The 124,626-nt window shown below is 43.4% G+C and overlaps 4 protein-coding genes across 13 annotated transcripts; 3 read left to right on the plus strand and 1 right to left on the minus strand.

Moving 5' to 3' along the window:
- Nucleotides 1-2,568: 2,568 nt before the first annotated feature.
- On the plus strand, nt 2,569-44,987 carry RHEB (Ras homolog, mTORC1 binding). Of its 3 annotated transcripts, none has more exons than XM_054818189.1 (8): nt 2,572-2,992; nt 22,692-22,763; nt 29,229-29,296; nt 32,445-32,527; nt 36,787-36,843; nt 36,944-36,991; nt 37,518-37,599; nt 44,477-44,987. In XM_054818189.1, exons 1-8 carry the CDS (start codon nt 2,941-2,943, stop codon nt 44,567-44,569), a joined length of 555 nt encoding a protein of 184 aa, XP_054674164.1. In that variant the 5' UTR covers nt 2,572-2,940; the 3' UTR covers nt 44,570-44,987. The 3 variants fall into 3 exon arrangements, with proteins under 3 accessions (XP_054674166.1, XP_054674164.1, XP_054674165.1); XM_054818190.1 differs by lacking the exon at nt 2,572-2,992 and adding an exon at nt 20,312-20,900; XM_054818191.1 differs by lacking the exon at nt 36,787-36,843 and having other exon boundaries at nt 2,569-2,992.
- Nucleotides 44,988-52,980: 7,993 nt separating this feature from the next.
- CRYGN (crystallin gamma N) lies at nt 52,981-61,717 on the plus strand. Its single transcript, XM_054816824.1, has 4 exons — nt 52,981-53,058; nt 53,527-53,775; nt 55,379-55,524; nt 61,582-61,717. Exons 1-4 carry the CDS (start codon nt 53,038-53,040, stop codon nt 61,715-61,717), a joined length of 552 nt encoding a protein of 183 aa, XP_054672799.1. The 5' UTR covers nt 52,981-53,037.
- A 17,028-nt stretch (nt 61,718-78,745) lies between these two features.
- Nucleotides 78,746-103,214, plus strand: WDR86 (WD repeat domain 86). 5 transcript variants are annotated; one of them, XM_054815316.1, is made up of 7 exons: nt 78,746-78,907; nt 79,946-80,257; nt 82,982-83,123; nt 84,654-85,086; nt 94,642-94,777; nt 99,565-99,668; nt 101,701-103,214. In XM_054815316.1, the coding sequence occupies exons 2-7, from the start codon at nt 80,095-80,097 to the stop codon at nt 101,917-101,919; spliced, it is 1,197 nt and encodes a 398-aa protein (XP_054671291.1). In that variant the 5' UTR covers nt 78,746-78,907; nt 79,946-80,094; the 3' UTR covers nt 101,920-103,214. The 5 variants fall into 5 exon arrangements, with proteins under 5 accessions (XP_054671291.1, XP_054671295.1, XP_054671294.1 ...); XM_054815319.1 differs by lacking the exon at nt 78,746-78,907 and adding an exon at nt 79,121-79,163; XM_054815318.1 differs by lacking the exon at nt 78,746-78,907 and adding an exon at nt 79,257-79,384.
- Nucleotides 103,215-105,317: 2,103 nt separating this feature from the next.
- On the minus strand, nt 105,318-122,144 carry NUB1 (negative regulator of ubiquitin like proteins 1). Of its 4 annotated transcripts, none has more exons than XM_054815312.1 (15): nt 122,074-122,144; nt 118,706-118,823; nt 118,460-118,621; nt 116,257-116,315; nt 115,590-115,660; nt 114,503-114,685; nt 112,672-112,760; nt 111,193-111,299; nt 110,143-110,329; nt 109,669-109,776; nt 109,353-109,505; nt 108,234-108,380; nt 107,867-107,956; nt 106,944-107,136; nt 105,318-106,014 (listed from the first exon to the last, which is right to left on the minus strand). In XM_054815312.1, exons 2-15 carry the CDS (start codon nt 118,820-118,822, stop codon nt 105,851-105,853), a joined length of 1,830 nt encoding a protein of 609 aa, XP_054671287.1. In that variant the 5' UTR covers nt 118,823; nt 122,074-122,144; the 3' UTR covers nt 105,318-105,850. The 4 variants fall into 4 exon arrangements, with proteins under 4 accessions (XP_054671287.1, XP_054671286.1, XP_054671288.1 ...); XM_054815311.1 differs by having other exon boundaries at nt 121,817-122,131; XM_054815313.1 differs by lacking the exon at nt 122,074-122,144 and adding an exon at nt 120,350-121,192.
- Nucleotides 122,145-124,626: the final 2,482 nt, after the last annotated feature.

The raw sequence follows: 124,626 nt of genomic DNA on the forward strand, positions 1-124,626 counted from the left end.
TGGGCACAGGAGCTGACCTGTACTTGCACATCAAACTCATTCCTTTAGGACAAACCAATAAAAGGGGCCCTGGTAGCTGCTTGCCAGGGCCTGTATGGCATTAGCCCGTGCTAATAGCCCTCGTGAACTGAATTAGTTCCTTCATTTGCTTCTACAACTGTTTTGCCAGTGTTTCTATCTGAATATTGGAAAATATGATCATTGTGAAATTGCAGGAGGGAGTAGGAACGAGTGTAAGCTGGAACTGAGTGTACTCTGTAACCTCTGTGGGCAGCAAAGCCTGCGCTGTACACGTGGAAGCGTGCCCAACGCAAATGCTGGGCACGCTGCGAGAAACTCCTAGGGAAGGCGCTGGCTTGCCAAGGGACAGAGCAGGTAATTCTGCTGGAAACTGCTTTTACAGGTGGTGAATGTACGTGTCAGAGCTGTTCTGTATTTGGAATCTGAGTGGCAGCGTGTTGTGCGTTGGTATGTACTGTATTATCATAAAAATACTTGGCTGTTATGTTTACTACATTAAATTCATCATGTTTTTTCCTTTATCCCGGTTTTTCTTCCATCACAGCAAAACAAATACAGGCAACAAGAGAAAGAGGTTCCATTTCTGCAGCCTCCCTCACCGTCTGTTCCTGCTCTCGCTGTGCACACGTACTCTACCGGTGCTCGCAGTTCTCCTTTTGCTATTTTAATATATTATATTACTACCAGTAGTAAGAAATGTAAGGATATGGAAGACGAAAGCGTAACTACCACAAACTTAACCTGTGTTTCCAAAACTTTATGTTATTGGAAGGTAACTTATCTCAGTTCCTTCAGTCCTCTGGCTCAGTAAACTGCCCAAATTTTGGACCACACCATGGTTCCAGAGGGAGCAAGTGCAAAAATGACACACAGCTGCAGAGCTACTCAAGGGATGGTCCTGCAGGATCACCGCCACTGCAATCCTCATGTCTTTTAAAACACCAGACTCTTGTCTTGTTTAAAGGCTCACGTCTTTTAAAACATGCAAGGCAAAAAGGAATGCAGTCATCTGCGTCAGGCAGGACTGTCCCTCCACACCTCACAGGGAGCTGTGAACAAGACCACACTGGTAATGAAGGCAGGATTTCAAAATGCTACTCTTTCCTCAGCCCCCCAAATCCACCCACATGGTAGGATCACACCAATCCCTACAGCGTGGTACCCAGAGCTGTGACAAAGCAGGAACCTGTACTGTAGTGACTGCAAAAGAGAGAGCCTGGACATGGAGAACAAGCATAAAGAATGATATCAAGTGCAGCCATCACTGACAAAATACATAACCCACCCCACCCTGTTTTTTCATGAAATAACTCCACAGTTACCAGTACTCAGCCTTTGAGATCCTATAATCCAGAAGGGTACAATCAGATGCCAAACAATGCAGCTACCTCCTTAAAGGTTGTCTGCTTCTTCAGAAGCAAATATATATTGTGTATAAAAAGCTTTCTTTTGCTTTAGTTCCCAGTGGTCTTACCCTATGAGGAGAATGGTAGTACATGGGAATGAATGGTTGAGATAGGGAGAAAACCCATCTCTCTTAACAGCATCAAGCTGTTGGGTTGATTTAGTTCTATCAATTGATTGTACCCTAGCGTAAGTCACATTAGATATGTAAGTGTACCCAAAAAAAAAGATGCACACAGAAAACATGATTTTTACCTCTAAACAACGTTCATTTTTCAATAAAATGTAAATAGGTATTACCGAAAGTGTTTGCAAAATAAATAGCAGTAAACATGGAAAAAGATGACTTTCTCGTTCTTCATGCCTTTCTCCCTTAAACTGCATCCATGAAGTGCTGTAGTCAGCATGAGCACATGCAGCACTCACTTTTTTCCACGTCTAAAACTCCCCACCGCACGGGTGCCGTGGTCTTTTCAGCCCTCCCGCCTCCCTTAACGTGCATTTGCAGCACTTCACCGATGTTCAGAGCCAACGTTTCCCCAGCACAACCACGTTTATCTGCGTGCAAAGGGAACGCTCTGAAGAGCCACCGACATGATTTAAAATCAACGTCACAACCCAGCGGAGTGACTCCTTTCGGGACGGGCGGCCCAGAGACGGAGCCATTGGAGGCTCCGGGGCTGCGAGCGCAGCCCGGGGCCCGCCGCCTCCTCGCCGTCCTGACAGGAAAGCCGGCCGCCACCAACTGACTGCAGCGCTCCGGGCCATGAAGCGACGCCGCCCTCCTACAGGAGCCGGATCCGATTGACCGGCTGGGTCGTGCCGCTGCCGTCGCAGTGAGGAGCCCCGGGGATGGGGGAGGGGGGGGGGGGGGTGTTAGTGGTGGTAGCGCCCGGTAGCTCCGCTCTGGGCGCGCGGCGGCCGTTAAAGCCCTCGGCGCGGAAGGCACCAACCGCCCCTGAGACGGCCGCGCGCCAGCGGCACTGCGCAGGCGCGAGCTCTCAGCCTCCCCTCACGCCCAATCCGCGTCCCCGCTCGCCCTTGCTACTCAGCCCCGCCCCTTTCTTTGAACGCCGTCTGTTACCGCAGCCGCCGCTCTCGGCCAATCGCCGCCCGCGTTGCCGCGGCGCCGCCCAATCGGAGGGCGGCGGGGTGGGGCGGCGAAGGGAAGGCATGACGCAGCGAGTTTTTCCCCTCGCGGCGCCTGGCGCCGGCTCTCGGCGGCGGCGAGGTCGCCGCTCCGGCCTGTGACGCGTGACGCACAGGTACGTGAGGGGCTGGTGAGCCCGGCGGTCACGTGGGGCGGGTGCCGCCGCTGCTGCCAGGCGCCGTTGGTCCCGTGCGGTCGGCCCGCCGCTCCGCTGCCCCTCCCCCTGCTGCCCCCGCCGCATGTCGCTGGCGGCGCGCCCCGCTCCCCGTCAGCCGCCCGCCGACCGCCGCCGCCTCCTCCTCCACCGCCGCGACCGCAGCCGCTGCCGCCGCCCTTGATGTGGTTCGGGGCCGGGCGGGGAGAAGATGCCGCCGTCCAAGTCCCGCAAGATCGCGATCCTGGGCTACCGGAGCGTGGGTGAGCGCGGGCCGCCGCCGTGAGGGGGGGGGGGTGGCGGGCCGTTGGGGCGGAGGTGCGGCGCCTTCCCCCGGCGCGGGCGGGCCGGCTCGGGCTCCGCAGCGCCCCCCTGCCCGCGGGGGAGTGCGGCCCGGCCCGGCGGCTCCCGCCGCATCGCCCTCCCCCGCGGCAGCAGGTGCAGCGGCGGGGAGGGGAGGGCCGCCCCGCTTCCCGCCGCCGGGAGCGCGCAGCCGCGGCGGGCGGGCGGGCCCCGCCATGGCGGCGCCGCAGAGCGCTGCGGGCCTGGGGCTGCGGGCGCGGGGCCGCCGTGCCCTTAATAGGAAGTTTCACCACCCCCACCCCCCCCCGCCGCTGCCGCCGCGCTCCCGGCCGGGCCTTCCCTCACGGCCCCGCGGTGCGGACCCTGGAAAACCGCAGGGAGGGGGGCGTGGGGTGGTGAGGAGGTCCCTGCCTCGGCGGGGGCTGCCCGTGTGCAGGCAGCTCACCCCGGGGTGCCAGCCTGCCAGCCTCCCCGCCTGCTGCCGCTCCCGGGGAAGGGAGGGTCACGCCAGGCGCTCCCGGGGCGGGTGGTTGCCAGCCCGCGGGACCGGTAAGGGATGCGGTGCGGACCGGGAGCGCTCCGGTCCCGCAGGCTGAGGGAAGCTCTGATCTAACTCCCTCCAAACACGTCCCTGTGTAGGATTTACCACCCGGTTTTGACATGCCGAGGGGAAACCGGGTTGATCCGTTGCCCATTTCTAGCTTTTCTTTTTTTTCTCCCCTCCGTAGAGGTGCTCCATCAGCAGTGTAGCAAAGCCGGCTGTGGAGCCGGTTGTACTCCTTCAGGTCGTGGGGTTGTATTGACTCTCTGGCGTACCCGGCACGGCATCGTGCTGCTGGTACAATCCAGCACGGGCTGATAATCGACGTGGAGGAACTTCCTGGAAGCGTCCAGCACAAGTCCATAGTAGCTGATAGGGTTTTGTTCTATAACTGCCCCCACCTGTAATCCTTTCTCCTCCTACATTCACCATCTTTGATGGAAAACAGTTTGAGACATTTCAGCGTTTGGATTCTTAAAGCAGAGGGGAATAAGTCATAGTACGGCTATCCGAATCGATGAAACTTAAAAGCGTAGATCAATGTTGAAGATAATGTGTGGTTGGAAAAAAAAAAGATGCTACAGAGAGATACTATGCTGCTATAAAAGGGGGTTTTACATTAAAGTAAAATGTGGCTAAATCAGTTAATTTATCTTTTGTTATGCACTCAGCAGGAATAACCCTTAAAAAAAAGCTGCTTTTAAAGATTAAACAAAAAAGTCTAAGTAAGCGGAGCTGTTTCTTCGATTCTGTATGTAACTGCAGCCTGACTTTGAGACAAGGTGGTGTAAAAAGGATGATGAATTTGTTTAGTCCTCAAAAGGAGCAGCGAGTAGTAGATTGATCAGTTTGCATAGTGTATTTGACATCACTTGTTGCAGTCTGTTTCATTGTCTTGTGCGTTATCTTTTCTCTTTTTTCTTTCTTTAAGCTCTGGCAAAACAAGCAATGGCAGTGTAAGTGGGAAGGAAGAATGCTTGAAATTCTATCCTTTAGAAGTCTGTGATGGGGACTGAGTGTACTGTTGAGCTTTGGTCTTTCATCTGTTGACAATGACAAGCAGCAGTCAAAAAACATCTGGTGATGGTGGGGTATATACTCAGTTGAGAAAAAATAGAAGAAATAGTACAGTATTGTTAATCTGGTTGGTCATGTTTTGAGCAATAGTAACTCATATGGAAAAGATTCTAGAAAGAGATGGGACAAGATTGGTTTTATTAGGACAACTACAAGTTGTAGGAATATAGAATTAAGGGGGGGGGAAATGTGGTCTACTGTATTTTTCCTTTCATTGTCCTTGACAATTCTGTGTTACCTCTTAAGTATAAACATTACTGGTTTTGAAAATGTTAAGACTGCAAAGTTACTCTTCTTAAATATAGAAGCATTAAATTTTTAGGCAAATACTTATGTAAAAGTTCAAGCAGTAGGAACAGGTCATTGGGGTCTTACTTCCATCTTGTAAGCTGTTAGGTAATCAAGAAAGTTAAACTGTGAGATTTAGGTTGGGTCCTCTGCTTATCCAAGTATGCCGCTTAAAGTCTGGGAGGATAGGGACTTAGTTTGGTTTCAGAGAAGCTTTTAAGTCTTGCTTTGTATCACGATGGTAAGAATGTTACTTGAACTCTGGGTAAGAAAGGGTCTAATCTCTTCTTAGGACAAGCTTTTGGGTGGTAGAAAATGAAGAGCATTGCTTCTGGGGAAAATGCAACATTTGAATAGAGCTAATGTTTGTTAAGGTGGGGAATAATTCCAAAATCTGAAGAACTGGAAGGAAATATTTTCTAAATTTCCTTTTATAATTAGGGAGCTACATTCCTTTGCCATTAACATTAATCTTGACCCTGGAATAAGGGAGGCTAACTCTGATGAGTTGTAAAATGTTTACAGTTTTATAGGTTAGCGTGAATGCTTAGGTGACTTGCTCTGTGAAGTTCCATGCTCTCCTTGTAATTTATATGGTGGTTGAGATGAGGCTAATCAGAAAATGGTGAGCTTTTTTCCTGTGTCTCTTTCAGTTACATGTTGAACTAACCGGGTTTTGATGACTATTTCGAGGAGTGAGCTGTTCCCTTCAGTTGATGATTCAACGATTTTGTGGCTCTTTCAGGTTACGAGTGTGTATAGTGATGGACCAGCACGTCCTCCACGGGGATTTGTGAAACTTGTCTGAATCTTGTAGTGGCTTTGCGCTAAGCCTTTGTTTCTTTTACTTACATTAAATTTTATTCTTATCCCAGTGCTGTTGTCAGATAGACTAGAGGTTGGGAGTGGTATTCTGATATAATAGTTCTCAGAATAGAAAATTCAGGAGTCTGCTTGTTTTAATACACTCCCTCTATCTTTCAACACCACCATCAACCCTTTCATATGTGAAACTAGTATGCTTTGCTGATGGGATAGATCGTGGCGGAAGCCTTGCGAATTCCCAGGCAGACATACTTTCTGAGATGCAGACAGAGTATTTGCCAGGAACTTCGGGACTTGTTTTTTGGTGAGGAAGGCCAATTATGTGTGGGTATAGCATACAGGTTGTGGCATGACGCTAGACAAAAATCGCACAAGAATGTCTCCTTTGGGTTTTGCTCAAGCTTAAATCAGTCTAAGAAAGTTAAATTCTTATATAAGAGTGCTTGTCTCAGTGAGGTTTTGAGTAGAAATCAGATGGATTTAATCCCAAAATCATCTTTCACAATGAGAGGAACCCGACTTTGGTTACTGTTGTTTGAGAAGTGACCAGAGTGAACTAGCTACTTGAGATTTGATTCTGGAAAAAAATCTGCCTTGTGCATGATGAAGCATAAGACTTAAAAAAGCTATTGCCTTTACTAAAAGGAATATAGTTGGAAATAATGGATTTGCATGGAAATAAATGAAGCAAGACTAAGATTTTTCTGAATCTTTTCAGATTCAGAGTAACAGCCGCTCTAAAAGGCAGCGTATCATTGTCCAAAATGCTTTGTGCTCAGTTTGCTTCTTTTTTGTTTGTAGAAGAAACACATATGTTCAGACCACAAGTGCCTGTATGAAAGAAGAGGTTTCTTAGATCATCTCGTAAAGTAGCTTAATACTGGGATTTTCGGTATTATATTGAACTGATAGATGTAAGATAAGCAGGGAGGTGTTACTTGGATCAACTGCTTCAGTTGTAGGTCACTATCTCAGCTTGATTTGGTTTTTGCTGTTCATGTAACTCATGCTGCTGGTATTACACATACACTTGCAGAAACTGGAATTCTGTGTCTGAATTTTACACATTTGGACTGGTGATCTGAAAATGCTTTCCTGGTCATTTGAGAGCTCTGAGGGGGAAATCCAGTTAAGTTAGTGATGACTTACCTATTTTCTTCCCCAGCTAAGTAAATCAACTTTTTTTTGTGTAGATGGAGAGCAGTCCGTACTGCAGGCAGATGCTGTCATAGTCTGTGACTGTGGCATGCAGGTAGCAAAGAAACTATGGTGGAACAAAATTATCTGGAAAAGCCTTCCAAGTGGTTGTATTAAGCTAAAACACCACTTCCCCCCACCCCCCTTACCTGAAAGCAAGAAAGGCAGGAAAAGCAGTACCTTTAATACCTACCTGTAAATAGCGAGAATAATCGTTAGGACAAAACGTAGTTACGATTTTGAAAATGTGAGTTATTTGAGTATTAGGAGGTTTGTGTTGTAAAATGGAGTTGAGGCTTTGCTTTTTGCTTCTGAAAGATGGCATCTGTTTGCACAGTAGTACAACACCCTGAGGAGGTATCCCTTTGATATTGGACGGAGGGAAGTGGTAATTTTAGCAGGCAACAAATTGCCCGGGTAAATGTCAAGAGAGAAGGAATGGAGAAATTACTGCTGTTGTGTGCTGTAATTTGGTTTACAGAATTGGTTGTGTCCGCAACATTGGAAAGTCTGGGATTTAACAGGAAAATTGAGCAGTTCAGGATCCAGCTGATAACCTAATGTTAAAATTTTGCCGAGTACCAAGGTTATTTTCATAGCGCTTCCCTCATTAGGACTGCATTTGCTCTGCCGGGGTGCAGCAATGCTGCTAAAAGGAAAGGTTGCAGCTACCAGGGGACTGAAATGAGGTTGAAAATGCCAGCTTTAATTGCATTTTGGTGTGACTGACTGCGCTGTTCTACAGTGAAAGTTGCTACAGCACATTTGATAGCAGTAGCTGGAAGCACTAGAGGCAGCATGTTCAGCTGTAATATCAAGCCAGGGTAGGGTTATTTGAGGACACCGTTCCAGGATTAACTCTTAAATTGCCTACTGTGATCTCTTTTAATGGTAATGCTTACAGGTTTTGCTTGTGTATTTGAGTGTTTTGGTATTTGATTACTCAACTTAGAGTTAACATCGGCGGGAGGAACCAAATGAAATGTAGATCCCGTAATTTATAAGCTATATAAAGTTGAAGCTCTTCATTTAGATATACTACACTGCCTTAAGTGTAGGTTCTGGGTAAACCGGCCACCTCTGCGGTACACACTGCTGTGGAAACTTAGCATAACCACGCGTTTGGGATTATAAGAGCAGGCTAAAACATGACGAACTACCGATTATGATTAACTTCCTGTAGCTCTCCTGAAGGTGACATTCAAGGGCACATTTTAAAAACTGCTCGACTTAATTGTGTATTCAATCCAAAATTGAAACAGCTTTCTCTGTGGGATGTTCATAATGCACTCAAGCTCTGCGAGTCCTGCATGAGTCAAAATTGCTTGATATCAACTCAAATTAGTCTAAATCGGAAGCTGCAGACATGAAGCACAATACTGAAAAACACAAAGCTGTCCTTGTCGGTCACAGATCTGTCTCCCTAAGGACTCGATAGGTCTCCTTTTGTTTTCCAAGGCCTGTATTTGAAGTGAATGGCAAATTTGTTGTGAATTCAATAATGTGAGAAACTAACATGTGCTTCCGGAGACTGGGGGGTGGGGGTGGTGTTGCTTAAAATTTCTCTCTTCCAATCCTCGTCAGGACATTTGCTTTCCTGTACGGTTCTTGCACACTGATGGCAGCTATCCTGCAAATGAGGGTATATAGGATGGGGGAAAAAGGGAAGAATGTGGAGAAAATCCATGTGTTATGTTGCCCAGCAGACCTCTTAGTGAGGTTAAAGATTATTAATTTTAACAAAAACATACAAATGTGGGGATTTCCTTCTTGAGAAATAGGAAGTACAGTGGATGCTGAATTGGTTTTGGAGGAAAAGCTGCTTGAATGGAACTTGTAACAAGGAAGTAAACTGAGGCAGGTTTTGAACGGAGTGCTGAAACAGGCTTTCAAGTGCCGCTTTTCTCGAGAGGCATCCTTGCCACTTTCGTTTTTTAATTGCCATGCAGTGAAGGCAGATGGAAATGAACTATGTGGGGTGGGGCTTCCCTTGGCACAAGTGGAGCTAATCCTGCACTGTGGCTGGAGGTGGCACCTTCCTGCCCCCAGCTGGGTGCTGGCACTGGCATACTGGAAGCCTGGACACCACCTCGGGGAATTACTTTATTTCTAAAGTAAAGCAACCAGAAGGAAAAGTTTTCATATCACTCGGTTGGTCGGTTCTGCAAGTACAACCCTGTCAGAGGGAACGGGGTGAGGAGCATGAGCTGTTTGAGGGAGGGTGGAGTAAGCTCTTTGTGGCTGTGCAGACTTTGGTTCAGTCACACCTCTTGAAACCACATCTGTAAGTATTTTCTTCCGCCACTCCAGATAAGCGTGAATGCTTTTTTCGTAAACTTTTGACAGCGGGCCTTTTGAACCCGAGTAGTTCTCTTGACGGAAAAAGATAGCCTTGTAAAGGTGGTGGACTGTGCATTAGGGAACTGTGAAGAAATCAAGTTTTTCAAGATTCTTGTTTAAATAACCTTCCATAGTCAAATCTAATCTTTTCATGCAGAATCAAGGAAAAGAAAGATGTTTGACTTTGGGTAAATCTAAATCTTGTTCTGAAGTCTTCAAATTCAGATGATGTTTCAAGTGATCTGATCTGCTGGAATTGTCTGGAAATGCTTAGTAGTAAAGATGCTGCAACAGAGCAAAGCCAAAGGTCCAGACTACAATGTGCAAGGCATTCAGAATCACTGATTGCCTCCCTACTTTAAAAACCAACGGAAACAAATTTAAAGGCTCTATTGCTTTTCAGAGTAATCTTCAGTGTTAGCTAAGATATCCTACAAAATACTTGTTGACTCCTCAGCCTGGTTGACTCCTTCTTTAGCTGTATTTATCAACACTGTTGCAGCATAGAGATGATTCACAACTACTTAATCTGTTTAGATGCACTGGTTCTTCCTCAGTTTACCATATGCACTTTGATCGCTGCACATGCAAATTTTAAGTATAGTTGTATGAAGGATGCAGGATGAGACAATGGTGAGAAAGGTAGTGGTATAAACAGATGATACCGAGCTCTCAAAGTGCAGATTTTGGATTATCAAGCGTGATGTACCAGTCAAGATGAATATAAGCAAAGAATGGCTTGTGAGCCTTGGGGACTCCTGCAAAAGGGAAGACTACTTGGAATTTCTTATGGGACTTCTTACATGAATTGGAGAACTTATGACTAGAACATGAGGAGGAAGTTTATAGCCATTTAATTTGGATGAAATCCTTAAGAGTTTGTGGATAATGGCCAAAGATTAATCTTTTGAGGCGTAAGACTCGGTGAATGATTTCTGAAGGCCTTTTAAGGAACAAAAGACCCTAATGTGTGACACTCAGAAGACTTATTCAGAAAAGTTGTGATGCTTCTATATTACATAGATACGAACTGAAGAAATTGCAATTGTGTGTTAGATTATGCTTTAAACAGTGACATTTCCTTTCAGCTCTCTTTTTTTTTTTTTAATGTAATACTGAAGTCTTAAAGAGCAAGAGGTTAGTACTTCTGGAATGGTTATCAGTATTCTTAGGTATTTTTAGATTACAGGAACCAGAACAGTAAGCATGACAAATCTTCGCTAGTTATTTGTATTCTGTGGAGTATTGAGTTAAATGAATTTTAATTTGGAAAAAGAGGGAATACATAAGTGGTCTTCAGTGTGTGGGTGTGAGCATGTGCGAGTGTAACATGAAATTGTGATATGAAAGTGTCTCTTGACAACATTGTCTCCTGAGTTAGTGGGATACATCTGTCTAGCTTCAACAACTTGTCAGATTGTATTGCCAAAACTTCATTCAATATATACGACCTCCTTTAAAGGTACTCTAGCTATATGCAAAAGAGCTGGGATGCATAATATGTAGGAAAACTCTATTAAATCTGTCCTACAAACTGTCAAAACAATCAAGCCCTTGACATTAATGCAGTAAAGTGTATTTTGCTTTAAGGTTTGTTCCTCCATTAACAACAAATTCTGATGTTCTAAAATGTTTCAGAATTACCATTTTGAATCAGAACTGGAAGTTTCTGCTTTGAAATGTGCATATAAACAAGCCCTGTGTTTCTTTGTTTGCCTCAGTACTTTCTGCATTGCTTTCTTGGAAATGTATGTTTCTAATAGATGTTTTGCTTCATCTGCATGGTTTGACAGGGGTGAATAAATCCTAAAGAAAGGTGTTAGTTGTGCTAGTTTATTTTTTTCATGTTTGGAGAAAAAGGTTGTCAAAATTCTTGAAACCTGTTGTTGATTGCTAAATTTAAATCTAAAAATGTTTAAATGCAAGATAAACCAAGTTTTTTGGAAGCAGTAAAGCTACAGAGAATAAGAAGTTGTCTGAATGTTTCAAAATCATGTTCTTTATACAAAGTCTATCTAGGAGTCTTAAGACACCTAAACTATTTGTCTGCCTATCCTTCCTCAACTGCGGAGTGTCTTTTATCCCTAAGTGTGGTGGTAGGACAGAGGAGGAGTTAAAGTGAAGCTGTCAGAACTGTTTCAATGAATAGCTTGTTGAAATTTATGCTAGATCAGTGTCTCGGATGGTGTTCCTAAGCCTGGCATTGGGTTTTGCTTTTGTCACAACCAACCACTGTGAACAATAGATTAATGGTAGTACAGAAAAATAAGATGATGCCTTCTGTCTTTGCATTTCCAGGCAAAAAGATTGTGTTCTTAAAAAGCCATTATCTCCTATATTATTTATAGCTAATGATGAGACTGTGGGATATATGGGCTTTTTTTTTTTTCTGAAGACAGTCATGTGAACATCCTATTATTTTGGCATCCACCTGCTTATGTGGGCATAGGCTGTATGTCTCAAAGGTTCAAAGGGTTTAAAGGTGGAGGTTGGAGTGTACGGACCCAAGTTTTAAGGGCAGCTTATTGTGGGAAGAATTGGGCCATGTCTCTCCAGTTCTTATAGTGGAAGTGTGGAAACCAAAAAGGAACATATGGGTTATTTCCCAAATAGCCAGGCTAAGGAAGTAAAGCAACTTCTGAAAGGCTTTGCTGTACCAATGTAAATCTTGTCCCTTGACATATTTGCACGTTGTAGTTAACATTTTGCCTGTTTCTGCCAAGTAGATGTGATGTACTTAATTTCTTAGATATTGTTTAAAATAGATTGGAATTTACGATTAGCTGGATTAACTTAGGATTTAACTGGATAATAGCAGAGTAATAATAGCTATTGTACTTTCAGAACTTTGTGTTGATACACAGAGACTTGTACAGCAGACAAATACAACGTGGTGCTCTGTCTCTTGAAGGTCAGCTTGAAGTTAGGTTGCCTTAATCTGTAGCTTGATACTCAACTCCTTGTCCAAGTTGCGTGGTTGTGGTAGCGGAGTGCTGGGAAGTGAAGAATCCCGCTTCTGTTGGCAAGTGCTTCCTCAGGTGCTGGAGCTGGACTGGCTGGAAGACACTTCACTTATGAAAGACAGTCTAAATGAAAAAATAGTTTAGTGTCAGGTTGCAAATGTCATCCTCTGTTATCTCCCTGGGCTATTTTCAAGTGGTTAGGGGAGGGTGGGAGTGGGGTGGGCTAGGGTGTTTTGTGTGTATTTTTTTTTAGTTTGTTCTGTGTTCTTGTTGTTCTTCACTGCAAAGATCAGAGTTCTGTATTGTGACCTTTTTGTACTAGATAATGTAAAAACTGAGAATAGAAAAGTATGGTTCCTACCCAAAAACTTAATTTGAAGTACTTTGAGCTAACAGATGGATACACACTGGTTAGGAAGGTAAGAAAGTCAGCTGGTTGTCCGGACAGGCGGGAACTTTATGGTATGCTATAGCAAACAAGGGTTACCTATTCTGTCTTCTCTGCCCTGTGGCAAAACTATGTCATGTCATATCTGATGGATCTTTGGCTTATTCCCTTAAAATTTCCCGAGGCTGGGGACTCTAAATGATTCTTCTGGTACTCTACATGGTGTTATTCTTAGACCAGAGACTTTTTTCCTGGTGTCTTACACACGTCTGCCACTCTGTGATTTTGGTGTATTATTACTTTGAACCTTCCTTACTGTTAACAGATTGTCCTGTGTATTCAGAGGGTACTCTGTTATGTTGATCGCGTGTGTAAATGAAGAAGGCTTGCAGTCAGAGTTGGTGGAAGGGGTTAATGACTAACCCCAGCTGTATAAAGTGCTATGGTATGAAGATGGCATTTAACAGATTGTGGCTTTCTTCAACCCTGATTAATAGAGGGGAGGAACTTCACATGTCAAGCAGAAGGAACATGGAAGATGCCTATAAAGTTAATTCAAAGAAGATGTAGAATTCAATGGGAGGTGAGACAAGAATAACTTATCAAAAGTTGATCTGAATCTGATTGGGGGAGTTTTTGTAGATGAAGGTACAGTTCAGGCATACTCTTTTTTATGTTGGCAGGGTATAGATCCACAGGAGCCATGTGCTAGCACAGGAGAACTAAAGTGGGCAAGGCTCAACTGTATGATGATTAATCAAGACGGTCTCAGTGTCTACCTATGCATCTGTTGAGAGAGGTGTGATGGAGTTGACCATGTCCTGCTCCACTGGTGGGAGAGAGAGTCAGTATCCCTTATGACCACCTTCTCTGTTTTATGCTAAGAAATGTTAGTGTTTTCAGGGTTGGTACTGCAGTTCCTGATGCTTCACGCAGCTTTGGGAACTTCCAGCAGTGCAGGTCGTGGCAGGTGAAGAGTGCTGCGTGCTGATGTTACTGTCAGCGGTAGCGCTCTTTCCACGAAAGTCAGGTTTCGGCTGCCATGTGCAATGCTGGCATTTGTTGACATTGGGTTCATTGGACTTTGGACCATCAGTGGAGACACAAAGAGCCCGTTACATTGGCTGACTACTTCATAGTCACGCATACTGCTGCAGCCTGAAGCTGCCTTTTGTTCCTAAGACCTTCTTGTGATTATTATGCAGTTAGATTTATATATATGTTTAATATGTTGTAAAAGTAGCCTGCTTTTGTTGGGATAAATCAGTAACAATCAGGTTTTGCTACAGGTTGGTGAAGAATTCTGTGGGCCTCCCCTCAGAGTAAAGCTGCAATTTCTTAGCTATAGTTGCTGGAGATACGTGTGTATATATATATGTGTGTCCCATTATTTGTTGGGGTGATGTTACCAAGAGAGGGGATGTTACCATTACTATCTTGTCAGATACTTGCCTTCTGTCATCCTACAACAAGGAAGAGAGAAATACATCTCTTACTGTTGTTCTTGCAATTCCTGGAAGATCCTTGAGGCCCTGTATCATATGCATTTCAGCGGTACTGCCAAGAGGGTCCATTCCTCACCATTTCAGCTGCAATTCTGGCAGTTTACTTGATGTTACAATACGCTCAGGATCAAGCTCCTAGACTTGCCTTTTTAAAATGACGTCAGAGACTTAGCCCTCTGCTTGGTGGTGGTTGTAAGAAACAATAAGGTATGGTGGCCACAGAGTTGGCAGCAGTGAATGCTGTAAGGATCTTTGAGGACTGGAGCCATAAAGGAAGATCCTTAGGGAAGACCTGGATTTCAGTGAAACAGTTCTGATCTGTTGAAAAACTGAAGTATTTAATCTTGGTAAGGATTCTGTGCTATTAAAGTTTTCTCTGGTTATTGGTGTAGATCAGGTGGTCTAAAAACATAAGTGAGATTTGCAGTGAAAGGTAGACGAGAGAAGAGTTTATCGTATTTTCTAATAGAAATGTTAAGTTTAAAATCCTAATTTGTACCTGTCAATGGCACACAGCTTTGCCACGTGGTCAGTAGTATCACGTAACTTAATGTGGCTGATGTTAACTTCAGCCAGTTGTACAGAAATCAGAAAAAGGAAGATGATTGCTGCAAACCCCCTGGTACACCAAACCAGCTGCTTTATCCCGTGCAGCGTACATACAGTGGAGTTCATTGGCATCTGCTGTTAAACTCCACTGTGCTGCAAGTGCAATTAGGGTGGTGTCTGTGCAAGCGGATGGAGAACTGGTGCTGGTGACTGCAGTTGGAAAGATCCACTTCTTGAAGTGCTTAAAACCTGCTAGTTCTGATATTTCTGGCTTGCAGAAAGGTAATTTAAGTTGTACACCCCAATGATCTTTAGTGTCAAGAAAGAACCAACTGAAAGTTGGGAGTTAGTTCCCTTGTGTTGAAACTAAAACCTTGAGGATGGAAAAGGGGAATGCATGGAATGCATTAAAGCAAGAGATCCGCGTTTCTATTTCTAATGACATAGCATTTAAAAACTGATTTAATGATGAAACAATGACAGTTACTAAAAGTATCTTGCAAAGACATTTCCTGTTGTACATAGCCGATGATCCAAGGAAAGGTCAAGTTTATTCAGATACCTAATTAGCCTCTTGAAGAGCGCGCACAGGGAGCGAGGACTTGGCTTTTACCCAGCAGTACAACTTGTATTTTGCCTCTTCAGGAGGAAATCAGTACAAAGTTCAGGCTTTTTCACTCTAAGTGTGTCATAAACTGAAACATTAGGGTCTGAATCTTTAAGCTTAATAAGCTTCCCTTTAGAAGTCCAGTATATCAAGTAGAACTGTCTAACTTTTAGTTTAGGAACGCATTTGCTAATTATGCTAGCAGACATGCCTGATACTTGAAGTTGGCTCTGAATTTCTGCAGCCACCTGACATACTGTAGGCATGGTGCTGTGGAGAGGGAGGTGGGAAGGTGCTGGAGGGATGCACAGTTTGTGCAGGAAGTCTGACAGGAATACAGAGGATGGTATTTCTCTGAGCAAATATTGGTTGACTGTCTCAGATGTGAAAATCTGAATTTCCTTCGTAGTTAGGAGAGCCCAGCATGCAGCTTCCCTGACCTGTTTAAAACATCTTGGATGTAGCCATTTATGCATGTATACCATGGCTGGGTTAGGTCAATGCCACAGAAGTTTTCTGGACTTCTTTAAGCCTTGTAACTGCTTTCCCATCTTTGACAACTGCTAGTAAACACATGAAATTAAAATTGGTTTACCTCATCAAAAGGGAAATATCAGGCAAACTGTGGCATACACTTTTCTGCCAGCAAGGCTATCAAGCAGAGGTAACTGGACTGTGCACTAAAATAACTAAAACATTTCTTTTGACAATCCTTTGGTGAGGTTACTGACTTAAATGGAGACAAAATGGACACCTGGAAGTGGCAACTAAGCCCCTGCAGCAAAACAATGGAATTCTTCTGTATATACTTGCCTGGACTTCCAATACATTGCAACAAAGTGCAAGTGAACATTGAGGCGTGAGCACTGCAGCAGGATGGAGCGAGTTTGCTGTTAGACATTAGGGAATAAAGCACATGGTCTCTTCTTGCTTTCCTTACAGAAAATATGATCTAGAAAGCAGCATTAGGACTTCACTGGTTTGTGTTTTTGACGGCTCATTGCTGCCAACTTTGCAAGGGCCTGTAAATATGCTTGTGAGTTTGACTGACTGCTTTGAAATCTGAGGAAAATAGAGGAAGCCATCTGACTTCCTTTCTAAATGGCTGCCTCTCAGATTTCTACTGGCTTGCAGAGGAATACCTTTGATAAACCTCAAGAAGATTGTGCAATGCAGAAGGAAGAGAAACAAGCATATGTCCTTTTCTCCCTGCAGGCTTGTGTTCTTGGAGTTACAGACTGTCAGGTGAACCTTGTCTTGTACAACAGGAGTGATTCTTGCTACAATACCTTGCCTTAGACTCTCAAATATTTTTCCTTATATCCTAATATAAAAATAGGTCAGAAGAAAGCAGGGAACAGTTATATCAATGGGGTAGAGTGCCACAGAAGTTGAAAAAGACCTTGTGTTGTCCTGAAATGCTGATCTGCTGTTTGGTTTGTCATGAAGGTCTCTTCTGTTCTTGAGGGCCCTCACTACTTTACCATTGAGGTTCTCAGACTTTTATAGGATTATAAGGGCAGATCAGAGAATCATAGAATGGTTTGGGTTGGAAGGGACCTTAAAGGTCATCTAGTTCCAACCTCTCTGCCATGGGCAGGGACACCCTCCACTAGACCAGGTTTCCCAGAGCCCCATCCAGCCTGGCTTTGAACACTTCCAGGGAGGGGGCATCCACAACTGCTGTGGGCAAGAAGTGGCCTTACCACCTTCATAGTGAAGAATTTCTTCCTAATATCTAATCTAAATGTACCCTCTTTTAGCTTAAGGCCATTACCACCTTGTTCTGTCACTCCATGCCCTTGTAAACAATCCCTCTCCAGCTTTCCTGTAGGCCCCGTTAGGTACTGGAAGGTGCTCTAAGGTCTCCCTAGAGCCTTCTCTTCTCCAGGCTGAATAACCCCAACTCTCTCAGCCTGTCTCCATAGGAGAGGTGCTCCAGCCCTCTGATCAGCTTCATGGTCTCCTCTGGACTTGCTCCAACAGGTCCATTTTTTAGTCAGTCCTTCAGAAAACTCAGCACTTTGGGAGAGGAGGAGTGCCACCATTCTTTGTGTTGCAAATCGAGCATGGGTATCATATGAGCAAGTGCACCAATTGAGCTCTGTGTGTCAGCATCAGAAAATTTTTTAATCTTGGTATCATAACGTTGATGTCACAAGGAAATCACTACAAAATGGATAAAACTACAGCTCAAAGTAGATGTTTATAAGTGATAATTCCTCATGATTAAAACTGTAATAGAATTAAGTTGCATCTGAGTAAAGCACAAACTACTCATTGTGTCATTGTCTCCAGAGGTTTAAAACCAGAATTTGTTATTGACCCAGATGTATCGGTTTTATAGTCATTAGAATGATTCACTGAACTAAGTAGCAATGGTCAGCAAAATAGCAACTATGTAGCTGTAATTAGTACCTGGGGGGGGGGGAATCTTAATGATACAAAATTGCTAATGATGAAGCCTGAAGTGAATGATGAGCTAGTGATGGGTTCTGAGATCATCTACTATCTTGTGAAAAGGTTTTTGACAGAGTGATGCTGTAATTCCCTTTGCTGCCCAGTTAAACCTCCATCTGCTCCAAGAAGTCATTCTCTCCCTTTCTGTGCTCTGAGGATGAATAGATAATCTGCACTATGCAAATACTGGTGTCTCCATTTTGTGCATCTTGGTATTCTGAATTAAAGAAGATAAAGATCCCAATGTTCAAGTTAAATTGAGTGTAACATACTTCGAGTATGACAGCTTCATCTCTGTGAAGCATAGTAAGTTGAGCATAGCTATGTGTGAGATACTGAAAGTTGAGTACCCAGTAAGTCTTACCTAGTTTATTATGACTGACATCATTTCATTATGAAATTTCTTGAACCCTTCTGTGACAAAACCTAGACTAGTTTGTTCTGTAGGTAAGACTGAGGAGATCCATGTAGAGACTAACTTAGGTAAGATGCTAGGCTTGTAGGAGTGGATTAGATGGTGGTGTCTGTTAAGTGTTTAATGATTAAGCAAAGTACATAAGCAGAAGTTTTAATGGGAAAAGATGGCTTAAAGAAACTGCATCTGAAATTCTAACAGAACAGAGAATTGCAGCTCTTCAGTAGTTGTTGTTCTTGACCCCGTCAAAGTGTTTACTGATCGCTTGTGCAGATGATGTTGAGTATTGAGAAATTCTTCCTGTTGAGATAAACTGCACTTTGCTGCCAGTGGTTGTCATCGTGGAGATGCCACGTTAGAGGGCAGCTGCGGAATCAAGCTTGCGCAATGCCTTGCTTGTGGAGCTGTTGTTTGACTTGCTTGCTGGCCAGTTGCATCATTTCTGTCTCCTGAGTTTGGGGGGAAGTTGGCTGCAGAGGAGAATTTCAGGATGCGAGGATGGGGATGGCAGGCATGTGGTGGTGCGCCAAAGAGAGGGCATGGCCTCTTTGGGGAGGCCAGTTCTTCATCAGCCCACCCATGCTCTGTTACTCATCTTCTTGGTAAACTGCCTAGTGTTGTAAAGCTTGAATTTTAAGGCTAGATTAAAGACCACAGCTCTTGTCCAAGAAGTAAAAGGATGAGTAAAAATTCAATTTGGTAATTGTTTTGCCTTGACAACTGTAATGGCGTTTGAAACTGATGTGCTATGACTGCACTAGTTAGAGTGTTTATGGGATGTTCCACTTTGAGTGGTCTATTGTATGAATAGAAATACAGCTTTATTTTTTGAAATGGCTTTCTGTCTGAAAACCTGTTCCTTTTCTGTTTTGACAGCGGAAAACATTTATTTACCACTCTTACATCATATTGTAAAGAACGAACTGTGTATGCAAACACCCTCTGGGTAGATCTGGACAACTTGAGTTGAGCTTTCAGCCACCTGGGGCTTGTATTCTAAACACTTGTAAAACCCATTCCTCCTAGCCCTTACCTTCTGTCCTATTCCTCCAGGGAGAGCTGGTAAACTTGGAGGATTTTGTTTACAACTCCTCTGCCATAGAGTATCTGGTGCTTTGAGTTACTGTAGCAAGTACAGCTGGAGGGAGTTATGCTGTTGTCCTGCCCCAGTGTTGCACTTAGTTGGTTCATTTATTTCTTCATAGTCTTTTAAGCTCTCTGATTCTGACCAGAGTCAAAAGGTTAAAGCATAGTCTTCTCCAGTAAGACTTTGCAAATACTTTTTTGTTGTAAAATCATAGGTCTCCATCAACTTAGTGAACCGCTTCCAGTAGGCTTTGTCTTGCTTCTGCTCATGATGCTTCTGCTTTTGGTCTCAACAGATGTTTATTTTTCTCAAACTTGAGGACAGTGGATATACTAGAAGTACCAGCGTGGAGGATGCTACAAGGAAAAGCTTAGGAAGCTAAACTGCATTTGGCATTTGTTCCAAATGAGGGCATATTAGAGCTGAGCCTTTTTTTGAGATATGCACCCTTGAGTAATCAGTTAATCAAGTCTTTGCTGTTGGTGTCAGGCTCTCTCGTCCTTTTAGGCTGAAGTGTGCTAGTGGTGTATGCACATCTAGACTGCATCCTCCTCCCTGCAGTGCTCGGAGACAGAGTTAGCACATCAGTAAACGTGGATGAGTGCAGTTCCTTAGCCCGTGCCTCACGGACATGATGTTTATGTTGTAATTCTCTCTGAAAATGTTGCTCGATCTTTCTGGGGAAAGAGGAGATAGGAGGTAAACTGTCAGCTTAATTTTCCTCTCTGTCCACGAGGATAGGTCAAAGGCCTGGAATAAAACCTGTGGGACAAAGTTCAAGCGAAGCTGTTGTTTACATGGTCCTGCCTGCTCTTGGACATGGGCTGAGACAGGGCAGCAGGGTGTTAATGGCTTAGGTTTTAAATTTCTTATGTCCCCTTTGGAAGCCTTGGTTTAGTGGGATACTGTTACATGCACTTATCCTGAGGGAGCACGTGGCTGAATCCAAGACTGGAGAGCTTCCCTGTGGCTCATCTAGGAAAGCAGGCATCCTCTTGTGATCACAAACACATCGTTGCTGGAAGGCTTGTTACAAAGCTTGGAGGAATTTAGGAGGAGAGTGTTAGAACACTGGTTTTGTCTGGTTTTGTTTCCTCCTCTTTCACTTTCAGGAGGAAAGCAGTAATTAATACAGCTGGATATTAAATGCAGCATTTTCTGTTGGCTCAGACTTCTAGTATTCGGTTTCCAGATTTAGCACAGACAGGCAGTAGCAGTCAAGTCTTTTGGTTAGTTTAGGATCCTTCTCAGGAGGAAAAATACTTAGTGATGATCTGTGCTTAACTTAGCTCTTCTTATCCTGAAGTTATAACAGCCTAATATAGGAATAGTTAACTTCATTTTAACGTGGACTGCTTAATGTGCTGGTATTGGCAAAGATTTGGAAGCATGAACTCTGTGTAGCAACTTCATAAGCTTATAGCTGAAGAAGAAATAGCTCAAAAGTTCATTCACTCTCTAAGTGGTGTCCGAAATGTACCATTTCGGAAAGTTGCTGGGATGCATAGTCTTGGTTCTAAGTGTGTCCTTATTAGGATGATTTCGGATGTCATGGTTGCTTCCCCCCCCGCCATCTCCTTGCTGGAGCAACAATTTAAAGTGTGATGTTCTCTAAACTCATGCACAGTGAGTATGACACCTTTAGTTGTGCTGTTAGGTGTATCAGAAAATGGTATTTAAGAACTTGATTTGGGAAAAAGCAACTCTTAAAAGCTTGTGTGCTGTTTGGTCTTTTGGGGAGTTTTCTGGGGTTCTTAGCATTGTATTTTGAATAAACTGGCATGATTGATAGGAGACAGCAGAGGGATAAGCATGGCAGAGCTGGGCAGTGATGTTAAAATAAACTAGGCACTGAGTTGATGAAGGCTATGGCTGTTGGAAAATCCGCAGTGTGTAACGTTTTTCTTCCTTCCTCCTGGAGAACTAAACTGTGGAAGTGTTGCAGTTAATGAAGGAATGGACTGCATGTGTAATTATAAATATTAAGCCAAACTTCCCTTGCATCACTTTCATCCTTGTACTTTGGCTTGCAGTTTTTTAGAATGTCTTTAACAAAATGACTTGCTAAGTATGCTGATAAGAATAAAAAGTCAAATGTGAACAAGTCAAGAGCCTTGTATGGTGAAGCAAGAATGGGGGGGGGTTGGAAGTGGAAACTTTTTTTTACTATCTCCTGAAGGAATGTTTGGGAAATAACTTTTTCTACAGCAAAATATAAACATAACATGGTCTAAGCACTGCAAGTGGGCAATCTTTATCCAAAACAATTCTTGAAGATAGTTTTACTGTAAACTAGTTTATCCATAACATTGGTTACTTATGATGTCATTGAACAGCTTCCACTGAGTAGGATGGTCTTGAGTCTAAATTGTAATTTGAGGTTATATTTTGTTTGTGCTTCTTGCTGAGGAGAAGAGCGTAAAGGCGAATGAAGAATATGCTCATGTCCAAAAGCAGCTAATGCACTTGGCAATCTTTGTAAGAGTGTATTTGTCCAGTAAACATAATGTAATAGGATCTAGTAGATTCCCAAATGCAGAAGATGTGCTGTAATGGAAATTGTGTTAAGACTTCAGTAATGCTTTGAAAAGTCTTCACTTGCAGAACTTTAAAGGTACTTTTTATGGTCAATGTATGTGATTCATTTTTACCATCTTGAAAAATCTTTCAAGACTAAATTAGTTTTCATTTTTTCAGTCTGCTACTGTGTGCAGCATCTTGCATTACTCTTTATTCGGGGGTATATGATCAGATCAGTGTAATTGAAATAGGGAACGTTATCTGCAAAAGTAGCAGTTAAATGGCTTTCAAAATAAAAAATCCAATGATGCCCCCTCAATCACTGTACTTAAAATACAGCATTCACCAGTCTGTTGTAGTGTGGCATTAAGAGGGTTAATAGAAGAAGAGAGTATATTGATCTCAAGAATTCTGAGATCATCCTTTTATCATGGGGAAGACGTCCAATCTCCTAGTCAAACCAAATTTGGCTAATTCCATGCAAGTTTCTAGTTCTCTGTGCAATGACTGAAAATAATTTCTAGTTTTCCTTGCTTCTCAACAGAAAAGCCTTCCAAGTATAACAGTTTGTTAAATTTAGTTTTATGAGGATTGGACACTGCTACTTTTAGATGTGTTTTAAACTGGAGGAGGCACTTAAATTATGCTATGTTAAAACAAAAGCAGAGCACATGCCAAGTAGCTCTTGCACTACTTTTTATATGTTCGGGAGACCCAGTTACTAGGAATAGCCAGTTCATTTAAAAATAGGTCAGTTGTCATGTATAGATGTTTAAATGAACCATACAAAGCTCGTATTGGCTCTTATAAAAATATTAGTGTATCTAAGTAACTATAAAGTGATAACAGCCTGAAGACTTGTTTCAATACAAATTATCTTTTCCTTGCTTTTTACAGGAAAATCTTCACTGACGATTCAGTTTGTGGAAGGACAGTTTGTTGATTCATATGATCCAACCATAGAGAACAGTAAGTAAATAACTGACAAGCTGTTCTTCTGTACCTAACTTCTATCAGAAGCCACTGTGGTTATACATATTACTTATGTGGGCATTTATGTATTAACATTAAATGAAGGAACACCTACTCAACCTAAAATGCATCTCCTTTCTTGTATTGTATGTACATTGTTGGACATCTGCTACCCCCGGTATAGTCAGGGCACTTCAAGTTATCTAGTTCATACCTATATGAACATGTGCCATTATATACAATTGTTCCAAAATATCAAATGTTTCATTTGATCAGTATATCCAGATGCATGCAAAGCCAGCAACACCAGTCAGGAGCAAATGACTACCTTGGAAGGCAGACATGCTGTGGCCCTGGTAACACGATAGTCTTTTAAATTACTCATTTCCAACTGCTTGATAACAAGCCTGGTGCACAGTCAGCTTGCTACAGATACTGGGTAACTGACTTCTCAAGTGTCTTTTTTCGTCTTAGCAGTTTCTTTTCAATATTAGTGCCTTTGTGAATAGCTAGCATAGCGGGTGAGTAAAGATACTAATACAAAAAATGCTGCCAAGACCAACAAGTCACTTCAGAGGCAAGTTACCTGGTGTTCATTACAATCCAACCACCTCTTTCTGAGCTAGCAGTAGTCACAAAATACTTGAGCAACTGTGGTGCTGAGTAACTTGATCACATTGGCTCGCTTTAATCATGGCAAATAAAACTTTGATATCATGATCATAGCGCTGGAGTTCTTGTATTTTAATGGCTTCTGAAATGCAGTGGTAGCATACATTTTTACTGTTTCGAACTCGTGCAGTGGGATGTTAAGCCTATGTGATACTACAGAAGTTCGAATGAAATAATCAGCAGAACAAGGTTTCTTTTGGATATATATGGTGATAATTACAAATCAGGAGCCATCGGGATATTTTACTCAGAATTATTTTATTGCTTAGAACTAAAATTCAAATGCTACTTTTTGAGAAGCTCTAAATTTGCTTTAGTGAGTCAGGGTGAATAATTTACCTCTTGACCTGAATGATCTGTTTAGTCCTTATACAGATGTCATTAGCATTAACACTTCCCATCATCCCTTTTTACTTTGTTAGAACTATAAATTAAGGTTTGCTTTGAATTAAAGCTGCTAACAAAATATTGGGGACTAAGTTTCTGTATTTTAAATCTTAATATCAGTTGGGACAAGTTATTTTTCACTGTCTGTGCTATATAAATGCAAATTATTGAAAGTAATCTTTTAGTTTTATGCAGGTGTATGGGAATGAATAAAGCTTGAGAGACATGGGGTCAAAATCTTTCCAAAATACTGAATCTATATCTTGTTTTAGGATTTTGACACCTTGGTACAAGGTTGGCTTGTTTCATCCTTTACAAGCTCTTGTCCACAGATACCTGTTGTCTGTAACTGCTGTTAGTAACTCTGTAGTCATATGTCTCACACTGGTAGCATTTCCTAACTTACAGGAAAATACACTCTGGATGAATTCTGCTCTTACTTGACTCCTGTAGTCTGTACTGCTTGCTTGATCTGAATTCTAAACATTGAGTATGTCATGGCTGCAAAAGCTTTGTTGGGCGGCAGCATCTAAAAAGGCTTACCTTTTCACTCGATTTCTTACTTGTTTGGAAAACAAACAGTATTATTCATTTGGTGAAAGTCTTGTGATTTGTGACAGGGCTGGAGGAATTTGCTTTCTGAAAGGTAGAGAATTGAAGGGCTGTTCTGCTGGGAAGTAGGGATTGAAAACATAAAAGATGTGCCCTGAGGTTCAAAACAGTGGATGTCTGTCCCATCCTTAAGCCCTGTAAGGCCTGATAGAGAGAATGTTTTAAAAATGCTTCTGTGAAGAATGGAAGAGATATAACACTTTCAAACTTAATCACTAAAATTTAAAATATATTGAAGATATCTTGTGTTGAAAAAGACATGTGAAACTAATTTTGATGGGATTAGTACAAAATCATTATTTTGACTTAAGTTCTTAAATTTTTAAAATGCTTTTTCTAAATATAAATCTCTGATCAATCTTCTGACACTACCAGCTGTGTTTATGATTCTGTGTGGGGTCATAAGACACAAAGTATGTAATCAACAACTTTATTGTTTTCCATTACAGCTTGTAATGTCAAATCTGGTTGACCATGCTGGCAAAGGGGTTGAGAAGTCCAGATTCCTATACAAGGGGTGGTATTGAGGAATGTTGCATTTTCCTAGTGCTTTATAGCAGGTTATAAAGCCTTTTCAGTTTCATCTAGTGACTGGGTCTACTTTAGTGTCACAAAACTTGGAAATGAAAAAAATACATGCTAAAAAATAGTCTGGCCTATGTGATTTCCATTTTGCCTCCAGAAAATTGTTACTGATCATTTATTATGGTATTCTACCAGCACTGATGAAAGGGTAGAAAACTGCAGGACTGCTGGTAGCTTAATCTTTATAATCTTCATCTTCAAATAATAAAACTTGTACAAAAAAATTGAGTGTAAAGCTAAATTGTATAGAAGGCAAGCTATAGTTAAGCTCTTTCAGGAACGAGTTGTATAGCATATAAGCCTTGAGCAATAGGAATAAGATCTAATATTCTAGTAGTTTCATTTTTTCTGGTGTAAAAATCTCTACCTTCTTTGGAAGTGGTAAAGGGGAAATAAGCTGCATCAGGCTTCACTTAGTGTTTGTTAACAAAGTCATCACCACTTCACTGCTGCTTTTCACCCTTTCCTTTTCTTATATTACATTTGAACCAGAAAAGTTGGTTCATTTAAGTTAATGAGCATGTTGAATTTAGTTGCTTCTATTAAACTTGTGTTTCTGGAAGAGTAACTTGTAGCATTTTGTTGCAGCAGTGGAGGTGAGAGTTAATTGCTTAGCAAAGTAGAATTTCCCTTTCTGAATGTCCCGATGGGAGTGACACCACAAAGGGTGGCTATTCTTGAGACAGACTTGTTGGGGGGCGATTACTTGCAGGAGTGTTGGAAAGAGAAGGAAGATCCTTGCAGAGCAGGAGTGTGTAGAGAGAGTTGATGTGGACACTGAGCTGGATGGGGTTCTGAAAGCAGATTAGCTCAGATGAGCTAAGACCAGAACAATTTAAAACTCAAAAATTTGACTGGAATAAAAAGTAGAATCTTAATTTGGAACTCAAAGCAAATAGGTCAGAAGGAATAGATAATGAAGATGTGCACATAACTCCTCCCACCCCCATCTTTGCAGGGATGTCTTTAGCTGTCATTAACTCAGTGATTTTGTGTTGCAGAAAAGTTGACTTGACTGCCCAAGTCTCAAAAATGTTTCCTCCAGCTCCTCTGAAGCCTGCCTGGCTGCTTTCTACTTTTTCTTGCAGTTTCGGAGAGGCTTCTAGCACTGTGCCATGGTCTGTCTTCCTTTCTCCCCTAAGCAGGCTCAGTAGCTCCCTAAGGGAAGGAGCACTCTTTCCCCCAAGGACTCCTACCTCCATCCCTTATTTTTTAATACAATTGTGAGTAGAAACATATTAGAAAGGGGGAGGGGGCTGGAGGCACCCTAGTAGTTGTGAAGGGGATACCTGTAGGTGGTCTGGTAGAAGCATCTTTAAGGCTGAACTTCTTCCATGCACGTCATGGCAGCTGCACTGGAAGGGTGCAGAATGCATCTGCCCAGGAGTGGCTAATGAGCAGCCTTCTCAAGGGCTGGGAATGAGTCTTCTGAGAAAAATTAAAAATAGTTCCGTTGCATTACACATCTTAGTGTTGTAAAAGATGTCCTGGCAGATTAGGGATAGGCATTGACTTTGGAATGAAGACAAGTAGAAAGGGCTGCAGAAAGTAGTAACTGAGGAGCCCTTACGAGGTGGCTGTACTTAGCTACCAGCAAGTAGCTCTGTGGGAATAACGTCACACTACTCTCGTATCTTCACTCAGTGGCACTATTGATGTGAAAGTCTGCATTCATATACCTGGTCCTGATTTCTTATCATAATGTCTTGTTTTCACAGCAGCTGTCTCTTGAGTTGCATATGGAAATAATTTCATTCATGTTGGTCTAATCAATTTACTCGATCTTAGGGTACGATGATCAGCAGCTGATGCAGTAGCCGCATAAGTTACACTTCTGCTGAACTGTAGCAGCATTCAGGACTGCGCTCTGCATGTAATGTTACCAGGACTTTCTTGGACAGCAGAATGGCTTTAGTTCTTTTTGCAGATGCTTACGTTACGATGAGGGCTGCAGAGGTTGTTCAGGTCTGCTGAGATCTCTCCTTGGCATACTAGGAAGAGCCATACTGTGCCGTATTATCGGTTGTTTGTCTTGCTCATGGGCGCAGCAGAAGGCAATGTGTCCCAGGATGGTAGGTGATGGAATTAGAAGTGAAGACTTCCTCTGGCTCAAGGGGATCTGTGGATCGCTAAACACATTTAATACAGCTGCAGTCTTTTCCCTTAAATGAAATTCTTACCAGGACTATTTTTAAAAAGCTTCAGCAAAGAAATGGGAGTCATTAATTATGACTGCATCAAAGCAGATTTGTGTTCATGCAGTGGGCTGTTCCTAGTGCTACAAGCCTCTGCACTGAACTAACAGTTCTCCTCACCCAGTTTGTGGTGACTCCTCCACTGCTTCCCTTCCCCTGGCTCTATCACACTCTGCTTCCAGTACTGATGATGATGATGTCTTTGCTGGGTCTATTCTAGGCTTCTAGAATAGTCTGAAAAAGCTGCCATCTGTCTCTGTCCCTTTTTTAAATATTAACTTCATGAGGCTTTTGAAGCTACTTTGATTGCAGAGTGCTTTGATGTGTATGCGAAGTGTCAAGAGACTAGAGAGAGACTGTTACTTTTAATATATCTGTTAATGCAGCATGTCTCCAAATGAATCTGTTTTCCCTCTGTCTTGAAGCAGTGATACTGTATATAGCAACACTACGTGTTAACATCCGTTCAAAGAAACGGTTGCTTCGGTCCCCCACCACAGTATTCATCCAAGGCAAAGACCTGTTGTGGATTCTTGCTTCATAACCCTAAAATTTTTGTGCAGCAATGACAACAGCGGCCAGGTGGTGACTTGAGAGCAGGTCACATTTGTGTGTGCTGCAGCAGCTTTCTTAGGGGACAGGCAGGGTAAGGTAGGAGCTCTCTCTTTGAGGCTCCATTTCACATTGCACTTGTCAGTATGGCAATGGAAACTGTAGGTACGCATTATGCTGTTTGTTTAGATGCTCTGTGTTAGTTTGGCTTTGCTGTTTGAATTGTTCCTTTTTTTTGAAAAAGGGTGCTTTGATTTACTAGGTGGGTTGAAACCTCCAGTTTCAGATATTTCAGCCCACTTACTTGGAATAATACGCACATTGTGGAGACTTGACAGGGCAAGGAACGTTGGCAGGGAGGAGGAAAGTTCGCAAACTTCAGCTTCTACAAGACCCTGTACAAAACCCAGAAGGCGTAGGCAGGAGACTGCCCAGCAGGATCGAGAACATTCAGCTTTGCAGCTTCAGGAAGCTGTTGGACAGCTTGGAGTATGATGAGCAGGTCACTGCAGTGTTACCTATTTCCTTGCTCATCACTGCAGTGAAGGATGAAGCTTCTTAGGAATATTAGTATTTGGGAAAACCACCTCAACAAGAAGACAACACAAACTTTACTCAGTGTGTTAGTACTGTCCAGTAAGTGAAGCTCTGCAGCCAGGTTTGTGTGCTCTGGTTGGTACACGTAGTGCTCGGTAGTACATTATTCCTGCAAGAGCCATGACACTGTTTGCTTTTGCAGTTGCATAATACAAACACTGAGTAAGATTCCTCAGCTCACAGCGCGTTGGCATTTCATGAATCCAAGGAAGAGAAGCAATTCTCACTGCTTTTAGGGACTGAATGTACTTCGTGACTGAGGACTAGATAGGCTGAGGATAGATATGGCAAATGTGAAAGCAGCACGGTGAACTTCTAGCTAATTTCTCATTATTTAGGTTTAATGTATTCATAAGTTAAGTTCTGTGTGTTTTAGCCCTCAAATATTTTTTTTTCTTTAATCCAGATCACTTACCTCATGGTATTTAGATTTAAGAAATTGATTGTGCTAAACTGCATGGAAACCAGGGAAAATACCTTAGAATAAATTCACACTTAGCTTTGATCCTAATTGTAAGTGTCTTGTGTTATCACAAATTACAGTTGCCTGGAAGTCTCTTAGAAATGCATGTAAAAAACCTTTTTTGCTGTTTGCCTTTGAGTAAGTAAAGGAGAAACTGCTGCTTCCAGCATAAGAATCTTCTGAAATTTGAAATGTTAAAAGTAAATTTCTGAGTTTCGTTGTCTGCAATGTGCTAGTTAAAAGTACAGTCGCCTGATCTAGTTTTTTACTGCTACTTTAAAGCCTGTAACTAAAGTTCTTTTTCTTAGTGCCTCAGCTGATGACGGCATAGATGAGTGACTTCTGATCGCTTCCTTGTGTATAATTCTGACATGTTTATGTATTTCTTGTTTATTCTAGCTTTTACAAAACTGATCACAGTAAATGGCCAAGAATATCATCTTCAGCTGGTTGACACTGCTGGCCAAGTAAGTCATCTTTCTTTCTTTGACTTTTTCTTCAGAGTTAAGACAACAGGTATTTATACTCCTGTAGAGCGAAGTTGGTAGCGACCATACGTTCAGAAGTGAAGGTTATCTTAAATCAGTGACTAAACAACAAGGCAGTATGAAGTGACTGAAGTCACAGTGTTTCTACAGTGTTTATTTAAAGGCTTTGCTTTGGGTTTTGTTTGTTTTAGTTTTTTCTTGTCTATTGAACTTATGTCTAAAAAAAAAAGTGTAGAAGGAACTGCCTTAAGTCTGATGTACCAAAAGTTCCGAAGTAGTTTGCTTGATATGTATGGACTAAACTAGCAGTCTTGCTTTAGATGAAAAAGTGTCACTTCAGTAAACCATGGAGAAGTTTTTCATAACTTTCCTATTTGTGTGCTCCAGCTACGCCACCGTGACTCGTATCCATGAAATAGTCATGGGGAGTAGGCAGAAATGCGTACAGGTAGTACTTACCGGGCTCCGAGTAAACTACTGCAGTTTGTTTACATTTTTAAGTAAGTGTTGATTCATGTGTGCTGCTGAGCCTTCACGTAATGACAGGGAGTGCAGGAGGAGACAGTGAACGTGTGTCCTGTAGCGTGGTCAGTAGCTTCGTGAAGTAGAGGTGTTCATTATATAGTGCTGCTTGGCTGAACCTGAACTGCACGCTCCATGCACAGGAGTCTCCTGTCTTTTGAGAGACTATATTAGGAAAAAAAACAGAACAGGGACTGTTAAACACCTGTATTTTTATCCTAAATTTTTTATTGCTTATATGTTCTTACCTTCCATGATTTCTGATACTATGCCTTTGGGTTTTTCCAAACTATGAGTAAGTAGTGTTAAACAATGTTAGTGTTGTAAAATATGCTGCTAGCACTTAAGACTTTAAAGCTGCAGGGCACTTGCTCATAGCTGGGACACGATTCAGAAGGGTTGTAACCTTCTAGGTATGTTTGATCACTTTCTTTGAAGAGAACCATGTGACTTAAGAATAACCGTGCTGCGTTTATATGGTGTCAGCTTGTGGTGCTAATCAGCAACACTATATCCACTTACAATCTGTTGAAGGTGTCTGAAGTGATTAGAAACACAATACTGGCCACACGTTCTGGGGCAAGATTGTTTGATGGGGAATGTTCTGCAGAGGAGAGTGAGGTTGAGAGATGGGCAGGCTGAGAGGTGTGAGCAGCAGAGCAGCCTCCATAGACTTCACTTTGTGCCAATGTGAGTGTGCTTGTCTTGCATCTCCAATTGTAGCATAGTGATAAAAGTAAAATTTCTCTTTGAGGAAGAAAGGGCCTTCTGGGAAGGCAGTGTAACTTCACTGGAAACATGCCTCTATTGCTGTCTGTGTCTACTGTAATGTCATACAGTATTGTAAAACCAAAATAACTTCTTTCTCAGCCTGTGGTTGTTTTCAAATTTGATTCTTCCTAACAGTGACTTGAACTTTGAGTTCTGGCTCACACAGAGAGGAGAATTGATAGAAAGTGTGGCTTGGACAGATTTCTTTCTCAAGTCTGTCTTGCTTAATAATCTATAGGGTGTCCTTGTGTGTATACAGCATAGCAAGGATTATATTGTAGATTTGACATAGTTGAAAACTTGGCTGTGACTTGAAAAGTTATAGGTATGTTGTTTTATCTCTTGGCAAAGTTCTTAATTTGACCCACAAGTTCCAGGAAGCATAGCAGCTTTCCTTCCTTCTTCAAACAAGCTAAAAATTAAGTAATGAATTAGAAACAGTTCAGGTTATGGCACTTACTTTTCTTGGTGCTCATCTTCTGTCCCGTGCCTTTTTACCTTTCATGGTTATCTGTTCAGGTTTGCATAGTTCAGTTAAACAGGAGTCTTGGTACAGGATCACAGAAGAGGGGCGCAAAAGGAAATCTTACCTAACACCAAATTGTATGTGGGGCAATCCTGAGAAATTCCGGGTAAAGTCAAACAACTACAGAGTTGCACTTTCACCTGTTTTACATGCAGAGTAGTTCAGATCCCTTCTGTATTGACTTTGGGATTACACTGCCAACTGAAGTGGCAGTTTGGCATTTCAGTGAAGCTGGGGGAGGGCTGCCCTCAGTGTGTAGCAATAAAGGCAAATAAGGGCATCTTTTGTCATGTTATTCTTTCAGACTTTTTTGGCTGAATCTGTGAAGTTGATTTAGAAAGGGTTTTTCCTCATTTGCCAGTTAAGGAAGTTTGATTCCTTTTGGCTGTCTAGATTTAAGCTGCGTGATTGCATTGCTCTATCTGTTCAGTCACGACAATATACAGAGAGGTTATGTGATCTTAAGCTAAAATTAACATCTTGAGAAGCATAGGTTTAAAAATTTGAGAACTCGTACATTAAGAAGTATGGCTCTTGTCAAAATGGAAGTGTTTCCTGGGAACATCTATTAGAACAATTTGATTTTTAACATGGGACTCATAGTATTTGTGTTGCATTTTCTGCCATATGTCAGTCTGGTTCATTTACCTATTTGGTCAGTTCCTTTTGTACAGGGGTAATAAATTCAGTGATTAAGTTTTCTGGGGGTTTGTTTTTAATTAAATACTTGCCATATAATGTAAGTTTCTAGTTGTTGTAAAGCAACTAATAACCTTATTTCTGTTGATAAGCATTAGTTAGTTGGTGAGCCACAGTTATTTGCTTCTTAACAGACCCCTTGGGTAATTTAGATGTGATCAGTGCCACTTGAAATGATGAACTGCTAGATCCTGTTGTCAGCTGTTGAAATTAGGAATTTGAAATGTATCACTAGCAAGATAAGAGATGTAATTGCTAATTAGTGGTAGGATAGAGTGGATGTTCTGTACTAATATATAAACTGATAATTAAGCAGGGTAAGAGGATTTGGGATAGCTTTGGCTGATCCATAGTCTTAGAGGGAATAAACCAAAAAAGCTGTAGATTAAATTTTGGAGTATACAGACTGACTTAGCTTTCTGTTAATTTGGTAAAGATTCCACATCTGGTGTTATGATGAAAAAAACTTAATTCTGAAAGTGCTACCTATACAAAATGGTCCTGCACCTCACGTCTTACAAATAGACAAACTTAACTGCTGGTGATCTGCTAGCATCAAGTTACAAGCTGTGGCAATAAGTAATTTTAAATGCATTACTCCTTCTACAGGATGAATACTCCATATTTCCTCAGACGTACTCCATAGACATCAATGGCTACATTCTTGTTTATTCAGTCACGTCAATAAAAAGGTAATAAAATCTGTTGTGTTTGTCTGGATCAGTTACTAACCAGATATATTCTGAGTTCAGCTCCTGCCTCTGCTCTGTTTTCTTTACATGTGTCTAATTCATTGAATCTCTCTCTCCCTTAGAAGTATAATGGAAATAAAAATTAATGGGTTTTCAGAAATTTCCCCTCAGACCCAAGTGTCACAGGCACTTTACAGACTAATATGCAAGGTACTGCGTAAGAAACAAGACAGTGCTGAACTACATTGTTTTGAGGTGTAAGTAAAAGTACATAGAATGATTTTGGGAACAAGTATAGAGTTCATTGCTCTAGCATCAGATAAAAAGGTGGACTTGAGTGTGAACTGAAAGGGCACTGTTCATTTATGTGAAGTACCCAATGAGTCTCTAGATCGATCCCGCAGCTTTGTAGCTTGTTAGAGTACTGAGATTTCTTTGACTTCTTAGCTTGGATTGTTCTGGTTAACCATCAGAAACTTTCATATAAGTAGCAATATATCAATATATGACTCTTGGCCTATAGACTTACTCTTGCCATGCTGCGGTAAATATAATACTTGAAAAATTTCCCAGAGATCTGTTTTGTCCTCGCTGTTGGCTGCAGTCCATTCTGATGTGAGGACAGTCCATCGTAGCTGGAGTCATTTACTTGCAAGAAGCATCTCAGCCTTCGCAAGGTTTTATCATCTTCCATTATTTTTTCCCTTTCATATGGTTGTATTGCTTTGTGTAAATGCTGGTCATTCTTGAATAGATCTTAATTTTTTTAGTATTTTCTAGTATGGTATCTTTGTTATGACAGCCAAAATAATCCTATTTTTTAAATTTTTGTTTGAGTAAAATGATTAAGACCGTAGGCCTTTCACTCTCTTCAACTAGAAGTTCATGCTTCCCTTCCACATGCACGAAAGCTGATCAGCTTTTTGCGAGTGCTGAAGCGTTCTATGTCTTTTCTCTGAAGCAGACAAAACTGGTCATCTCAAATGCTCTTTAGCAGACAGTCATAAAATGCAAGTAAAACAACTTGCCTGTTGGTTCTTCTGTGCTTCTCAAAGAAAGGGTACGGTCTGGTTATAAACTTCGGTTGCTTGCAAGGTCTTTAATGTCGAACAGGTTTTGGCAGTCCTTCATTCCTGGTTTTCATCTTCAGTTCCAAAGTAGCGAAGGGCAGGCAGATGTGATCTGGAGGAGATACAACAGATGTTAGGCTTTTGTGTATGGTTAGGGATATTAAACTACCTAACTCCTTTTTTTAAATCAGAGCTTCATTGTTGGCGATGAATAACTTCTGTGAAATAGGAGTTTGTATTCGCAGCCTTAAGTAGACAATCCTCCGCTCCTGAAGTGAAGAGAAAAATGTTCATTGATAAGTGGTACTGTGAGGACAAAAATGTCTTTGACTAAAATCAGCATAGATCCTTGGAGGCTTCTGCAGCTTGTGCTTTCCCTAGCTGGCAGCTGAAGGACATGCTTTTTTTCAGCTACTCCAGTTGTTGCCTCATGATGTCTTGAGCTTAGCAGCCCAGATAAAGAAATGAAAGTCTGTTTTCTGTGGTAGCATTCAGTCAAAGAAACTAAATTATGGTGAAAATACTAACAGAACAAGGTATCTTAAGACTGTAGGTAGATAGTATTTTCATCTTGATCTGTTTATTTCTTTTTTTTTTTTTTTTCTTCCTTCAGATTTCAAGTTTCAGTGATCCTATCTTGTTCAATTCCTTATGTTCTGTATCAAGACTGTGTTGGGCAATAGGAAAGAACTGCCACAGTACTCTGGTAGCTTACATGACCTGCCCAGGCAATCAAATTACAGTCACTGTCTGTCTTGACTTCAAAGTGTGTATATTGATCTGGGTATTGATCCATCAGGGGTGAGAGCTTTGACAGCAAGCTCAATAGAAATGCCCTTTTAAAATGATCATCTTCCCTGCTAACCTCCAGTGGGAAGTTTAAATGGGACTTGAGTAGAAGCTAACGCCCTACATTTTTCATATTCCCAGGCTCTCCCCAGCAAGGTTGCTGGAAGGCTTTTGCTCTACTTCAGCTTAATTAAATTCCAATTTTGTATCTTGCTAGGTTCTATGATTTTGTGTAACACGTTTATCTGACAGCTAGTAATATTTTTTGTTATATTTCACACATTGAGCTGTTTGCTGTAACCTTATTTGCTTGACAGAACTGGAAGGGACGTCTTATGTTCTCCAAATCTCTTGTCGTTTCACAACTTGATGTGATAATGCTCTTTGGATTGGTCAATATCTGTCTTAAAGTGTGTCCCTGCTCCTTCTAGCCTTATTAATCTGAAAAGCTTTCGAGAAGGTTGAGTTGATTTGTTCAAGCCAATTTAATTCCTGGCAATTCTTAGCAACTTGTTTCTGTGTCAGAATTGTATTTGAGTTTACATAGCAGTTCTCTTTTGGTTTCTGCCTTGATCTGTCAACAAAGATCAGTTGTTTATTCGTAGTATTTTTACTAAAACCGGAGCTCGTGAACTATCCTACGCAAGCAGAGAGGTACACAGAATTGGGAAATAGAGAGCCCAAGTTGAACAAGAACACTTGGCAGCATTGTGGACTGGAACCTCAGGTGAGGACTCGCCAGGGTGCTGTGCTGTGGCATGGCGTTTTTCTGGCTATGCTGGAAACACACCTAATAGTGGAAGGGAAACAGTGATCGTACTGTGGTAGTGATTCAGTTACCCTGTGGCTAGCACGCTAGATCTTTCCTGTTGCTTCAGACTGAGAAACAGTTTTGTGGTCTGTAGCAGAATTTTTTTTTGGTAGTATTTTTATTCTTCTTTCAGTTTGCAGGATCACCTAGTTCTGTGTGTAGCAATGCCTCCCAACTTTGTCACAACCAAGCACCATTTAACTCTTATTTTTGAAATAATTGTAAGAATGAAAGTCCAAGACAAGTTCTCAAGACCAGAATTTTGTTAATACTTTTTCAGCATAAGCTCTTTGTAACCCTAAAGTCCTTTCATTGATTCCACATTTTTATGTAATCTGTAGTATTGTACTTGAGTTACTAATAGTAAGCTGTGCCAGACTAAATCAGGCTTCTGTTTACAAGGTAGTTTCCTTGATAGGATATACTAAAACTATTGGCTTAATACGGAGAAGTATTGTGTTCTACTCAGTCTTGAAAATTATTGCTGAAGTCAGAGAAATTGACCTACTTGACAGAAAATCCTTCTTAAATATGGTAGCATTAATTGTTCCAAAAGTGAGAAGTTTTAATGATACAAATAGTTTGAATAGTGTTTTTAGGCACCAGTTCTTTGAGAGTTCCAAGTTGGAAGTGCATTTGAGTGCTGCTCTATTTTTAAGAGTTTCAATTCTAATTGAAATGCAGTGCAAGTCAAGACACTGCCTGTAGCTAACAACCTTGGAAGTTGGAAAAGTTTCGATCACTTTTTTTTGTTGTCTAATTGTGCGTCTCGTGTGTGAGCCTGTGCCCCTCTCTCAAATCTGAATTGTGCGCTTGATGTACCAGCATTTTTCCATAATGTAATTAGAGGAGCATATCTGCTCTTCAACCCCATTTAAAGCTTGTTCTCAAAAGTGCTAAATGTCAAATGCAGAGGATTTCATTAGTGAGATTTTTGGCTTCGTGGTATTTCACAGTACTGCTTCTTACCTCCCTTCATCCAAACCTCACAGACATGGTAGGTGAACAGACAACAAGTATTTGAATAACCACTGTTTTGATACCATCTTGCAGTTCAGTTTACTCACTTTCCATAGAAAACCAGAATTTTGGGTCTTTTTGCCTTTCACATAAATAAAACTAAAGAATTCTGTATGAACTAAGCGTTCTTAAAAAATAGTGTGTTCTTTCAAGATGGAGTGTGCTTAAATACTTTCTCTTTGAACCTGCTTTAATTTGACATGCTCATCCAGGATTGTTGGACTCTAGCAGTTAAATTTCTTACAGCAGATACAAACCAGATGAGAGGTGGGAGGGGCTTTCAGTGATTCCGTGTTAGATGCATCGATCCTGGGTAATGTTATTTATTTCTGCAAGTATCATAACCGGGGAGGCTATAATGGTAGGCATAGGCTGGTCTTTGCTGCTTCTGGGACCATTTTGTCTGTTGTACACAAAGCGGTAAGACTTTCAGCATGTTTGTAGTTCTGCCACTATACATAGAGTAAGTTTTAAACACAGCAACCTACATATGCATTTAATTGCTTGTGTATTGGGTATTAAGGATAAACATTGGAGTGCATGTGTGACTTCATCCCTTTATTTTGCAGTTTTGAAGTGATAAAAGTTATCCATGGCAAGTTATTGGATATGGTGGGAAAAGTCCAGTAAGTAGTGACACTTTCATCTCATTTCATTGCAGGCATGTTACTAGTACTTTGTTCAGTATACTATAACTGTTCTGAAGTTCTGAACTTTCTTTCACAGAATACCCATTATGCTGGTTGGAAATAAAAAAGACCTGCATATGGAACGGTATGTGAACTCCAGTATGTGTGAAATGCAAGACAGCAGCCGGCATTCCTGTGGCTGCAATGCGCTAGTTTTGTTCTTGGCTTTCCATAACTAAAATCAAATTGTAGGTTAAAATAAGGCACTGGCAAAGGAATTGTGTCCAGAATGTGAACTAGGAGCCATGAACTTTTGTTGTAATGTTGACTTTTGCTATAAGGTTCCAGGGAAGGTCATTTAATGCTTCTGTCTTTTTCAAAACAAGTAACAGAAGTGTATTTTTTCCCTAACTGTAAAATACCAGATGACATTACACGTTATGAAAGCAAAGCAGTACTTTGGGACAACTGCTCTTCTGGGTCACATAGCAGTTTTACCTGGCCCGGTAGTGTATTTGACAGCAGCCAAAAGCAAATGCTTCGGATCAGACTTCACAAAACATTCCTATTATATGCTTTTATGTACTTCAGTACTCTGAGGACTTTCCTGAAGTATCAAATTCCAATTCTTTTGGAAGTTATAAAGAAACATACTTTTTCTCTTTGGTCAGGGTGATCAGCTATGAAGAAGGGAAAGCTTTAGCAGAATCCTGGAATGCAGCTTTCTTGGAATCTTCTGCTAAAGAAAATCAGGTAACGGATTTAAGATTCACTTTATTCTAATAGCGAAGTAATGGAATGACTCATAGTTTCACTTAATAAAGGAAGATAAAATATTTGCATGTACTCCGCAGATAGTTTGTGTAGATGGTTGGAAACAAAATGGCTGTCTGCATTCAGGTTTATGTATACAAGTTTGTCCATGCAGCTGTAAATGGAAGGTGGAAGTGAAGAACCGAAAGTTAAGCTTCACTGAACATAGCAGAACTCTTAGTGAGAACCCAAAACTCGAATCCACACGGTGAGTGGACCAGGGTCTGTGATCTGTTGCAGTTACCTTAAATAAGAGGTCACTGCGGTGCAGAGGAGTGAGTTGGTATAAGGCGACAGACCTTGCGTTTGAAGGTGCTAGGCAACGCTCGGTCTCTCTCTGTGGGGAGTAATCATTTTGTGGGTTTGGGGGTAAGGGGGGCAAACAGAAAAATGTTAGAATACAGCAGAGGCTGTCAGACAGTACTGTGATACAGCTGTTGTGAAGTTGCACAATCTGATGCAATATGACCCGCTCACATTTACACTTCTTGGTTTCCTGTCACAGAAAGAAAGTGTTTAATTAAGTGTTAAATACCACCTTATTCCTGGTTGCTCTAACTTTCTTTAAGATGCCTCCTAAATATGTTCTGGTATTTGAATTTGTTCCTGTGGCCTACTTTGTCATTGATTCGACACCGTACGCATCTAAGCTACAAGAGCCTCCTAGTTTGGGCTTGAAGTAATGGATAACTGCTGCAAATTGGGGGGAAGTGATTTTTTTTTTTCCCTGTCCTCCCCACCCCCATAGGTCTCAACAGCATCAAAGCTTTTGCATTTTGAAAATATAGACATATGATAAGATTAAAAGGACATTGTCAGGCTACTTTTATACAAATGAGTCCTTATGCAGAAGAAATGCTTATATTGTCTGATATTTAACCTAGCATATCGCATCCTCGGCCTTCCTGGTAACATCAGCACAACCAAAAGGGCAATCCTATAGCTAGGACAGAGCCTGTTTAAGCAGCCTTTCTTTCCCTCTCCCCTGTCCCCAAAAGCAAAACAAATAGCCTTTGCCTGATGTCTGTTGTCAACAGTTCTACAAGTTGCTTGAGTAAAGTTGGATTTTCCCTGGAAGAAAAACTTGGATATTTTTTTTTTTTTCCCCTCCTGATATGGAACACTTGGAGTTAGTTTATCAGTACTTCTGTTTCTGGCTGGAACTTGAATTAAACTTGTCAGAATTGGGCATGATGAATGCATGAAATTTCTCAATATCTTCTCTGTACTGCTGGAGAGTTTCAAATGCATACCCAAGGAAACTAAATTGACAGTATAAAGAATAAACCAGTTAAAAGCATCTGATTTCTGCCCCCTCCTCCCCCCCCAATTTAAATGACTTAATATTTCTGGATTAGGCAAAGCTATTGCCTGTACTCTTTTTCTTTTGGCATATGTTCACAATGTGTAACAGCGTAGCAATTCATATCTAGCAGAATATCCTACTGATAACTTTTCTGAAGTTTGTATTGTTCTTGGTTCAAGAAAACAAAAAGTTGGGTATGGTTATGCAAAGAAGCTACAAGCTTTATATGATGCCTGGCATGTCTTGCATATTAAATTGCTGCACTAACAAAGTCCTGTTGACTGCCATGTATTTGTGTCTGTTCCTTAGCCTCAGACTGTCTGTATTAAGTTATGTTGCCAGCTGAAATTTATATAGCAAACTTTGTAGCCTTCAGGGAAATCGGAATGGCGATTGTACGTCAGATATTCAAAATTTTGTAGAGTCGTGTACAAATCCCACAAAAAAAATCAGAAGTTGTGTTCATTCTTGCTGTCAAAAGTGTTCTTACCAGGTCTTCATTTTAGCAGGATCCTTCAGAACAGCAGTCGCAGGTCACTGTAAATTCTATCCCTCTGGATTTAGGTGCAAGGTTGTTAGAAGCAAGTGTTTCAACACAATTCCTCCATTGTGCCTCGTACGGAATACACTTAGTAAATTTGTCTGGCTGCAGAAGTTTGGGAGATCGTATGTCTTTCTGAAATGGGGCGCCCACAGCACATGACCATCTTTCAGGCTCTCTGTCATGCTTCCTTTGGAGGCTTGGGATCTCCAGAAGAAGGTGTGAAGGAGGCCAAAACTGGGGCAGCTGCCTTAGTCTCCTCACAAATGGTTGTGGAGGAATGCTCACCTCTGAAGAGGTAGAAGATTGAGCTTTGAGAGCAAAGTGTGGAGTCTCCAGCTGTGAGGCACCAGGGGGAACAGGAGACACCAGGCATTGTAGCATCTCTTCCTGTGAGCTAGGCCAGGAGCACTTCTGAACTCATGCAGTTTTTTCCTCCAAATCCTAATTTGACAGGATCAAAACAGCTGATATATAGACCTTTCTCTGGTTTGGGGGGCAGGGGCGGGGAAGGGTTTATTTTGAACTTAGTAACAGGGCATGTTGTCATTCTCCTGGTACTGGATGCTCACCTTGCGTAAGTCAACATTACTGGAAAAAGAAGTCTGGTACTTTTTGCTTGGAGGTTCATCCAAATCATCACCTGTACTAGCTTGGTACAGCAAATGTAACTTGCCTATCAAGATCAAGTCTAAGCTCCTTCCAAAACTGCTTCAGATTCTGTTTACTTTACAGAAAGCTAATTTGATGCTTAAAGGGATGAGCTGGACTGAATTGGGAATTTAGAGCTGAAGAACTCAGCAGAGAGCTCAGACCTTCCTGACTGGGGGGCAGTCTGTTAATCCTTTCTCTCTCAAACCTACCCACCTGTATTTGGTGAACGTGCAACAAAAGTGTGACAATTTCTAGTGTGCTGGTCTGATCCGTGATGCTCTTCATAGCAGCGAGGAGAGTAGGTCTCCTTGCAACAGGGGTTAGACAGAAATCAATCGGCTATGTGGTCTATCCTTTATAACAGCTCTCTTAGCAAGAAACTGCTGAAACTGGAGCATATATTCCCTCTAGCAGCTTCTGATAGGAAAGGCTCCTCTTCCCTCTGCAAGGGGGTGGGAGAGCATTGACTCTTCTCCCTTCCTGCTTTGGCCAAAAAAATATCCTTTTTGGCACATCAGTGAGAGTCCTAGGAGCGTAGCCTTACTACGTTGGGCAACTAAAATAGTTCTATAAATTAACTTCAGCAAACTAGACCTATTCTGTCAGGAGTTATCAAAAGATACCTCATTCCAGAAATGGCATGACTGAATAGATGGAAAGCGAGAGAGGCAAAGATCAAAGCTGCGGTGACGATAAATGCTAGCAGCTGGCAAGAGTTCTCAAGGTCAGATATATTTGAGGCTATGTACGAGCTCCTCCAGACAAGGGTGAGCTGGTAAGACTTTTGGAGGAGCCTGCATATCAGCAATGTATCAGTCATCTAGGGAAATCCCTGGGCTTTGAGAAGGCAATTCCGAGACTTGATGGAAAAGGCCTCTTCTAAATCGCTGCTGGGCTATTATTGTCATATCTTCTCAAGCTGCTTAATTATTACCAGGTACATCGAAGTGCTTTGACTAACTTCAGGAGCTTCAAGCCTTTCTTGTGGAATTCCCTACTTTGTTTCACCTAAGCCATGTATAGTGCTTCATCTTAATCCCAGTACAACAAAGTGGTAACTGTTTGAAATACAACCAGAATCCAAATTGATCTTAAACCCAGTTGAAGCTGGGAGCCAGCTTTTACTGGAGGAATTTAGGGAGTATCCAGCAACCAAATTGCATTCATCCATTTATGCAGAATTCATTAGATAAACTTGCTTTCGAAGGGGCAAGAAGTAGCAAAAAATCTGCTTCTCACTAAAACAGAGCTTTCTTAAAAAGTAATTGCTTGGGCATTGCTTCTTTTTCAAGAGTAACTTCATCTTCAAGCTCAGAAGATGCAGTGCTCAGTAAATGTTTCAGAGTGGTTTGGGATCTTAGGCCCTTTCCAGGGGTCTGACGTGTTTACCTGAGGAGAGTGTGTTTGGAGTGGCAACGGGTGGAGGGAAAACCTCTCTTCCTTCACCTGACTATTGTTCAAGTTCCTCTGCCCGGTTCTGTGCCAAGATAAACCAGTAGTTTGAGCAGTTGAGAGTTTCTTCTTTGAAATAATAAACCAGTTGCATAGTTGGAAAACAGAGCATAGCAAAGGATGACTCCAGCTGCAGGCTGGATTTGGGTGTTTGCACCTCCCGAGCTGTCTGTCCTGCTCACACCATGGGACACATCTGCAGAAGCAGTTGAGCCTCTGGTGTCTCTTGCACGGTGCTAAGCACGTGTTGCCCAGGCTGACATCGATTTTGTTTCCTCAGGGGAGAAAGGTAGAAGAAGGCCAGATGGCTTTCTGTAGGCTAGGTGTGACCCACATTCTGTAATTGGACCATATGGAGACAGATGCATAGAAAGTCTGGCTGCGTTCTTTATTCCTTGTCACAAAACACAGCTTCCTATGTTGTTTAAAAGCTCATTCTAAAACACTTCAGTGTATTTGGGCTGAATAACAAATTCCTAAGGGTTAAGTGTAGGACAGTGATTAAACCTTCTCAGTGAATACATATTTTCTGTGAAATGAATTAACAAGCCCTGTGAACTCCTACATCTTAGTGTTTGAAACAGCACGTCTTTGACAGAGAATGTACAGCTTCTTGCTTGACAGAATAAGTTGTGGAGGTTTTTTAATAGGTGCTTTGAAGCAGGGATATAAAGAACTTGTGCATTAAAATGAAACCATTGAAAATTTCAACTCTAAGGAAGCATTGGTGCAGTATATTTGTAAGTCAGTATATCACCAGGTTTGGATTAAGGGAAACTCTTCATTAGTGGCACCAGTTTGATAGCAACTGGAGCCCTGACCATGGGTTCTCCTTGAGTCTAATTTGCCAGGGAAATGTGTTGTGTCATTACTGGACTAATGAGTCACTTCTGTCAGAGGCAGTTGGGATTGCAGGGAAACTTCATTATATGGAGGAATAATCTATTTCCAGCTGATGAAGTATTTTAAATAGTTCCAGAGAGAGTACTGTGCACAAATGGTATAAATACGGGGAACTTTAAAATTCAGTCTTATCTCGTTAAGTTTGCTTTAAGATTGTTGTGGGGCTACTTCAGTCAATGGGATTAATTTGGAAGGGATCCAATTAAGAATTATACCTTGTGGAGGCAGAAAAACATCTGTCAGGTCAGAACACATAGTCATAAATCACAGGGTGCTCTTCAGCCTGCTGATTAAAGGCAACAAAACCCCCTTTTTATTCTCTTTCATAACATGACTGCTTTTATATAATGAATATACTTTCCTTTTTAAGGAACATATGTATGCTTGGAATTCATGAAGCGGACAGCTAGAGGTTGGATAAACTTAAAATGGCACGTCTGAGATAATCAGGAGACCGTTTCCAAGTTGAAGATTCACATGCTGAAGTACTGATGATACAGTGAATCTTCAGCTTGAAAATACTGTTGAGAAGAAAAGCACTTCAGAATTGTCCTTGACTGTAGTATCGATTTATTCTTCCTAAATTAGTTCTAGGCAATCTCAGATGCTGCATGTTGTAGTGTCTGCGTGTTCTGATGGAGGCTAGTGTGCAATTTTAAAACGCTTAACACTGAGTGAATCCTGAAAATACCACATTAACGGTGTAAGGTATTTACTACAAGTAGCGTTCATGATGTTGTCCCAGACACCTTACTCTCCCCATCTTTCAGTATCCTTAAAAACAAGCAAGCAAAACCCCACCAGAAACCTAACTACACTTAATCGAATCCTTCTGTAAAATCTCCTGAATCACTCAAGTGGTCAGACATCCTTGCTTAGTGTTTCTGCTTCAGTTAAGCTTATTTTCTTGGGAAATTGTCTTTCCATCCCAAGATTTTTAACTCGTACTGACTAGCACGTGTGTGTCTGGGGAAATACCGCCCTTCTGAGCCCAGGCGTGCCATTTCAGCGCCTGGAGCTTAGGTGGGGGAGAGCCTTTTTCACCAGACTGCTTTATGCTCAGCATAGAGGGAGGAGAATCAGCGCAAACCAAGCAGAGTAGATAGCAGAGCAAGCGGCTCCTACTCTGAGAGTACTTGCTGCCTTCCCACTGAAGGAGCGCAGGGATCCATAGCACCTGTGTGGCTCGCAGTTCTGCAGAGGGACTCTCTAATCCTGTATGTTCCATACAGTAAGCTAGGATGTTTGTGTGAGCCTGAGTGTTAGCAATGGCTGTCCCATGGTTCAGGCTGTTTAAAATGTAAACCCCCTTTCTCTCAGAAGGACTTTATCAAAGGATATTGCTTGATATTAGACAGTGGCTAGTTTGGCTCGTGTTTTCCCCTCGTGTTCTTGCACCATGGCTAATACTGGTCTTACCTATAGGTAAGATGAGAAAATCAAGAATATTAAAGTAACCCTCGTAGTGGGCTGTGCAAAGTCAGCGTTTAGAGCTGAAAAATCTGCTGCCTTCTGTAATTACTTGGAATCTGAGAGATTACTTAGAGGAAATGAATTGGTTTATTCTCTGGAGCAGCACAGCACCAAAATCTTCAATGCTGTCAGTCACTCAGTGCAAGCTTGCTATTTAAAATAAAGCCGAATTACAGTTATTAGCTCTGTTGTGACTATGGCTCAGTTTAAACTTGCCCTCCCTGCAGTGACAGAGAAAATACTTGAGGATTGCTGTGGAGTAGGGGGTTGCACTTTTCTTCCAAAAGGTTGTGTTCAAAACTGAAATTACCGTATTTTCCCTCTTCAATTTTGGAGTAAGTGTTGGATGTGCGTTTATCTGCTGGTGTAGCCAGTAAAACCGGTAACTTTTTCAATTGTGGGGGGGGTTTTGTTTGTTTTTTTTTTTTTTTTCTTCAGTAGGCCGGCAGTTTCTTCTTCCCTACTAATGTTGTACTCTCTCTTTGCAGACTGCCGTTGATGTTTTTAAGAGGATAATTTTGGAGGCAGAAAAAATCGATGGGGCAGCTTCACAAGGGAAGTCTTCGTGCTCAGTAATGTAATTCCACGGCAAAACCTGAAAACACTGGGAATACATTCTACCTGAAGAAGCAAAACTGCCCATTATCTTCAAGGATAAACTATGCTTCTTTTTTTATTATTTTTTTTTTCTTCTGTTAACCTCAAAGATAAACAGTTGGTTTGGAGCCTTTCCCTTCAGATTATGTTAAACTCTGACTCCTGTGCAAATGGCTTCACTTCCATTTTCAAATTTTAAGCAATCATATTTTCAATTTATATATTGTATTTCTTAATATTATGACCAAGAATTTTACTGGCATTAATTTTTCAGTGTAGTTTGTTGGTTAGAATAATCATCAAAATGAGGCATATTGTTACACTACTATTAACTAGGCTTGGATATCAGTGTTTCTTTGTGTTAAATGTATACTTGTAAATAAAATAGCTGCAAACCTTAAATGCTCTGTTTAAAATTTTTTGGTTGATTAATCCATATCACTTTTTTGTGAAAAATGTTCACCTGCTGACCTTAAGAGGAGGCATGAGACCCTTGGAGCCTGTGGATTGTTTGGCCATTGCTTGGGAAACTGTTGGCGAGCGATCCCAACTTTTTTTTTCTTCTCCCCACTAGAACTCCAGGCTGGCCAAGCAGCTCGGCTGTGCTTTGTGCCCATTCATGGGAAGGAGGCACAAGTGACACCTCTGATTTGGAAGGGAAAACTTGGGTTTTCAGTCAGACAACCTGTATTTTTCCTCTGTAACTGTTAAGATTCGTGGAGTAAAGGGTGCGCAGATCTCTCCCAAGGAAGGGGCCAGCATACACCTGCGCTACAGACTGTTCACGTGGACTTGTAACTAGGAACGCTGTCAGGATGGAGTGGATTTATCCAGGTCACAAGCATTGACTTGCTAAAAAAAAAAAAAAGTCATGTAAAATAAATTACATGTCCTAGACAAATCGATATGGGTTGTTTATCATGAATTTCTGTACTTTTGCATGTGAATAGCACTGGTAGAGGTGAGTTGTGTCCTGGCACCTGGCTGTTCACAGCGTCAGGGTCCCGGCGCAGCTCTGGGCAGCTTCCCCCAAGCAGTGGTAAGCTTGTGCGTGGCTTTTGGACTAGAGGCTTAACAAGTGTTAATCTCTTCAGTCTGGAAACAAACTACTTCAACTACATGCATTTAAAAAAACGTGCAGTCAACCTACTTTGTGTCTAAAAACAAACCCTAAAACCAAATGACGCTGATTTGGGGAACAGTTAATGAAGTTTCTCGTGCATTTTTGTGTCCGTTTGAAAACTTAATTTCCTAGCAGGAGTAAAATGGAAGGGAAACTTTCAATGTTTTTGCAACCAGAACTAGCGTTTGCATTTTGGTGGGTGCTAATAATACAAATTCGGCATGTCTCATCTCTTCATTTCTTGTACAATGGTTCCCTCATGTAGAAAATGGTCTAAACACTTGAATTAACAGTGTATGTAGAAAAACTTACTATTTTCTTTGGTCACCGTGAGATTAACTGGCTTCCTGGCAAAAAAAAAAAAATTGCCTTTTTTCCTTCCATTTAGGATATTTCCCAAAGTTTCTGAAAACTAATTTTTGTTACCTGAATTTTCATACCCTGTGCCGAATGCAGGTTCTGTAGCTGGACGATTGCTGTACGTGATAGACTGCTGAACTTCAGCAGAGCCGGAGTGCTCCTTCAGGGAAACAGGTACAAGCTTTGATTTCAGAACCAGACTGACCTGGGGCCATGCAGAAGGTTTCCTTCACGAGAACCTGCAACACCGGAACGAGGGTAGTTTGGCCAGTAATGAAGTTGCTGAGAATTCGGAAAATGATCTGTGGAACACGGGAACAACATGCATCTGTGTGGTAGTAGCCTTCGTTGCCTCATCATGAGGTGATAGGTGACTTGTTGCACAACCAGAGTCTGGCACTGCATCACAGACACAATGTCATGTGGTCTACATCACGTGGTAGAAGTTCTGGACTACCAGCAACCTCAATGACCACATCTATTTACTTTTTTTTTCTTTTTTGTAAAAATAGTGACCGCGTGTGTACTGGTGATCGATCTAAAGCCTGAAATAGCTGCTGTGTTGGAGCTTGAGGTGTGCCAGCTGCTAAGACTCTAAAGGGGACGGATGAGGAAATGTGCAACTTGGTAGTCCTGGGATCCTCAAGGCCCTTCCTTCCTGGGGTGAGGCTTTTTGGGAGGACTTAAAGGCAAGGGCAGGTTCTCTGGATGATTTGCGAGGGGAACTTCCAAGACTTGATGTACCTAGCACTGTGGAGCATGTACTGCTCTGGCATTTTCTGTGATAGCTGAAGGATTGAATTCATCAATATCTGTTTCCTTTTTCCTGTTGTTGGCTCATCCATAAGAAATGTAAATTATTCCACTTGTCCGAGCCTTTCTCTGCTAATAAGATCTAAAGACCAGCTGCGTGCAGTAACCTTGCAGTTCTAATGGAATGTGTAGTCAAGCGTGGTCAGTGAACTGCTTGTCCTTTGCTGTACAGAGATTTTGGGATGGCACCTTCCAGCACTTGGGAGTCTAACAGTGGCTGGGGCAGCCTTGTCCTTCCTGGTATGGATGGGTTAGGTTCATCACCGAGAGCCTGGAAATGGGGTGGGGAGCAATCCTGGAATGCCTTATGTACAGGAGCAAGAAATCAGCATCTAGGAAACTGCTGCTTGCCTGGAATTGATAAATTTATATAGCCTTGTCTGGCAGCTGTCCTGATCCTTCGGAGGTTTCTGGAGGATTGTGATAAATGGTGCGTGGATTAAAAGGTACATCATGAAGGAAATAAGTCCTCTGGCCCAGGCTAGAAAAAATGTGATAGACACTTAATAGAGCCCAGCCTTAAGAGATGATCATTGGCAAAGGTGAATGTGCAAAGATCCTTTTCCTGGTGAGGAAATGAGCAAAATTTAACAACCATAAGTCATGTTAAATTCCCATTGACTTGGGTGGATTTAAAACGTGCTGTTCTGGAAATGATTTCTGGGCTGAAGTTGGGCTTTGCCGAGGAAGTTCGTGCAGCATAGGAGGCAGTGGTGAAGTCTTCTGCAGGCTTTCCATTTTCTGGTTTCTTTGAACAGAGAAGTTTCTATGCCCAAACTTGCACCCTGGAAGCGATCGAGGACAACTTTTGCAGTTACCCTTGTTTCTGGCACGGGTGAGCGTAAAACACCCAGCTGGGTCTATCCCAGCTTCCTTTGAAGTGCAAGAGGGGCAGCACCCTGAAATGAGCCGGGTGGCCTACGTCATGGTGCCTATTTTGTTTTCACCTTGTCTAAAAGAAACGTGCAGTCTTACACCTTTATTGCTAAAGAATTTGTGCTGCTGCTCAGTGCAGGTGTCGCACGCTGCCGTGCGGTGCCGTACAAGCGTGGTGCAGGTGGTGACGATGCTCCTGGGCTTGCTGGGCTTACCCTGCTCGTGAGCACTCCTGTGCTGGTAGCCTCTCCTCTGGGTGGTGGGTCGATGGTTGGACTTGATGATCTTAGAGGTCTTTTCCAACCTTAAAGATTCTATGATTCTCGCAAGAAGGAGAAGTCAACGGGTTCTAATTAGTCCTTATGTAATCAGCGCTGCTTATCTTCAGAGCATTTAGCTAATACAGACTAATCTTCACAACCTCATCTAATAAGGTCAAAATTCCTCCCCTTTGACAGCTGGGGAGGGGGAGTGGGAACCTTTGCACGGATGCCTTCAACTCGTTACGGAAATGTGGCTGAACTCGGTCTGGGTGATGGGTGTCCTCAGCATCCAGCTTTTTCTTAGGTGTCCTATTTCACTACTGGAACCTTTCCTTTTTGAAATAAAACCTGAAAGGATTTCACCGAAAACCCCAGGCTTTCTGATGTTTTCCAAAATGAAATGCAAGTCCCAACTCAGATGCATCCTGAGATGTGTGATGAGCTGCACTAATACTGATCCCTAGACAGAATATTACTGAAAACAAGCTTTTGCAGATTTTTTTTTAATATCTATCTCCATAATGCTGCTAATAAATATTTGGCTAAACCTGACCAGCATGTCCCAACTCCAAGGTGAGGGGGTATTTTTCCTAGCAGGAACCTGGCCGGATCTGAACAGTCATTCTGTGACAGGGCTTGCTCAGGCATGAGGAGCTTTTTTGGGGTCTGTATTCCACATGGGGTGATGCGAGGTGTTGCATGGACAGGATAGAGAGATTCTTCATAGAGATACTGCAGAGACTCTATGTCTTGGTGCATCCATGATGAAGACCATGCGTCGAACCCAAAACCATCGCCTGGCAGCTGATTCCCATTTCCAGCAACAGGTGATGTATTCTGCTGGTGAGAGCATGGGTTGGAAGATCCTTTCTCTGCTTGAATGGTTTGCAGACATGCTCTGCAGTTAGTGTAACCAGCCTCCCCAGCAGCTCTGGGAGGCAGCACACAGGAAACTCCGGCACTGGGAATGTGTTCATCACCAGCGGAAATTAATGCTTTGGCAACTGGGGTGAGATGGGCTAGGTCCTAATCGAGCAACGTGGATTTAATATAGGAACTCTCCCTTGAGTCATAAAGATGGTTTCTCTGAGGTCTGTTGCTGCTCTGAAGTGGCCCACAAGATGTGCTCCTCCTTTTCAGCAGTGCGCCAAAAGAGTTTCCATGGGAAGGAGCTTAGACCCGAAGGTTATTCCACATCTAATGGGCTAGAAGTATCTCGTACTAGGGTACGTGAAGAAATCTGTGAGCTTTTTTAAAGCAAGATGGCCTTTTGAAAGCCCTGAGATATGAGTGTTTCCTGTGCCAGGTCTTAACGCTGCTTTGCAAACACTAAAAGCTCCTCCAGAAGCTGGAGCACGGCCATTTCGGAGGATGCAGTGCAACTTCTTGGCTGTTGCTCATGTAATTATTATTTGCATGGGGTTGTACTGGCAGTAGTAGGTACCTCTGAGCAGAATCCAAATCCTGCTCAGCCTCTGCTAATAAATATTCTTGTTGGCATTAGCGAAGTCACTCCCGAAGGCTCACCTCCAGGAATCACCCCCTGCTCTCTTGAAATGTCTGTGTCAGAGGAGGAGCAAGTTTGGTGTTTTCCTACCTTAACTAGGGTAGTTCAGCACCATCCTTCTGGCAGCACCACCTAACACAGCAGATTATTGCGAGGCATATTGCTGGGTTGGACACACGCAATGGCCAATGTCTGCTGAGCTGCACAGAAAAATCGACCTTTTAATTCTCTGTAACGCCCCATGGAAAGAGCCGGTAGCATCTCACAGCTGCGTTTTGAAGACCACCCAGCCTGGGCTTGTTTATGCCAACATAACCTTGCTCGTAACCCCTTGGCATGTAATGGAAATCCCTTTGTAAGATGACAAGAGCTGTGCCCAAATCCTGTGTGTAGGTGGGATACGGGGAGGAGAGCGGGGTGGTGACCAGGAGCCACCACGTTATCCAGCCAGAGTGGTTTTGTCCTGGATGGTCGAGTTGTGGTTTCTAGCATGGCTGGGTCAATCTCTGTGACTGGTATTGGCATCGACAGTGTCTCTTCACACTGACGGCGTCCCATGGCATCGAGTCCTTCCCGCTCCAGTTTTGTTGGGGACATAACTGCAGGGTTACGCTGGACTTGAAATCAACCTTGGCCATCTTGCGTGGTTAAAATGTTCGGTTTTCTCACCTCCCTGGTTCTGGCCTGGACTTGGAGCAAATCATCTCTGACCGCCTCACTCCTTGGCCTCATGGCAGCAAGGGCAGGCAGGGATAGCGCAGCCCGGAGCCGCCCCTGGAGACGTCAAGTCCGATTTCTCACTTCCTCTAAATCAAGACACACAAAAGAATCTCAGGCATTTGGGCTTTGTCTGTTAAAGCCAAACACTCAAACTTGTAAGTTCGTGTTTCCAATGCTTCATCCTTTAAACAGCCACAGCGGAGGAAGGCTGCCCGTGATCCTGTTAGTCTGGGGCACCGTGGTCGGATGTGATTGAGCACGAGCAGGAGGCAAGGTCTGCTCCAGCATCGCGTGCCTGAATGGCTGCTAGTGGCCGCAGGCTCCTCGGGCGGCTCTTTTCTCTCTTCCATTGGCAGCCTTTCCATCCTTTGCAAGGAATTAAGAGGGTTTGTCCAGCAATTATGATTTGCTATTCTGCAATATTCTTTTTTAGAGATGGGTCCTTTGTTGTTTCATATCTTTAATGTGGTTTCTCAAAGAAATGAGAATAAAGTTGTTGCACCTTCTTTCCATCTCTCTTAAAATAGCTTGTGAACCTGTTGGACAACTACTAACATCTCACAGCGAGGCACAGGTCTCAAATACATCAAGTTCCTGCACATTTAGTTAAAGCTCACACCTTAGGAGAAACAGGAAAATCCCATCATGAGCCAGAGCAAACCAGGCTTTTGTGGTTCCATAAAAACCTCCTCCTGTGGTAATATTTGCTTTACAGGGTGCTTTAGGGCCAGTTTGTTATGGGTGTTGTGGGTCTTCCTCTCCAGGCACCACACAGCTCATGGCCAACGCAAAGAGCACAATGGGCCGTTATGACCCCCACGAATGGGAGAGTCTGGTCCCAAGGCCAATGACGGTGCCACCTCGTCACCCTGGTGCTCCCAGCCATGACTCAGAAGAGGGACACGTCTCCTCCTTCCCTCCCAGGACACCAAGTGCGAAGCCATGGGGGAGGGCTGGTTTTGGGGATGCCACTAATGCCCCCCGCCCTGGCTGCTGCTCTTCCACGTGGGACTCTCCATGTGCTGTTACTTTTCTCACACCATCTGGTGACTAATTTAGCACCTAGAAAATAACACCAGCATTTCAATGAGGGTTTGGGTAGTCTTGGTTTTTAATTAGATGAGGCTTTTCTTCATTATTTCCTGTCTCCTATCAGAGCATGTAAATGTAAACAGCGTTTCTGCGATCCCGGCGCAGGTTTACCTGCGTCAGCTGAAGGATGCGTTTCCTCTCCAAATGCAATGTGCCACCTCCCTCCTTCCTCCTCCAGCGCATCCCAGTCAACATGACGTCTTCCAGCTCAGCCTACGTGTGCGGGTACACGCTCTTATTAACTTCTACATCTTAATTGAAAGGGCGGCGTATGTTTAAGCCTTAATAATGACATCCTTGCTTCCCAAATGGCCTTTAATCTTGAAACGAAATGGTGAACAAAGGCAGCAGAGCGGGGTTGCCGTGCGAGGCTGCTGGCACGCGTGCGGACGGGAGTGACCTGCCAAGAAATGAGTTTCTAGGATTCGGATTCAAAGCGTCTGCCTGACGGTCTGGGGAGCGGAGCGTCGGCAGGGGGGAGGCGACGAGGACCCCACGGGTGACGAAGAGGAGAGTTTGATGAGTAGGAGCTGGGTGTGAGGTTTCTTCCAGAGCTATTAAACAGCATAAAAGAGAAACCTCCTTTTAACATGGTGCCCTGGTACGTCTCTGTGTGCTGGTCCATGGGCCACCCCCGTGCGTTTGCCTTTACCTCTTCCTAGCCTGGCTCATTAACATAAACCGACGGGGTTTCTGGACTGGGGCTGTCCTGTGCTGTTTGTCCTGAGAATAAGACAGTTAAAGTCTCTGGATGCTCTTACAACACAAAAGAGGGGAATATGAAGCAGCTTTTCCTTGTGCTGGTGTTTGAGATGCCAGGTTCTGACGCTGTAATCACAGCTGTATAGGAAAATATTACTTTATGGTCGATGGTATGGCTTAAAAATCCCTCTAATCCTGACTTAGATCTGTGTCTTGGTGCTTCAGTGCTGAAAGATCAAAACATTCATAAAAAAAGATGCTTGTAAATAACATCGGTGGGTTTGTGAGCCCAACCTTTGTTTTCTGGAGGAGATTAGGTCCTTGGCTTTCGGAGATGCCATTTAACGAGGTTCAAAGGTTGAACGAGAAACCATTGCTTTGACAGATGGAGTGCAACGTATTATCGGTGAGGAGTCTTCCAACGATGCTCGCTTTTGGCTGCCATGCTGCGATAGGCGAGAAGCTGGGAAAAAACAGTAAAAAGAAGTGAATGCAATACAGAGAAACTACATGCCATGCTTGGAGATGCTGCTGTTTCCTTATTTACTTCTTGTCTGTTCTAAAATAAGAGGATAAAAAAGGAGAATAGAAGCACAAAAAAAAGAAAAGAGAAAAAAAGGGGGGGAAGGTAAATAAGGGAAGAACAGGGGAAAAAAGGGGGAAAAAGAAAAAAAAAGGGAAAAAAAGATGTCCTTCAAAAAAGAGCAATCAATGTGCACCGCTAATTGACCAAAGCCCTGCCAAGCAAATCTTTTGTCAGATCGTCTGCCCAAAAATCAAAACCCTGCACTCAGCAGGCCCCGTTACCGGCGGTTCTGCCTACGAAGCAGGAAAGCGTAAAGCCCCCGGTTCCCGCTGCTTTGTTAAAAAGCCCTCGCGACACCAGCCCCGTCTCGCCCCCCCGCCGGTTGCTATATAGCGGGGTGTCCACCGTTTCTGTCCGTCGCGGTTTTGGTTTGGCTCCCGCTTTTGGTCTTGGATAGCAGCCAGCAGAAAATGTCTCAGTACTCAGGAAATGTAAGTAACGACCCAACCGCTTCCCTTTCAGCCCGGGGCTGGAGAGCCCGAGCATCCTCCGGGTTGAAGGAGAAAGTTAGGGTAATATCGCGGAGGATGAGACGTGAATGATGATACTGGGAGCAAATTCGGTAGTAGGGACGGGGAGGGTGCGGCCGAAGGAGCTGCGTTTCAGGAGCAGAGTTTCCTGTTTAAACATTCCTGCTGGAAATATGTGTGAGCAAGCACGAGGCGGCAAGAAGTGTCATAAATGCGGGATGCGCTGCGTTCCCAGAAAAACAAATACGGTTCTTAGGAAAAAATGCCAGTGATGCTGTGCTCCTTTTGCTGGAAAGCAGCTAAAAGAAACCCAAACCATCCTAAAATGATGTATCTGCAAGTGGTTTCCATCTGCTTGAAACGGGGGGGGTCCGGCCGTGCCCCTGCTCCTCACCGCGGGGCCGTTCTCCTCCCACCCAACCCCCCCAGATCACTTTTTACGAAGGCAAATGCTTCACGGGCAGAAAGCTGGAGGTCTGCGGCAGCTGCAGCAGCTTCCAGGACCGAGGTTTCCTCAACCGGGTCAACTCCATCTGCGTCCAGAGCGGGGCTTGGGTCTGCTTTGATCACCCCGACTTCCGAGGGCAGCAGTACATCCTGGAGCACGGCGAGTACCCCGACTTCTATCGCTGGAACAGCCGCAGTGACCACCTGGGCTCCTGCCGGCCCGTCGGGATGGTGAGTGGATGCTGCTGGCGCTTCGCTGTCCCGCCTCAGTGGGATGGAGCTGCCGTTGGGTTTTACTTTTCATGAGCCCCATAAATAAGTGTGATACCAATCTGCGTTCTTGAGAAATAATGCGTCCCGTTGAGAAGGAAATAGTCTCCCGGGTAGGGTTTGCTCTCCCTCGGAGTGGTCTGCACAGGCTACAAAGCCGAGCCACGGTTTCCCGTGCCTCCCAGCTGGGAGAAGACACGTCGCCTTCCTCCCACGGCACGACACGTGGTGGCTTTAACGGGATGAGATTTCCCTGTGGTTTTTCAGATGAGGTGGCAAGGTCCTGCCAGCGTCACATGCTTTTCTTTTTTTTAATATGAGTCGTTATGAAATATTCATGGGGGAATTCGGAAGGAGGGTTGGTGCCCAAAGCAAGTTTGAGCCACAGCAGCCTGGTCTCCCCATGTGCCCGGAGGGGGACCCGGCAGCCCCAGGAATTTCCGAACCGGACCCATGGGGCAGCTGTGCTCCTCCTAGCAAATTTTACCTGAATTCTCTGCTGTTGCAGAAAATCCCTCAGTGGTCCTAAACTAAACCAAATTTTTTTCCCGTACTAGGTAGCCCTCCCCTTACAAAGCTTTTAAAAGCATTACGTGGAGGAAAGCTTAATCAGAAAGATTAAAAAGTAGCGAATTAAAATGAATCCAGGTTAGGTCTGTCCATTCAACTCTCCTGTCACTCATGACCCCTGGGGCAACGACGAACCCATTCGGAGCCAGTGGGGTTTCTCGCTGGCCCTGAAGCTGCTTTTTGGCACGGCAATGGGTTTGTTTCAGGTCCATAATGTCCTTCCCAAAGCACCCCAGCGTGGGGCTCGCAGCAGTTCCTCTCCACGGCCTGTACGCGGAGAGATGCTCTGCCCCGGGCCCTGGAGCCCGGCTGGCACGAGGATGTGCTCCTCCTTCCCCGGCCTGCGATTTTCCCTGCGAGATGCCAGCGAGTGCTTCGAGGCATTTCTGCAGCGCAGATTCCCTGAGGAATGTTTGCTCAGGCACGGTATCCGCTCGGATGCTGCCGGCAGCTGCCTGCTGTGGGGTTTGGCATCGCAGCCCGGCCTTCTTGTGCGCCGCAGGGGAGCGAGGCGGCTGCAGAGACTTCCCCCAGCCAGGGAAAAGCCTGTCGATGCCGGGGAGACTTGGAGAAAGCCTAAAAATGTGAGTTAAGCCTATTTGAAAAATGCATCTAGGTATTCTTTAAATTTGACTTAAAAATATCTTCTCAGCTCGCTCTGTCCCACATACCTGTGCCACGAGCTGCAGAAATCTCACCGGAGAAATTCGTATCGTGTCACCCGCAGGGGCTCGCACAGCAACAACGATGCTGGGAAGGTTTCCCCTCCAGTTCTCCCCCCCATTTTTTTTTTTTCTTTCCCTTAAAGAAAGGCCCAACATCTCCTGTCAGGAACAGCAGCTACACGTGGAACTGGAGGCAATATAAATTAGTTTAGGGGAATAGTTTAACATCTTTGTACCTTCTGGATATATGTCTTTTTTTGATGTGCGAGTGCATGGAGAGCGGGGGCTGTCGCTGATGGTTGATTTGACTCAAATCCCTTTGTCCCCAGCACGGCGAGCATTACAGGATCGAAATATTTGAGGGGAGCCATTTTAGCGGTCCCAGCCTGGAGCTGATGGAAGATTGCTCCTTCCTGCAGGGACAAGGCTGGGACAAGACCTGCATCAACGCCCTCAAAGTGTACGGTGATGGCGCGTAAGTAACCGCCCGTGTCCCGGCACGCAGCCGCTGCGGTGCTCCCTGCTCCCAGGGCTGCAGGGGAGCGAGGTGGCTGCAGAGACTCCCCCTGTCGTGGAAAAGCCTGTCGATGCCGGGGGGATTTGGAGAAAGCCTAGAAATGTGAGTTGAGCCTATGATTTAAAGATGAATTTTGGGGCTTGCACGTTGAGAGCTGCTTCAAAGGAGCATGATTTTTTGGAGGGTGGCAGCTAAGCACAAGCTACAAGAGCTCTGAGACACCTCTTTAAAGTGTATGAAACAAGAAGCCTAAAACCAGCTTTTAATTTTCTTTCTTTTTTTTTTTTTTAGCATTTTTGTGCATGTTTTGTGCACCTCTTTAAAATCCATGCAGAGGCTTTTGGGGAGGGCGGATGGATGGCTCCGGGTGATGCAGGTCAGGGCTTTTGCTCTGCAAGTGCCTTCACCAAGGCTTGCTGCAACACCTGAAACCTTCTCCTTGGACAGCAAAAATCAGGCAGTGGAATCTCACCTTAAAATTAATCCTGCGTGAAAGACAGGGGCAACTGGCGGTGATGCACAGCCACCCCGATGGGGGTTTTTGGTCACCCTCGGTGCCTCAGGAACCCGCTTTGCAGGTGCGTTGCTGATACTCAGCCCCGTCCTCCTGCCCCTGCAGATGTTCCCAAAAGCTTTGGCTTTGCCTTTTTCTGGCTGTTGGATTGCAATTTGCATTTTCTCAACAGTGTTAGTCCTTTTTATGTTATTTTATCTCTTGTTGTGAGACGGGTTGTTATCCAACCATCTCCCCTTTCCTCTGTCCGACAATTGCATCCTCACTGCAAGTGTGCTGGGAGCAGGGGAATGCCATAAAATCCTCCTGAAGCCGGGCAGAGGATGGCTGGAGCAAGGCACGGGGCAGTGGGAAGGCCCTGCAGAGGAAGGAGCACAGAAAAGGTCTTCTCCATCTGTCCTGGACAGGGTATTGTGCATCTCACCTGCGCCCAGCACGGGATGCTGGACCCTTTTCATCCACAGCAAGTTTTACCTAGAATAGGAAAAAGGTTGTTGCTACCCAAGCTCGTGACATCCGGACTGCAAGTGTCCTGCAGGACCCTTTCTGATTCAACCGAGACCATTCCTCTTCCAAAAAAACAGGCTTATGATCAGGCAGTGGCGTTTTCGTTAAAACTAAGGAGCCGAGCTACCAGCTCCTGATGGGAAGAAATGGCTGGAGCCCACCGGGGACTCCGTTAGTGCTGAGCATTTGAAGCAAAAGGCATTTGAGTACCAACATTATAAAGCCAAGAGAGAGCCTGCGAGTACTCTGGCAAGAGCTTTAGGGCCAATTATTGACCACACATGTCCCTGTAGCAGACCCTGGCGCTTGAGAAATTGGGATGTTGCCCAGAAACTTTCAAGCACTTGAATTTTTCAGATTGATTCTCCTCCCTGCAAAATATATAAGGAGTACAAAACTCGTTTTCCCTCGCATGGGAGCCTAGATGTTTAACATTACGTGACTTCTCAAAGGCTTTGAGTGGTGATAAAAAAATAGGAGGAAAAAAAAGTACTGAGAGGAACACGGGGAGGAAACTCGCTGAGTTTTGTAGACTTACATCCAAACCCCAGGGAGATGGTCATTGAAAGCGTGGGGAAGGGTCTGTAAAAGCCATTGAAAGGCAGGATGGTGCAGAGGGACCTGCTGGCCCTGGGCTGCAGGAGGAAGGAGGGAAGAAGGAGATACCACGGCAGAGAGGTGAGATCAGGGAGGGGAAAGGGACCCTACGGTGCTGCTGTTCTCTTTTGGATGGACCGTATAAGCCCAGGTGACCCCAGGTGCTGCTGCCGGAGCTGGGCTCAGCCTGGCAAAGTCGTCCCAGGACACGTCCTTGACCTTTTGGGGAGCGGAGAAGATGGGGTCACTGGAGATGAGGGGAGTTTCAGCTGCTGGCACATCCCCAGGATCAAAGCGGGTCTGTTTTCCCCTGTGCATGCTGAAAGCAGACATAAAGCAGGGTCCCCCCGACCTCCCTGCCTGCTGAAGTCTCGCTCTGCAATTTCCCCCTTAATTCCTGCACACGACATCCGTTAGATACAGAAATATTTGCTTCCCCTTCAAAATCCGTGGATGGTGTCACGTGCTGTTAAAAAGCTGCTGCCTACACTTGTAGGGGTGGCCGTGCCTGCGGGAAGTGATGATGGATCAGCTGGAAACGGGAATGGACAGAAATGTCTGCCTTTGGCACGGTGCGTGGTGGGGCTGAGGGTGTCCGGCACCTTCCCCACTGCCCTTTTGAGGCTGGCGACCGCTACCCCACACAGCCAGAAAGGCTGGTGATAAAGCTGGTAAAACCATGCTGGAAATGCGACTGCTATTTTGGAGCAGTTTGAGATGTTACCGCCTTCTTGGAAGCTGTTGCGGCTTGAGTGGCGAGAGGCTTTGGCCGTCCCACGGGCAGAGCCAGCTCCGGTATCACATATGGCATCAGCTGGTGTCAGACGAAGACATGTGCTTCTTGTCCTCCTTTGTGCCTCAGCAGCTCCACAGAGAATTGCGTAGAAATAACAACTTTAAAAAGCTGGATTTGTTTTACAGTCTGGGAGAGAATACCCAAAAAAAGGCTTTTCTACGCTACAGTGACATAACTTGAAGGAACCAGACCAACCATTTATTCTGCTGAAGCATTTATGAGCATTTGGTAGATGTTCTGCAGGCAGGCTGTGAAATATCAACCAGACCAGGTACCCAAACGTTGCTGCTCACTACGTATCTCTCAGCAGAGGCAATAGCTGCTCATGGCACTGCTCGTGTCCTACGTGGAGAATGAGTGACCTTGAGCCCTACTGAAAGCATCCTGCTTGGTTCGGGCTGAAGCTGCAGCACTCCCCTGCTCGTTTTTTCAGCGAGAGCAGCCAGTTTTGGCTTACAGGGCTCGCGCTGGTTCCATGCGAGTTTTATTCCTGTGTCCTCTGGGTTTATGTGCTAATGAAACACAGCACTGAGATGTTTGAGGGCTGCGTGCTATGTGCCTGGATCAGCTCTCCCATGCTGGGCTTGAGGACAGGATCGTCTTTTTTTCTGGGCTCCTGACTGACTTGATTTCCTCTCTCGCTGATGGTCTCAGAGAACGTAAATTTTAGGCAATAAAGGAGCAGCTAAGTAAGCCATGCAAGCCTTCACTCATCACCTTGCACTGCCAATACACTTCACTCCCATCTTTCTGCTATTCTTTTTGTTCCTCTTTTTTGCAGCCTTTCCCTATGCAGAAGGACAAGCCAGTGGGTTCTTACGACCACACCAGGTCAAGTAGTCTGCTTCCATCTGCCCCAAAGCCTGTCCCATTCCCTCCATGCGACTGTCCAGACACATCAACTGTGTGTCTGGAGAGAAACACAGACATCTTGGGAAAGACAGTGGCTATGAAGGGCTGCTCTACCCCCTGCTTTGTTATCCAGGGTCCAGCTGTTGTTGAAAGATGCCCTAGAGCAGAGCAAAGCTAGAAGAACCACCATGTCCTGGTGGGCCAGCAACAGCCCTGTGAATATTCCTGTCCTACCACCACGCAGTATTTTCAATAACGTTAGGTATTCTCAGCAGGAAGGAGTGATTGGACGGTGCAGAAAATAGGATCAGGAGCTCTTTTCAGGAGGGCTTGAGGGAGGGATAGTGAGCTGATGGAGGAAGAGGCCCATGATCATCCAAAAATATGGAGAGGTGCATATAAGGTGAAGGGATGGGGCAGAAAAGGAAGAAAGCCACACATGTCTTATGAACAAGGCTGGGGAGTATATAGAGGAGGATAATTTCATAAATTGTTCTTAATTAAGCTGAAGAGCTGAGCACGCTCTCTGACAGTGCACATCAGGATATGTGATGGGGGGACATGGCTTCAGGGCAACCTGCCATTACTCTCACAGCCTTCTCCACACACCGCAAGGTGAACTTCAAAGGAAAAGTCTGAGGATGACTTTCTAATTCTCGTTTGGATATAAACTGGCTGCAAAAAATACCAAAGAATGGACTGGTTTGTTTGTAGGAAACGCTCGGGACCCAGGTGTCTTGGCTGAGCGCATTGCAGCAATGCTGCAGAAAAGGGTTGTGCAAGCACGGGCAGCAGGGTGGAGAGGGCACCAGGCAGGCGTGTGCTCAGCGTGTCAGTTGTATCAGTGCACAGGCAGATGGGAGAAAGGACCCACCGCAGTCCCACCGGGTATCCTCTCAGAAACACAAAATAAATCCAAATATGTCAAGGAATCTGTAAGGTGGATTGACTAAAGACCCTAACTATTTGCTTTTTTATTATTATTATTATTTAAATAATGCCTGTGGGTGGCTGGGTTTATAAACAACTTTTTTCCTAGGACTCCAGCTTTTTGCTCTGAGTCAGACTGATCTGAGTTCACCAGCTGTTGTCTGACCCTGTAGGCTTTGACCTATCCAGTACTTAAAGGAGTTTCTCCCTGGAAATCCCACATACAGTAGGTCCCAACCCAGATGTCACTGCTGAATTCCGGGCAAGAGATGGACAACAGAAACCAAATGATTTGGAAGATTGCATTTGTGCTCTGTTGTCACTGCTAAGCCAATAGGTGGGACAAGCAGTTGAGATCCTTATAATATCCTTTAAAAAGCTGGGAAGAGAAGAACAAGGCAGAGATGAGCAGTTCAGCAACGATGGGGTGGAAATCTGACCGTAAAACTATCAAAGCAATGGAAAAACTTGGTTAAAAAAGCATGGGAGATTTAAACAGAGAAAAGAGGTGACACGTGGCCAGATTAAGATCCTGGCACAGTGTGTACTAAAGGGATGAAGGGAGAGAAGAGCAGCAAATTTGTCCCTCTTGACCATCAGAATTGTGCCTGACTTGAAGACCTTCAAATGGAGAAAGATGTACTAAAGAAACATAGCCAAGCTAGGTGAAGAAGTCAGGCATGCCAAAGTCACCAAGGTTGTTGAGCGTTCTATCAGTTTGACTGTATTTCAAGGGAAAGTTGTAGTTTACTCTGGATGTAGAGATAAAGTGAAGATAATTGAGCCAAGTCCTGCTCTCTGTTGGAAAGCACCAAAGAGAGGCCATTGAGAATTACTAGCAAAGAAAGAAATTATTGAATAGGGTTCCCATCATAGAGTCAGTTCAAAGAGGTAAAACATCCTTCAAGCATTGCACATTTCTTTCTACAGTTCAAAATGGGTTTATCCAGGGGCTGAAGGGACTCATGTCCTTCTTTAGCACTATCAAATGCTATTAAATAGTTTCTGTTGCACATGGTGAATCATAGGCTCATAGAACCATTTTGGTTGGAAAAGACCTTTAAGATCATCAAGTCCAACTGTTAACCTAGCACTGCCAAGTCCACCACTAAACCATGTGGACTAAGCACACTAAGCACCACAGCAGTGTGTGTTTTAAATACCCTCAGGGATGGTGACTCAACCACTTCCCTGGGCAGCCTGTTCCAATGATTGAAATTTTTCCTAATATCCAATCTAAACCTCCTCTGGCACAACTTGAGGCCATTTCCTTTTGTCCTATCGCTTGTTACTTTGGAGAAGAGATCGACACCCACCTGGCTACAACCTCCTTTCAGGTAGTTGTAGAGAGCAATAAGGTCTCCCCTCAGCCTCCCCTTCTCCAGACTAAACAACCCCAGTTCCCTCAGCCGCTCCTCATCAGACTTGTGCTCTAGACCCTTCACCAGCTCTGTTGCCCTTCTTTGGACACACTCCAGCACGGAAGCTCAGAGACATCCATTCCTACAGCACTGTGAAGCAGGGAGCCCCTGGTCCCAGGCTTCATTGCTGGTGTAACCCAGAACAAATTCTTCTAAAGGCATGGTGCAATCTGGCTGTGGATAATTGCCAGGCTACGCTGGAAACTGGGGGAAGTGCCAGCAGTTGACTCCACTGGGGGCATTTCTGTGTGTAGGATGGGACTGGGGCTGCGGAGGGATCGTTGAGCCCTGGTAGTTTGCAGAACTGACGTCCCTAAACACAGCACCTCAATGTGGGCACGAGGTCACCTCACATGACCATATTGTCTGGACCCAAGTAACCCTTCCTTTCTGCTCAGGTGGGTGCTGTATGAGGAGCCCAACTATCGAGGCCGTATGTATGTGGTGGAGCGGGGCGAGTTCAGCAGCTTCAATGCATGGCAGGCGCGCAGTGCAACCGTCCAGTCCATCAGAAGAGTCATCAACTACTTCTAGCTGAGCATTCATCCTATCAGTGGTGGCCTACTAAGACGGGGCATCATCTTCCTTCCCATTCACTGATCTGTGGAATAAATTGTTAAGCACCAGCTTCTGGCTCTAAGTACTTTTTTTCCATCATTTGCACAAGTTCAAGAGAGAACGGACTTGTAACCTTTCTAAGCTTGATTTACATGCTATGAGTTTGCTTTTTCATTCTGCAGTGATTTATAAGGAGGACACAGAAGTGATGGGCCAGAACTGGAGGTGACCAGCAGATTCGGGAGCATGCTCCTCAGTGCGGTTGTGGTCTGACACGTGTTCACTCTGCCCTGTCCAGGGCCACCACACGATGGACCCAGCTGACTCCTGATGCCTGGTGGGGGGGTCACATTGCTGCACACGTGTGTTGTGAGCGCGGGCACATGGCTGTCAGAGAGTGTCTGCTCGTGCCATGTGAGGACACACGTGAGGACCATGTCAGGATCTGACCGACTCACGGGGTCTGTCTGAGCACAATGTGCTGGTCCTGATGCAAAGGGGGTAGGAATCATTCATCCTGAGTTACTTTGACCTTAGATTAGCACACCTTAAAAAATATATTAAAAAAAAATTTCCTGATGGCACAAAACCTGAGCAATCTTCTCTTTGCTCCCTGATTCATAAGCCCTCGAGCTGACAACGACATTTTGAGGGGGCGGCAGCAAAGAAAACCGCCACAACACTGACAACCCTCTCCCCATCCTTCTGCCCCTTTGATGCTCCCAGTCCATCCCAGTTGTTTCAGCATCCCCAAACCCCATTCGGTGCTTGGCAGCCGGGCTGGGAACAGCTCTGCCCGTTCACTCTGGGCCATCCACTCCAGCCTGGGTGATTCCCTTGGCATTCAGCGCCCAAAAGTCCAGTAGCCTCCTTCCCATAAAATCACGAGCCACGTTCGGTGTTAGCTAAGAGTGTTTCTGGCTATTTCACGTAGGGGTAATGTTATTCTTTTCACTCCGTTATTCTATTAGCTGTTAAGGCTTGGCTGTCTGATGGATCCTGACAGGCACGGGCATGGTGCCAGCAGAGCTGCAAGGCTCCATGTCAATCCAGCGGGAAGGCTGCTGATCTAACCACTGTCCCCAGCCCTTCAAAGGGATGTTGAGCGAGGCTGACAGGTCCCCAGCACACTGGAGCACGAGGCGCGTGGGCCTTCAGGGCCGCTCTGCTTCGTGGGTCTGCAATGGGATCCTGCCCTTTGTGGAGCTATTGGGAGGAGCGGGGGTCCGTGCAGGGGGCTGGTTGGTCCCGTGCTGCATCCTGGTCTGACACTGGATCCGGCTGCCATTCAATCAGTTCACGCTCCTCTGCCTGGTTGTTCATCTTTCCAGTTAGAGCTTCCGGGCTCCCTGTGGCTCTCTACCATTAACAGGACTGGAGCAACTGGTAACAACTGTGCCTGTGTGAGGACACGTGCTGTTCCTGTGATGAAGTGGTACCGTTGGAAAGATTGCATCGATTGAGATTTGTCCCGGACACAGATATGCCATGAATGTGTTATGGAAGGTATGGAAAGACAAAAAACCCTCTACCTTGTGAATTTAACAACAGTTTGGGTGATGTTTGCCTTAGCAGTGATACAAGCAATTACGTCCTCTTGTAGGCAGCCTGGACATCGTCCTCTACCCAAAGCGTTGCAGAAGCACTATAGTTACACCAGAACAGCTCTGGCCTGCAATGGCCGTGTCCTGGGTGGCTTGTGGTGACACGTGGTCCATTGGAGCTGTAAAAATATTGAAGCATTTTTAATGGATTGCAAGGTATTTCTGTGTCAGAGAAGAAGGCTGGGAAATGATTCATTCATTGAGTGGGATGCACAAATGTACAACTCGTGCATCAACTCTTGCATATTTCATTTTCTTTTAATTAAATGCAGCTTACGAAAGATTTTAGGAGTCCTTCCAGGATTAGCGTTGCTCTTGCTTCACAAAGGCTCTAATCGGCTCCTGAGCTCAATGCACTCTGTTAAAGTTAATATTCAGTCATATGCAATGCTCTCTGTTGTGACCTTCTGGCCATTAATCTGTTCAAAAACCCAAACGTGGTCCCAAAGAAAGACAGGCATTGAATTGTGACTAAGGAGGCTTTTCATTCATTTGAAGCACATTCAATGTCACGGTGCAGCACGAAGGATAAAGAAACAAAGGCTTTAAAATACGCACAAACTGGAATCCCAGATACTCCAAGTAGCTGGAGGACAAAAGAAAAGAAAATAAAGAACAACCATCCACCCACATTGCCCTGAGAACAACGGCGCAAGCCCAGAAATCCCCACACCTGGGTTTCTCGACGCTTAGTGCACACAGCCTGGGGAGGTGACTGTCCCACTATTTTGGGGTCAGACCTGTGATCTCGCAGATATTCTGCTGTATGAACCAGTGTTCAGTGGTTCAAGTTCCCTCTGTGCAGACCAGCCCTTGGAGGGAACCACCGACATCCCTCCCCATCCTTAATGGGGTACGTGGGACTGTGCACGCACACACAGATGTACAGGCTGACTCCAACATACAGCTACTGTGTGCAAGTTCACCTCATCTATACGCTTCAAACTCATTGTTTGTTTATATGTTCTTGTAGATTAATATTTGTTATTTAAATTGTGGAAGTACTTAGGAGCCCCAGTCCTGGACTGAATCCTGCTGCTAGGAGGTAGAAGCACACAGAAAGGCAGTCTGGTTAATCCGTGCTGTTGCGTGGAACTCTGTTTGGAACCAGCTAGTAGTTAGCCACCCATAGCATGTTTTATGCATGTCTGTAATATGCATACAGACCAAATATTCATCATTTATTAACATCTGATATCCCATTTATGAACACACCCTCAATGCACACAGCTAGCCTCATGCGAACACTATTTTAAAAAATCCTCTGCATGCAGAAGTCTAATATCACTAAAAACTGGCAGCGGGGAATTGAATTCCATCTTTTTTTTTTTTTCTTGATTTGAAACCTAAGTAGGGTGTCCATGGGCCTAATCCAAACACTGATGCTGCAGGAACATGCATTGCGTTGGCAGCGGGGGGATGTGGCTCTCCTTCTCTTCCTTTTCCCTCCCCCTCCTTGCTAAATCTGCACTTGTTTAAAGGACAGAACGTACAGATCCCATATGTTTGCTGGTGGTTAGGTTTTTGGCTTTTTTTTTTTTTAAAGATTATTGACATTGCTGTAGTATAAAATGGTATGATTTGTGACTTTATAGCATATAAAATATAAATGACAAAAATGCCAGCTTGATGTGAAGTGGATGTGCGATTGTGCAGCAGAGATTTGAGCCGTACGTCATTCAACTGTATGGCTGAATGAGTTCTGCTACGTGCGCTGAGGAGGCAAGCAATGGATTAAATAAATTGGAAACTATTCTACAAAATGCTAGAGATAAAACAAAGATTCAAAAATGAACAAAAGGGACAAGTTATTAATTACAAGAGAGAGAACTAAATGAAATCAGCTCCATCTGGAAAACCAGGAAAGTCCTAATAATCAGCATTACTGGGCTTGGCCAGGCTGCTGCAGTGTAATATTCAGAATAACTTTGAATTACATCTGGCCCCAAAGCAAATAGCTCCTGCCAGAATGCCTGCATACATGAATGTCCTCTCTCTGTAGCTGGATAATGTGGGAATTTGATGGAATATCTTTCAAATGAATCCTTGGAAGATATCTGAGCAACTGCAGTACTTTTGCATTGCTATATTACTCAGTACATGCATATATAGTGAAGGTAAGGAGGAAACTGCCTACTGATCCACCGTTGGCATGTTTGATGTTGTCATAGCTCAAACGAATCCCTGCTAACTGCTTACACAGGTGGAAGGGCTGCCCAGCCACCTCCCTTCCCCGAGGAATTCAAGAGGTGTTATCCTGCTATTGAGGCCGCCCAACACTCACTCCTTCCTGTGCTTTCTCCTCCTCCAGAGACACCTCTCTGGACCTGGTAAAAATGAATTTACTCCTTGAAGTCTGCTAGAGCTGGTTTATTAGTTCTTTAAGTAGAAAGTCTTGCTCAGCAGTGACCTCTTTGACTGATAGCAGAAAGGAAATGAGCAGCTTCAAAGGACATCTCCAACCTCTGGCACCAGGAGGAGAGCCATGGTCACTGTTAAAGCCCAAGCAATGACAGGGTGAAAACGTAGAGGGAACACATCTTAGTACTTGTGGGAGCACTGACAGATATCCTGGCTCCCATGCTTCATCTGGTTTGGTTTTAGCTTTCTTTTCCCCGTTATATTGAAGTCAAGGGAAAATTAACTTGGGTGAAAACATGTTTGGCGTTGAAATTTTTACTATCCATGGGCTCACACTCTTGTCCAGGAGTAAATCTGTTAGCTATAGCTAACAAGTCCTTGAATCAGATGATATCTGCCTGATGTGGTCAGCATCTTCAGCATTGCAAATGATGATTTGTTTTGTTTTTTAATTTTAAATCATCTGGTTTTTTGGAGAGGTTAAATTCAGTTAAATCAACCTCCAGTGGTTGGGACTCATGTAGCTTGATGTCCTCTTGTTCCAAGAGTAACCATTCAATCAGCAGAAGAGGTGCAATAACATCTCACACAATTTGAGCTGTTCCCGTATTTACCGGTGGCTATGACAGAAACCAAACACACGTGGAAAAAAGCAGAAAAGGACAGAAGTAAAATGTGTATTAATTTTCCATGGAGCAACAGAAATTCTGAAGAAAGAGCAAATGGGTGCACCATGTTTTCCATGGACAGCCGATCGTCTTTATGTGGTAAAGGCATAAGTCAGTTTGTAATCGAGTCAAGCTGTTCCGGTTTAAGCATGCTAACATATGGAGGAATGTACCAGTGTATTCAGTCAAATTGTGTGTGAAGCAAACATGAAATCATATTGAAATTGTTAATGTAAATTCCTTCTTTAAATATGAGGATCTCTAGTGGATTGTGGTAAATCCACACTTTGTGTCGGCATTCACACCTGCACTCACACAGGTGAGTTCCTCTCAGTCAGCATGGTTTCATGTGCTCCTGGTAGGATACTCCAACATCTGGGGTGGTGAAGGATCAGTCCCTGATATTGCATGGGAAAAATGCATTTTTTAAAAATTTTGGTTAGCTCATTGCAGCAGTTTTGGGATGCCGCCACTCAGTTTGTTTAGCCTGATATAAACTAAGATAGCTGTTTTCTCATGTGAGTAGTTCTTCGTGGTCACCAGCATTGCTCATCATCTGTGATGGGGTAAGAGAGCAGTGCAGCTCTTTCCCTTCAAGACACCACACCAGGCAAGACAACCCGCTCACGGTCAGCACAGGTTTATTCATGTTTTGGGAGAGGTGCTTTTCAGCTTTGATGTTGCTGCCCCATGATCATGGTGGTGGGAAGGTGGGTGAATGATTCTGACTCATAGATGGGCAAGACTCTGTGGTTTCAGCTGACTTTCCCCTGGAAACCAACAGCTTAGAGAGACAAATAGCAAAAGATGTCCGTGGAACGGACCTCTTCATATCTTACTGAAGGTAGCCACCACCAAAACAAGTCTCTTACCTGTACATGAACGAGTGCTATATACTGTACATGCCATATAACCCATAACTCAGCCCCTTCTGACACGGTAACATGCCTAATACTATAAGGTCAGTTTAGTTCTGCAGGGTAGGCTGTACATGAATCCTGCTCTTAAATCAAGCTAAAGTTTTCAAGAAGACAAAGCACAGTGGGGGCCAGTCCACACGCAGAGCTGACCTGCTAAACTATGCGAGTACAACAGCTGCTCCAGTAATGTAAGTGGGAATCAAAACTGCTGAGATTTGCAGAGTTTTATGTGGTTGTCATTGGTTTTCTTGGCTGGTAACGCAAGAAGAAAATAATAACATTTGAGTCATCTGAACCTACAATAATAATAATAATAAAAAGAGGATTCCAGAGGTTTTATTTTGTGTGTATCCTGCTATTATTGACTTGCCCTTTGAAATTATTTTTCTGAAAATAATAGAGCTTCTTTTTTCACTGGGGGTTGGGGCCAGATTCATTTGTCATCTACCTCTTAAGAAAAGAAAGAGGAAAAAAAGCAGGCAAACACCATTTTGACTTCTGGAAGTTATCATTTTAGTTCAGGTCTAACTACAGAGCTGACAATCTCCATTTCAAAGGTTTCAGACTTCTCTTCTTACAATTTATTAATAAATTATATTTAACAGTCAGGTCCCTTGAAAATTAAGGATCACACATTCCATCAGAAATAGGGACTTCCATGATACTGGAAAAGCTTCTGATTACACTGACTGATTCTTCTTTTTAGCTGCATTCAGACAATACAGGTTTGGAGACACACACAAAAAATTCTGGTAGGAATCCAAAACCTCTGTAACAACCCCCCAGGCCTGGGATTTGTCTAATAGTTTGCTATTAAAGAGTTCTTTGGCTGGAAAGAAGAACCAGACAGAGTTTCCCTTGTTCCACATCTTGGGGTACTTTTTTTTTCCTTTTTCTTTTAAATTGGCATTTGACTCAAGCACAAACTTGCTGTCAAGATGACAGAAGCTCCAGGGGAGGGCATACGTTACCCCAGGTTCTCATAACTTGCCCTGATTTCTTGCAGAAGGCGTTCCTTCCCCAGCACCTCCCTAGCAGGACAGAATAACAATAGCAAGAATAATAGCAATAATAATAATAAAAACATTCAAATCAGTGATTTTTCCATTTCAGTCCAAATCACCCCCTGAAAGAAGCAGCAGAGCACTTTAGCTTGTATGGAAAAGACCCAAAACTGTGTCAGGAGATGTCAGTCTCAGACCTTCGCTGTTCTCGACTTCTGCTGGGTGCAGCGATGACAGGGAAGCGCTGATTTCCCAGCTGCAAGGTGTGATTACCCAACGTCGAAGGCAGGCAGTGCCAATTAGCGTGAATTAGGACAGGCCCGGAGCTGTGCGTTGGCTACTGCAGCCTGTCCCAGAGGGACACGGGCTGGCTGAGGAGCCTGGTGCAGAACTAGCTCATCAAGCAAGCCGGGGAGTTCAGTCAAGTTTGTTTAGCCTGACTGCGCCGATTTGCTCCAGCCAAATAGCTGGCCCACAACATGTATACGTTCCTATATGGTTAAAAGTCATTCTTCGCATTTCTGTTCCTGTTGAAGAGTTCCAAGAGTGCATATTTCAGTAGCGCCTCTGAAAAGTAGCTATTGTTTTTATCATTTCAGTGGTTTAGTTGTGAAATTCATGTGTGAGGAGGAGGGGAGAAAAGTCCCAAAGCAGCCAACCAAGGTAAATAGCATCTCCTCTGTCCTGATTCTTTCCTCCTGTCGCTTCTGTGCCATTGGAATTCCCTGGAAATCCATCTCCATGCCTTAAACACCAGCTATTCACTAACACCCTTGTAGAGCACTGATTAGCTGAAAATGTGATATCAAATTTAAGGCTGGAAGTGAATCAAAGCCATTGGTTTGATCAGCTTCTCCTTTTCTTCACCAACACAGAAATCAGGAGAACAAGCACCTTTCTCTTTAGCAAGTGGTAATGGAGACCATAGCCAAATTTAGAGAGGAGAGAGGAAAAGTATATTCCCTCAGGTTGACAACCTTAGCTAATGTAACTGGTTGGGCTTTGTCAAAGGCAGCTGTAGGTAAAACTGGGCTCTGAATCTTTTGCTTCCTCGTTGCACGGCTAGGCCTAATGGGGATCTGAAGGGTTAACAGCACAACTGCTAGTTATCTGTATGACCATAAGTAATGCATATTTTGAGCAATTGCATCCAAAATGAACAGATCTGTGAGAGGAGATGGATCACTTACAGAGCAGAACAGGAAGAGCCTGCAGCTGTCTTCCAAAAGCATGGGGTGGTTATTTTCTAGGTCCTAGTGCCGTTCCCAGCGTACCCTGAGGCTCGAACACTTAATCAGCATGATTATCATCACACAAATGCTGCCAGAGAGTTTGATTTGCACATTCACTTTTTTACTAAATGAATAACCTTTCTGAAACCCCGTGATGTTTGAGCCTCTGTCATAATTCTTCTGCATTTTGGATGGCTTTCCTGCCTGCTTGGGGTTTGGCGCTTGTGTAAAGAGGTGTAATAAGAAAAGTTATTCACAGGAGAGTGTAAGATAAAGCAGGCAGCTCAGCCTGAGCTAAGGCCTCATCCTCCTGGGGCTGAAGCCTGGCCATGGTGTGAGCAGATGCAGCAGCTCCTATTGCCATTTCATGGGGAACTGTGTCTGCTTAGACGAGGGGAGGGATTTTATTCCGGGACAGCAGATGTTTTGTCAAAGTGGCGTAAGCTGCAAAGAGCTGTTCCTGGTCTGTATATTTTCCTTGTCCTTGGATCTCAGTGGGTGCATCGCTGCTGCCTTGCGACAGCTTTCCTTGTTGGCATGCTTAAGGCCAGATTCTCTGGGAGCCCGCCCTGCCTTGGCCCCAGAAGGTCCCTGCTGGCGTGACAACAGCCCAGGCTGAGATTTACGGAGGTATCTCAGAAGCACCCTCCCTTTCATCAGTCTGAAAGCACTTCTTTGGGCACAGGGAGCAACTAACAACCCGTGAGTGACACGGCTAAACCTCCTGGTCTTGGTTTCATAGCACAGGCTCTCTTTGCTCCTCTTTGGAAGTGGGATGGGGAAGACCAGCTGCCCTGCACCTCCAGAAACATTGCTGAGCCCCAGGTCCTGCCGGTGCTTTATGCTCGCCCCTTCCTAGAGCTCCACCTCCGCCGTCAGGGCTCCACAAGGCATGTGTAAGTGCCTCTGCCTTTTTTCTTTGCCTCAGCTTTCAGTTTATGCTTGAATGCCACCAGAATATAGCACTGAGCCTTCTAAGGAGCCCAGGGTCCTCTCTCTCCCTTTACAGCCTTGGTTCTTGGCTTCTCCTCTGAATCACAAAATGTCCCTTTCCCTGCAGCCAACTCACTGCTCTTTCTCCCGTTTCTTCTCCATTTCTCTCCCTCTTTCTCTTAAATAGTTGGCAGGAGGCCCTTTCTTTCATAACTTCCAGTCATTTTTGCCAGGTGACCCTGTGAGTAATCTCCCCCCCCAACAAATAAGCAAAGGCTTGGTTAAAAGACCACTTCTGGCAGAAAGAATATTCTTCTTTTGAACCCCCTCGTTATTCTCTCCAGTGGGTCTCTCAGGCAAACAACACAAAATCCAGATCACCCGTGTACCCAGACCAGACACAGCTCTGTGGCACACGCACGCAGTTCTTATTTCCCACCCCAGTGGACGGCTCTGGGAAGAAGTTAACCTCTTGAGGCCAGGAAAAAGGCAGCAGAAGACTTAATAGCTTCAGTGAGTCACACATGATATTCCATAAAGTGGCACAGCAATTGCCTTTATTCCCCAGAGCTGCACACACCAATTATTTTTTTTTTTTTTGGTCAAGTTTCACCCAACAGGCATTTTAAATGTCACGGTTTATATCCTAGATGAATTTCACTTGCGAGTGTTGTTGCTAAGACAGACCATATTGTGGCATCAATTTTTAATCAGGCTGTTCCCTCAAACTCAACAGGGAGTTCTGCCTGAGATCTGCTGGCGGTATAAATCAAGAAGTTGTGCTGTTAGCATTTTTTATTACTCACTTTATGCCTCTCCATGAAAAAGAAGGAAGATAAAAGAAGTGAGAGAGAGTTTAACAGAATAATTAACTAAATATTGCACCCTTTCTGATGAAATCTGTCTACTTTACCCCTGTGAAAGTGCAGCATCAGCCTCCCTCGGAATTCAGTTTGTTTTTCCTCCTGGCGCTTAGATACTTGAGTTTGGTACTCCTGACATTTGCCCGGCAAGGAGCTGGATGCTTGACCCCGACGTCTGGCGTGTGGACCATGTGTGGGCTGGGGAATCAGCACACTGTTCCTCCGCCATCCTCTTTCTGGTCATGTCGCGCCGGTATCTGCTCCATTTTCCAGGACATAGAACACTCCCCAACTCTCCCGGCCCCACCTAACCCTTTGCTCTGGACGTGGTTCAAGTCCGCACAGAGTGTATCAGTGCATTGTTTTCGTGGGCAGCTGGAAAACCTCAGGAATGAATGGAAACAGATGGTTACAGACCAGCTAAATTGCACTCTCTCCTCCCAACAGAAAGGACTCCAGTCGGGGTGCCTTCCTAAAACAAGAATGGGACAAACACTACTGCAAACTCGGTGGGGGAGGGAAAAAGGAGAACAGAGATGAGGAAAGATTAATTCACCAAACAAGGCGTGGGGTATGCTCGGGAAGTGAAAGCAGACTGACATCCCGTTACCTTATTTGTCACGCTGGTACCAGTGCACGGCATCAGGCTTCCTCGCACTATTCCACAGCTGCCATTTTGTGCCTCCCCAACAGAACATCAGTCACCATCAAGACTTCTGCACTTTCATTGCAACACCGCTTTCAGTAGGATTTTGCTTGGCAATGGCACTGTGGGCTGCTGCTGCAGCATATTCCAGCCCTATTCAGCCCAACAGCAATATGTAAGAGAGACAAACCGTGCCCATTGGTGGGCCTAAACTCATGAAAATAGCGGTGGTGGTTGTTACAGCACACAGTTTCCCTGAGCAAACCTACATTAGTTCAGATAGAAGTAAAATCCAGTCCTAAGGGTGAGAGTATTTGAGAAGGTAAAGCTACATATCTTGTGAGGCGCACAAGAAATGCACCTTTTAAATAACAATAAGTACCAAAAAGAAGAAAAGAACAGGCACGTCATGTGAATATTTTCTCTATGATTCCAACCTGGGATGCTGCATTTGATCAGCTCAAGACTCAGAGGTGCCTGTAATCCTCATGGTAGGCTGAATGTTTACCCTGGTGTCCCTCTCTTTGCCAATGATTGCTGGGGTATCTGGTGGAGAAAGTGATGAAGAACAGCATCGGCTCTAAACAAGCTCTGCCAGAGGCACCGAAGAGGACAGAAGCTTTGAGATCCCTTGGGATGGTACTTTTTGCTCCCACCACCAGTAACACCTGTCTAAGCCCTTCCCTGCCCTTCCCAGACCTCCTGGAAGAGCTTTGCAGTTCCTGCGGTACTTGTTGCAGGAGCAGGGGCAGTCTGGCCCTGAAAGCCTGGTACAAAGCTCAAAGTTGTAGAAGATTCTTCTGTTTCGGTCAGCAGGTTTTTTATCAGTTGTTCATATAACTCTTAGCAGCGAGGAGCGTCCCCCCCCTACCCAACGTAGCATCGCAATTTGGCTCTGCTAACAATGAGGCAGACAAACAACTGAGAAACCTTCCAGAGGCCAGATGTGAATGCAATTGTTAAAATACTGCCTAGGTCACTGGTTGCAACTTCAGCATTTTTAGAAATTTCTTTTTGTACCAATGTCAAAGGCACTGGGGCTCTCTGCTTGCATCAGTACAAATCTGGATTAATGCAGTTAAAGCCAGCAGAGTTGTATCAGGGCAAAATCAGTTAAAATGGGCTCAGAATCAGACTCAGAAAGTTACCCTTGTGTCACTTAGTAAGACATATTTCTTTTGGCTTCCATTTAGATTCGGTCCTTAAGGAGCCTGTCATAAGAGATATATGGTCTGGGCAAGAGGCCAACTTACCGTCTGGAAAAAACAGCAGGACTCCCATTGAAGTAGGGAACAGGGTAAAATGAGCTTTTGACTATTATTTTGTAATTTTGTAAATATTTGTAATTTTGAATTACGCAGTAAAGTTCCCATTATATGGTGACATGATGGAAGGGACCTGCCATCTACAAACTATTCGAGGGGGAAGCTGTTTACAGTAATCTTTGAAACAGCTGCCGTGAGATCTTACACTTCCTGGCATGCAGCATCTTAAAAATTTCTAGGAAATTGCATCTGCTTTCTTAGCCAGAGAGATAAGATGCCTTCACAGCAGTGGGTTTTAAGCCATCAGTTCATCACAGCAAAAAGTTAATGCAATCCCCCTCCCACCCCCTCCGAGTTCATTGCCACCAGGGACTACCACTGGGGTTAGGTACTAAGACCCCATTTGTATCAACCAGCAATATTACCATCACCTAAGCATTCCTTAGGTCATTGAATACCACTTGATTTTTCCAGATCCCAGGCTTTCAGACTCCTGACATTGATTAGGAGTAGCTAGGTAAAGCAGTGGTGGACAGCAGAGATGCACATGGGTTTTGCAGACAGGTATGCTTGTTACAGCAGTATAGGAAATCTAGAAAACCAAATATTTTCAAAAAGAACTGGTTTGGAAACACTGCTTCAGATCTGATTAAAACTGAAAAGAACTTTGTAGATGTTTACAGGAAATCCTAGAGTACGTGACAGTTTCCAACCAATGCTAAGTGTTTATGCCCAAGCTAGACTTCTGAGCACTTCAGGACATTTTAAACTGCAAAGGATCCCTGAGGAAAGGAAGAACCGTGTTGCCTGTAAAAGAGGCCAGTTGCAGACGGGTCAGAAGGAACTGCAATGCTGGCTTAAGTTGTGAAGCTTGGGTCTGAAGTCTGAAAGGATAACTTCAGATGGTGTGCAGAACTGCACATACAGGCACACTGCCCAGAGCCTCTGAAGGCTTTTGGATGACCCTGGGAGAATGCATGAAATTCCAGAGTAGGCAGATGGGGAGGGTCTATATGCCTTCCAAAACAGTTTTTGGTGTTTCCTAATACAATTGCCAGTACTACAGTTGTCCGTTCACCTCCACATGTGTTTCTCCAGTCCCATTCCCAGTGGTGCCTCACACACTGGTGCTCTATGGGTTAGGGTTGTGTGAAGCCTGGTTCTGCACTGCAGCTGTGAACTTACACTGTGTTAGGCATCATGGTGAGCAGCACAGGCACACACCACCCTCCTCCACTGCCTACGTGGGAAGAGAGCCTCAGCTTGCAGGCTGGAAAGGAACCATGTTGTACTCGAACAGGTCTTCCAATCTGGGTGGCAAGAGAACTGCTCTAAAGAGCACATGGTCCCATGTGCAGACACTGCTATGACAAGAAGATTGCAGCTGGTCTGTGGATCAAACCAACCCTTGCTTTCAAAGAGGCCCCAAGCAGTATTACACACAGTCTAGGCATAATGCACGGTCACAGCCTTCCCCGGCACTGTGACCCAACGTGGATCTAGAGCTACATGGTGGTCTACGATAAATTTTGAGGGCTGGCAAGGTCCCACTAGTACGAATTGTTAGGGAATTTCTTTGTTAAATGCTTGGCTGCAACAGTATCCCGTGGCAATGAGTTCCACAGGCTGATTACACGTTGCCTAGAAGGTATTTCCGTTCAGAATTGTGAATTATCTGGCTTCCATTGACTTGCCTTCATACTTGTGGCATCGGGCTGGGAAATCAAGACATTTTATCCTACAAAGCTATGCTGTGGCATTTTAACACAAAGCTCTGTGCCCATCTTTTAGCCAAAGTATGGCTCTGCCAGGAAGTTGAATGTTTGTGTTACTGGACTTACTGAAGGATGGAGGGAAGAGAAGGAGAAGGCAGCTTCTCCCCTCCCTTGGAGCATTAGCACTTGCTGGGTCTGTGGAGCAGGGCCTGGTCATGTACTATTCAAGAAACTGTGCTGATTTCTGCTCCCCCATCCTTGCTTCAGAGTAAGGCTACATCTGCTCGAGTTTTGATAATGAAATCCATATAAAATCAATCTGCCTTCACCAATGCCAACTCAATGCAAGTGAAGCTACTTAGATGTTGATAATGTTTTGAATTAAATCAAACCAGTAGAAGCTACATTTAAATCTAAGGTTAAATTCTATTTACATTGTACCAGTGTAACTGGATCAATTTTTAAATCAAATTTAACCCCACCAAGGCAATTTTCTTAGCGTAGACTAGGTTGGCTCGGTGAGGAACCTTGCCTCTGGAGACACCATGTAACATGCTTTTGAGGCTAACAGGTCTCATTGACTATAACAATGTGGTTGATTCAAAGAAAAACAAGGCTGGACGTCACTGCAGGGTATGCCACTATCCATCTTCCAGGGCCCCGACAGTAGTTTTAAGACAGTTAGTTGGCTTTTGCAATGTTCTGAGGTGAAGAAAGAGGAGGCAATACTTAATTATCAGCAATTCTGACAGTGATTGGGGTTGACAACCTGAAGCTGAACAATAGGATGAAAGTGAAAAGATGCTGGCAGCCAGAAAGGTCCTTCTGTAGGAATGTGGAGGGGCTGGGATGATGGAAGGAGTTAATTCTCTAAGAAAGGTAATTTGCATTGCTGCACACTTTAGTCTTTTGTTTTTGGTCGTGTGAGTGGAGCTCTCGGTGCTGACTTCTTTGGGGCGTTATTGGCTCTGCTTCTTTGACAGAACAAAAGAGCTTCTGTTGTCCATCAAAGACCATTGCAATCCATCCAGATATCCAAGGCCCCAGAAGGGGGAGGTGAACGTGGAGGAGCTGCCTGTGTACCTTCCCCCACAAACAGCATCAATAAAATGATTGAAATAATTTGCATCATGATTGAATTCTTATCAAGGGAAATGTTCTTCACCACTTACATCTGTGCAGCTACTGATGTAAATGCTGACTTAAATAAGACTTAGAGCAGGGCTGGGAGTCTACGCCATATGTCTGAAGGTCTGTCAGGTAAGTCTAAACACAAATAATTTGGGATGAAGTTGCTCATAGAGGCTTTTGCACCTGACCATTACTGTCTTGGGGGGGATTTAAGGAGTCTGCCTGCACTGCGTGAGTCTGCCTGCACTGCATTGTCTCTGGATCAGACATGTGAGAACGGGCTGAACCTCTGCTGGAATTAAGGTTTGTTTTAAGACAAAGGTCTCAATTCATTCTGCTTAATGGAAGAGAATTAGGAACCTGCTGATGTTAGACCCCAGGCATAGTCCTTGGTGAAGGATAGAGCCACCCCTCTCCCCTTCCACAAAGACAGTGTAGCTGATCTAAACTCCACATCCTTCGTTTACTCCTGGTGGCTGCCAAAAGAGTTTGAACTTGGCTCCAAACTTAGTAATAGCCACTGGATCTCACAAATCACGTACTATGAATCTAGCTATAAACATCTCGATGCCTTCTCAAGGGTTTATATTTATCTGAATGTTATAGGAGCACCTCGTACATCTGTGTATGTACATATCTGTATTTATGTACATAGCTAATAGAAAAAGTGAAATGTATATACCAGCAATCCTGAGTTTCGTACTTGCGCATCCTCGGGTGTCATTTGAAGGAGGATTCATTGCAGGATTTGGGCCCTGAGGAGCAAAATCAAACAGCAGATAACTTTCTTTTGCTTGCCTCGTACTATAATTAAAAAAAAAGAACGAAAATGTAATACAGAAAAAATATCTAAAAATCAGGCAGATAAAAACAATATAAAAAGAATATTTAAAAAAAAAACTCCGGGAAATGAATAAATATTCATGAAAATATTCCAAAAGGTCAGATGCTTTCATCAGTCACCACAGGAGGGAAATATTAATTTGAAACAATAATAAAAAAACCTTGAAAAAGCTTTAAAAAAGGGGGGAAGGAACAGCACACCCTCTGCTCCCACGGGCTCCCGCAGCCAATGTATGGCTGAGCTGTGGCCAAAGGCTTCCCCTCTAGCTCAGCCTCCCCTGGAGATTTAAACTGCGTGTGTTTAAAATGCACATACCTACCTCAAACCTAACAAAATACCCCTTCCGTCTGAATTTTCCCTTGCGTTCACATCAGCAGCATAGGAAAATAAATAGGAGTGCTAATCTATCCTACGGTTTCCCGAACAAGGGCTCCGGGCAGGGGTTTGTGAGTGGATTTGACAGATGTACGAGCAGATGGTGAGGGACACTCCCTGAGAGCAGCCGATTCCCAGGCCTCCATGTCCAAAAAAATATCTTTCCACGGATAATGTGATTTTCAGAGGGAAGAAATCCAGTGCTCACGTCTCACACCAAAACTTCTCGGCCATTTCTTGAACGTGCAGGGGTTGTGTGAAAACGCCTGTCTTCAGAAAAGTGCTGGTGGTGACGATACGCCATGGGGCTTGACCTGACCCTTGCAAAACCCGAATTTGCAGCCCGACAGCTCTGTCTCCCAAACTCCTCCACCGTTGCATGGCTACAACGGGCAGCCGAATCAGGATCACCTCGTGTTTGCGTTGGGTGTGACATACGATTCTGTGATTCTGTATTAGGCCTCTTTTGCCTCTGCCAGAATGTGCTGTGCAAAATAACATATCCTGCGAAGTATCCGTTTAACGCATGCATTTCTGTACAGCCCACGCATTGAAATACATCATGCCAGAGCAGGGCTGATGCCTTGCTAAATGTCTGCGAGCGCCTGGTGAACCCATATACTGAACATGGTGGTATGAAACGGAGCCGACGGACCTGTTTTGAGGCTACTGATTTGACGCAAAAAGGTGCTTTTCTGATCAAATGGGGTGGGAGCTGGGAGAAGTGGGTTTTGTGATTTATCTTACCACTGCCAGCATGTTTTTAGCAGCAAATTAGCCTCAGCTGCCTAGTTTTTATGGGGGAAATCCATGTCAGACCCTGCCGCTGTCTTGCTGGGGGCTCTCAGTCTCCCCGTATTGCCTTTCTCTGTCTGGTGGATTTATCTTTTGTACGTTTAATCGCGCCATGGTGGGACAGGACCCTTTCGGCCCATGTTCCGCACAGCTCCAGAGGCAGTGGAGCTCCCCTTCACCCCATCAGCTCACCATGTCGGAACCCCTGGCCAGGTGGTTTGGGGCAGCATGAAGCCAGGGGTCCTGCTGCCAGCCCAGCCTCTGGGGTACCAGGAGTGGACAGGACAAGGGGCTGCATTAAGAAATAGCCCAAAAAGTTTTGGGAAAGCTCAGAGCAAGAAAGGGGGTTTGGGGCTCCCATGGGGGGGGTCCCGAGGAGAAGTTTGGTGGGAGCTGGCCCAGGGAGGGGGGTGAGAGGAGGAACAAAAGGAGATGGCTTCCCTCAAAGCCAGCCCCCAGCTCGGCAGCAAAAGCATCTGTGTTCCACCGGGAGGCACCGGCCCGAGAAGCCGGGGAGGAAATGCGGCTGCCCGCCGGGGAGCTCGCAGCGGGACCGGTGCCCCTGGGGGGTGCCCTGAGGCGGCGGGGCTGGCGCAGTCGCGCCGCGGGGCCGGCAGGCAGCCTGAGGGGGCGAAACGTGCCGCAGGAAGCGCTGCCTCCCCCCGAGGACAAGTCTGGGGACTCCGCTGGGGGTGCGGAGTTGTTGTCGGGTTGTTTTGGTTGTAGTGCGGTTCTTAAAGGGTGCCCAGCCGGGAAAGACCCTCCCGCCCCTCAACTCTTCCCCCCTCACCGCCGGGTGACTGAAATGAGGTAAGGGGCGGCTTCAGCACTGGGGAGGCGGGCGGCGAAAAGGGTGGGGGATGCATCTTTCCCCCGAAAAGGGGGGTTAATGCGGGGAGGGGGGGAGGCCGTCCCGGAGGGGCAGAGCTGCCGGGCACCTCCCGGGAGGACGAGGCGGGGAACGGTAGCACCGAGGAAGCAGAGCGGGCGGGGGGAGGCCGCAGCCTCCCGCCCCGGGGGAGGGGGGCTGCCGCGGTTCGAAGCGGCTCTAACATGGATGGGGGAGGTAATGGAGGGAGGGCCGGCGCTGGGGGTGGGGAACCGCCCCGAGGTGGCCTGAGGGGGGCACGGCGACGGCGGGGCGCTCGCCTCGGCCCGGCGGCGGGGGTGGAGGGGAGCCCTTCCCTCCTCTCCGCAGGGCGGAGGCGGCGGCAGCGGGGGGGATCCCGCGCTCGGCGCTGGCTCCGACCCCCTCCCCGGCGGGAGGAGGTGTCCCCTCCCCAAAGGGTGAGTGCGGGATCGTCCCGCTAGAAACGAGCCCCGCGCCTCTACCCGGGGCCGTGCCCGGGCCGGTGAGTGAGTGCCGAGGGCGGAGATGCCGGGGGCCGAGGGAAGGCGGCAGCCCGGGGTGGGGAGGGCTGGGGGCCGCAGAGGTGAACTCGCGGCGGCCGGGGGAGGGGGCAGGCGGCCCTTCGGGGCGTTGGGGGCCGCCTGAGGCTGGACTTCCCTCTCTAGGAGGCGTCGTCTCTTCAGCGTGCCCCAAGTTAACCTTGAAATTGCTTAAAAAGAAGCAGCGTGCCGGCAGCCTCAGAGCAGGGCATCAGGTCGCGGTGCCACTGCCGACCAGGCTGGGTCCTCTTTAAGGGGCTGGACGTACCTCTGCCCATGGAGAAGGCACACCGGTGAGCGGGTGGTTGAAGGGCTGTCTTCCACTGTAGGGCTTCGGTTTCTGTGGAGAAAGGGGCACTCGATGGCTTCAGCACAGCCTGACTGAGAAAAGGATGTATCCATGGGGGAGATGAAATGATTTAACGTGCCCTCCTCTTCCTCCTTTGTGTCCCTGTGCAGCAGTCTGGACTACCCTGATGATTTTTAGGAGTTGAGGTAATGGCTGAAGTTGGTCAGTGGGAGACGTCTGGAGGCCCAGAACACGGTCTGGGGGTTGCACAGTGCCTGTGATCTGACCTGCAGCCTCTGTCTTGGCTGAGACCGGCGGGATGGGGAACAGTGGCTCAGCCGTGAAGGTCTGCACTGATCACCAAGGAGGCATCAACTGGCTGAGCCTGAGCCCAGATGGGCAGCGCCTGCTCACCGGTAGCGAGGATGGCACTGCGCGGCTCTGGAGCACTGCCGACAGCCAGTGCCATGGCCACTTCCAAGGTACAATAGCTTATTTTCGCCTAGTTCTTGAGTCTAAAGCATGGCACAGGCCATGCAGCATGTTCTGGTCTCTCTCAGTCCCTGCAGCCTGCTGGGCAGCCAAAATCACACTTGTTTTGTTTTGTGGGGCTTTTTTTGAGCATTGGTTACAGGCATGTTAAGCTGAAGCTGTTTCAACCCAAAACAGGTTACCAGCGCTGCTGAATGCATGGATCCTTTTATCTCAGGGTGTGGAACATAGCAGTCATTTAACTTATGTCTCTTTCTTGAAGCCCTCAGTTTTATACCCTCATGAAATATTGACTTTTTGTTATTGTCTCTCTCTCTTTTTTTTTTTTTGTCCTTTTAATTATCTCATTTTCCAGACAATCTTTATTTAGAACCTTTTGACCCAGAAGTATGGACAGTAACTCTACTAAATAGGCTATTTTTCCCCACATTTGACACACAGAAATGTTAATTGCTGGGCTTTTTAAATTGATTTTGCATTTTAAACAAAATTTAATATCCTTAGAGTAGCATCTCAATAATTAAAAAGAAAAGAAAAACTCTATAGAAAGTACAGTCATGCAGGAGTCAGATGTGGACTAAAGATTTTCATATTCTCACTCACTCATGTTCTTTTAATACAGAAAAAAAAAAGCTTTTAAATTTGGAAATTCCAATCCTTTTTTCTTCCAAAGAAGAAATCACATTGCTGTGATATTTTGTTGCTGTTTGCTTGCTTGCTTGTTTTTAAGTATGAAGTATTGTCTTTTTTTCCCACATCCTGCCATGGTTTTAGGTCCTGGAAAATTCACTGCATTTGTTTTAGGCTTAGAAATCCCTTTAAACCACTAATTAACTTTTAACTAGAAAGAGAAATATACTGGATAATATTCAGAATCTGGCCTATGTACTGCTCATGTTTGGGGTAAACTCTAAATAAAGTTGTCTAGGTGGTTTCGGAACTGTCAGTCGAATCAGATAAGCGTGTGTATTTTATGTTTATGCATGAACACAATTCCTGTGTATATTTGTATCGTACAAGCTATAATTACTGATAAACCTGTATCTATAGCACAGTTTCAAGCTTCCACCACAGCATAACTAACAGACTTCTGTGGTGGCTGCTTTTGACCAGACCATCACCAGACCTCGTCTGCCACAGGGGGTTTTGGCATCCTGTGTGTGGCTCAAGTATTACTGATAGTTAAAATCTGACTGACAGTGCCATAACCGAGATGCTTTTTTGATGTTCTCAGAGCAGAATTACATGATGCTGCGAGAAGAATGCTGGTGGTTGAAACCTGTCCCATTTAAGCTGCTTTGCAAAAAGTTTTCACAAAAATGTGAGGATGGGTATAGTTTTGCTTGTAGCCCTGGTGATCTGTTTAATTTTTGACATCTGGTGAATTTGCTTAAGAGGAAACAAGATGTGTGTTTGTAAGGTGGGTTCTGGTTCGCTTTTGAACTACAGGAGTTGTAATAAAATCTGGGTTTTTTGCTGTCAGTGAAATGAAGTGTTTTACTGGGCAGTCTGCTTTCCCTCAGTTTTTTTACCATCTCTTTATTCTACAACATGATTCTGTTTTTCTAATATCTTTGTCCATCTGTCTCTCTTTTAGTCACATTTGTCCTTCTTATATTTTTTCTTTTCTCCTCAAAGAATAGTGGTATTTAAATCATGGTATGGCCCACCAGCTTCAAACAAAGTCTGGGGTGCTCTCGTGATACTTACTTCAGAGGAAACAGTTGTGATCTTGAAAGCTTATAGTCTAAATAATTAAAACAGGAGAGTGCAAGACTATACTATCCCAACAATTAGATCCTGGACAAAGCTGGGACTTGAATTCTAAGGTGATTTTTAAATGTGGTGCATTTAATGATAGAATAGAAAAATGATACATCTTGCTAAGCAACAACAAAAGCTTAAGGTTGTAATATTATTTTTTGCTAGCATTACCCTGGTTTTCAGCACAAAATCTTTAGAGTAGCAGTTGTGCCTATTTTTATTATAATTGTAGAGTCCCAACATATGCTGAATGCCATATAAATAACTATACTCTTATTCTTTCTTTCTGTGTCATTTTCCTTAAAGGTATACTGATATTTTGATAATTGTGAGTTTTATTAATGTTATTAGTCATAATTGGGAAAGTATTGGCTGACTTTTTACCAGATATGTTTTTTGTTTGTGTTTCATTCTGCTTGGACAATGAAACTAAACGTATTGGTAAGTCTCATGTCACTTCCTTTTTTCATAATTTCATGCTTTAATTTAGGGCTGTTTGTGTCCTGACAATCAATGGGCTGGGTCGAAATGCAGCTTTTTTTTCCTGACTTCAGAAGAAGGAAGCAAAGGCATTTCTCTATTAAAAAAATAAGCCAATTTTTTACTGGTGTTAAAGTTCAGTAGTCTGAGTTTTATAATACGGGTATTAATTTAGCTCATTATGTTTTTATACTGTTCGATCTACCTGATGGGTGGAACCATACTGTTTTGCTCTTTCACTTAATCCCTATATCAATGAAGCAGAGTTTTCTGCTGTTAATTAAAAATGTTGTGTTTTATACAGGTCCTTAAATGTGAAGAACATGCTGGTGCACTTAAAATTACAGTTTTGTCTTTTTGTTGTATTTTTCTTTTAGCTAAGGTGTAGAGCTGGACTAGTCTGTCCTGCTTGCATTTAATGCTAGCTTGCATTAAATCCTGATTGAATTTATTTCCTTTGTTATTCCTAGGACATGAAAGTTACATCACCTTTTGCCACTTAGAAAATGAGGCTGCCTTCACGTGTAGCGCAGATCATACCATTCGAAAGTGGGATGTGATGACAGGTCAGTGCCTGGCCATTTACCGAGGACACACATCAATTGTTAACAGGTTGGTTCCGTGGAGTTCTTCCCTTGTGTTCCTGTAATCAATTACTGCATATATTGTCATTTTACTGCAATTCTCCATTACTACACTAATAAAATGGGTTGTGTAAACCTTTGAGTTCATGCTACACGTGTTCTGTGCTGTAATGATTAGTTTTCCTAGCAACAGTGCTGACACATCCATAGACAGCAGATAGGAGAGAAATGAAAGGCACACAGCAGGGGAATTGAATCCAGGGCTAGGAATGAAATTCCAGAAGAAATTATTCAATTGATAACAGATGCTTCTGATAAATAGGTTTAAAAACATCACGTCAAGCCTTCGTGTCAGTAAGAGGGATAAAGTCAGGGCTTTTTCTGGAATTACTATTCCTGTTTGTGCAAATGAAGTTCGATATTAAAGTGATTGTGTGTGACTGATTGGCCTGTCAATTTAAAGTGCCTCTTAGTAGTTGGACTGGATTTAATTAATGACAAATAGAGCAAAGATTGGCGGTGGGTTTTTTTTCTTAACATTTCTTTTTTGGTGGATGGGTGGGTTTTTTTTTTTTGTTCCTTACTAAACTCAAAACACATATGATGTGTAGCTAGATTCTGTAAATAGTTAGGAAGGCTGGCTCTGTATTTTGGCACTGGCTTGATTTTTGCTTGAATCAGCAAATGGGAAATGTGTTCCCTATTCATATGACTTTGTTGCCAGTTTGAAAGGTTCCAGAGGACCAAACTCAGCTGACAAAGATGACAGGTTATGATAGTCTCTGTCTCTGGTTTGGAAATACGAACTGTAGAGATTTTTCTGTTATATGTTTGTGCAGCTACAACTCATTATTTTGGAGGCCCAGTAAGTTGAATTCTTGAGCTGTAATCTCTGATTTGCTCTTCAGTTATGTAATAAGTTGGGTGCTCTTACTCTACCTTTTTTGAGCTCCTGGGCTAAGTGTAATTAGGTGTATATTTTTTTCCTGCACTCGCTCTGTTTGATGATGGAAAGATGAATATCTTTGCACACTGTCGGTTACAGTTCAGGTTCCTGGAATGTAATTTTTTTTTTTTAATTTTAATTCCTAGCTGTTTTAATAGGTCAGTTTATAAATATTTATTTGTAAAGAAATACTAATAAATAATTATCAAGAATGAGTTCTTGTTTTTTTATTAAAAAACCAGAACAAACTCTTAGCTAGTATATGTAACTTATGAAAAGTACATAATAGTGCTGCTGGAAATGATTTTTAGAAAAACACAAATACCCAAAGTTACAATGCTATAGCATAAAAATGTCTGCATCAATGTACCTAAATAAGGGTCTCAATATGAAAAGTAGAAACAGGGAAGTGTTTGTTTTTTAAAAAAAAAAAAAACAAAACCAAAAAAGTTTATAAATAATGTGTATTAAACAGTGACACTGAATTGGGGTTATATATGTTATGTTCATGCTACTGTTTCTAACTTCAGGGTGCTTGGCATTGAAATTGTGACCAAAAATGGTTATGTAAAAAGCGTGATACTGTTCATACACGCATTTTGTTTTTTGCAGGATCCTGGTTGCCAAAGACTATCTCTTCAGTGGCTCCTATGACAGGACAGCCCGCTGTTGGAGTGTGGACAAGGAGAAACAAATCCAGGAATTCCGGGGCCATCGGAACTGTGTCCTGACTCTGGCTCACTATTCCTCCAGGGATGTTCTTGAAGAAGAGGAGGAGGAAGAGGAGGAGGAGGAGAAAGTGAGCAGAGATCTCCTGGTGACAGGTAGCACAGACTGCACTGTTAAGGTCTGGTGGGTGTCCAGTGGGCGCTGTTACCAGACTCTGCTGGGACACACTGGGGCTGTCTTATGCCTTATACTTGACGCACCAAACAGGGAGCTGTTTTCTGGCAGCACGGATTATACCATTCGAACGTGGAATATTGTCACTGGTGAGCAGTTGAAAGTGTTCAAAGAGCATCAAGGATCAGTAATTTGCTTAGAGGTAAGAACAGAAACTTCTTCAAGATCTGTTCGAAGGGGGTATCTCTATCCTAACTCATGGGGTCTCGGTTGTCTTGTCGTTCATAAAGTTCTTCCGAGACAGGTTATAAATGGTAAGCTTAAACGTTCATGTAATAACAAAATGATAGTGCTCTGTGATCTTGAGACAAATCCTCTTTCCCTAAAACACTTTCTGATATCCTTTGGCTTCTAGAAGCTGTTGTGGTTTAACTTCTAGCTCAGTATAAATTTAAATCCTCCTAGGTCTTGAAACTCATGAGTAGGTTTGCTGGGAGGACTGTTCATCTGAGTAGGATTGCGTACACAGGATCACCAGACTTTGAAGAAAAATAACCTGAGCAAGTAAACAGACACGTGGTCAGATAACTTAAAAAGGGGAGGGGAAAACAAATTCAGAGTAAACCAGATGACTTAACCCCAAACCAAACAAAAACCAACCCAAAATTGTGGGCAAAATAGAAAAGTATAAAGTTGAAAGAAATCCTGCTTTAAAAACCACACAGACATAAAAAAAGAAAAAAAAAGGGAGAAAGAGATGGCCAAGACAAGAAAATGGGCAAGGAAAATGGAAAAGAGAAGTAGAGCATGGGGGAGAGAAATCAGGAAATGATGAAGGAGAGAGGGGGAAAAAATTTAATGTGACCTGAAAAACTATACGCTGTTTTTCTGTTTGCAGTATTTTTCTGATGAATGCTGCCAGGTTTGTTCATGTTGCAGAGGAGAGATGAGGTTAGACAGATGAAGGAAAAGGGGAACTATCACACAAGCACTTGTCCTGTATGCGCCATTATCCACCAGAAAATGCTAATGGTATATTTAAAGAATGTATATGATGGTCTGTAACTTAGTTTCAGGTCGGCAAACCTTCAGTGTTTATAAATGTATGTGTCTGGCTGAAATTAATGACAATAGTTTTTTCTCACTATTCTCCTTGTTTGTGTTTGTTGCCCTAAGTGCTTTTCCTTTACAGAGGCTACGGTACATATTTTTAATAGCTGTTTAATAAATGTTGCCTTTGTTTCTAAAGAAGGTGGTCACAGCTGACACTAGGAGACTAAAAACCTGATAGTACTGAAGGAATTCTATTTTCCTTCGGTTTTAGAAAGGAGAAAATACCACACAAAGTCATGTTGCCCTGGAGTAATGTTTGTCTTGCTTGGGTAAATTCTCAGTGTTAAAGCTTGTTTTTATGATATTGTGGTAATGTATTTTGAGGATGCTCAAGTAAATCTGTTGCTCTCCTTAGTGTCACGCTATGTTTTGTTGTTTAATTGTAACCCTTCTCCAAGGCACAGATTGGCAACAAGAGAGCTTGCTTTAATTTAATTGGGTTCTTGCTAAAATTGTTACACAAAACTGGCTTGACTCTCTCCCAGAAGCCTGGGAAATTCAATTAGACTCTTTGAATGCTCAAGAAAGAGCAACGCTTCTCCGTTTGTGAGCACAGAGTTAAAACAATGGCTTTAAACAAACAGAACTTCTTGTAGGGGAGAAGAAAAGCAAAACCAATACATCTATTTGGAAAACCTGAACAATTCAAAGTACACAAGACTACCGCTGCCAAGACTGTGTTGGCAACAGTCCTGGCCAAATCTTCTTCTAGCTGTGAGTAACTGGTAGCCCCTCATTTCTCTCATCACCAGTTGATGTTTGAGGCTAGAAGAGTCCAGCTGAGGTACATGCTGCCCCCACAGAGAGCATTTAGTTTCTAGGCCTCTAAAACTTATCCCAGCTTAAGCAGTCACTGTACTGCTGTTGAATAGCTTTAGGCTGTCGATCTTTCCTAATTCCTCCCTCTTCCTTAGTGGGTTCAACACTAGCCCTTCTGTTCCACTTGGCTGCCTCTCAGCACAGCCCACATGGTATTTTCATTCTTTTAGAAAGGGGTCAATCACCAGAATCCATACAAAGATGTTACAACATAAGGGAAACTTCCTGAATAGAGGTGTTTATTTTTTTTAATTTTTGTTTTCTTCTGAAAAAGCTCTTGGAGCCGTTTTGCCTAGAGCTTCTTAGTGACAGTGTTGCAATCTGTGGCAGTGAGTTGCGATAGTATTTTTCAAACTGTGGGTCAGGAAGAATTGGGAGGTATTTGTGAGTTGCTCACAGCAGCCAGCAGGCAGTTTTAATTGTTGACAGTAGTTCATTTTCTTCAAGGCAGAAGTGAGCTGCTAATTACACCAGATTTTCACTCACCTGTCCTGGAGGAGCTGAGTTGGTACCAGCAATTAAAGGTAGTTACCTGTTCTCTGGGTGGTATAACACTTGTGTGGAGAGAATAAAGGGGAAAAAGACTTGTTTTCATTTTATTTATTCAAATAAAGATCCCTAAGGGAGGGTGACCTTTCAAAAAGTTTGAGAAATGCTCAGTGTGATCTCTTACCCTGGACACAGATCAGGAAAATTTTGGATATTGAGACCATATTTTCCCCAACTTTAAAAAGTATTGTTATTAACGGGAATGCCCCAGGATGTTCTGAACTGCTGCAAATTAGGTCTGGGCTGTTCTAGTCATCTCCCATTACTTTCCAGTAAATACCAATAGTGTTGTTGTAGCAGTGAATGGAAATTCCTGGAGCTTCTTGAAGGAGCCTTTCTGGATAGATGTCCATAAAGCACACCCATGTTTTCCACCTTGCTTCCTGCAGTGCTGGCATATGAAAAGCAGAGGGGTGATGCCACAGGCATGTTTGGATTTTGAATGTCCTCACTTGCTCTGAGATCCTTTAGGTGGTGTTGCCAGCTAGCATTAGTTAGAGGAGCTGAAAACAGCTCTAGTCTAGCATGGCAGAATGGAAAGCGATGGTGAGCTTTTAGCTTTCCCTTTTCCCGTGTCCTTGGTGGTTCTGGACAGTGGAGTGAAGAGGGTGAGCTGCTCAGACATTCCCCAGGGCTTGCCCTGCTGTCTTGGGCTCAGTCTGTTGAAGGTGATTTTCCAGCTGAACTGACTGCACGTGGTCTGCTGCCAAAGTGGTTCTGCTGTAGGTACCAGCTTATGCTAATGCCGGTCTTCTCTTCCTTCCACTACCTAAAGTAAACTGACAAAAGTTTTGCCAGAGAACTATCCGCAGTGGGAGTCGTGTGGGTGCTAGGTGCTTTGGTGGCCTTGGCTACTTCATTTTCATAGTCAGGCAAGGTAACTAGCAGTGGAGCAGCCAGAACTCCTCACTCTGTTTCTCCTGCAGTGCATTGATAGCTTGGCAGGCAAGGGACGACAGCTGTTTTGAGTGCTCTTTCTTCACATAAGAGCCAATGATGAGATTTTATAGGGAGCGATGGGAAAAAGTAAGGGTGGGCTGAATGTAGTCGCACAGCTCACGCTAGTTCTTCCACTGAAAAATGTCAAGCCTGGCTAAAGATCAGTATTTGCAATTAATAATCAAACATGCATTTTCACTAATGTGACTGCCTGCAATAGGCTGAATAACCCTGACTTAAATATTTTACTTGTGTATGTTTTTCTAAATGTCCCAAAGTAGCTTTGCAAAGTTCACAAGGATTGCTTTGTCCTTTGCTGATTGTTCTGCCTCTGAGTATTTATCAAAATTGTGCTGCCAAAAGCTGGCAGAGAGAAATGATCCAGCTTGGAATTTAGCTTGGATCCTATAGCAAACATTCTTGCAAGAAAACTTTCTTGCAAAAGGAGTTTTAAATGAACATGAGTGGGCAAGGACTTGCTTCTAGTTTTCCTGCAAAAGATCCTGTGTTTGGACCATTCCATTTCATTTCCTTTTAAAGGTGACTAGAAGAAAAGAATGCTTTGAACAAAGCCATTGCCTGAACTCCGTTTATATGCTTAACTATTGTGATCACAGGGACATATTTTTTCCTTATCACATCAATTAAATTAAGTGCACGTATTTTTTGTAATTTGCGTTTGTATTTGTTGTATAATTCATCAGATGATGAAGATGTGAATTAGAGGAATATGAATGTGTACAACACCTGTTGAAAAGAAACATGTTTCTAGGACCATTACTGTGCACTGCAGTAAAGAAGTTGAAAAAGGTTCTCTAACAGCCAGACCAGAGAGCTCATTCTAGATGGATTCTCAGGGAAAAAACCATTTTCTTGCCCACAGGGAGTTCGCTAGCTCATTAAAATGAATGTGGTTTGAATGGGATCCTGAAAGCCTAACTCGGCTGAAGGCTTACATAGTTGTAACTTGAGATTGGCTCAAAATGGTGACTTTTAACCAGCTGGCAGATTGTAGGAATACTGACCCCCATGTGAGGAATAAGTTGGCAATGGGAAATGTGGTTGCTGATGTGAACTCATCAGGAAGTTCCTGGGAGCTGGTCCGAGTGCACTGACCTTCAGAAAGAGTATGTGTCCGAATCTGATTGGAGAGCCAGTTGCCTCTCCTTGGGTGAGGGTTAAATTGTGTCTTACAGCAAAAGGTGATTGGGAGAGCAAAGTCCGTTCCTATAAGGTTGAAATACCTGCTAAACAGCTCTTTTGCAGATATTTTTGGCATTCATACAGGTGGAAATTATCTTAAGCTGCTGCGTATATTCAGTTCAGCCAAGCTTGTGGAGCAATAGGGTTGTGATTGTCTTGAGAGACCAACCCTAGATGTGATCATTTGGTTGTTTTTTGTTGGTTTTTTTTTTTTTTAATTCAAACTGTATTGCGTCTAGGGGCTACAGCCAAGGTCAGGGTTGCATAAAACTGGCAATTTTTAATAGTGAAACCTGTAATTACTTCAGCATTTACAACCTGTATTTTGCCACTGTTGTTACATTGCTACTCAAAGCAAGTCTGACTGAGCTTTTTCATGGAATAGTATGTCTACCGTACTTTGGCCTGAGGATTAAGACAAATGTGCTCCATTCATGTGGCTCGGTGTTTCATCTGGTTCAAAGCAGTCAGAATAATGAGAAAAATTAACAATCCAGAATTACAGATATCAATGCAGTGATTTTTCTTCTGTCTGGCTGAGGCTTTAGAACTGGGCATCTGACTATCATCAGGTTTTTAATTCTTTTGAAGCTACTTGGGTTTGAAAAGTCCACTCAGCTCGTTAGTAGTGTTCTATGTTGGCTGCCTTGCTACAGGTGTCCTTGCCTTGCCATGCTTTTCCTTGTCAGGAGCTTTGTTGGGCAGTTAGCCAAAGTGAACAAAGTGCTCAAAAGCCAGCCAAGGAAAATACAGCTCTGAAAATATCACTGCTTTTCCAGGCACTTTCAGATTAGAATATGTAACTGTTTCTACTGATCCTTTTTAAACCAAGAGTTGACAGACTTGGGTATATCTGGAAAAATCTATTGAGTGAAATTTTACATCTTTCCCTTCTAAATCATGAGAAAATTAAATTCCCTAATAAGAACAGGACTGACACCTAGGGAATTGGGTATGGGTTTGAAGACTTTAGGCTAGAAAAGCCCAGTAGTTGTAGACCTGGGGACCTAGCCCACAAGTATTTGCTGAAAATGACTGCCTCTGGATGCCCATACACAAAAATGGGTGCCAGTCTTGGCAGTGGGGAAGCTTAGCTCCCACCAAAGCTGCAGCATGATCTCGCATTTTGGTGAAGAAGTCAGTATACTTTGTCCATCTAGCTCCTGAGAGGGGACTGATCTGCTGAGAATCACGTGTCAGCGGGGATATTTAACTGAAGGAACAGCAACTGTGGACGCTTTCATTCGGGAATACGACAAGGAGGGGAAGATACTGTTTTGCGCATTAGTCTAACAGAACTGGTGGATCCGGATTCAATGGCTTCTGCAGGCTGAGGAGATTTGAACCCATTTGGAGAGTACCATAACCACTGGATAGGAGAAGCCAAGCTGGTGTAAGGAGGTTAGCAAGACTCTTAAGAGAGCCAGCAGAAGGTGATCTAACTGGAAACCAGTGCTTTGGGCACCTGTCTGGAAGTGGGCAGGGGAACTGTGTTACAGTCCTTCTTTTTGGGGCTTTTTAGGTAGTTTTCAGTACAGTCATAACTTAAGAAAAATGATTACAGAAGCCAAGGACCTGTGCTGCTGGCCAACCCTAGGACCCCCGCTGCTTCCACAGCAAAGCTGACTTGTGCCCAGCCAGCACGAGGGCGTTTGGACAGTGTGTCCAACCTCGGTGAGTTAGAGCCAAGGCTGCTGTGTGAGTTGTTGGGGCATAGCCACAGCCTTTGGATGCAAATGCTGAAAGAAGGCTCTGGAGTAAAAATACCGATCTGACGTGGGTCAGATTGGATTGGTGCCTCTGTCTTCCTCTTCTCAGACAGAATCCCATCTGGTTTTCATATACTCTCTTGACCAGTTTCAGGGATACTGTGCACTGTTGCTTGTCACAACTGCCCTGAAGCACATAATGTTTCTTGTGTGATATACAAAGGGACAGTTGCAGCCTGGATCAGAATCAGGGCTGCGCTCTGGGATTTGGGCAGGCAAAAGTTAGGATGCTATAAATTTCAAGTCCTTTTTTGGATGGACTTCAGTTGCATTATATCATGGTTCCTTATCTATAAAGTAGGGAGGGTATTTATTGTATATTACACAGTGTGTGGGGCCTGCTTCTAAGGTGGTTTGGCTCAGGGGAACAGTATGTGATGATTATTGTTATTTTGATTAAATATAGATATCTTAAGTATTGTAGCTTAGGCTGCAATTGTAAACTAGACCTATCTTTAGTCAAGTGAAGGAGTCATCTCACCTAAATTGATATAGATGGCTACAGCTGAGAAGGTTGTCCTTGTCGGGGGGAGAAATAGCGAGTTTTAAGGCATGATCTGTTTTAGACATCTGCTTCAGGATGAGATGGATTGTGCCCTTGGCTGCAGTGACTATAAGGGGACTATCTTAGCTGTAGATATCTGCATCAATTTAGATGAGGTGAGGCTTGCATTGTATCACTAAAGGCAGATCTGATTTGCAACTTCAACCTGAGCTGATAGCTCTTGATGGCTTTCTCCACTAATAGCTATTTCGTGCTCTGTGTTTTAAAAATACCGTGGAAATGAGAGGCTGTGTGACAGTCAGAGCCTGTACGGTATTTTGCTGTTGGCTGTGCTGCAGGCTTAGTCTGTGGCATCCAGTACATTGTTTAACCTGTTAGTATTTCTGTTTCCATGCAAGGCTGAGAATCCTTTGCTACTGTGCTCATCTGCTTAAACTGGTGAGGGGTGGGAAGGTGCATAAAAGTATATCATGGGGCAGCCTGGGTGGCGCAGAGGCTTTGAATTTAATGCAGATGGTTGGCGTGCTGGCCATCTCACCAGGTCTCTGGGCATCGGAAGCTTCTATGGCTCTTACGATCCTGGTGCTATAAATTACCTGAGTAAGCCCACGTCATTTAACACATTTTTATATCTAGCAAATTAGCAAATCTAGACAAGTTGCAGCTTTCCTGTTTCACTTCAGCATTTATACACCCACTTAAGTGTAGAAATTAAGCAGCGTAACCTAATGTACCGTTAATGCACAGTGGCATTTACCTACAGGAGGTTATAACGTAGTATTTTGCCTTGTTCAGTGGGTGGGTTGATGCTGCTAGCAAGGTATCTGAAAAATGAATGCAATGACTTGGCCAAGAACAATGGAGCAGGATCTCAACTCAAAGCATCCTCTGCCATTTAGCAGGTGCAACATGACAATGCTCTTCATGCCCGTTCAGGTTGAGCCTGGAAATTAAAAGGCAAGTTACCTTCTTCAGGCTAACTGTATAGCTCTCAGTTTTTGTTAGTGCTGCTGGTCATTCCTTCTCTTTCCTCACTGAGATGTAGTGTTAACGCCATTGCTAAAACAGCTTAAAAGTAATAGGACGTGACATTTCAAAGTACCGCCGGCTTTAACAGTGGTGTGTGTTTTACAAGCTCCTGATGTTTAGCTATGAAAACTGTCTCATGGGCCAAGTTCTGCTGGTAGGAAGTGTGGCATGCACTGCTCCAACTGGGCTGGTGGGAGCTGCGGCCAGTGATCGTCTTGATCTGCCTGCATACATTTCTTACGTGGGTTAGCACAGTCCCATCACTGCAGTGCTTTGTATCTTAAAATACCTTTTGTTTCATGATGCTGTAACACAGAGCAAATGGGGTTTTTTGCACAAAGCTCACTTATGATGCCTTTTGGAAATGGGATGATTTGGTTTTGGAATTGGAGTGGAGATGGGGGAGCGTGAAAAACATTCCAACCTTACAGATACAAAGAGTAGGGACCGAAGGGTTTATAATGATCTAAGGTGGTGGAAGAAACAGACCCTTAAAAGCAACCCAAGAGCAAGACCCATGTCAAGTTGATTTGTCATTTGTTCTGCAGTTTGCTTCCTGGAGATATCTGAGAAGTGTCAGGGGTTAGTGCTTTGCTGTCATTTGAACCTTCTAATCTCTGTATTTGGAGGGCAAACAAGGTGTCATTACTCCTTAAGCAAATTCTGTTTCTGTGCAGAGGGTCAGGGTTCTCCCTCCTGTTTCTCCATCCTTTTGATACAGAGATTGCTCCAAGTCCATGACACTGATCTCAGACTACAGCCTATGGATTGCTGTGAGAGCATCCGATGACTGACTGCCTTCACTACACTTGGCAGGTGTCGGGCCACTTCTCTGCTTGGGGGAGTATGCTGTCAGAGCTGACGTAAGGATGGCTGTTAAAACCTTTAGTTTTTTTTCATTAGACAGACATAGAATGCAAGATTTTTCTTTGCATGGCGGAGGGTTTTCCCTGCTGAGCTGCCAGGCTTTGGATAGTTTGTTACTGTGCACTGGCTAGTTTTATAGTCTTGCCAGGTCAGTTACTTTCTGTCTCAGTTTCCCAACTGCGCCATTCTGTTGTGTCTGTGTGGAATAAAACCCAACCTCCACCACTAGTGAGTTCACACAGCATGCAGGATGACTAGTGTAATGAGGCACTGTTCTTCTTTGGGATTTATAGGCACAGTTGCTCTAAGGACACAGCAGAAGACAACCTGATTAAAGATGTTTAGAAAACTGTGTGAGGATAGTTAATTATTTAATCATTCGATAACACAGTGTAAAAAGACTTGTAGAAATGCAGATACAAAACAGTTTCAAGGAAGAGTTAGTGTTTCCAAATATTGACCTTGTGCAGAGTAACCATGTTAAACCCTGCTTTATGTTGGTGGGATTTTATTTTTAATTTACTTTTTTTTGTTACTCAAAATTGTTCTGAAATTTTTGTTGTAATTAAAACTTACAATCCGGTAAGAGTTCTTGTCAAATATGCTTTGCAGAAACTGCACTGCAGGGGTTTTTTTTTGAGGCTATATTAATGTAACTAATTATGGAACTAGGGTTAGCATTGTTAAGCTCACTGAAATCCTGCCTGCTTGCACCAGCAGATGGGCTAAGTTTTTCATCTTCTGAAACGTAGGAGCTGTTTTTAAGGCCCAGAAGTCAATGGGAGATGCGATCGCGAAGAATGCAAGGTTGGTTTTGCTCACCATCCCTCTGTTTCAATGTGTAGTTGTTGCTCTTTGTAACAGGCTGTTGAGTTGGAAACCGTGACTTTGAGTCACTTCAGTGCAGTTCTCTCACTAATGTGCCTGGGAGACTATTGCTGATGTTTCTTTCTCTTCCCTTCAGCTAGTGAATCGGCACTTGTATTCAGGAAGCGCGGACAGGACAGTGAAGTGCTGGTTAGTAGACACTGGGGAGCGAATCCAAACGTACAAGGCTCACAAACACAGCGTTAGCACTTTGAAATACCACGCTGGGATCTGTAAGTTGCCTTTCCTATGTTCAGCAATCCCATCTCCTTTTTGATGTTTGTCTTTGATCAAAGATTGTTAATAGAGAATACTGTAATTTTGAAGGCTTGTGAAATTGTCACTTTTTTCAACTCCAGCATGTTTATGTTCAGTATCAAACTCCGCTGTACTACTCCATGTGGGAAGCTTAGATCTTCCCTCCATTTTCCACCTCCCTTTTCTGGCAAATGAAGAGGCAGTTGCTTTATTTCTGTTACCAAGGGAAGTGGCTTAAATCCTGAGCTGTCTGTGGGTTGTTTGTGTAGCCGTGGTTTAACCTCGCTAGTCTGATGTCTGTCAGTCTGCTTCTGCTGCACACTTGGGGACAGCAAGTGCTGCTGCTGGGTATGGAGCCCAGTGCCTGCCTTTGCTACCTTGTAGGCACTGTGTAATGGACTGTCCTAAACCAGAATTGCATCTCAGATGCTCACTGCTTCTTTCTAAAAGTTAGGCTTCCTGTTCAGACTCTGACCATCTCCTAGACTCATTTTCCACAAGTTCTACCCCTTTATCTGTCCTCTTTCATGTATTTGTTCCCCAAACCACCTTGCTGCAGTAGCCAAGTATCACTTGCCTTACGAATGCTTGGGACTCAGTTTCCCTACTTTCAGTACTCCTGTTAATAGCGGTGTCTTTACAGAACTGTCTGTTGTTGACATAACAGTATACACTGACCATGAAGCCTCCCTCCCTAAATCCCCCCTTTTCCTTGTGCACGTCATCTGTGCATTTCTGGGTTTGGGTAGCAAGACTGTGCCTCTGTTTTTTATCAGCCTGAACTTCTCTATGTGTCATCCTCGTCTTATTCTGTCACTGACGTTAGACCTGACGTACCTTCATTTGCTTCCCAAACAAGTACTTCTCTCCTTCAGGGTAACCGGGATGGCAATGCCTGTCTTAAGCAAATCTAGAAATTTGCAAAGCTTTTCTGATTTGATTTCTGTACTTTAGCTATGAAACCAGTGCATAACACCAAATGAATGGCTGCTATTTGGGCTTTGACATCTCTTCTGGCAGATCATCAGTGTGGTGGTGATGAGTGGCTGACAAATGCGAGATGGTACGCATTAGAAGAGAGTTGTACCTGCACAGGCAGATTACACTTTAATGGCAGTTCTCTAGCGCCATGCTTGGCTTGGCTGACTGACCACATTTATAACCCAGGAACTCAATTGATTTCTTAATTATGTTTGGGAACTTAACATGTAACCAAGCCCATACATAGGTTTTGATTTTAATCAGGAAACCTTTTTTTTTTTTTCCTTTCAGCATTAGGCCCACAGCATTACTTTTCTTCATTAAAATAGTTAACCGTAATTTACAGTTAATTTCAGCTTTCGTCACCTATATTGCAGAACTACCCCACTCTCCCCTACCTGCAGGTTATGATTTCTGCTGATTTCAGCTTTTGCAGTTGGGTAGAAGGCTGAAATGGAAGGGGAAAGGGTCTGAGCTTACACTGCACCCTGAAGTTATTACTGCTCAAAAATTTTAATCCAGGATGAACACTGGCAGACAAAATACTGATTGGTTTTTGTGTGTGTGTGTGTGTTCCCCCTTTTAATTAAAAAGAGACAAACCAAAACATTGAATTCATCAAGACTACCCAAAGGCGAGGTAACTGTGCTAAGCTGATATTGTCCTGATCCAGTGAGGAATCTACATGTCTGAGTGGGAGATGGAGAGGCCGTCTCCTTCATTAATGAGACCTCCAGAGCTGCATTTTTTTCAGTGTTGATCCTGCTTTTCATGCAACCAGTATAGACTTGACCAGACTCTCTAAAACCATCATAAAGACAGTTAAGGCTCAAACAGAAGTTCCATTATCTGATGCCACCCCCATCAACTCTGCAGCTTTCTCTCTCTTCCCCCTCATCCTACCACCCTGTCCCTGCCATACACATACATTATTTTTCCACAACAGTCTTTTTTTCTTAAAATGCAGGCAATATTGGTGCATTTAGTCAGACCTGTGAAGAACATTCTGATAAGTGTGATACAAGTGTTCACAGAGTTATTTAAGATCTCATTTTAAATCAAATGCAAAAATACTAAAAGTGTCAAACAGGGACAATTGAATTGTTCCACTTGAAGGGTAGAAAAATGTCATGGAAAAATATTAGGGACTTGTTTGAATCTAATTTAGACACATTCTAGTTCCTGAAAGAGAAAATTTCCTTTTAAAAATGAATTTATGTACTATGATTGCTTGCATTATAGTAATACATTGCAATTCAAACTGAAATAAAACTATTAGATAAGTAATCAAAGACATTTCCACTGGATACCAAATGTTGGAGCTAGTGTAGCTTAAAATTCTAGCTGTTCACCTGGGACAGATCAGTGTTGTGTGTCCATTCTCTGTCTTTCAAAAATGTAGAGAAAATACTTCAATATAAGTGATGTTTGTTATGGTTTATGTCGCACTTGCACTAGCGCAAGAACATGGAAGGAATCTCAGCTGAGAAGTGGTAACTTTCTGTTCGAAGATCGTAATTCTGTTGCTTGCTATCTGGTCAGTACCCAAAGGCTTGTTGCCCCAAAGAGTTTATGGTCTAAATAAGAATATATAGTAGAAGAATGAGAGGAAAAATATATGCATGTTTCCAAAATGGATTTATAGTGTACAGGGAGTCCAGGCTGATCTGAGAACTAAGCTTTAAATCATCAGAATGTGTTCCTAGTGGCTTTCCTCAGTCTGCTTGTGTAATTAATAGCATGGGGAATATTAAAGCTGGTTCTCAATCTAATTTTCTTAATGATATTGTGTTGGCTATTTCTCTCCTACAGTATGTGCACAGTCATTTAAAATTTAATGTGGTTTGTATTTTTTCATGTTGCAGAACCTCCAAGGGAACATTTAAAACCTGTTCTCCCTCCCAAGGGTCTATGAAATTTAAGTAAAAGACAAAAATGAATTGTTGATTTTTGTTGTTTGTTTCACAGGTGGTATATATAAGCATATATTTAAATGCTAAATCTGGGTTAGATCAACAGTTCTGCTTTGAAACTCAGAGGTGCAAAGAGACTTCCTAAATCTAGAGTGACAGTTCAAAAGACATAAAAGATGACTGTCAAAAGCAAAATCCTGATAGCGATAGCTAAAGTAAACTGACAGCTGCATAGTGAAGACTGCTCTTAATTGGTTCCCACTCCCTACATGTGTGTAACAGTATTAAGTGATTTTTCATTCACTGGAAAAAAAAATCTCTACCTCGTTCTGTTGTTACTTGCAAAATGGGGTGCAATGCTTTTTCAGGATTGTGTTGGCAATTGAATTTAATATAAATGATATATAAAATGACATTGATTTTCCACATCCAGATGTTTCTTGAAGGTGTACTCAGGAAGTACCCAACCTCCTGCTGTTTAATTTGAAATTGAAAAGCTGATGGCAGTAGGTAGCCTGTTCTGTCATCTCTTCTTGTAGTCCTGAATTTACTGCTGTGCTAATTTCTTCACCTCTCTTTAGGAATCCAGTGCCTGACTTCGCCCAACAGATGGGTATCTGTTGTCTTCAGGCACTGCAGTTTTGTAAAAATCCTCCCATGGTAGTGGCTTTTGCAAAGACCCAAAATACAGGGAGCAGTGAATATATTGCTTTTTGCAGTTCTGAAATATTTATCCCTAGATAAACTTGAGGAGTTTGGGTTAAGTGAAGGAAAGAGAGTGTTTACGAAGACAGTTTGTAACCCTTAAAGCACACAAATGTGCTCCTTTTTGGGTATATTGCTAAGTATAAAAATCTAAGTATTCAACACTGCCTTACAGTTTCCGGATGCAGCAATTCTGGGGATCTGATGTGAAGATCCTGAAGTGTTGAGAAATTGTTCTTCAAACATGTTAAGATACCTTAAGGAAACCTGATGAACAGCCAAAATCCCTGGTCATGCTTAATTTACTTAAACAAAGACAAACCCCCAAACCGAAACACGCCCCCAACCCCACTCTTGTAGCACATGTACCGTATAGCACATAGAATACAAGAGTTATAGCCAAAACCCTCAGATAGCTCAGTGCCGTACTGAAATAGAGATTATGGCCTGGGCCTTGGATCACTTAAAGGCTCTACTGCTTGCAAAGATCCTAAGCTACAGGATTTAGCTGAAGAAATCTACCACACTGAAAGAATTTAGAAAGCTTCTTTGTAAAGCTGCCTACACATGCCACTCACCCCTGAGGACAGAAGATTTAACTGTGGTATTTCGGCAGTGACAGCTCTACCTACTGATAGTAAGCTTTTGTTGAAAACGGGGGGAAAATGGGTATGTTTTAATGAAGCTAAGGCCAAATTCCTATCTGCTGTTTGATGCTGCAGCAGAAGTGATGAAGATAGTGTAGTGAATGGAAATAACTATGGTAAAACAAATGGAAGGCTTAGTGGAAATCCTTAAAACCAGACGTGCGATAAATTGCCTACTTAGAATTATTGAGGCATGTTTAGGCGGGGGAATATATGTGGAAGAGTAGAGAAGAAATAGGTATTTGAAGTGTGTGTGGAGTGAAATGCAGATGTAAGTAGGAACTTCAGGCTTAAGGCAGTTCAGTGTTTTGAAAAATATGCATGAAAACAAGCATGCTGGGGTCAGCAAAATGAAAATGATCTGAACCTGCTATAACTGAGAAGAGAATCAAGCCTAAAAACGATACGTCATGCTCCTCTGCGAACTAGTTTTAGGTACATTTTTGACCTCGCATGAACTGACCTTACGTGGCTGCTCACGTCTGGCTGTGTGCTGTGTTGTGTGTTGCATTGCAGTATTCACGGGAAGTGGGGATGCCTGTGCAAGAGCTTTCAATTCCAAGAGCGGTGTCCTGCAGAAGATCTTTCGAGGACACAAGTTCATCATCAACTGCATCCAGGTCAGGGAGGAGTTTCTTTGCTGGGATTTTCTCACTTCCGATTGCTCCCTTGTTTGTTTTGTGGGAATTGGTGTGGCTGGCTGTTCTGTGTGTCTTGGATCAGATCTTGTTCTGGGATAAGACAAAATGTGGCAGACTTGAATATTCCTTATATAATTTTAGACAAACTCGATAATAATAAGGATAAGTGAAACCACAGAACGAGTCCCCAGAGACAGTCTGATGGCTGTGATTGGAGGTTTTTCAGGTCAAGCAACTGTAAGAAATGAGCCAGATATAACTGATCCTGTGTAGGGGCAGGGCATGGACTCTGGCCTCGTGAGACCCCTTCCATTACAAGACATTGATGATAAGTGTTTGCGGTGCGCTAGTTCCCTTCTGCTTTATCCAGGCAGAATAATATATAGCGTTATTCCCCAGCCTCCCCTGGGCATGGTATCCCTCAACAGTCTAGCAACTGCTTACCATCCTTCCTGACCTTAGTGAAGAGCTAGTGGTGATTTCCATGGGCTACCCTGTATATAAATGTTTATATAAAATATTGCCATCACGATCTATTCTTCTGAAGGTAGAAAGATGAGAAATAAGCTCTGTATTGATGTCTGACCCACATCCTACCAGACAAAAGGAAGAGTCCCTGCTACTGGCTTAAAAAATTCTTAAAAGTTAATTAAGTCCCTGAAAAGTTGCTTGTGTTGTCTAGGCTCACGTGATACTAGTGTTTAAAAGTTAAAAGGGGAGGAATTAGTAATGCTTGGTGGCAATGCAAAGATCGGTGTCGGGCAAGGAATCCTGGGGGGAAAGTTTGAATCCTTGGATGCTTTGTGCATTTAAGAATCCACATCTCCCTGCATCAGGATCTCAGTAAAAGCTGTATGCAGGATGAGGATTTTGATGAAGAATGTGAGACACTAAGTATTTCTGGCTGCCTGACAGTTGAAGGAAAAAAGGAGATAAAATTCCTTTTGGAGTTGATCTCAAACATAGAGAGTTGTAAATATGGTTGCCTTTTGTATATTCTTCTGAATTAGCAAGTGGCTGGTTGGTCTTAAGCTGCAAACTCTTGGGTATTGAGTGGTTGGTTGTGTAGCAGACAGTCATCCGGATGTCTTTGGGTGATAACTGATATAATCTCTCTGGGCAGCCCCAAGTATTGACAAGACCAAAGCTTGGCTTTATATTGTTTGTTGTAATTTCATTTCCAAGTGTACAGGGCAAAAAATCCTGGGAAGAGAGAGGACTGAAGAAGTGGCGCCCTTAATTTGATCTTAAATGTGTTACTGAGGGATGGATGAGGGGCGAGGGGGCTGTGGTTGTGCGGTGCTCGCATGATGCTTCATGCGGATGTAAGCCAGACTGCGGGTGGGATGCTCACTGTTGCAGCCCGCCTCTGGAGGCTGCGAGTGCCTGTGGTGGGCAGACTGACGCAGGAAGGGGAAGATGATGAAGACCTTCTAGGGCGGGGTGAGGACAAATGGAAACATTACCAACAGCAGCAAATGTTTCAGTAGGGAAACGAAACTACAGGGGGGAATGAAGGGTAAATTACTGCAGGTTTGGAAGAACAACAAATTTTGAAGGAGGAATCGTAGCTATAACTTAATGTGAAGAGAGAAGGAAAGTGAGAAGGAAAGCATTCCTGAGACCCCCCACTACTCACTGATGCTGATTTTGGTGCCTCTTTAAGCTTCACCTCCAAAACCAGCAGTCTGAAACCAGCACAGAAATTCCCAGCTACAGTCTGCTCTGACACCGAGTTTCGTTCCCCATTGCTTTTCTAGTGGGTTTAGGTTATAAATAACTCTAGCTGTTTATATTTTATGGCTCTGTGAAGTGGCTGAGAAATGAGTCCTGACTTGGTAATGTCTTGTCCCACTTCAGCAGCTTTTGTGATAATTTATACCGGCTCTTGCAATGAGCTATCAGGCCTTAAGTGTTAGGATCAAGCTGTGTTGGCTCTGATTTTTGACAGTTTGATTGTGCCGATTCCGAGCTGTACGGTTTGGTATTAAATGTGACTCTGTTGTTGCAGATCCACAACGAATTGCTCTACACAGCTTCCCATGATGGCACACTAAGGATTTGGGACATCCGGGGAATATGCAAGAGAAACAAGCGGCGCTTGAAGAAGGAGAGGTCTGCCCAGGGCAGGAGCTCTCAGAAGGGAAGTCTGTCTCGTCTCTTCAACAATAAAGTCGGCTGTATGGTACAGCAAGAAAATGGGGAACGCGAAGCCGTTGAACTAATGTGACTGTCCAGAACAGACTTTCCATCAATGATCAAAGCTGAACCTTTTGTTTTCTGCACCACTGTGTCCATGTAAACCAGAGCTTGGAAAGAGATGGGAAACGGCTTTGCTCGGACCTCTTTTGCAGGAGCCGGGATTCTCTGTGCCTGGCAGGTGGAGTCAGGTCAGGTATTGTCACTGTGGATGATCCAGCTGAGCAGTACTGGGGTCAGAGGGACTGCAGCATGGTTCAGGTGACGTACCTCTGTGTGTGTAATTAAGAACTTTACTTACGACTGCTTGTTTTCAATTCCCTCTGGCACGGAGGCGTTGCATGCTTCTGCCTGTCTGGTATCTAATGAGAAGTGTTTTCTCCTGTTGCTGTGGCCCGCTCCCATGCCCTCTCTTTGGCTGAATGCAGAGAGGAAAGGTGCCCTGCAGTATGACTACAAATTAAATTTTCACAGCTGACCGTTGGGTTGGTTTTTTCCTGATGAGACCAACTGACACAGGATGGTACAGCTCAGCAGGAGGAGTTTAAAGCAGACTGGACACCTCTTGGGGAAGGTGAGAGGAGTAGGACAGAAATTAATTACTTTTTTTTTTTAAGAGAAGAATCTAAACCTTTTGTACCAAGGTCAGCTGTTTGCCAAGGCACAGCAGTTCTCCTCCCAGCAACCTAGCGGGTCCTTTTTTTACCATTTACAGTCTCACACTTCAGCCAAGAAAGTACAGGTGGCTTCGCAAGTGTCTTGTGAGTGCTCCCAGCGCCCACTTACCCCCAGGCACGGCTCCCTGAACAGGGAGCTCCTGGTGGGCTCCTCTGTAGGCTTCATCTCGGTATGGCAGGGAGTGGAATCTGTGGTGGTGGCTGCACCACCTCTGGGCAGCCTGGCTGCTGCCTGACTGTCCTCATGGGGGAAAGGTTTTCCTTATATCCACTGGGAATGTCCAACTGGGATTTTTTCAGGGGTGAGGAGAGCAAAATGGGAAGATTTGTTACCTTTCCTCCTTAGGGGGCTGTGTCTGGCCTTGGTTTGCTCGGTTGTTAGTAGCATCGGATAAGCAGTCACACCCAAGAGAATTTCTCCCCATCTTTTTCCAGGTTCATCCCTCTCTGATAACCACTGAGCCATGAACAAACAAGGGTTCTTATATTTTTCTATTTGCGGATATAACTCTTTGTAGAACCAGTACAAAAATATATAACCACATGTTTTTATTTTTATGGCTTTATTTATTCTGTACTACAGCAAGATGAAAATGCTGTAATCTTTTTTTTTAGAATGGACTAATAAACATGTGGCATCTACAAACAACTAACTGTCTATTTTTTATTTTCTTCTCAGTTAGAGGGGATTTAGCTGGCTGCAGATGCAGTTAGGAAGGGATGGAATATGGAAAAAAAAAATAAATGTGCTTTTGGAAAATGTGTATATATATATATATAAAAAAATCCTAGCATATACTTTTGGAAACATTATTTTGGAAACATTTCCTGCCTTTCTGTCCCTGCTGGGTGCCATGGAGCTGTCCTGCCCCCCCACCAGGCACAGGCCTGCCAGAGCTCAGCTTCCCTTCTCAGGGAAGGAGTGACCACCACAAACCAAAGCCCAGTCTTACAGGGAGACGCTGGCTCAGCGCTTGCCATAGTGGCATTGAAGACCCTGTAATGCTGCGTCTGTCATTGCTGCTGCGTACCCTGTTTGCCTCTGCTGGGGAGCAGCTTTGTTAGCTCTTACTGGGCAGGTTCCTGCATCTGGTAGGAAACAGCATTTTAATTAGGTTAAATGCCTAGCAAGAGAGACTAATTTGGGAGCTCATCTGCATAGCGTAGACTTAATTCCACTGTAAACCGTTCGGTCCTGTCATCGGAGAAACATTTATGAGCTGGCGTGGCTCTTGGTTGCTGGGGCAATGGCTTGCTACGCAGCTCATTTTATTTGCATTTTGCTTATGAGGTCAATGCTAAGAGGCCTTCAGCAGAGACGGATGGAGTTGCACAGATGGTCTGGGCTGCACTTTCTGTTTAAAAACTTTGCCCACAGTATGTTAGACATGAGAGCTTAGCAGCTGCACACAGAATTAGCAAATGGATTTAATAGACATAGATCATGTAAAAAGTGGAATTGATGAGTCACTACCATTTCTGCATGTTGCTAAACATATCACGGTGTCTTCAAATACATGGTCAAAATTAACTTAAAACTTTTAGCCAATGCCTCCTGCCCTGCTGATCGCTTAAGACTGCACACACAGTTACTCAGGGCAGCACTGGCAGAATTACATCACTGAGGAATGGCTTCTCTGACAAGCACTGCATGTTATGATGCTAATTTTAAATTCCCCAAGGACAAATGTTCACTTCTTCAGTTTGTCACTGCCACTTTGCTATGCAAGCCACTTCAAAGAAGAGAAATACCACCTGTACAGCCTAGCACTGCCTTCAGGCTGGCATCCCATAATGCCAGCAGGCTTGGGAACCCCTCTGGCTGAGGGAAGGAATAAATCTGTGCTTTCTCACCTACTTCTTGTTAAAACTACATGCATCTCTTTGTACGTTTTTCTTATTTTCAATGCATTTGTATGTTCTAGCTTTGCTCTGCATTAGTCGAGTGGTTCCTCAGTGCTCCCCTGCAGAGAAATGGGGTATTATAGTCGCTGGGGCTGGTTTTCCCCTCAGAAGCTTGTGTTACTGGCTTTAGAAATGCTTCAGCCTTCTGGGAGGTGATACAAAACTACTCAAATTTTTGTAGCACTTGTCCTGATGGAGAAGTATGAAATACAAATAATTTCTTAACAGCATAATCACTCCCTGCTTTTTGTTGTCCTTGGCTAAGGGAGCCAAGAAAAAAACCCCCACTACTGCAGCCTGTGAAGTCCAGGGATGGGACCTCGCCCTAACAAGTTCAGGCCCTCATTTCCTCACCAGTAAATGCTGGGTAAGAATAAACTGTCACCACATGGAAGGTTCATCTTCCAGAAGAGATCACTCCAGTTCCCTGTTCCCACCAGCTCTGGCACTGCGCCTGGAGCAGACAGGGCACGAGCTCCCTCTTCTGTGAGAATGAAGCTGTGGAAAGCAAATAAACCATTTTTAAGAAAAGCTGACAAGCAGGGGGACTTTTGTTCCCAGCAGAGAGGAGTGCTTACAGAGCAAAAAAAGGGATGTTATAAAACACACTGAAAAACCTCCAGCTATTTCTCCAGAATGCTGAAGCCAGGTACAAGTACTGAGACAGTGCCCGAGCCAAGTTCTGTTCAACAGCCGATTAAAGAAAATCTTGTAGCCCCCATGAAATCCATCAAGAGGAACTGCTCAGGGAATGGGTTATTTAGTTCCAGAAGGAAATACCGCTACACAGGACACAGCCCAGCCAGGTAGTTCCTACTGGTTTTTAAAACCAAAGCAGAGAAGACTCTTAATAAAAGCAGCAGCAGCAGCAGCAGCAGTTACCTTTATTGCCTGTGTAACACCCGCGTGGAGTGACAAGCGGAACACAGTATAAACCCATGCAGAACAGATACATAAATGACTTAGAAATCTTTCAGAAGAAAAGGAGAACACTCTGTAAGTTAATACCTCTATAACCTCATGAGCTGGGTTTCTGATTTACAAACTTTTTTTTTTAAAGCTGGTATTTTAAAATGGTATAGAAATGCTTCTTTACTTGAATACTAAGTGAATTAACTTATTTCACAATAAAAATATAGTTTAGTTCTATTAAACTTTCTTCTGAAAATAAATGTTTCTATTTTTCTGCTATGACAATAAATTACAATGTATCACAAATGTAGGCTTTTAGCAGATTTATAAATAAGCAGGAATTAAGTGTTCCGCCTATAGTTTAACTGAATGCAAGGCATTTAGTAAGAGATAAGCTGAAGGTGCGCTTGTAATCCAAACTCAATTTGTGAGGGTAAATACATATAACTGAAGTGGATGTAATGGGATTTAATGCTGTGGTACTTGTATATAGGATAAGTATTCATGAATGATCTGTTCCTCTTCCTCCAGTGTTAAATCCAGATAATCCTCTTCATGTTCGGGAATGTCCTCTAGGATTTCGTTGACTGCATCAGTCTCCATGTCTTCATCTGTTGGTGAACTCGAAGAACCTTCCAACAAAGAAAAGCAGCAGTGAATTCATGAATTCAGAGAAGTCGGTACTTTCCCTCTGTCACCAGCATGACCGCTCCGCAAGTCTGTTACTGTAAAACTACCTCAGTTAAGACAGCTCTGCAATTTTTTCCTATTATTTAAAGCTGTAGGAAAACCCTTAGTTGTACAACAGGGATCGTTACAGCTCTGACAAATACTGGAAGAGAGAGAATATGCAAGTTTCCCCTTTGCTAAACAGCAAGTATCAGTTACAGTTGTACCACATAGGGGACAAGAGGAAGGAGTATGTGGTCGAATCAGCTGACTGCACAGCACAGATTTGGAAGAGACTTCCTAGCAGTCAGAACCCAGATACTAGCAAGCCAAAAAGTCATCATCAGTGGCAGGTCCAGGGAAGATGCTCCAGCTACTTAGTACTTGCTCTCAGAGAGTACAAGCAGGGAGAGGTTGGTTTGTTTTTAAGGAGAACTGGTGTGAGCAAGTACAATTCAATGGGAGAAGCTGGAATCACTTGTGGGGCAGCGAAGCTATGTGTTCTTTACTAGGGGAGCGAGGACACGGACACCTGCGGCCTCCAGCCTTGGTGCCAGAGCCACAGCCTGCTAGATCAGCCGGTTCCTCTAGCCTGCCCAGGACGCCTCTGAAGGTTACCCCTTTCCTCCAGGCTGTGTTCATCTTGCACACTGCCTGCAGCCCACACATACCCCTTATGGCTCGTATACGGCTGGCACTGAGTGCAGGGGCTACAGCTTATCTAGGGTAATGGCTGCCGTGCCTATAACTATGTTACTCATAAAAGTAGTCTGGGGCATTACTCAAGGCCCTCTACCAGTATTTAAGAAGAAATCATTTAACGGTTTTATACCAAAGCCAGAACAGCCTTCCCCTTCCCTCTCCTCTGCCTGCTGCATGCAGCACTGCGTACCTGCAGACTCTGTAGGCGAGTCTTTTGATGAAGTTGATTCTTCTGATGGACTGGACCCTTCTGGGGACAGCTGCAGTGACGCAGGAAGAACTCCCCCATAATGAGCAAGGGTTTGGGAAGCTAAGTGGATGTTGCCTTTAAACACCTTTAAGGCTTGCTCTGCTGACTCACGGCTGAAACCCATGTACATCAGCTACAGGAGAGGGGAAAAATGGGAAACAAACAAACAAAAAGAAATAAAAAAATCTGGAGAAGTTCAAGCTCATCCAGGACCAGGGTCTGACATGAATCTGACTCTGCAGCTGACAGTCATTCAGAAAGCGCTGCATGCCAGAAATTCCGGGACACTGACTGTGGTTTACTGGAACAGTTAACAACAGGGCAATGACCTATTAAAGGGATGGGGATGTTGAGCAGAATCAAGAGCCTCTTGTTTAATATCAGACCAATTCTTCTTCTGTTTTTCAAAAGGAAACTTCAAAGCACTCCAGCATATCAGGAGGGTGCATATGCTATTTACTTTTTTTAGGCAATATAGCTTTCTGGCCTATCTGACACAGATTACACAGCCACACTAACTACTGAAGAGCTTTTCAGACGGCCTATGATGAGAAAGACACATTCCAACTCTTTCCCTTGTGCACCGTGATGTTTAGAGACTTGAATGAATTTCTCATTTGCTGTCCTTTTTGGGATAGAGCAGCAGAGCGCACAGACTTTGCTCCGCATCTGTGTGTGACAGGTTGGTGTAATGGGCAGGAAGTAAACGTAGATTCCAGTTTAGCCTGAGCATGACTTCACCGTGAGGAATGGATGCCAGGCTAAACTTTGTATAGCTTTGTTTAAGGAAGATCTGGTGTGTTTGAAGGCATAGTTCAGAAACAAGACAACCAACTCCTAGGAAAGTAAAAAGTCTAACTTACTTGATCAATACTTTCCTGGGAAACTTGAAACTGGTCCATGGCCACTTCATCGTCATCTTCCAACAATAACTCTGGATTGTCAAGAATAAACTACAATAAACCAGAGAGGGATCAGAATACAGCAACAGAAATATAATAGTCCTGGGTATGTTCATGTGTGTAGCCCAATAGTTCATATAAGCAAACCTCAGCCAACTGAAATGGTATCTGATGCATTGGGTCAGGAAGTGGAAGTTCAGCCATTATCATGCAGAAAAGGTAGCTATGAACTAATGAATACAGACTACAGAAAATAAGAATTTGCTACACAATAAAAAAAAGCAAACACGTTTTTTCTACAAAAGAACTACTCCTGAAAGTTACTTACCTTAAAGGCTTGGTCCAGGTTTCCTTGTGTATTATGAAGAGCCACTTGAGCAGCTCTCTGTGAATAGCCCATACTTTTCAAGGTGTTTATAGCTTCCAGTCGCTGCCTTCTTTTAGCTCTCTCCTCCCTCCTTATCTGCGCCTTTTCCTGCAAGAACACAGCCATTACAAAGCTCGCTGTGCATGGGAATGCTTCAACCTTCCCCTGTCCATATAGGGTTTCTTGGATTTAATTCTTCAAGTTTGAATCTCTGGAGGAAAAGGGATTTTTTATTTTTATGTTTTTAAATACAGACTGTGCTGCCAGACACTCGTTACTAAATAAAGTTGCATTTCCATGAGCTAGGGCTGTTGCCATACTTCCGCTCTGCAGATCGGATCTTATGCTGTCGCAGCTATTATAGGCCCTGTGTGGTACGTGATAAACCCGTTTGGCAGATGGGGCTGTACACAAGACTTGCCAAGGACAGTCAGAACTGGGCATGTAGCCAAGGAGTTCTGGTCAGCCCTTCTCTCAGCCGTTTGACTTTTCCATCCACACTTCACTGCCTGAAGTCTAGAAATGCCACCTCACCTTACCAAATGTAACTTCAGGCACTTTAGATCTGGACAACACTGTCTTCACTTTAGCTTCTTTCACTTCAGCACAAAAAAAAAAAAAAAAAAAAAAGGTCTTTCTCCCCTCCTGGATCTTCCAAGTCCAAAGCCATAATAGGGCGTAGCTTCGTTACCCTCATAGCACTTTATTGTGCAGCCTCTTGTCTTTCAGACCAGCCAAGCCCAGGAGCGACAGCCTGGTGATGGTGGTTTTGTTCCCACATGGAGCGCTGCTGAGGAGCAAACACTGGTGCAAAGTCCTCCTGTGCACCTCTGTGGTACAACCACCGGTCTTTGGTGCTCTCATCCCATCTGTTGTGGGACAGAGCTTCCCTTGTTGCAGTAAGTTTTGGTTTCAAACTTGTAGCAACAGATGTCAAACTGTCAGTTACACTAATGGTGCCAAAGCAGGATAATCAAAGTCCTTAATTTAGCACCATGTTGCTCTAACTCACACAAAATGTGATCTTAGGGACACCCCAACTAACATGACTCTCGATTTAACCATTTTGCTGCACCATACCTCTCTCCTGTTACTGATAAGATTTGCAGCATGCTCCACATTTCCATGGCATGCTCGCAGGGCGAGGCGAGCTTCCTGTTCAGAGAATCCCAGGAGTGACAGGCGATCGACTTTATCAGGATCTATGGACAGCTCTTCATATAAATGAGATGCCTGTATACAGAAAGAAAAGTGATACTACTTACACTGCTGCTAACATACAAACAAACAAAACATCTCCCTATTTTTCTGAGTCAGGAGAGAACAGGTGCAAGACAGAGCCTAAACACAGGAGCAAGCATGAATGATTCGAAAGTTCTACCTAATGACGTCTTACCTTCTGAATATACTCAGCAGCCTCCTTTTCTCTGCCACTGTGATAGTGTCCTATCCCTTGAAGGAGGTAAAGCCGTAGAAATAAAACCTTCTCACGACCATAGCTTCCCTAAAGAATTGGTTAAACAAGGGGAGGGGGGCACATGGGTAGAAGCATATGGTAGAACATCAATTCATTATCAACAGAATACTTTCAAAAGACAATGCAGTCACTAACATACAATACTTAGTGCGCAGATAAAGTATCACATCTAAAACACTGATGATGTCTGTGCATATAAATGCACGTTTTCCATGACCTGTGTGTCAGGTCTGATGCTTTCACTATGCTGACAATTACACAACTAGATTACAGACTAAGGAGACATGAGAAAAAAAACCAAAAAAACTTTTAAGAGTCAGTCTTGTAATACTTGAACAATAACTGAATGCGTGTAGGAAAAATGCCACCCTAATTAAATCAAACCCAGCATACTTTGATATCAATAAGTCTTTCGTGGTTCTCCCCATAGCACCTCTGGAAGCATCTGTGTGCTGTGGACAGCTTTTTCTCTGCATCATCCAGGCAGTCCAGCTGCTCCAGGCGGAAGTAGCACCACACTATATCCAGCTGCAGCACTGCGTAATTATCAACGGTATTCAGCAGTTCTGTGCTACACTCGCTGGAAAATAAAACAATTACTTTGGGTTTTTTGGGAGAGGTTGTTTATTTTTTCCACACACTTTTTAACACTAATGAGACAACATGCTGCAAGTATGCATACTCACACATTTAGGAAAGCACATGCTTCATATTTGAGGTACCAAACTGAGGTCGATGGGAGATCAGTGTTTTAATAAAAGTTCCACTGCATTCACCAATACACAGGGCACCAACGATAACACCACATCTCAAAGAATTACAGTAGTCACGACTCCTTTTGTTATCATTTAAGACAGCATCCCTTTAAAAGGGGAATGGAATTGAACCCTGTGTAATCTTTGAGGGGACAGAGAAACTGTCTTCCTTTGCGCACGTGAACGTGCCGAGTGCTGTGCCAGTCTCCTTGCATATGCACAGGGATGAGAAACAGATGGACACGGTATTACTTTGGAGAGCAATTTAGGGCTCTGACTGCTGACAGGAAACTAGTTTACCTGCAGAAGCCCTGGTATGGTTACTGACCTCAGCTATCTGCCCCACCTTTTACAAGAAATTATTACTTCACAGGAGCAATTGCAAACGAGTATCCCTACTGTCTCTCAAGCTAATGCAATTTATAGCCTAGTACATGACTACTGACAGTTTCTGTTGATATGAAAGATTAAATTGCCCAGTGGCAGTATCTGTTTCAGCTGGTTTACATGAAGCCACCTGTCACCCCAAGTCAGAGCCTTTGTCTGCTGTTTCCCATTTGGAGAGGGGGTGTGAAGTAATCCCCTGGCAAAACTGGCCCTGATTTACAGGCACAGGTAATGCTAAGGCTGTTCCTGTATCTGGCTGACAGTAAAGGAAAGAGATACAAGGACTCAAAAAGGTTCTTACCAGAAATGTTTATCAGCATCCAACAAATACGGCACTGCTATTTCATATTCTTTCTTCTTCATTAGTGCTCTGCCCTTCTCATGATAACCCATTGCCAGCACAAGTGCCTAGAAAAACAGATCGAGACTTTTTTTGCACCTTCCCAACTCACTTTTATAACTAAAAAGAAATATCTAGATAATCCATTAAGAGACCTGTTTTTCCTAGAAAAATATCATTCTATCAGTTCTGTAAGAGCAGCTATTTCACATAGCTTCATATCTTTCCTCTCATCTACTAACATTAAAATACTAATTAAAAGCAATGAATGTTATTGACACAGGAACTGTTGCAGCAAGTTTATCTTAAGAATGCCACCCTAGATAGATTTTTCAATGATGAGTGATAAAGAGCTAAGCATTTTTCTGGGTGCTACACTTTCTAAGAGCATCATATTTGTCTTGCTTTGCTATTACAGCTATCTTGTAAAATCTAACGATTTTGTTTGCAGCCAGAAAACACTCTAGTTCCTGCAGTATGACAAATGGAAATGTAAATAATCTTTCTGGATAGAAACAACGTGAGGTATTTCCTCTCACCCACATCTGATACTGATGAAATCCTGTGCACTTGAACATTTGATGCTTTAACTTTTCAGGTTAGAATTACTACTTTCAGCACTTCATCAGAACAGCATGCACTATGAAAATGGAAAGTCGTCATTCCAATCATCCAGAAACTCCAGATGATGCAGAAAACACAGTATACCTCAGAAGAGGCTACGGCAGCAGTTAGCACACGTTGCAGCCTGCTCATTTCTGCCTGAGGTATTTTTTTCTGTTACTGGGTATAATTCCAAGTATTTGTAAAGATTTTTATTTATCTTCAGAAAATCCAGCAATCTTAAAAGACAGCATTTATCACTATTCTGCTTCAGCAGCCAACATCAGGTACATCACTCCTACTGTAATTCAACCCATGCACCCAACCAAAGATATTTTCAGTTGAGAATGTGGAACTTTCTTAAATGGTGAACAAATTTAAGTTTGAGAGGGATCACAGTGCAAAGGATCTCAAAACTATTTTAAAAGAGTCCAATTTTGAGAGACTCATCAAGTTTCCAACTGAAACTGTGGCCTAAAGAACAAGTTATTTCCAGGCTGTTCCAGGGCACCCAAAATTTAAGATGGGAGCTAGGATATAACAAAGTTAAAGCTCATCTTAAAACACAAAAAAAGATATGGACCACACAGGGGTCAGCGCAAGATTAAACCTGCAATCAGCAGGTCTGTCTCCAGACAACTGAAGTACGCCCAAGTGTAGAGTTCTACTTCAATTTTATTTCAAAATTATTTCTAGTAAGCAAACATCTACTGGACCCAGGGTTACATCCCAAAAAAGTCTGACTGTCTGACTGTATTTCAATCCCATATTTGAAATGCTTCACGAATCAAGCTTTAAAAAGCTGTCTTAGTAGCTTTGTGAGATACTTTTACCTACTTTTTTAGCTTGAGGAGGAATCTTGATTGACCGTCCAGTCTGGTTAGCTATATCTAGGTATGGAACAGAATCTGTATCGAAGTACTCCTCTGAAAGATACGGAAAAGTAGTTCAAATTTTAAGTACTGCCTTCAACAGAGTGACTCTGCTGTTGTAAGACTATGTCAGTAAGTACATGGTTAAACAGAAAACCAACAAAAAAACAGAATTACATATAAAGGCTGCATCTGCGTTTTAGACCTACAAAAAACAACCCTGATCAGACAAACGTGAGGAACTTTTAGAAAGGTCACTAAGGAAAAGGCCCTGTTCATCCAGAAATTTAGACAAAACAAAGTTACATGAATTGTAAAGAATTTTTTCATAGAATCACAGACTGGTTTGGAAGGGACCTTAAATACCATCTAGTTCCAACCCCCCTGCCATGGGCAGGGACACCCTCCACTAGACCAGGTTGCCCAAAGCCCCATCCAACCTGGCCTTGAACACTTCCAGGGAGGGGGCATCCACAGCTTCTCTGGGTAACCTGTGCCAGTGCCTCACCACCCTCAAAGGGAAGAATTTCTTCCTAATATCAAACCTAAATCTACCCTTGTTCAGAAGACAAAACACCTACATTTTATATGATGTAACATTTGAAATGCTTTATCGAATAAAGCATAGAATATAAAGAAAAACACAACTGAGCACAGTTGATGAAACTGAAAAGAAAATACTGGTTAGTATTTTCCTTTCCCCACATCTTTAATGCTTATAACCAAGCTATCAATTTTGTTTTCACTTCCATCTGATTTAAAATGAAAAGATGCTTTTCTTATAAACAAAAGACAGTTAAGCGGGAGTTTGCCGAGACTAAAAACTTCTGCCCCGCAATTTTTCTCAGACGAAACAAAAGGGCTGTTAAATCCTTTCTACACTTCACACAGAACCTTCAGCCTGTGGGCCCATTGTTGACTCCACTCTATACTCTGGCATTGTGCTATAACTGACAGTTAGTGGTAAATGCCTTAAAGAGGCCCTATACAGGATTCAAGGGCTGGGGTCTAAATTACCCCTTAAATCCACAGAAGGAATCACTTCTTTCATTTGTTCAAAATCTGATATTACAGTAAGAAACAGGCTGTCACTGACCATTAAAAGCAGCTTTGTTTAGGTATTTTTACATTTGGCAAGAATTCATTACATACTTATTTTCACAGTTTGTTTGTGGATTTTTGAAACAATAGAGAAGTGATTTAAACTCACCGTCTAGCAATGCAATTCACAAACACAACCTCATTTTGAAAAAAATATTACTGTTAAATTGACTATATCCCTTTAACTTAATCCACAGTTACCAGCAATCAACATTAAATGCAATGAGGACAGCCACGATACAGATGGGAGTGACAAGTGAGCTGTTCTGCACAATGAAACCACAGTTATGCACAGCTGTATCTGAGGTAAACTACAAAGAGAAGTGTTTAATGATTTATAATACATTATTCCACTGTGCTTATGTCTACAGTAGATTTAAAGAGTCATCAGTCCCTTAACTGTCAAGTGCCAGTTAAATGATAATTGATTCATATTATATTCTTCTCAAAGTGCCAAATGTTTTCTAGCATTCTAGTTGTGTAAGAAGAGTTGGGAGTAGAAGAGGAAGCGTTAGTCAACTTAAAATCCAGTTTTCAAGCAGGTAGAAACCTAGAAAAGTATATACTGAAATGCAGCCATGGTACAGGCACTCTTCTATGTTGAAAGTCCACTGGGAAGGTAATTTTTGATGCGCAAGAACTAATGAACATCCATCTGCCCCCACCCCACAAAAATCCTCCAACCCTCCCCTTACCTCTCTCTGCTAGAATTTCCAAACCCTTCTTAGTTCTTTGCATCTTGTCATTTATTTCTTTTTCTTTCTTGCACTGAAGCTCTTCTTCCTGAACTTTTCTTTTAGTTTCCTCATCACTCTGTTCCAGTTGAAGTACCATCACTTTTGCATTGTGTGTTACACCCTGGTCTTCAAGGGTTTTGCCTGCGAAATAGAGAACAATGAATACAATCCAAATACTCTTTTAGTGAAGGGGCACCACTTTACGTTGTTCTGACGTTGCAGGGGGGCGGGTGGGTGGGACACACCACAGGACACCCAACGCCCACAAACAAAACAACCTGAACAGCCCCTTGCCTTACTCATACTGTACTGAAGAACTACAGTAATTACTAGACTCAAGAATTCAATCAAAACCCCTGCCAATTACAGACATATTCAGCAGAAACTCAGAAATTATAATCAGACTTGCATCTTAAAAGTGCATTTTACACAACTGGTATGTTTCTTTGCTCGCTTTTTTCAAAACATTCAAAAAATATGAGTTTTGGTTAATTGATCTTCAGGCAAAAACTGGAATAACAACATGTCCAGGATCATACACCACAACAGTAACAGTACAGAGGAACTAGGAATTGAACCTGAGTTCCTATTATCAAGTCCATGGCTCTAATTCTGACATATTCTAAGGGAAATAAGTGTGTCAGATGCTTAGGCCATCAATAAAGAGAAAGCTGTTGTCAGACATGTTGTGGGAAGTGATGACAAGTTGAACATGTCTAAAACATTACAGAAAGTTTTGAAATGTGTTGTTATACAATATGGTTTTTGAGGAAATTTAGGGTTCCTCTTAAACATGCATTTTCAGTGTTTCAACACTTGAAGATGGATTTTCAACATTTATTACAGGAATCCTATAATTGCTCTAATTCTAGCTAAGAATTTTGATCATTATAATTTATTACATTTCCTGCAGAGCAGGACCTGACAAATATAACTGCTATTCCTTGGGAATTTCTGAAGTAAACAGAGTTGCGAGAAATTTTTCTTCTCAGAATCAGTAAACTAGAAAATTATCATAAGAGTATACTCAACTAGAGATACATACCCAGGTCAAGCTGCTTCTTATTTATGATTATTTTGATAGCGTTTTCTTTTAATGCATGTTCCTGTGCTATCCTGTGAAAGAAATAAATTTCATCCATGAATATAAATTTGTAAGGCTCCACAATATTTTTGTTAGAATAGCAATAATACTTAAAAATATGAGTGTGCTTATAACCGGGTTAAAACTTTTGCTATAAAAGGCTGCTAGAAGTAAAATAACATCATCAGAAAGCTTTGTTTACTATATGGGGAAAATCTGGGATACAGAAGAGGAAAAAGCAAAATAGGCAGAAAAGAATCTGATTTTATTAGGCTTAAAAACAGAAAAGGAAAGGAACCTGATGTTCACTGTTCAGAAGACCTGCCTGGTTACAGATTTGAAATACTGATCGCTAGTGCCTTCTCAGGTACTTGCTGGGGATTTAGAGAGATCTATCTTCTTCCACAGTTGCAACTTTCCTGTTTTCTATCTGTTAAACCACAGCTTCTTACGTGAAGAACTGCCCTACAGGGACACTGGACATCCTATTTGAACATACCAAACAAACATACATGCTAAGAAAAAGCTTAATCAAACAAAATAGCATACTGTCATACAGTACAAAAGAAAACACAAGACAAACAGAGCACTATCTCGTTAGATAAGAGCCAAGGGTGATTACACTTACTGTGATCTGAGCTCCTTGCCTGTGATGAACAGGTTAGTTTCCAGTGGGATTTTTCTGCTCTGTAGTAATTATATTGGGTGGGGGAAAAGGAGGAGGGAAGGAAAAAAGCGTGATAGCGAGATACTTTGGACATTTTCTTAATTAATTGTTTTAAAACAACTACAATTTCTTTTTCAAATAATAATCATGCTAACAGGGTTATGGTTGGGCATACATATTAGTAATTTCCAGGCAGGGAGTCTTGTACTTGCTATACAGTGCTAAAAATAAGCATTATAACAGCAGAAGATTCAGAATTAGATAAATCTAAATTCAGAACCAAACAATTTAAACTAATTTAATTATGCACTTCCAATCTTAACTCTGCTTTGTAATTATGCCACTCACCTGTGACTAGCTAAGTTATGATTAATTCCTATTAGTGTCTCTGGTCCCAGATTAAACTGGAATTTTTAATTAATTAATTCCCCTATGCCCAGTAGCATTGTAAAGAGGAATTATGAAATTATTTGTTTGTTTTAACTGCACGGCAATCACTTAACACCCTCTATCCTCTAGCCCATCACATTCCCTGGTAATTATTTTTCACTACAGGAGACAAAACAATTATGATTTTGTGTTGTGTTTTAGCAAGTATTCATTAAAAAACATAAAACAAAACCAAAAACCAACCTTCTGAAGCACAGGTTACCATCTAAGATCTTCTTCAGAAAAAAACCCAAAACATTGCCATTTTCCCGAGGGAACATTCAGTTCTGTTCCTGAGGACTACAACCTTTAAGTGCACCTCAATAAAGTAGTTCTCTTTCACTGTTATCAGAGTGAAGACATACAGCATTGGGGAAAATGTTGCTCCCGTACACGAGCAAAACCAGGAAGCAACTGGAGATAGTTGTTGTGCTTGAGACTGTTTTTAAGAGGGAAATATTCCCAGTTAAGAGGCTTTGTACTAGTAAGAACATAACCAAGGTCCTGCCCTGCGCTGTGCAGATTGGTCACAAGTGTGCAACAACCTGCACAGCACACTTCACATCCCTATGGCTGAATCCTCTCAACCTTCAAAGCAGAGCAGCTGTATCCACAGTGCCATGTGAGATTCGTTCCTGGCCTGTGTCAGCCTCACACTGTGCCTGGGCATTGCTTGGCCACGTACCAAGTGGCCTGGGCTAAACGGCGTCGGAGCCAACACAAAGAGCTTGACAGTACGGATGTCCACCACACAGCGGCCAGCCTGTCCCCTGCCTGTGTTTAACTGACCAGCATAGATGTAGCTGCAGAATTTGGTAAGGTGACCAACCTGACACTGATTTAATTAGATTCATATCATTATTCTGGCATATTTTATGAGTGAAACTAGAGGCTGAAGCCTGGCTTTAAAATGGCAAGACTTAATTCCGTTCTATCTTTGTGAAGTTTTTAGGAGCCTGACTTAGAAGAGAACAGTTGAGTACCATCACAACAGAAAATCCTGCTTCTCATTTCCAAGTTCAAGCACTGGACATACCTATTTTAAAGTAAGTTTAGTTAGCTGCCTGGGCTGGAATAGTCACATGAGGATAATGCCATCACTGTAAGAATATTGCCACGTGCCACCGTTAAAGGCTAAAGGAATTCTTTTCAATGTCATCAGCCATACATGGCCTAAGATGACACCAAGTTCAAGTTGCTTATTGCACTTAAAGAGATTTTTTTTAAAATTAAAGCTGTCATTTAAACAAAAGCTGTGGTAATACAGTGATACTCACATGCTAACTCAACTTCAGGTATTCTACAGCTGAAAAAATACATCTGCTCTTTACTGCTAATATGAACAGTTAGAAGGAAACAAACTGAACTAGATGACACTTAAATCTAATTTACTTTTCTTAATTGAAAGAGAATTTCTCATTAAATCCTAAAGAGAAGACAATTACTGTTCTCCCAATATTATATTCCTTTGCCACATCCTGGGAAACTGAAATATACCTACATCCCACATCCTGGAAAACTGAAATATACCTACATCTGGGAAATATTCCCACATCCTGGGAAACTGAAATATACCTACATAACTCCCCCTCCCTCATATTTTATATACCTAACATAGATCTCTCATACAAAACATCTGAAAAAAGTGAAAATATTTGCATCAGATCCATATCTAGAACTCAAAAGGCCATCAAAGTAAAGCTACTTATCCTGACTTTTCTGCAATGTCACTTACTTTTCTACGAGGCAGATATATATCAAGTCTCGCAATCCCAGTCACTTTAAAATTTTCATTTCCTGTTCCACGCTCAATTGCTTTACATCGTATTTCTTCAAGCATATTCTCTGCATCATTCTCATTGATATTCAGCTTGGATGAATATTTTTGTACAAGCTCCTACGAAAACAGCAAGAAAAACTGGGAAAATACACCAGCAGTATGACATGGAAGACACATGACCAACTCAGAGAGAATATTTACCTTCATCTCTTTACCAGCTTCTTTTTTTTCATTTGTATACGGTGGTTTCCATAGCTGAATTTTGTCCTCTCTTAAGCAACTTGTCAGTTTTGCTATTAAATACTTCTTTTGTGCCATTCTTTTAAAACAAAAGCAAAATTGGATGGAAAAATAAAGAAATATAATCAATCTTTTAACATAGCTTTCCTGTACAAAGATATTGTACTTTTTCAAGAAGTCTAAGCAACATTTTGCAAAAAAAGTTGAGTATGAAATGCATTCCATGCATTTTGGAGGGGAGGGGAATCTAAGTCTAAACTATTATAAATAATTGGAAGAAGGGTGAAGGCTGGATTGGACTAGGGATAATTCAGAAGCTCCCTGCATTGGGCCTTGCCAATTCAGACAAATTAAACCTCTTCCTGACCCCTCACGTGAGCTGGAATTGCAGAAGGTGCCAGTTCATCAAAATCCATGATTCAATTATTTTGCCCTGCCCTGGAGAGAGCTGCTCCATACACAGACCCCCCCAAAAAGTTTTCTCACTGTACCTCTGCCTTCCTGCTTCTCCCGCTTCCCTTTTCTACACCAGTGGTTGAACGTGAATTATTGCTTTCTTTGGGAGGACAGAAGTGTCAAGAGTGAACATCTCAGAACCACAAGCTCCACTATCAGGAGACTGTAAAGTAAAGCTCCCAGCCCTTCAGCAAAGTGAGATCAGCTAAAGCGCAAAGAGCTAAGAGCAGACAGTGATCTACGCCTCCCCTCCCCACTCTCAACCATTTGTCCAGCAAACAAGTTTAAGAGTATCATAAACTGGTATTGTAAAATTCTGGTTTCACAAAAATAGAATAGCAGGGTGCCACTTTCCGTAGTCCAAGAGATGCTCTTCCCACTGCAAAGCTAGAACAGGCACACTGGGCACAAGCAACATGAAGTGCAGCAGCTGAGATCAGAGATGGCATGTACTGTAAATCTGCACCAGGCATTACAGTACCCATTGTCGGGGAGATGACAGCAAACTGAACAGAGCAGCTCCCTGGCTCACAGGTAAGTGTTTAGGCAGAATGCATCATCACAGGTTATTCTCATTCAGCTCAGAGAAAGCAGTAACCTCTGAGTAAATCAGCATGTCCCTGGAAAAAAAAAAAACCCCACCCAAGAAACAAGGAAGACAGAGAGGGAAAGATGGGTGCAGTGACCTCAACAGAAAAAACCCAAACACCAAAGAAAAAAATCTATGTGCATGTTAAAGCATGGGACACTTTTGGCTCTTGTTCACTAGGAATCATATGGAAGATGTCCTTTAATTTATACAGAAAAGCATTTAAAATGTTGGCATATATGCACCAAGGTTGGCATTGAAATTTGATTAATCAGTACCACTTTCTTTCAAAGTGGTTTCCTTTTCTCATTCTTGTTTATTAGCACAGGAGAAATGGGACAGAAAAGAAAAATCAAACATTTCTATCCATTTTTCCAGTTTCAAAGACTGTTCCTTGCTCAGAAAAACACTATTTGAGAGCAAAAAAACACAGGCAAACATCTGACGTGTGGTGAGTTTACTGGTTAACCTTACCTCAACCCCAGCTTTAGCGAGCTACAAAGAATCTTTGAATACTGCAAGGACAGAAGTCTCTTCTAAAGAGGAGTCAGAAGGATTACCTGAGCAAGTGGATGGTTTAACAATCCTTCCTGACTGATTGTTATAATTTGCATAGTCTATCCAAACTAGGAGAGACAACCATGCCTTCTTTTTCTTGCTGGGATGATGTCGTTGGTAATATTATTTCAGGGTCAAGGCAAAATGTGGCATTTACAAAGCAGAAAGCAACAAATATGCTCAGTTTTCAAAAGATTGCATTGAAGTTATTAATGCAGCTTTCCCCCTTTTCCAAAACATGCCAGGCAATTCTGATGAACAGACCGTAACCATCATTTTCTCACTTTTAGGTTACGCTGCAGAACCATTTTATAGCTATAATTCTACTTAACTTAGAAACAAAAAAGGTATCCATGGCTTTGGGGCACCCAGATAAAATTTAAAATTGAAACTTATGCTTTAGGATATGAATTGTAAATATGAGTGGCCTTTATAAACTTGTCACTCATCTTTTTATCAATACTATTTTACAGTTTTATAAGTTTGTGATTTCTTACTAAGCTATTAAAACAGAAAACACCACTGGAGTCTCCAATAAACTTAATTCTTTCCAACCCTCTATTAAAAAAAAGAAATTTTGCTTCCACAAACACAAAAGCTATCATTTTATACATAACACTTCTAACATTTATCATGAATTCCTGTTTCACGGTTACTAAATTACCAGAGAATCCTTTGCAAAAACATTTACCACTTCCTTTTCTGTCAGCCAACACCCCAAGTGCTCCTTTCACTTTCGGTAAGATTAAAGGGACTTTCTCAAAACTAATTTTAGTGAGCAATCAGGGGTGTTTCCCAAGGGCCATTTTGAATGCAAGACTAAAATGTCTAATGACTAAAATGTCATCCTCTAAAGCCAGCTAGTCCTATAAAAGAAAACAATCACAGAAATAAGGTTCAAACGCCAAAGTTTTGAGGGAAGGAACAGAAGATTCTGAGAGTGGTTTACTAATAAAGCAGTACACGTTATTTTTTCCTAAAAGCAAGGAGGAAAGCTACCTGACACAAGTACGATACATCCCCACCATGGCTAAAGGAGCGGTAAGAGACTGAAGCAGCATCACGTGCAAAAACCCCGCGAGCCAGAAGCTCAACGCAAGGACGGGAACCCAAAGACCGCCAGTCCCAGCCCGGGGTTCTGGGGCGTCCTTAGGCCTCCCCACGCGCACACCCAGCCTCTCCCCTGCCGTGACAGCACCGAGACTACAAGTCCGCGGTGCCACCAGGGGATTTTAAGCAGGGCCACGAAATCGCCGCCCTTTCTAGGCGCCTCCAAAACACGGCGGTCGGGGAGCACTCAGACAACCACACCGGCGCCTCCCATGGCGGCAGCGGAGCTGATGCAACCAGCCCCCCACTTCTGAGGCGGCCAGGCCGAGCCGGCACCGCGGGGAGGGCGCGGGCGGAGGGGCGCTCCCCGGTACACCGCCGGGACGGGGCTCCCGCCGCCTCGGCCCTCGGGCACCCACCTGCGCCCCACGGCGGAGGCCGGGCCTCGGAGCCCAGGCGGTCTCTGAGGAGAGCTCGGGCCCTCACGCAGCTGCTCTGCCCCGAGCTCCTTCACGGGCCCGGCGCTGGGGCTGGTGGGGGCTGCCGTCCCTGAGCTGAAGGAGCCAGGAGCGGCCGGGGCGGCACCTCAGTCCCGAGCAACGGCCGGGGGCGGCGGCGGGGGGCGGGGTGAGGTGAGGTGCAAGCCCCGCCCCCCGCGGCGCTATCGCGCGCTTACCTGCGCACCCACCGACCGCCGCTCGCCTTCCGCGAGTGGGATGGGCGCGAGGGGCAGGGACTATGTGTATGTCACACCAACCGTTTATTGGCGGAGAGAGACAAGATCCTACGGAAGCCCGGAAGGCTCAGGGAAATGGGAGTGAGGTGGGTGCTCGTCACGTGGTTGAAGCCACGCTCCGCCCGCCATCTTAACGTCCTGCCCTCACTCGGGGCGAGGTGTTTGTTGGTTTCCTGTTGCTCAGCGGTGGGTGCTGCTGTGCCCAGTACTGGCTGATAGCCCAGCTCGGTCTGTTGTCCCCTGGGAGGCGCTCCTGGTCCCTAAGGCACTTGGCTACCTGAGCAAGTCTCCTTCCTAGGTGGTGTTGGGGCCGGGAGGAGGCTGAGGTGCAGCCTCTCCATTTGTGAGGCAGAAGGGGCTGAAACTCCTGTTAGTGCTGAGGGGGAGTGTTTCCCAACAGGCCAAGGTGCTGGGGAGGATCAATGGGTGATTTTTTTTTTTTGCTGTACTCTTAGGGCAGTGTTCAGGGTGATCTCTCCTGTGTGGGCTTATGTTTCCCTTCAGGGGTGGTGGGCAGATTCTTGCCTAGTTGTGAGGCTGTTAAAACTTAACCTGGGTTCAGAGACTAGCCTGGGAGAATACATGGGGTGTGTGGGAAATCCGGTACTAAACACCACCTCAAGTTGCGGTGGTGCTGGAGTGTCACTTCTAGTCCCCATAATGACCTAGAGTGGGAGTAGGGTATGTGGTGGCACAGATGTTTGATGTAGGCTGCTCAGTGTTGTATTTGTATGTGAGGATTGGAGCTTGTTCTTGGAATTTCTTTGGTGCCTGTAAAGCATATAAGTGTTCTTTTAATGGCCGACACTGAAAATAATTAATTCATGTGAGTTAATTCTTTCATGTGACTAGCTATCCAGCAGCAAAGGGATTTTATTCTAACTGCTCTGCTCTGTGATTGAAATCATTGCGCTGGAGTATTATTTATTAATTCCAGAATGGATGGGCCTACAGGACTGTCCTTATGTAAAATGTTTTCCTTAGGTAGTCATGCAGACTAAGTAGGTGTGCTGCATACCACAGCTTTGGAAATGGGAACCTCACAGGTCTCGTGAGCTTGTGAACAAGACACTGAACTAGAATTTCAGGATTCTAGGCTCCCCTATGTGCATAAATCAGTTAGGTTTGCCTACTAATAAAATAAGAGTAAACTTGCTTTTATGGCAGTCTTGAGTTCAATACTTGAAACTTAGCTAAAGCTATGGTAACAGAGTGATGAAAGTTACTGTCCCGTCATCTCCAAACAAGAAGAAGCTAATAGTAAAGTGTTTTGAAAATCAGGTGCCCTTGAGAACTGGGACTTTAATATTTGAAGTTTTCAATTTTTTCTCATGTTGTCCTGTTTCATTTTTATTACAGCTGCTTTAGGGAAAAAATAATTTTCTCATTAGACAATGTGCCTGTGTAATATTTCAGTCTCTTGAAATGTAAGTATAGCAACTTTTCTCATAACTAAAACTACTCCACTAACAAATCAAAATTTATTGAAATTGTTGTTCCATAATGCCCTTGGGAATTAAATTCAAAGACTTTTCTGAACGCAAAATGCCTTTTCAAAGTAAGTTCCACTCAGTACAAAGCACAGTAATATGCTAGAGAAGCCTTAGGAATGGACAAAGTGTTTGCATGAAAGCTCTTACAAAGGAGTTAGTTACTTAATCCATGCGTAAACCTGCACTGAGTTTTAAATCAAGGTATTAAAGGTCTGTGTTTAATTAAGATAACTAATTCAAAGCACTTTAAAATCAATTTAAAAGTGTTTGCAGAAAATAATATCACTAATTTAGTTCAAATGAGTTTATAGAGCGGGTAAGTGACTAGATAAGGTTATAAACTTTCTGTGATACTGATTTAAAAGTTGAAGTTGCATTCACTGAAATGTTCCCAAGTGTGTCATGGCAAGTATCTAGGCAAAATGATTGTGAATTATTTTTTTCATAGTTTGAATAGTGGCCTCTAGCTAACATGGGAATTTTTTTAATTTTTTTTTTTTTCAGTTATTCCTTTAGCTTTATTTGGTTCCCCTGTGGTCTACAGACTTGGAGATATAACAAAAATAACACTCCAGTATAATGACAGGCAGGAGTACAATCAGCAAGACAACTAAATAGAAAGCTAATGTATACTACAGATCAAAGGACAATGAATTTTTTTGAAGTATTTTCCTCCAGGTAGTTTCTTGTTTCATATGGGCCAGTTGTTATCTAGTATTTTCTCCCTATTATACCTATTATGCGTATCTGTGTTTTATCTCTTTTTTTTTTTTCTCTTTCTAATCTTTCTTTAAAAACTGTAACCACTGTGAAGAAAAAAAAACATGTAGCTATGATTCTTTATTAATGTCTCATGCCTACCCAGAAATAGAAATCAGCATCTGAGCTGGAAACTAATTTGGGCAGGCCAGTTAATTGAAAACACTAGAAAACCTGAAAACTCACAATGAACACCTCTTCCCAAGCCTATGTCAGCATTCTTCTGGAGAAATTGGCTGCT

Source organism: Grus americana, chromosome 2 (assembly GCF_028858705.1).
Source record: "Grus americana isolate bGruAme1 chromosome 2, bGruAme1.mat, whole genome shotgun sequence".
NCBI lineage: Eukaryota > Metazoa > Chordata > Aves > Gruiformes > Gruidae > Grus > Grus americana.

Coding starts and splice junctions, on each gene's coding strand:
- RHEB (XM_054818189.1), top strand. CDS start 2,941: ATGCCGCCGTCCAAGTCCCGCAAGATCGCGATCCTGGGCTACCGGAGC. Junction 36,844..36,943: donor GATATGGTGGGAAAAGTCCA/GTAAGTAGTGAC, acceptor TTTCTTTCACAG/AATACCCATTATGCTGGTTG. Junction 37,600..44,476: donor CTTCTGCTAAAGAAAATCAG/GTAACGGATTTA, acceptor CTCTCTTTGCAG/ACTGCCGTTGATGTTTTTAA.
- CRYGN (XM_054816824.1), top strand. CDS start 53,038: ATGTCTCAGTACTCAGGAAAT. Junction 53,776..55,378: donor CCTGCCGGCCCGTCGGGATG/GTGAGTGGATGC, acceptor CTTTGTCCCCAG/CACGGCGAGCATTACAGGAT. Junction 55,525..61,581: donor AAAGTGTACGGTGATGGCGC/GTAAGTAACCGC, acceptor CTTTCTGCTCAG/GTGGGTGCTGTATGAGGAGC.
- WDR86 (XM_054815316.1), top strand. CDS start 80,095: ATGGGGAACAGTGGCTCAGCCGTGAAGGTCTGCACTGATCACCAAGGA. Junction 85,087..94,641: donor GATCAGTAATTTGCTTAGAG/GTAAGAACAGAA, acceptor TCTTCCCTTCAG/CTAGTGAATCGGCACTTGTA. Junction 99,669..101,700: donor TCATCATCAACTGCATCCAG/GTCAGGGAGGAG, acceptor CTGTTGTTGCAG/ATCCACAACGAATTGCTCTA.
- NUB1 (XM_054815312.1), bottom strand. CDS start 118,822: ATGGCACAAAAGAAGTATTTAATAGCAAAACTGACAAGTTGCTTAAGA. Junction 112,761..114,502: donor GGAAATTCTAGCAGAGAGAG/GTAAGGGGAGGG, acceptor CGTATCTTTCAG/AGGAGTACTTCGATACAGAT. Junction 107,957..108,233: donor ACCTGGACCAAGCCTTTAAG/GTAAGTAACTTT, acceptor GGTTTATTGTAG/TTTATTCTTGACAATCCAGA.